This window comes from Urocitellus parryii, chromosome 3, assembly GCF_045843805.1.
Source record: "Urocitellus parryii isolate mUroPar1 chromosome 3, mUroPar1.hap1, whole genome shotgun sequence".
NCBI lineage: Eukaryota > Metazoa > Chordata > Mammalia > Rodentia > Sciuridae > Urocitellus > Urocitellus parryii.
In genome coordinates, this window is record NC_135533.1 from 219,848,270 (window position 1) to 219,981,649 (window position 133,380).

Here is a 133,380-nt window from a genome sequence, read left to right on the forward strand (position 1 = left end):
GCCCCTTTGGCCAGGGGCCTCCAGCCACTGAGCTGCTGCTGCCCAGGTCCCCCGCCCACCCCACTCTGCTGAGGGCCGTCCCTGTGCCTGGGGCAGGCGGCGGCCCCTCTGCCGGCTCCGGCTGTGGATGGAGAGTCAGAGACTCACCCAGCCCCTGTCCGGGGGCCACGCCCCAGATGGGACCTTGGCTCTCCTCTCCTCCAGGAAGTGGACAAGGCACACTGCCGCTCTCCCAGGACTGTGGGACAGACCCTGTGGTCCTGTCCACACAAAGCCCGGGATGAGGGCTGGAGGCCCCGCTGCCAACTGGGCACCTCGAGGCCGGATGCTCCGTGGGAGCCAGAGAACCCAGGGGCCTCAGGTAGCCCGGATCCCAGGGGTAGGCTGGCCTCCTCGCCCAGCGCTGTCTGCGGGCTGGGCCCAGTGCAGAGGGCTCGGGCTTCAGGACCCTAGGCTGGGGCTCTGTCCTGAGCAGCCCTCGGGCTGGCCGAGGCCCCCCTGAATCTCGTCTCTCATCTCCTCATCCCTCCTTCCAGTACCCCCGGCTCTACATCTTGGGGGACTTAAAGTAGATGTGCTAGAGGGCCCAGCCCAGCCCAGGTGGCTGCCCGGAGGTGGCCCCCAGCTCACACAGCCCCTCTCCCGAGTGTCCCTCCTGTCCAAGGGCGGGCGGATCTGAACCCGGCACCCCGTCTCAGGTAGTCCTCTCCATGGTCCACGCACCGGGAAACAGGCCTCAGGGGGTAAAGAGTGGACACCCAGGGTGCGGGGCACACTGGACAGCAGACTCCCCACCTCCTGCTGGTGGATCAGGCCTGGCCTCTCCCTGGGACGGTGGGGAAACAAAGGCCCAGATACTTCTCCAACCTCATGGTGAGACGGAACTGGGGTCAGCATGGGAACCCGTCTGGCATGAAGACCCCTGGAGCGCCCCCTGCTGCTGCTGCATCCCCAGGGACCAGGGTGTCTGTGGGGACCCCCATCTCTGAGGGCCACGAGTCCAGCCAGGGGCCAGGGCAGGGTGGATGTGGGACTCCAGGGCCCCCCTGGAAACAGGAACGAGTCTGGCCACCCAGGAGCCGCCCCTGACCTCCAGGTCTTACCTGCCCAGGTGCCGCCGACAGGTGTGCAGAGGCTGGGATCACCACCTCCCACCAAAATGGCCAGGGAAGCCCGGGAGGAGCCGGACAGAGAGGGCAGCAGCTCACCCTGGCCCCGCGCAGCTCCTTTTATGGCTCCCGCCGGGCAGGGCCCCACCCTGGGCCGGCCGCACCCTCGCGCCCGGCGAAACCCAAGAACTCCAGGAACTGGGCTGTTGGCACTGTTTATTTGCTTCATCGGGGCCTCGTCACACATCAGAAGCGGAGGGCAGCAAGGGCACTTGAGCGGAGGCTCGAGGCTCGAGGGGCTCGGGCAGATTCCAGGGAGGAAGAGAGGGCCCCATGGCCACTGCCCAGGCCACCCGCAGAGACCACCCCTCCTCCCAGCTGCCGGAGGGGCTCCATGAAGCCAGGACCCCAGCTCCCGTCCAGCACGGTCCCTGCGGTCACCCTGTAGCAGCTGACCGCTGGCCAAGAGAAGGCCCGAGGGCGGGCCCTGGGCTGGAGGCCTGTCCGCCAAAGCCAGCGCTCCAGGAGAGGGCTGTGAGAGTGGGCAGGAGCGTGCCTCCGGGGCCTCGCAGGGCCGTCCCGGGGCAGGGAGCCCCTGCCACATCCAGTGAGGGCCGTGAGCAGGCCCACCCTGGGCTGGGTGGCCCACAGGGTCTCTGGCTCCAGCCAGGGAGACCCCCCGGCCCAGAAATGCTCCCAGCCCAGCAGAGCTGGCAGGTGGGGCGGACTTCTTGGGTCGGGTGAGGGGAACCCAAGACCCTGGTCCAAGCAGGCTGGACAGGAGGCCAGGAGCGGCCACTGGGGTCCCCAAATTAGCACCAGGAGGAAGGAGGTCCCAGTGGGGGGGCAGAAACTCAGGACAAGAGCAGCTCCTGTGGCCCTGGTGCTGGGGGCAGCTCCCAGACCCCAGCCCTCCCGGTCTAGGACACAGCCCAGGGGTCACAGACCCCTCCCCATGGGGCCCATCCCCCCAGTCCCCGCCCTACGTGCCACCGTCCACTGGCTGGGCCTGTGGGGGCACCTGTCAGGCTGAGATGTCCAGAGGAGCCCGTGCTGCATGCTAAGACCTCCAGCCCCGTCAGAAGCGTGGCCTCACCCCAGGCCCAGGGATGGGGGCCAGCGCCTTTGGCAGGGCCCTGAGAGTCCCACGGCCAGGCCCCGGGACCCCTCCGCTCCTGGTCCCCTCAGACACTCGTGGGAGGTGGCAGGAAGGCACAGGCGGCGGCCTGAGGCCACACCGACCAGGACCGGGTGGGCGCGAGCCCCGTCGTGAAGCTGCCGCGGTCGGGGGTCCCCGCGGGGGGAGCAGGCCGGCCCGTTTCTCTGCACCAGTGCCCCGCTCGGGGTCCGGGCTGAGGGCGGGGGGTGCCGGCGGGCGGGGGCCGTCCCTCCTCCAGTGAAAGAAAACTCCAGGGACGTGGAGCCACTCGCAGGTCCTGGGCCCGTGAGGTCTGGGTGCAGGGTGGGCGGGCGCCGGGAGGGGCCGGGCTGGCGGGAGTCTGGTGTGGAGGGGGGGCCAGGGTCTGGGGGCCGGGCCGGCTCACATGACGGAGCAGCATTTGCAGCGCTGCTTCTTCACGTCCAGGTCCTGGGGGTCGCTGGCGGTGGCCTCGGGCCCCACCTGGTTCTCCTCCCTGGCGCCTGCAGCGGTGCCAGGGGGCTCGGCGGCACTGCCATTGGGCGGGGCGGGCTCCTGGGTCTCGGCGGGCTCCTGGATGACCACCAGCTCGGCCGTGATGGCGTCCTGCAGACCCAGCACCTTCTTGGTCTCGGCCTCATCCTCCACGTTCTGGTAGCCCATGAAGATCATGGTGACCGGGGGCTCCTGGCCGGGCTGGGTGCCCGGCGGACCCGAGGTGGCCTCGCCAGGCTGAGCCTGCACACCGGGGATCTCGCGCCGGGCAGGCGTGGACCGGATCGCCTCCACGGGCCCCCCGGCCTCGGCTGCCCCAGCGGTGGACCCCGCCTCGCTCAGAGCGGCCTCGTCTGCTTTGTGGAGGAGCTCGTCCACCTCGGAGGAGCTCAGAGGGTGGACGCCGTCCTCGGCGGTGCCGTCCAGGGCGTGGACAACTGCACAGGGAGAGACAGAGGTGTGAGTGGGCTGCCCAAGGAAGCAGATTCCCTGACGGACCGACAGCTAGAGCCCTCAGGCTGTGGACGCAGCCAGCGGGTGCCTCTGAGGCAGCCTGGGAGCCAGGGACGGGACGTCACCATCTGGCATTTCCACATTCACAGCCAGCCAGCTCCCGGGCAGTCACCTGGCAAGGCAGGCGACACAGTTTGGACCTGGAATGTCCCCCAAAGGCTCCTGTGCTGAGGGCTTGGTCCCCAGTGAGCAGTGTGCTGAGGGGGGTCTCCAGGAAGAGGGTGGACATGCGGGGATCACTGGGGTGATCCCCGGAAGGGCCCACAGCTGGAGGGATCATGGGAGGTGGTGGAAGTTGGGGAGGGAGTCCTTGGTCTGTCCTGTCCCCTTCCCTCTCTCCCTCTCTGCCTCACCTCAGGCCCAGAGCCATGGAGCTACTGACCAGGGGCTGAAACCCCTGAACCGTGAGCCAAAATAAATATCTCCTCCTCTCAGCTTTTTTCTCAAGTCAATTGTCACAGCAGCAGAAGCTAACACAGAAGTAACACAGTAGGCCTGGGGTTTTCTTCCCATTGTAAAGATGGCAAAAAGGAGAGTTTATAAAAGGGAAGTATCTAGCCCCGGTCACTCTGGCAGCCAGGGCCAGACCCGGTTGCTCCTGGCCGTCTGGTCCTGGTGTGCAGGGTCCACACCCCGGGGGCAGGAGGTGAGCGCAACAGGGATTCCCAACTCTCTGGTCTCTGTGAGCCTAGGCCATTCGGTCTTCCCTCCCAGAGGCACCTGGACGGCCATCCTGTCTCGTGACAACTGTACCGTGCTCCCTGAGGACCAGGCTTCAGCCCCAGCAGGGCCTGTGGCCATGGGCGACACCAGCCGCAGACCAGAGACCTGCACCCCCTCCTAGGAACCAGCTGCCCAGGGTGGCACCTGGTCCTGACCCCGGGCGGGGGTCCTGCACCCGGATGCCAGGAAAGCTCTCAACGAGTGGCTGAGGGTCTGGGAGAGGTCCCTGCTCCCGGGACAGAGGGTGGGGTGCACACTGCCCTGAGGCAGGATGTGAGCCCCAGGCTGCCACGGAACGGATCCACTTCCATCCCCAGCAGGCAGAGTCCAGGGTGGCAGGTCTGGGGTCCCTGGGGGTGGGGGCAGAGGCGGGGGCAGGCCACGTGGAGCTGGGTGGGTGGGCAGGTGGGGGTGCCACGTGCCCCTTCTCACCCAGGAGCGCCTGCCCCAGGCCACAGGACCACAGCTGGGGCTGAACCAGGCCTGCCCTCATCCGACACAGGCTGGCACCAGAGACGCCCCAGTCACCGCTCCTCCAAGCACCCCGGGCCTTGGCACCAGAGCCTTGCGGAGGCCCTGACACCACTCGGGCAGCCCCGGTGGCTCTGGTGACAACTGCAGCGCTGGTGAGGCTGAGGAACACGGAGCCTCCACCCCACCAGTGGGGAGCCCCACGGCACTGGGGCCCGGAGGCCAGAAGTCCCCACCAGCCAGCCCTCCCGAGCCCAGACGGGAAACGGACACCCTGCCACACTCCACGGAGACTCCTGCCCAGAGGTGCAGGCAGCCAGGGTCTGCAGGGGACCCAGGGACACATGGCCTGGCCACCTGCAGTGCACTCCCTCGGCCAGGGCAGGAGCCAGGGGACACTGCAGCGTACCGACCCTGGGAGCCCCCGTCAGGAGCCTGTGACCCAGCTGCAGCATGGAGAGACCCGAGGAGCTGTGCTCAGTGACAGCCAGACACACCGGCCACACCCTGTGACCAGTGACAGGAAGGTCCAGAGACAGACTGGACCTGGGGTGCAGGGCCGGAGGGACGGGGGCTGCTGGAGGGGCTGGGCGTCCCTGTGGGGGCAGGAGTGCTCCCCATGAACTATGGACCTTCCACGTCTCTCTTCTGAGATGACATTCCGTGACCTGTGACTGGATCCAGAGGGACCAGGGCTTTCCAGGCCCCTCCTCCTGGGACCCTGCCTCCTGGTGGCATCCCCGGCACCTGGTCCCTCCTGCCCCTGGAGCTCCCCTGGTTAACGCCTGACTGTTCTTTGTGGTGCTGGGTATGGAACGAGGCCCTCCTGCCCGCTGGGCCAGCACTGACCACTGGATACCACCCCCCAAAAGGCACCTGGAAACCAAGTCAGATTCCAGCCCCTCCCTGCCACACCTGGGGCTCCTGGAGTCCCTCTGGCCCAGTCCCTCGGCCCCCCCAGGCCTCTGCCCACACCGAGGCCCTGCTGGGCACTCCTTCCTGCCCACTCCGGAGAAGCCCCACCAGCCCCAGGCGGAGACCCCCGAGGCCCCGGAACATCCCTGGGTCTTCCAGGAGTTTTGTCACCATAAGATCACTTAAAGGGTGACCAGGCAGGTGGCCCAGGCCTGTCCTCCCAGCTGCTCAGGAGGCGGAGGGAAGAGGGCACAGATTCCAAGCCAGCCTGGTCGCCCTACTAAGGCCCTGCCTCAGACCGAAATGGAAAGGGCTGGGGCCTGATCTGTGGGAGAGCAGCCCTGGGGTTCCACCCCCAGAACTGCAAAATAAACACATTAATCAGTCAATTAAAATAAACAAGTGCAGCGGGGCACAGAGCGCACACCTAGGATCATCCCAGAGGCTCTGGAGGCCGAGGCAGGAGGATTGCAAGTTTGAGACCAGCCTCAACAACTTAGGGAAACCCTGTCTCAAAATTAAAAATGTGGGGCTGGGATGTGGTTCCATAGCAGAGCTCCCCTGGATTCCGTCCCTCGTACCAAAAATAGTTTAAAATAAAGTAAAATGAATAAGTGAACAGCGAATGGGCTCCGGAGGGCTGGGCCGCACCCCCAGAGCTCGGAAGGGGAGTCTCCTGAGGGCTCCCACTCCAGCCGCAGGTCTGCAACAAGCCCGTGGCAGGGTGGGAGCCCTGGGCCGGCTGGGTGGGGCCCGCACCGGCTCTGGCTGGAGGCCGGCAGGTGGGGGCGTACCTTTCGTCTCGTCCTCGTAGACCTTGATGCCCTGAGGAAGCGGCTCCCGGGGGAGCAGCGTGGTGCTGGACAGCACCCGGGTCTCCCCTGTCACCTTGTCCTTCTCCACAGTGATCTCAACTGAGTACATGGCTGCCAGGAGAGGCACGGTTATGCCGATCCCGCCCTCCCTCGTGCCCTGGGGGCAGCCGCCAAGCCAGGGGGGGCAGCGCAGAGCAAGCAGAGACGGTGCTGGTGCCGGGTGCGAGTGCCGTGCGGACCTGGCCTCCCCCCGCTCCACAGCCTCCGTGCCTGCCGGTGCCCAGGGCTGGGGCCCGGTTCCTCTGCTGGGCCTTCAAGGCCCGTCCTGCCTTCAGCCCCCGGCCCTGGTCCTCCCCTCTGCACCTCGCGTCCCGCTGGGCCACCAAGCTCATCTCCACATCCAGACTCCACCCCTCCCGTGGAGCCCAGCTCAGCCTGACCTCTGTCCACCCAGACCCTCTGAACATCTTGCTTCCCCGACCAGCTGGGCCGACTGCAGCCAGCCTCGCTGCTGCCCCTGGACAGACCTCAGCCCCAGCCCCCAACCTGCCCAGGCAGGAGGAAAAGGTGCCCAGTGCTGGAGCCAAGGAGCAGCCCTGCAGACCTCGGCTGCAGGGACCCCGGAGCCAAGGTCCAGGACCTCTCGAGCCTGCTGTCCCTCAGCCTGGCTCACCTGGGGTACCCCAAAGCCCTCAGGCCTCAGGGTCATCTGGGTCTCCTCCTCCCACCTGGCCTCTGGTGCTCAGGCCCAGCCCAGTCCTGGGTTCCACTCTGCTCCAGGGGCCTCATCCAGGCCCAGCTCTGCTCTCCAGGAGGACCTGCCCTCGGCTCCGGAGCCCCGAGCCCAGGCCCCACTCACCTGCCCAGCATCTGCCCCTGGGCTTCCACCCAGCCAGGGCGGCTCTGTCCTGGGCCTCTCCCCTCTCACCCCACTGCAGGCTCCTGGCCCAGTGGGGCTCCAGCCCCCACATCCCACCTCCTGCACCGTCGTCCCACCCTGGGCTTGCAGCCACCCCTGCCCTGGGCCTCAGCCTTCCCGTGCCCGGTGAGTCTACGTTCTGTGCTCTGTGTTCCTAAATTGTAGAGTGAGCTGCCCCCAGTCTGGGTCCCTCCTGCCTGGCATACAGCAGGTACCGAATAATGCTGAACGAGTGACTGTTACTTCATCTCTTGTCCCTGAGTGGCCGAGCATCCCTGTCCCTGGACAGCGACTTCCAGGGCCACCCACACTGTTGGGCAGGTTATGCACTGCACAAAGCCAAGGGCCCAAGGAAAAAGTGGGGGGTACCTCACCTGGGGGCCACAGGGCTGGTCTCACTGGCACAGGCCCTCAACGCACCCTGCACTCTGAAATGCTCCCCTTGGCCTCCTGCCACCTTTCGGAGAGCTTCAGCCCCCCTGAGACCCCCTCTCTCTCAGGGCACTGTCACACCCTAGTCCCCCCCATAGATCTTCCTTCTCTTCTCAGGACTTGTCACTGTCTAGTCCTGTGTGGGAGCAGGCCCTGGGTGCCAGGCCCTGGGTGCTCAGTCCCCATCTGGGTGGCAGATGGGGCATGGCTCCCCCTGTCTAACCACACAGGACTGAGCCTCACCTGGGGGCTGCCTCCAGGATGAGGTGCCCCTCTCACATGGTCCCGCGGCCCGAGGCCCAGGGGCCAGTGGGATTTGCAGCCAGCGCCCTCAGCCGTGGAGCGGGTGCTGGCCTGTGCCCCCCCCCAGGGGCCACCTTGAGGTTAAGAGGTACAGAAGCCAGGGCACTGGGTTAAAGTCGCCATGCGCGGGGCCCGCCTTCCTGGGGAAGCCTGGCCGGGGTGTGGCCCAGGGCCAAAGCAGAGGATGCCGGAGGCCCACCCCCAGCCCAGAGCCTCAGCCTCAGTCCAGACCCCACCCGCGTGACCACTGCCCACTTCCGACCCGGCCAGGGCAGGTCTGGGTCACCCCCACCCCACCAGGCCCCGAGGACTGAGCTGGGGTCTGGTCGGCCGGAGCCTGGGCACCACCCACCTGCCTTCACCATGGGGGAGCCTCCGACGGTCCGCACAGGGGTGTTGGACACCTGCTTCTCTGCTGGGCAGGCAGGGTGGAGAGAGGGCGGAGAGAGAAGGTCACACAGCCCTCCACAGGCTCGACTCACGGCCGGTGCATGCACCCAGCTCCTGGGCCCCTTCCATGCACCTGGACCCTGATGCACACAGAGCCCCCCCCAAAGGAAGTGCCAAGTGGGTCCTCCTGTCTCAGCTCCCAGGACTCTCACAACGGCCCGAGAGGCTGCCTGCATTCACTTTGATTATTAGTTCTACAGTGGGTCCAGGAGACCCTCTTCTCATGAATAATTAATCAACACACCACAGATCAGGCCTCAGAGATGGCGGCTGCCCCGTCCACGGGGGCTGCCCTGGTGCTTTGCAGGGGGACAGGCCCCCCTAAAACAGGATTTAAAAACGGACTGGTGTTTCACCACTCACCGAGCGTGGACTTATTGAACCTCATGCAGTGTCATGCTTACGTCTAGACTCTGTCCCACATCAGGACAGGGTGAGTGGCCCACACTGTCCTCCAGCGGCCACCACGTGGGAGGACCGCTCGGCTGGATGGCCTCAGCAAGCAGGGACCCACCTGCCACGGCCGGGTCTCAGTCCCGCGGCCTTGGTCTCTAGGGCAGGATTTCTGGCCCCACGTTACAGACCCAAGGACAGGCCGACCCGCCCACCCACCGGACAGTGGCCGGCCCCTCCCGCGGGCGTGGTGAAGCCGAGACCGGGCAGGCAGAGCAGGCGCCCCCTCCCGCCCGCAGCCAGGGGGCGCGCGGCCCCGCCTACCTTTGGGCGTGCCCGGCGGGGTCTGCAAGAAAGAGGCAGAGGGTCAGCCAGCGCCCGCGCGGCCGGCCGGCCGGCGCCCTGTTTCCCGTCCCTTCTCTCCCGGCCGTCACCTCCCCTGGCGTCGGGGCCGGAAATGTGGGAAATGGGGGGGGTCACCCCGCCCCCGCCTTCTGGTCTCCCACCACTCCAGGGCTCCACTCCCGCGACCACTTCTGTGGTGGTCTTCCCTGCCCAGCGGCCGTCTTCTGGCTGCTCCTTCACGCCTCACCTGAAAGGCGGCTCCATCTTTCCCCACAGGGGCTCCTGGGTCTCTGGCCCTCCAACCACGTCCCCCTCTCTCCAGTGGGCAGGGGCCGGCTCCCAGTCTCCAGGAGGAGGAGCAGGAGCTTTGGGCATGCCCACTGCCCTTGGAAGTGGCTGTCCTGGTCAGGGTCTGCCTCTCCCCAGGAAGCCCGCAGGCAGCACCTCTGCAGTCTGCCTGCAGAACTCCTACTCCACCTTCAAATCCCACACCCTCCAGGGAGCCTGCCCAGCCTCTGGTGGATCACAGGCTTCCTGGGGTCCCCCGCCCCTCTTCCTGGTCTCCCCAACCAGGCATGGTCAGCAGGGAGGGCTGCAGACCAACAGCCCCAGAGGACACAGCTGCAGCTCCCTGGGTCAGGGGCCATACCGACCCCACAAGACAGGGTGCAGGGAAGGAGCAGGGCCCAGGCCTCTGAGCCCCCTGGGAGAGGAGCTGACCCTGACTTGGAGGTCTGTCTTAACATGTCTGTGCCAGGGCAGCTCCCCAGAAGTCAAGGCCAAGCCAGATGGTGGCCTGGGGCCAGGCTCTCTCCACCTCCTTGGGCCTGGGATTCGTCTCTCATCCCATGGACACTGCTCCCGCCTGGAAGGGCTGTCCAACACAGGGAGTGCCCAGCCCAGGCGGGGGCTCAGAAGGTGCAAGGAGAGGGAATCCATCAAAACCTCCCTCCCGTGGGTCTGGCTGCGTCTAGGCTTGGCCACCACCCCCTGAGCCCTTGCCAGGTAGCCAGCTAGTATTCTAATAGCTCTTGCATCTTACAGATGGGGAAACTGAGGCTCAGAGAGGCCAACCACATGTCCCAGGCTGCACAGCTGGGCCCCCAACCCCAGCACCTGCTGGGATCTGTGCTGGGGCCACTGGGCATCTGCAGAGGAAGGGGTCAGAGCAGGGATCTGCCCACTCATTCCTCTCACCTGTTCTGGGCTGCACACCAAGTCCCCCCGGGGCTGCTCCTTGGCTGGGCTGGGGGCCAGGGTCCGGGCTGGACTGGACACTGCCTTGTCCTCTCTCAAGGGGGCAGGGGCCGGCTCCCCGTTCTCCAGCACGTCGATTTCCTTTTCCAGCCTGAGGAGGGGCAGGTGTGAAGGCCTCTGTGTGCCGGGGCCCTTCGGGCACTCTCGGCCGAGGACCAGCTGGTTCTGACTTTTCCTAACAGCCCTGCACCACGGTGTTCTCGTCACACCGCTCGACAGTCGGAGAAACCGAGGTACAGCACAGGGTCACCGGCCAGCAAGGAGCCACCGGATTCGCCCCGGGGCTGGCTCGGCACCTCCCTTCACAGTTGGCTGCAGACTTCCCCGTTTCCACTCAAATCCATTTTTTTTTTCCCCACAGGAAACATTCTCTCTTCAGGGACAATGGAAAAAAACGTCACTTTCTGAGAGTCAGGAGATAATGGTACAAATAAACCCAGTGAAAACCAAGCCAGGGTGGGAAGCACAGCGCAGCTCAGGGGGCTGCCAGGCCTGCCACCGCTCCCCAGGCCACCCCCAGGCCACCCCCAGGCCACCCCCAGATGCACCCCCAGATGCACCCCCAGGCCACCCCAGGGCCACCCCCAGGCCATCCCCAGAGTCACCCCCAGGGCCACCTCCAGGCCATCCCCAGAGCCACCCCCAGGCCACCCCCAGGCCATCCCCAGAGTTACCCCAGGCCACCCCCAGAGTCACCCCCAGGCCACCCCAGGGCCACCCCCAGGCCACCCCCAGGCCATCCCCAGAGTCACCCCCAGGGCCACCTCCAGGCCATCCCCAGAGCCACCCCCAGGCCACCCCCAGAGTTACCCCAGGCCACCCCCAGAGTCACCCCCAGGCCACCCCAGGGCCACCCCAGGCCACCCCCAGGCCATCCCCAGAGTCACCCCCAGGGCCACCCTGGGCCGCCCCAGGGCCATCCCCAGGCCACCCCCAGGGCTCCCCCAGGCCACCCCCAGAGCCACCCCCAGAGCCACCCCCAGGCCGCCCCCAGGCCACCCCCAGGGCCTCCCAGGCCACCCCAGAGTCACCCTCAGGCCGCCCCAGGGCCACCCCTAGGCCACCCCCAGAGCCACCCCCAGGGCCTCCCCAGGCCACCCCCAGAGTCACCCTCAGGCCGCCCCAGGGCCACCCCTAGGCCACCCCCAGGCCACCCCCAGGGCCTCCCCAGGCCACCCCCAGAGTCACCCTCAGGCCGCCCCAGGGCCACCCCTAGGCCACCCCCAGAGCCACCCCCAGGCCACCCCAGGCCACCCTCAGGGCCTCCCCAGGCCACCCTCAGGGCCTCCCCAGGCTGCCCCCAGGGCCAAGACACAAAGACCCCCAGGGCCTCCCTGGCTGTGCTCCTGCCTGCAGGGGGCGCCTGCCAGCCCACCGGCCAGGACCAGGCTGAATGAGCAGCTGCAGGGATCCCTGCCTCCCTGCTGGGGAGGGGAGGAGGCCCCAGGAGGGACCCCACATGCCTATTGTCACCACCCACCACCTGGGGCCAATCCCCCCACGCTTCCTCTCAAACCCGTCGGTCAGGACTCTGGCCAGCTGAGGTCCAGCACAGGGGCCCTCTGTGCTGGGCAGGCTCCGCCTCTCAGGCCCCTCCCATTTTGGTCATTTCTCTCTTCCCCGACACCATCACTCCTGCCTGCCCGGAACTCCAGGCGTTCTGTCCCAGCAGGGAAGGACACTGCCCGCCCCGCCCGCCCCACCCGCCCCAGGCTTCCTGCAGGCCTAGCTGCCCAGGGCCCAGCACGGCAGGACCACGCAGAGAGCCAGGAGGAAGTGCAGTCCAGTGCTGGGGGCCACATCCGCCTCCTTCCCAGCCTCTTACACCTGGGGCTGTTGACAGCTGGTGGGGGTCCCTAGCCCAGAGGCCAGCAGGGCAGCCTCAGTCCCCACGGCCGGGAAGCCTGCTGCTCCAGCTCCAGGGCTGCCCAGTACCCCCAGGACAGCCCTCGGGGCTCTTCCCTGCCCATGCCTCAGCCAATCTTGGTCCTGGAGCCAGTAATCCTGACTGCTCAGGACCCTGTGCCACCTGACCCCCCATCCCTGGCTCCCACCCAGAGACAGACCCTCCAGCTGGGCCTGGAGATGGACCCCAGACATTGACGGACCCTGGGAACTTGGAGAAGGACCCTAGCAACTTGCTTGGAGATGGACCCAGGTACCCACCTGGAGATGGACCCAGGTACCCACCTGGAGATGGACCCCGGGCACCCACCTGGAGATGGACCCCGGGCACCCACCTGGAGATGGACCCTGGGCACCCACCTGGAGATGGACCCAGGTACCCACCTGGAGACGGACCCTGGGCATTGATGGGCCCGGGCACCCACCTGGAGACGGACCCTGGGCATTGATGGGCCCCGGGCACCCACCTGGAGATGGACCCAGGTACCCACCTGGAGACGGACCCTGGGCATTGATGGGCCCCGGGCACCCACCTGGAGACGGACCCTGGGCACCCACCTGGAGATGGACCCAGGTACCCACCTGGAGACGGACCCTGGGCACCCACCTGGAGATGGATCCTGGGCACCCACCTGGAGATGGACCCAGGCACCCACCTGGAGATGGATCCTGGGCACCCACCTGGAGACGGACCCTGGGCACCCACCTGGAGATGGACCCCGGGCACCCACCTGGAGACGGACCCTGGGCATTGATGGGCCCCGGGCACCCACCTGGAGACGGACCCTGGGCATTGATGGGCCCGGGCACCCACCTGGAGATGGACCCCGGGCACCCACCTGGAGATGGACCCCGGGCACCCACCTGGAGATGGACCCTGGGCACCCACCTGGAGACGGACCCTGGGCATTGATGGACCCCGGGCACCCACCTGGAGATGGACCCTGGGCACCCACCTGGAGATGGACCCAGGTACCCACCTGGAGACGGACCCTGGGCATTGATGGGCCCCGGGCACCCACCTGGAGACGGACCCCGGGCACCCACCTGGAGATGGACCCAGGTACCCACCTGGAGACGGACCCTGGGCATTGATGGGCCCCGGGCACCCACCTGGAGACGGACCCCGGGCACCCACCTGGAGATGGACCCAGGTACCCACCTGGAGATGGACCCTGGGCATTGATGGACCCCGGGCACCCACCTGGAGATGGACCCTGGGCACCCACCTGGAGATGGACCCAGGTACCCACCTGGAGACGGACCCTGGGCATTGATGGGCCCGGGCACCCACCTGGAGATGGACCCTGGGCACCCACCTGGAGATGGACCCTGGGCACCCACCTGGAGACGGACCCTGGGCACCCACCTGGAGATGGACCCTGGGCACCCACCTGGAGACGGACCCTGGGCATTGATGGGCCCGGGCACCCACCTGGAGATGGACCCTGGGCACCCACCTGGAGACGGACCCTGGGCATTGATGGGCCCAGGTACCCACCTGGAGATGGACCCAGGTACCCACCTGGAGATGGACCCAGGTACCCACCTGGAGATGGACCCTGGGCATTGATGGACCCCGGGCACCCACCTGGAGATGGACCCCGGGCACCCACCTGGAGACGGACCCTGGGCACCCACGTGGAGATGGACCCCGGGCACCCACCTGGAGATGGACCCCGGGCACCCACCTGGAGATGGACCCTGGGCACCCACCTGGAGATGGACCCCGGGCACCCACCTGGAGATGGACCCTGGGCACCCACCTGGAGATGGACCCCGGGCACCCACCTGGAGATGGACCCCGGGCACCCACCTGGAGATGGACCCTGGGCACCCACCTGGAGATGGACCCCGGGCACCCACCTGGAGATGGACCCAGGCACCCACCTGGAGATGGACCCAGGTACCCACCTGGAGATGGACCCTGGGCACCCACCTGGAGACGGACCCTGGGCACCCACCTGGAGACGGACCCTGGGCATTGATGGCCCGGGCACCCACCTGGAGACGGACCCTGGGCATTGATGACCCCGGGCACCCACCTGGAGACGGACCCTGGGCATTGATGGCCCGGGCACCCACCTGGAGATGGACCCTGGGCATTGATGGACCCCGGGCACCCACCTGGAGATGGACCCAGGCACCCACCTGGAGATGGACCCTGGGCATTGGTGGCCCGGGCACCCACCTGGAGACGGACCCTGGGCATTGATGGCCCGGGCACCCACCTGGAGATGGACCCTGGGCATTGATGGCCCGGGCACCCACCTGGAGATGGACCCTGGGCATTGATGGCCCGGGCACCCACCTGGAGATGGACCCTGGGCATTGATGGCCCGGGCACCCACCTGGAGACGGACCCTGGGCATTGATGGCCCGGGCACCCACCTGGAGATGGACCCAGGCACCCACCTGGAGATGGACCCAGGCACCCACCTGGAGATGGACCCTGGGCATTGATGGGCCCCGGGCACCCACCTGGAGATGGACCCAGGCACCCACCTGGAGATGGACCCTGGGCATTGGTGGCCCGGGCACCCACCTGGAGACGGACCCTGGGCATTGATGGCCCGGGCACCCACCTGGAGATGGACCCTGGGCATTGATGGCCCGGGCACCCACCTGGAATGGACCCTGGGCATTGATGGCCCGGGCACCCACCTGGAGACGGACCTGGGCATTGATGGCCCGGGCACCCACCTGGAGACGGACCCTGGGCATTGATGGCCCGGGCACCCACCTGGAGACGGACCCTGGGCATTGATGGCCCCGGGCACCCACCTGGAGACAGACCCTGGGCATTGATGGCCCGGGCACCCACCTGGAGACGGAGCCTGGGCACCCACCTGGAGACGGACCCCGGGCACCCACCTGGAGACGGAGCCTGGGCACCCACCTGGAGACGGACCCTGGGCATTGGTGGCCCGGGCACCCACCTGGAGATGGACCCAGGCACCCACCTGGAGATGGACCCCGGGCACCCACCTGGAGATGGACCCCGGGCACCCACCTGGAGATGGACCCTGGGCACCCACCTGGAGATGGACCCTGGGCACCCACCTGGAGACGGACCCTGGGCACCCACCTGGAGATGGACCCCGGGCACCCACCTGGAGACGGACCCTGGGCATTGATGGCCCCGGGCACCCACCTGGAGATGGACCCCGGGCACCCACCTGGAGATGGACCCCGGGCACCCACCTGGAGACGGACCCTGGGCATTGATGGACCCAGGCACCCACCTGGAGATGGACCCAGGCACCCACCTGGAGACGGACCCTGGGCATTGATGGCCCCGGGCACCCACCTGGAGATGGACCCCGGGCACCCACCTGGAGATGGACCCCGGGCACCCACCTGGAGATGGACCCTGGGCATTGATGGCCCGGGCACCCACCTGGAGACGGACCCTGGGCACCCACCTGGAGACGGACCCTGGGCATTGATGGCCCGGGCACCCACCTGGAGACGGACCCTGGGCATTGATGGCCCGGGCACCCACCTGGAGACGGAGCCCTCCAGGAGCTGAACCTTCTGCTCGTCCTCCTGCATCTGCCTCCTCATGTCCTCCCCATCTGAGGCCGAGGAAGAGGTCCCCTCCAGCAGCCAGCGCTCCCTCAGGGCCTTGGACTGTGCAGCAGGGGTCAGGGTCAGGTCAGGACTGGGGTCAAGGTCAGGAGTGGGTCAGGGTCGCCACCCAGGCCCCGTGGCCCCTCCCTCGGACCTTGAGGTGCTGCAGCTGCCTCCTGTCCTCCTCCAGCTGCCGGCGCTTGCCCTCGATCTCCGCCTGCCTCCTCCGCCTCTCCTGGTGGGGTCACAGGGTCAGCCGCGGCCACAGGCCCACACCCCTCCCAGGCCCCGCAGGCCTGCGTCCTCTGGGAGTGAGGGTGGCGCTGGGCCTGCCGTCCCGCCCCAGACCCCGGCCCCGCCTCCCGTCCCTGGTGGGTAGGACTCACTGCAATGGCCTGCAGCCGCTCCTGCTGGGCTGAAGCATCCACCTCGAGGACCCTGGGGGTGAGACAGGTCACACTGGTCCACTCTGCTTCCAGCCAGCCCTGGTTCTGCCCTTGTGCATGGGACAGTCTTGCTACTGACCCTTTCCCTCTGGAGAGTGGGCCCTTCCTGCCCCTCAGAGGCAGCGGTCACTCTATCAGCCTCTGAGGTCATTAACTCACTGGGCAGACCCTCCAGCTCCCTGGGCAGGGCCAAGGGAGGGACAGACTGAGAGAGGTGCACAGGAGGTGACCAGCCCCGCCCACCGATGGGTCTGGGCAAAGGGGGACGCACAGGAGTCCGCCAGACACAGGGGCCAGAGAAGGGCACTGCAGGGAGCAGGCCGGGTCAGGGTCAGGACTCACCACCCAGAGGGGAACCAGACGGCCCAGGCCCTGGGTCTTCTAGCGCTTCCCACACCCGGAGCCCCAGAAGGCCCAGAGAGGGTGTGAGCCTTCCAGGCACACAAGGAAGCACAGCACGGGTCCTGGCTCTGGTCAGGGAGCCTCCACAGCCGTCTCCAGGGCTGGTGTGCAGCAGGTGCTCAAGAAGCGCACAGGGCCACACGCACCCAGGGACAGGCCCCCCCAGGCTCTGAGCCGCTGGAGGACCCTGGAGAGCTCCTGCTCCCTGACCCTGTCTGCCCAGCCTCTGCTCTGGCTGGCCAGAGAGCCTGCCTGCGGTGGGAGCCCGGTGAGTGCTGGGGACGCTGCTGGCCCGTCGCCTCTGCTGCTGCAGAGCCAGAGAGCCAGCGCCCGGGGCCCGAGGTCAGCTGCCCGTGTGGCCGCCCAGGCAGGCCTGGCGGCAGGGGAGCGAGGCGCCGAGGAACAGACCCCCCGACTGCCGTCCTCCCCTCCCAGCCTCACCTCTCAGAAACCGAGGACTGCCCTTGGGCCGGCTGCTGTCCTCAGCCCCCTTGGCACGTCAGCCCTGGTGCCCACCAGAGTCCCCATGTGCCCAAGTGAGGAGTGACAAGTACCTCTAGTCCCAAGACTTCCCCTGATATCCCAGAGTTGGCCAGGAAGCAGTCCCCAGCCCCCCACCACGCTGGCTCCACCTCAGCCTGGAAGGGGGACCGACAGACAGCCCAGCTGCAGTCCCTGGGGGACAGACAGACAGCCCAGCTGCAGTCCCTGGCCTGACCCCCGGGCTCCCCCGCCTCACCAGGACTGTGGAGTCACCCTGCTCCCAGCCCAAAGGCGACCCTGCCCAGACCCTCCCTCCCTGGCAGGCAGCACCTCTCGGGATGCCAGGTTTGGCGGATGGGGCTCAGGAAAGGTTTGATCCAGTTTTCCGACGTCAGGTTCTTCCTGAAGGGCCGGGGCAGCTAGGGCTCTGGGCCTGCCCTGCTGTGATGCAGGCTGGGGTGTCCCATTCTACTCCCCACAGAGATCTGTCCCCCCTTCCTGCTGGCCCCTCATTTCCCCGCGCCAGCCCAGGCCTCTACATCTCCTGCTGCCTTAGCCTGGCCCACTCTCAAACCAGGCAGCTTTTCAAATGAGAGGTGGCCCTGTCACTCCCTTGCCTAAAGCCTCCCTGTCCCGTCACTCCCAGGACGGAGCCAGTCTGGAGCCTGGCAGGGCCCAGCCTCTGTGGCCTCTCCACCCTGCCCCTCTGGCCGGCCCTCCTGTCCTGTGGCCCCGCACGCTGCGCAGAGCTCACCCCTGAGCAGGGCTGCCTCCCATTTGCTGGGTCCCGAGTGGCCGGAAACCACTCCAGAGGACAAGACCAGAGGTGGCCGAGTGGCCTGCAGCGGTCACTGTCCCTGAGAGCCATCCTGCAGACTCCCTTTCCAGTTCTGAGGTAGCAGGCAGAGCTGGGGCGGGGGCCGACCCAGGCCTCTAAGACCCTGAGGCACCCGGGGCCGCCCGGTGGGCAGTCCAGTGCCCTGTCCCCACCCTGGCAGTCAGGTGGCCGTTCAGACCGGACACAGGGACGGCTGTAGGGCCAGCTTGCCAGGCTGGAGACAAGGCGGGTAGTGTCCTGGCTGGGGCGGACTGTCCCCTGGGCCAGGGCAGGGGAAGGTCAGGCGGGCACAGAGAGGCGCCTGGACCAGGCTCCGGGAGAGGCCCGGGAAGTGCGTTTCCCCCCTCGAGGCCCCACCCCGGGCCCCATCCCAGACTGCGAGCCCAGACCGTGCGCCCCTCCCTCCCCCCCAGCCTGGGGGCGCCAGAGCCACCCGCCGCGCCCCCGGGCGCCACAGCGGCGGGTGATGGATGGAGGGCCCGCGGGAGGCGGTCGCCTTGGCAACGCGCTGTCCCCATGGCAACAGGGAGGCCCGGCACGCGGGGGCGGGGCCGAGCATCTCCGCCCCCAGACGCGCGGCTGGGGGGCGGCGCGGCTTCCTGCAGGGGCCTCAGGGGCCGCCTCTAGGGTGCGGGGTTTGTCCACCCCGGGGCTGCCAGAAGGGTGGGCTTCCCGCCCCCGAGCATCTACGGGAGGGGCAGGATAAAGGCAGCGAGGCGAGACTAGAGAGGCCTCATCTGCACCTGGACATCAGTAAAGGAAAAGGGCGCTGAGCGCTAGTGCGGTAAAGTGAGGCTGTCCTCCTGGGACGCCCTGCCTCCCGAGGACACTGCCCGCCTCTTCACCCGTGAGGGACTGAGGCTGTGGAGGGGCAAAGCGGGTCTGCTACCCGAGGCCCTGCTCTGTCCAGGGCCAGACCCAGCCAGGCGCCCCACGGCCCGGATGCGGGGTCTCCTGGAGGCCTGGAGAGGCGGAGGCCCCATCACAAAGGGTCTTAGTGCAGGAGGAGAAGCTGGTTTCGCTCAAGGCACGAGCATTCAGAAGAGAGCGGCAGCAGCCCCCGGCTGTGTGATCCCAGGCAACCCACTCCTCAGCCCTGAGCCTCGCCTGCCTCCGCTGGGCGGTGGGCAGCAGCTCTGAGCTGCTGGGGGAAGACGCTGCACCTGGGTGCCCACCATCGCGTGGGCAGGCGTCCTGTCCGCGCGCTTATTTTAACGGCGCTGGAAGCAAAATCTGGGCTGAGCGCGGTGCTGTGGGCGGCTCAGGGCTGAGGGTGTGGCTGAGGCTGAGAGATACTCCAGGCTCCAGGAGATGAGCTCATGGGGACCCAGCCCAGGGACAGCAGGCAGGGGCCTCCACTTTGCAGAGCATTTGTTTTTTAAAGGCCCAGAGAGGTTATGCAACAGGCCCAAGGTCACCCAGCGGGCAGGACGGCAGTCTGGAGGTGTGGGGGTGCAGTGCGTCTCCCCACGGGCCTGGCCCTGGCAGCAAGCGCTAGGCTGGCAAGAATGTGAGGGTCCCATCCCGGGGCAGGCACTGGGCCCAGTGTCCAGAACATTCCTGTGCTGACTGAAAGAAAGCAGCTGACAGTGACCTTGGCCAGGCAGTGGGAGAGTCACGTGGCCCCGGGAGTGAGGTGCCCAGAGCCCCTTCCCACTGTGGGCTGGTGAGGGCAGGCCTCCTCTCACCTCTCTGGTCCCCCCCCTGGACTCCCAGGACGGCGTCCACCCGCTGCCCTGCCGCATCCCCAGCCTCCCCCTCCCCCAGACCAGCTCTTTCAGTCAGGGCCTGGCCCCTGGCCCCGGGGGCTCAGCCTCCTCCTCCCCTCCTCCACCTGCCAGCTCAGCCACCTCTCCCGGGAAGCCCTCCTGGATCTCTGGCCCCTCAGCCCTCCTCGGAGGCTTCCCAGGGCCCCACCACACCTGTGAGAACAACTCACCACCCACGGAAAACTCTAGAAGCATCACCTCAGGGCAGAGGGGGCCAGGGCAGGCCACAGACCAGAGAATCTAATCTGTGCCCCCCCCCAGCCTGGGATGGGGAGGAGACGCACCCTGCCCTGGCCCTCACAGCAGGGAGGGGGCAGACCGCTGAGGCCTGGCGGTTCCTCAGAGGCCACCTCCGCACGGAGCCTCCCCTGACCACCTAAGTTTTGCCCCCAGCACCTCCAAGCCCCCATCCCACCCCAGAACACAGGATCCAGACCAGAGATCGGGGAACTCCATGATGTTGCTTTTTCCTGTCTCCCCAACAGGACAGGGCTGTGCTGTCCCTGGCACACAGCAGGCACTTAATGTCTGCTGGACCAGCGAGCCATCTCCCAGGAAGCCCCCAACCCAAGGTGCCCTGGCCTCAGCCCCTCCCCTGCCACACACCTGCCACCCCCAGGGCCACCTGCCCTGTCACCCCATCTTCCTGCTGAGGCTCTGTCCGGCTCACACTGAGCCAAGGCAGGGTCCTGACCCAGCCCAGCACCCAGGAGTGACAGCGAGGGACGAGACAAAGCACCAGGCCTCTGCAGATGGACAAATGGGTACAAGCTGTGACCCATCCCCTGGAGCGCTCTTGCCGTGAGCAGGAGCGAGTGGCTGCTGTGTGGACGGGCCTGGTGCTCAGGAGACCAGACACATGGGTCCAGGACAGGGCCGTGGTGCAGGGCTGGGGGCAGGGCCATCTTGGGGGTGACAGTCACCTTCTGGGGATCGACGAGCAGCTGGGCCCTCCTGCCGGGTGCGGAGCCAGAGCTCTGGACTCGCAGTGAGTCTCTGGGCTGGAATATCAGTCTGCGCTCAGTGAGGTCCTCGGGGGGCCCAGGGCTGCCCACCAAGCCCCCCGAGTTGCAGGGACACCTCAGACTCACACCGAGGGACCACTGCCCTGTTCCGTGGGGCTGGAGAAGCCAGGCCGGGGCTCCCAGGGGACTCTCCTGCAGGACTGTCGGCTCCTGGCTCTTCCTGACTCCGGGTGGGGCTTCCACCAAGTGCGGGGAGGGTGCTCAGAGGCTCAGATTTGGGAATTTCAGGTCAGAGCTACTCAACCTGAACGAAGAATGTGAGCGGGACACTGGACAGGGGTCAGGAGGCCTGGACTGGAGCCTCGGCCAGGCTGCGCAGCTCAGTGTGGCTGACCCATCCAAGCCTACCTTCCCCCTGGCCAGGCCGGGCTGGGCCGTGGTCCTGCCACCCACGTGGGCGGCATGAGGCCCTTCCTGGGGCTCTGGGTCAGAGTCACGCCCACTAAGGAAGGGCACTCCTCCTCGTCCTGTGGCAGGGGTCACCAGACTGCCCAGGCGGCCGCCGTCCACCCCAGGAGGCTGCAGGTCTGGCCCTCCCACCTGCACTCCTGTGGCCCTGCGGTGCCCCGGCCTGGCTGCCCTCGCTCTGGCCCTCACCAGCCCAGCTCAGGTCGTCTCTGGGACCAGTGACCAGCTCGGGCTGCCTCTGAATTCCTGCTGGAAACCCCTGGCAGGAGACAGCCACCATCCAAGACAGCGGGACCCTGCCAGGACCCTCCTGAGCAGGCTGCCCATCCCTGTGGGAGCTCTGACCACCACAAAGCTCTGGAGTCCGACCCAGGAGCAGCAGCCACACCTGTCATCCCAGTGACTCAGGAGGCTGAGGCAGGAGGATCTCCAGCCAGGCCAGCCTGGTATCCCCAGTGACACCCCATCTCAAATAAGATAAAAAGGGGCCAGCGCTACGGCACCCGCCCAGCGTGCCCGGCCAGGGATCCAGCCCCAGCACTGCAGGAGGGGAGTGGAGAGGAGAGGCGGGGAGGAAGTCCTTCAGTCAGGCCTCCCACCTGCCTCTGGTGGAGATGTTCTTGTCAGAGCCCCAGCTGGCCCCTTCCTGGACCTGCCCCTGGTACCTTCCAGGCCCTGGCTCCTCTGCTGCTCAGCCACTGCCCACAGCTCCCCGGGTACAGTCCAGGCCAGCCAGGATTCAGACCCCAGACCAGAGAATGTTCCCATCTCTAGATGCTTCCCACCTCCGGGCCTTTGCACACGCGAGCACCAGGTGCACCCTTCTGTCTGCACATACTTCATAGAAAAGGCCTCTGGTGGACGGGGCCAGGAGACCTTTCCCACACGATTTCTCTCTTGGTATCGGGATTGAACCCCGGGGGCGATCTGCACGGAGCCACATCCCCAACTTGATTTATTTTTTTTTTAATTTTGAGTCAGGTTCTTGCTAAGCTGCTGAGAACCTCACTGAGCTGCCCAGGCTGGCCTGGAGGGTGAGAGCCTCTACAGGCGTGGCCACTGCACCCCGTTTCCCCCACCTCTGACCTGGCAGGGGGTGGGAAGGTCAGCCGGGAGGGCTGTTACAGGGGCAGAGGATTGTTTGGGTGAACACAGGGCAGAAAAAAAGTCAGGGTTGTTTTTTTTTTTAACATTTAAAAAAGAATTTAGCTGTAGTTTTTATGTGGTGCTGAGGATGGAACCCAGTGCCTCACGCAGGTGAGCCCCAGCCCCGGCCCCAAAAAGCCACGTTTTTGAGAGCATCAGCCCCTTTCCAGCTTGGAGGTCCAGGTCCCGGGGAAGGACCTGGCCACAGGCTGAGGCAGACATGCTGGCACGGGGCGGTAGGAAGGCAGGGCCTCACCCCACCTGACAGCACTTCACAGAGAGCAACAGGCCCAAAGATCCCCAGGGAGCCACAGAAGTGATGGGGAGGGGGCCAAGAACCCCGCCAAGGCTCCCTTCCGCCTGGCTCAGAAAACTAAAAGAAGATGCCACTCGGTCTGATACCCTGGCCCCTCCGACCCAGGAAAGCACCAAAGGAAAGCTCCGGGGCTCCCACCCGGGGGGCTCCCTGGCTGGGTGGACTCCTGAGCTCCTTGACCTCTCTGGGCCCGACTGCGCAGGAACCAACAGGGTCACCCCATGAGGTACTCAGAGCTGGGCCAGGGAGGCAGTGAGCGTCCACCGAGTAAACAAGGCAGCCACTCTGCCCATCCTGCAGCCCCTGGGCTCCCAGTTGAAACTAAATGCCCTCCCTCTGGGGTAGAGTGCTACATGGTCACCCAGAAAACCAGAAGCTGTGGCCACAACACGAGAGCCGAGAAGCCCTGGGCAGAGCAGCGGTTAATGGAAGCTGGTTGTCACAGTCAGTCCTCACTGGATTCCTGCCTGAACCCACCCGCGTCGAGGGGGAGACCTGCGATTTCCAGCTGCAAGGAACCAGCCAGCGCCCCAGCAGACCCGGCCCAGGTCCCCGCCGAGGGCAAGGAGGAATCTGGGGCAGCCGGGGTCTCCCAGGGCAGAGGTCCCCAGCCCAGCACCTGCTCACTGCACCCTGCAGCTCACGGGATACTGGCTGTTTCTGTCAGACCCTCACATTGTCAATGAAAATTCACGTAAGCCTTAAACCACAGCATTTCAATGTCGTTCAGACCCTCAATGTGATTTCTGAACCCTCCATCACCCTGGGGGCCGGCCGCAGCACCCAGCCCCGCTCCAGGGTGGTGGGCCGGGAAATGGTGGTGATGGCGAGGTCAGCTGTCCCGTTCTGGCTGCCCTGCCTCCCTCCAGGCCCACAGCCCATCTCCCCCCACCCCCGGGGAGAAGGACCAGGAGTGAGGGCCAGGTGTCCAAGACAGGGCTGCCCCCATGAAGCCCCTCCCTACCCTCGGTCACCAGGGAGCTGGAGAGAGCTTTTTCCACGGCTGTCCACAGCGGCAGACACCCAGCCCTCCTTCCACCCAGACATAGCAACTGATGGCCCAGTGAGGGCCCCTGGCACAGCTGACCTAGGCCCCAGAAGCTGCAGAGCTAGTGTGGGAGGTACTGTGTGACCCTGGGGCAGCTGCTATCCCTCTCTGAGCCTCAGGATCTTCAGTGGGGAAGGAAAAGGGCGGTGGGAAAGGGAACAATGGGGTCCAACCCTCAGCCTGCTCCTCTGGGTGGGTGTTCTCCCTGCCTCCTGCCCCTGGGCAGCCCCCTCCCATGGCCACACCCTGCCCAGGCCCTGCTGTCAGGAGGCCTGAGAAACTCCCCTGGGCCAAGAGAGCAAAGCAGATAAACAGGCCTCGGAGGGACGGGAAGCCGGCAAGCCCAGGCCCTGGCTCCCCTGAGCCCCTGGCTGGGCTCCCGGGGCGGGTGGGGGGAGCAGGCCAGGCCTTTGTCTGTGTTTCAAAAGCAGAGGACACGGGTGTCTCTCCTTTCCCAGGCCGGGAGCATGGCGGTGGCTCCCACCCAGGCCAGGGTGTGGCGGGTCACGGGTGGATCCCAGGAGGAAAGTTACCACTTAGAAAACAGCCAGAGGGAAGGCTGGGGGAGTGACCTCTGGCCTGGACAGGCTGGCTGGACTTCCATGACAGCCGATGGGTGGGCATGGGGCCCAGAGGGGGGCACTGCTGACCCTTTCACAAGGTGGCACATCTGGACCACAGAAGGTGCGTCCCCCTCCACGGCCCAGGCAAACCCATCCGGCGACCTCCGGGGGCCACCTGTGTGAGTGAGGGGCCTGGCCGCACTCTCACTGGGAAGAGGGGACTGAGCCCAGATGACCACGCACACTCACTGGGCACCTGTGTCCAGAACACTCTGCTGCCAGCCGCTCCCCGAGCCCCCGGCCTGCAGGCTCCAGGACTCGGGCTGTGGGCCACACCACGGGGTCCCCTTCTTGGGGAAAGGGGCTCAGACTTCCCGAGGGGCGGGAACCAAACCCAAGCTTCCCTCTGGGAACGGCCCAGCGAGGCCCCTCCCGCCCGCACCACTCACGGCCAGCCCGGGCGCCGGACCTGGGCCTGGGCAGGGGCTCCGGACACCTGGCAGGCCCTGGGGGCGCAGGGTGGAGCCGGACTGGCCCAGCGCGAAGGCGCGTCCAGGGCGCCAGCCGCGGAGCTCGGGCGGGGGCGGGGGAGGGGTGCCCGGCCAGCGCCGGCCGTGCCCCTTGGGGAGGGGTCGTGCGGCTCCCTGAGGCCGCCCACCCACAGGTGGCCGCTTCTGACCGGGGGACGCGGGCGGGCGGGCGTACGCCTCCGCGGGGCCCGGAAGCCCCCAGCCCGGCCCCCCTCCCGCGGCCCCGGGGTCTGCCGGGGTGACCCAGGCGTGGCCCCTGGGAAGCGGGCCGGGCCCGGAGCCCCTCGGCGCCGCTGGGGCCGCGCGGGGGCCGCGACGCCCCCACCCGAGGCCGGCGTGGGCCCTCCGGGTGGCGGCCCGCGCGCGCCTACTCACTCCATCTCCGCGCGAGGTCAGGTCCGCGGTGCCGCTGCGGGGACGGCGCGGGCGGGCGGGCGGGCGGCTAGGGCCTGGCGGCCGGGGCTGCGCGGCGCGGGGGCGGCACCGGCGCGGGCATCGCCGCGCGCGGCGGGTATTGTCCGGGCGCGGCCGGGTGGGCTCGTGCGCGCGCCGCGCTCCCCTGCGCGCCCGCGCTGCGCCTCCTGCCGGCCGCCGCAGAGTCCCGGCCGCCCCAGGCTCGGCCGGCGGTGCCCAGACGGCTCCCGCCCTCGCCCCGCCGCAGCGTCGGACCGCGAGCCAGCGGCGCCCTCCCGAGGTGCCGGCGGGGCCGGGGTCGACGGGCCGGGAGAGGGGAGGGAGCCCCCAGGAGCCGGCCCGGAGGCCCCGCAGCCCGCCTCGGGTGGGGACCTCCCGGGGAGAGCCGGAGCCGGAGAGGAAGGACAGGGCAGCCTGAGGCCCAGCCCGGGCTCAGTCTGGACCCCGGCTACCGAATCCCGGGCGCTGCCCAGAGCGGCCGAGGGGCCACAGGGTCTGTGAGGAAGCCCTCTGGCCACCCCCAGGCCCACCCTCTGGGACCTGGGGCTGCAGGTCGGAGGTCTTCCAGAGTCCCCGTCGTTCTGCTCTAGGTGCTGGACTCATCCGTGCTGCTCTGGGCTGCAGGGAGCAGGCCCTGCACCTACTAAGCACCTGCTGTGTGCCCTACTCAGGTTAGGAAAGGCGTGCTTCCTTGATGCCCTTCCTAGGCTAGATGCCCAGGCTCCATGGCCCTGGAGACCCTGGGCTTCTCAGAGAGAGGGTCAGAGACCTACTCAACCTGCTTCTACCTCTGCCCACAATTAACCGAGACTCACTCCCCAGGGGGCTGTGTTTTCTGATAGGAGAAGAAAAAGACATGACCAAGATTTGATCTCTCCACTATATAAAGAGCACCAGAAACGCAATGACAACAGCAAGTCGACAGTATCATCATTCATGAGTCCTCACAGACTGTTGTCCAAAGACAGGGAAATCCATCCAGACCCTTGTGGGAAGACCCTTCAGGGTCCAGTCCAGCAGTTCTGTGCCACACCCTCTGCTCTGCAGCCCCAGACAAGCTGGCTCCCCTTTCTGGTGAGTTCAGGAACCTGCTCCTCAGGGTGCCAGGAGCTTCTTTCTGGGAGCACAGTTATTTGTTTTAAAACTGCTGTCAAAGGAGAAGGAAGTGAAACTGACAAAATCAGAGGCTTCAGCCCTGGCCCCTTGCTCCCTTTCTGTGTGACCTGATGAAGGAGCTTACCCTCTCTGGCCTGTTTCCCCTTCAGTCACACATGGAGAAAAACAGTGCTCACATCCTCCACATACCTGACACTGCAGGTGACACTGGTCCCCGCCCCACAGGCACAGGGCTCCCCGAGGTCTTCCACATCTCTGCCTCTGTGCTCCCCGTGAGCTGGGGGAGGTGGGAGCAACGCAGACCAGGGTACCCTGGTGCTGACTGCACCGTCCTCGGTCTGAGCCTCGGGGACCCTGGCACACAGCCTAGAAGGCCACCCAAGTCAGCACTGAACTACGTTTAGGCTCTGCCGATGACCAGGAGCATGTGTGCAGACCAAGGACAGGGCTGCCCGTGGGGTGGGCTGCAGGCACCAGGTGCAAGGACGGGGCTGCCCGTGGGGTGGGCTGCAGGCACCAGGTGCAAGGACGGGGCTGCCCGTGGGGTGGGCTGCAGGTACCAGGTGCTGCAGCCTCTGTGCACTGCCCCCGGCCTCCCTCAGCAGCCCCAGGTCCTGCAGGTGGGGGCTTTGTCCTGACCCTTGGGAGCCCCATGTGCAGCTCCTCCTCCGGCTCCCTGGGTGGGCAGGCCAACAGAGGACCGTCCGCTCAGGACCGTCCACGGGCAGAGCCAGCACGGGAGGCTGGTCTGCACCAAGCTCCTCGGGCATTCCACACTCACGCCCCCTGTCCCTGCTCTGTCCCCTCTGTGGCCATCTCTCTCCTCTGTCCCCTCTGTCCCCTCTGTCCTCTCTGTGTCTGTCTCTCCCCCCCCTCTCTCTGTCTGTCTCTCTGTCTCCTCTGTCTCTCTCTCCCCTCTCTGATTGTGTTTCTCCCGTCTCTGTCTCTCCCCTCTCTGTGTCTCTCCCGTCTCTGTCTCTCTCCTCTCTGTGTCTCTCCCGTCTCTGTCTCTCTCTCCTCTCTGTGTCTCTCCTGTCTCTCTCCTCTCTGTGTCTCTCTCCTCTCTGTCTCTCCCATCTGTCTCTCTCTTCTCTCTGTGTCTCTCCCGTCTCTGTCTCTCTCTCCTCTCTGTGTCTCTCCTGTCTCTCTCCTCTCTGTGTCTCTCCCATCTCTGTCTCTCCCATCTCTGTCTCTCCCGTCTCTGTCTCTCCCCTCTCTCTCTCTCCCTCCCTCTCTCTGACTCTCTCTCTCCTCTCTCCCCCCTCCTCTCCTCTCTCTCTCTCTTCCCCCCCCCTCTTCCTACTCTCTCTCTCTCTCTCTCTCTCTCTTCCTACTGTCTCTCTCCTGTTTCTTTCTCCTGTCTCTCTCCTCCCTCCCTCTCTCTGACTCTGTCTCTCTCTCTGTCTCTCTCTGTCTCTCTCTTCCTACTGTCTCTCTCCTCTCTGTCCCTCTGCCCTCCGTCTCTGTCTCTCTCCTGTCTCTGTCCCTGCCTCTGTGTGGCTCACTGAGGGTGGCAGAGTGAAATGGCACGTCCACACCATGGAGATGGCCTCACTGCATGGACCCCACCACTGCGATGGCCGTGACCTGCCGGTGCTGTCCCTCGGCACAGCCAGGACACCGTCTGCACCTGCAGGATGTCACCCCAGGGGACCGCAGTCCCCTGTGCCCAGCCCCTGTTGTGTGACCAAGGTGGCAGGGTCAGAACCCTCCAGAGCACTGTCTTCTTGTCCTCCCAATCCTGAGGTCAGCTGAGGCTGCCCAATGGGGACATCGATGCTTGAGTGGCAGGAGCTCGGCCACACCCAGTCAGGGTCAGGTCAGCCTGTGGGGAGGGGACTGCTGGTGTCCTGGGTTGTGGCCCTGTGGGGGTGCAGAGAGCCCCAAGGTCCAGAGGTCTGAGCCAGGTCAGCGGAGGCCCGGAGACCGGAACCCAGGCCCTGCAGCAGTCCTCCTCAAGGACCAGAGTCCCAGGGCCCGGGCACCTCAGGGCCAGCTTTGGCCTCTGCGCGGACGACAGCTAGGTGGCCGGGTTTCCCAGAAGCACCCAGCTGTGCCTGGGCGGTCCACAGCCTCCTGACCACAACCCACAGCCCTTTCCCCCCTTCCGGACCGTTGGGTGGGGGTGGGGCTGCAGCCCAGAGGTCTCTGTGGGAGAGGAGCCTGCCTGGCCATGGGGCCCAGGCTGGGGGACTGGGGGCGCCTGCTGCTGACCCTGGCCGCAGCCCTGACACTGCCTACCGGGGCCCCTGGTAAGGATCCCGACTCCCGCAGGGGAGTCCCAGGTGGCCCTGCACCTGGCCGTGGCCCTGGGGCAGCCACTCAGCTGGGGAGGGGACCCAGGTGGAAGGGGTGGCCCATGGGTGCCCAACCCAGGTGTACAGGGTCCCCAGGCCGCTGCCGACGCGCTCTCCTGCCCTTGTGTGTCTCTGCCGCTCCCCTACCCTGCCCTGTCCCCACCTGCCTGGTGCCCGGCCTGGCCCCTCACACAGCTGCCCCACTGCAGGCTCCCAGGGGGCGCACATCATCGGGGGCCGTGAGGTGACTCCCCACTCCCGGCCCTACATGGCCTCTGTGAGCTTCGGGGGCCAGCACCACTGTGGGGGCTTCCTGCTCCGATCCCGCTGGGTGGTCTCCGCTGCCCACTGCTTCAGCCACAGGTGAGGTTCTTCCTGACAGCAGGAGCTGGCCCTGGCCAGCAGGGAGCCGGGCTCTGCAGGGACAGGGTGGCCGCCACAGCTTGTCGGGGTCTCTCGGGACCCACCCAGCAGCAAGGAGAATGGGAGGAGGGGTGGCGAGGTGGTGAGGAGGCCGGGGGACGGTGACCCCACGTGGCTGCCATCATGGCTGTTGTGTGGACACTGCTCTCACCTGTGCCAGGTGGGGGCCGGACCACCCACCTGCTAAGCACCATGCTCACTCTAAGTGTGTCCTAGCCAGGATTCTGACCGTCCTGCAGCTCCTGAGACGTCACTGAGCTGAGGCCCAGGGCTGGGCCCCTGTCTTGGAGGAGGGTCTCAGGCCCCTGTTCTCTCCTGCCACTCTCCATAGGGACCCCCGAGCGGGCCTGGTGGTGCTTGGGGCCCACACGCTGCGCCCCACGGAGCCCACACGGCAGGTGTTCGGCATCGCGGCGGTGACCAGGCACCCCGACTACCAGCCGGCCACCCACACCAATGACATCTGCCTGCTGCGGGTGAGCAGGGCGGCCACACCCAGCGTGACCTCTGGATTTGTGTTTTGTGGTGCTGGGGACCAAAGCCAAGGCCTGGCCTGTGCCAGGCAAGAGTCCACCGCTGAGCCGTTAGCACCCCACGAGGCGGAGGGGCCCTGTGAGCACCTGAGCCAGTCACACCCCTCCTGGCCCGTCCCCTGGCTCCGCCCCCTGGCTCCGCCCCCACGTGCCCCTCCTCCCAGCCTGGCGCCTGGAGGACCAGGGATCTTTCCAGTATCTGCCCGGTGCCCTTCCCTGGCGTTTGGCAGCCCGCCCCTCACCTGTCCCCTGCTTCTGTCTGGCACCAGAGTCACCTGTACACCTGGGCCCTTGCTTGATGCCTCCTCTGGACCTTGATGGCCACCCAGGGTACAATCAGGTGCTCCATACTTGAAAGAGGGGATGGCTGAGGTCCAGGCTTCCATCAAAGACCGCTGCCTGCCCTGGGCTGCAGGGGCCCTTCCGTGGGAGTCCTGGGAGCCCTGCCTGGCCCTCCTGCCTGGCCTCTGAGTCCCGGGTGGACCCAGGTGTCCCCAGGGCCTGGTATTCGGGGGGAGCACACCCAACCTGCCCTGGGCCTTTGAGACACCCGCCCAGTTCCATGGACAGGTCTGTGGACAGGTCCGTGGGCAGGTGTGGGGGCCCCGTCCTTCCCTAGCCCATCAAGGAGGTCTGCCTGGGGGGCCTGCTCACCCGACACCCCAGCGCCCTGCACCTGCTGCTCACGTTCGCTGGGCCCCTCGACAGATGGGGAAACTGAGGCAGGCCAGCCGTCGGCCACGGAGTGCCTGCAGCACCCAGGAGTGAGTCCCAGCCCAGGGTCTGAGGATGGCAGCCCCTCGGTCCCAGCCGCCTCCCCGCTCTGCTGCAGCCCCCAGGACCTCTGTGGGCCACCGGCAGCTGCTTGGTTCTGGTTCTGGTTGTGCCCGGGTGCTGGGGCGGAGCCCCGGTCTCCCCCTGGAGCCTGAGTGAGGAGGTTCCCTGTGGAGGAACGGTGGCCCCAGCCGGGCATCATGAGGTGCCAGGAGGCCCGGGGAGCCTCAGCGAACCTGCCCTGGCAGGAGGGAGACAGGCTGGGGAACCGTCCGCCCGGTCCATGTTCACGGTGGACCCCGAGGGCACTGGGGAGCCACGGAGGGCTAAGAGCAGGAAGAAGGCGCAGGCTGGTGAGACGGAATCTGGTGGGCGCAGGCCCAGGGCACCTGCGGCGGCCCCGACGCCTCCTCTGGGCGCCGCGGTCCCAGGTCGGTGCGCCGTGGGCGGAGCCCTGAGTCGGCCTCTCCCCGCAGCTCAACGGCTCTGCGGTCCTCGGGCCGGCGGTGGGGCTGCTGCACCTGCCGCGGAGCGGCGCCAGGCCCCCCGCGGCCGGGGCGCGCTGCCGGGTGGCCGGCTGGGGCTTCGTGTCGGACTTCGAAGAGCCACCCCCAGGACTGATGGAGGCCGAGGTCCGGGTGCTGGGCCTGGACGTCTGCAATAGCTCCTGGAGGGGCCAGCTGAGCCCCCACATGCTCTGCACCCGCAGTGCGGACCGGCGGAGGCGCGGCTTCTGCTCGGTGAGTGCGCCCACCCACCCGCTGACTGGGGCAGAGCCGCCCGCCCAGGGTTCAGGGCTGGGCCGGGGCGGCCTCGGCGCCGGGTCCGGTGCTACGACCAGGAAGGGCGGGGAGTCCCCAGGGCCACCGGGGTGTGGTGCTCGGCTGGAGGGGTGCGCAGGCACGGAGCGGCACCTCCTGGTGCAGCCACAAGCCGTGTCCAGCAGGGGGCAGAGCCGGGCCACAGGGAGCCGCCCCTGCCCGACTCCTGGAAAACTCGTGAACGCGGGCAGCTCTGGGGAAAGGGCCGGGAGGGAGGGTCGTCAGCTCCCGGGAGGAGAGGCGTGGTGTAGACAGACTCCAGCGCCCACCCGCCTGAATCCAGTGCAGGCAGCGCCACCGCATGTCTCTGGCCCGCACTGCTTCCAGCAGTGAAACCGCTACTAGTAGTTCCTACTTCCTAGGGTCAGAGCTGAGTCCAGAGGGCAGTTAGGGTGGTTGGACCAGGGGAGATTTTAGGGTGGGTGTCCGGGAGGCCTCTCTGAGAAGAGCAGCGTGGAGATGAAATTTGAAGCCTTGAGGTCTGAGGGAAGGTAGGCCAGGCAGAGATGGCTTAGAGGACTAAGTACATTTGGGCAGGTGGTGCACTGCACAAAGATCACAGACTCCACTGGACAAACAGGTCTCTAGGATGTGCAAATGTGGGAAGAACCTGAGGCTGGTTTGGTTGCAGCCCAGAGGCGGCAAGAAGGGCAGAGGGCGGGCCAGGTTGGGTCCTCAGGGCCTGGAAGGCAGAGGAGAGCACTAGGGAGCTGCTGAAAGGTTTTAAAGCAGGGTGTGGGGTGTTTCCTTTAGGGAAACGAGATCCACGGCCCCTCACCTCCCTTCTTCACCCTAGGGGGACTCCGGAGGGCCTCTGGTGTGCATGGGCCGGGCCCATGGCCTCATCTCCTTCTCAGGCCTCTGGTGCGGTGACCCCAAGACCCCTGATGTGTACACACAGGTCTCTGCCTTCGTGGCCTGGATCTGGGGTGTGGTTCGGGGAGGCCGCCCCCCACCTAGGATTGCAGAGCACCGCCTGGGCGCTGCCTGAGCCACAGCCCTGCTGATGACCTGCCACTTGGACTGCAGCACCCCCTGGCGGGTCCCTGAAGCCCAGGCCCTGGTTGTGGGGCATCTCTGCTGCAAACGAAGAGAGCAGAATGGAACCCAGTTGATGCCTAGACACATGGGCACCAGCCTCTGCCACGGACAGTTCCGGGGCCCTACCGGCCAGTGTCTGTCCTGCCCACAGTCCTTTCCATCCTTCCATGCCCCCACTATCCGGCCCTCCCACCCTGGACCCCAGCACCCCTGCCGAGAAGGCCGAGGAGCCCACCAGTGTCCAGGTGGGGAAACTGAGGCTGGGGAGGGGTGGGGCTGCAGGGATGCTGGACAGGGGCCTCCCTATCTCAGGTGGGCCTGGCCTCCCAAGCCTGGCCCTCATCCTCTAATGACCACAGCGGGTGGCCAGTCACAGGAGGAGATGGCCCCAGGCTGTACCATCACATGGCTACTACTGCTGCACCCCAACTCTGAGGCCGGGATTTGTTTTTGAGCCCCCAGCCAGCTGGCTTCTCGGTGTTGTCCTGCGCTGTCCCCCACCCCTGCCTTCCCCACCCACAGAGGCCCCTTTTCTCCCTCCCCTCTCCTACCCCAGTCCCTCCTGCTGCCCTCCATTGCTTGGAGGAGGAGCTGAGCCCAGGAACACAAGCCCAGGCTTCTCTGGATGCTCCCAGGACTCCACTAGTCACCCCCTAGCTGCGGGGCAGCACGAGACCCAGAGAGAGGAGGCGAAGGCAGGCCTGGACACCCCAGTAGCCTTTTCAGTCTTTATTTCTTGGGTGAGGCAGAACCCAGGGTGGGGAGGGCTGCCCTGTGGGCTCAGTGGACCCCTGGCTCAGGATGCTCACTGGAACTTGCAGCACAGCTCTCTGGGCTGGAGAAAGATGGGCAGGGCCTCACTATCCACCTGGACCAGGGAGCTGGGCTCTGTGCCCACTGGTTTGCCTCTGGTCTCCAACACAGTCTGAGTGGAGGGTAATAACAGCCTCAGGGACTGGCTCCAGAACTAGCTGGTGTGGCCACCCCCAGCCCAGCTGACAGGTGGCTAGAGGCTAGCGGGGAACTGGGTCTAAAGCCCTGGCCCAGGCCTGCCACTGGGCAGCAGGAACCCAGCGCTGCCCAGGTCAGTCTTGGTCCCCACTCTTGGGGTAAGCTGGGGCTCGTGGTCCCCATCTGGTCATCCCTAAGTGGAGAGCACATTGCAGGACACAGGACACAGTTCTGGGTGAATGCTGGCTGCCCCACATCTGAGGCCATGGAATCTCACCAGCTGAACCTCTGGGAGGTGCTGGGCAGGTGTGCCCAGACAGGAGGCATGGATGGGACCCTGCTCAGGCAACATGGGAGCATTTCTTAGGGCCCTCACGGGAAGTACTGGGAGGCAGAGGTAGTGGGGAGGCAGGAACCTGTAGTTCTTGGGCCGGGAGGCCACCATGCCACTTCCTTGGCCTTTTGCTGATCTGGTATGGGCACCTGCCCTGGGCCCCAGCACCGTGCTTTGAGGCCAGCCTCCTCACTTCTGTCCTGGGGAGGGGAGGGCCGCGGAGTTTCTCACAAACCATTAGCAGGGGCCGCCAGCGCGCTGGCGGTGTAACCGACAGGCATTTCCAAAGAAGCAGAAACGGGGTCCTCTGGGCAGGTACCTAGGATAGGGGCTGGGCTTCCCCAGGAGGTGCCCTAACCTGATGCTGCGTCTCCAGGGCAGCCACATCCACTGGCCCTTTGGGAGGTCTCCTTCCCTCCGCCCTTCCAAGACATCTTCAGCGCGCTCTGGGATCCCCAAGAAATCCCCACTCAGGTTCAGTAGTCCGCGGGACATAAATTAGATTCTGCTGCTGTGACAATAAATAAAAGAGGGACGGCCTCGAACCCCAGGCGGTGCTGCGGCAGCTCACACGAAGTTCTCCTCCTCCGACTCGATCTCCGACTGCTCCTCGCGAGCGCCTGCAGGGCAGGGAGGAGCAGAGCTTGAGCGCTGCCAGCCCGGAGGTTTGCAGAGGTTCCCAACTGGCCCCGCCTCACCTGCGCAGCTTCCAGGGTGGCGAACGCCGATGGAGCGACCCAGGAAACACGTGGCCTGGCGCAGGTGGCACGAGGAGATGTAGGTGACGTTGTTGTTGCCGCAGAGCTCTTGGCCGGGAATGGTAGGCGCCGGGCAGGGCGCGGATCGACACATCACGCAGTGCGCACTGCCGGTCTGGTCTACCACGCAGGACTGGGGCCGTGGGCACACCACGTGCACGCAGGACTCTGCAGGCCGGACGCGAGGGAGGGTCAGGGGCGTCACAGCTCCGAGAATCGCCGGATGGGCCCACAGCCTTGACCTCTCGGTACGCCCGGCCTGGCCCCTGAGGGCGCACGACTCTCCACGCGAGTGTGCCCTGGGACTCTACCGGGGGGCTACCCCCACGAAACCTGTGCGACTGCATCCAGGACCAAGCTCTGCCCCTCTCGCCTCACCCACAGGCCGCCCCTTCTGTACCAGCATCAAGCTCCACCCCTCTCTGCCCGCCAGCCCCGCTCTCCGGGTACCAACATCTGGTTCCGCCCCCTCTCGCCCCACTCCCGTAAGCTCCGCCCTCTGGCTATAACCAGAGCCGCCACTCTTCCCGAACCCCGCCCCCTCAGCCACCAAGTTCTGGCTCCACCCGCAGGTCCCAGTTTCTGGTTCCGTCTTCAACCCCTCCCCCGCTGGCAGCGCGAGGGAGCCGCACTGCTTCTTGATTCAATTCCCGAGACCCGCACTAGTGGAGACCCTGCCCCATCCCGGTGTGGTGCGGCAGCGCCCCAGTATTCCACCGCAGGTCCGCGAGGCCCCGCCCTCCCCAGGCCCCGCCCCGCCCCGCATACTTTGGCAGCGGCCGGGGTACATGACGCGCAGGTCCGGGTGGCCTCGGCAGCGCGCGGCGCGCAGCTCGCACTCGTCGCGGTAGGTGGCGCCGTCCGAGCCGCAAACTTGCAGGCGCGCGGGGAGACCAGCGCAGTCTGGTGCGCACTCGCAGCGCGGGCGGCCCCCCAGCATGCGGCACGCCTTGCCGGGGCCACACTCCACGCCGTCGCACGAATCTGCGGGAAAGGACACGAGCTCTTAGGTCTGGGCGCCGCCCGGAAGGGTCCTCAGGTCCCTCATCCACGCTGCTGAAGGGCCGCGGCAGGGCCTAGGGCCGCGGCGTGTCCCGATCCTGGTCGGGAGCACCGGGACGCGCCCGCCCGGCGTGGAGTCTGCGCGTGGACCTACTGGGGGACCGGGTTTGTTCTGCGCCTGGGCGGAGACTTGGTGAGGAGCTTGGCTCCACGTGGGCGGGCGGGGGTCTCTGCCAAGAATCTGGGGTCCAGTGGCCGAGCTCCCCTTCCCTCCGCAGCGAGGCCGACGTCTGTTCCCCGCTTTCCGCGCGTTTCGGGGAAGGCCTGCGTGGCAGCTGCATCAGCCCTGGAAGGGCCTCCACCCGGGGCCTGGCACGGATCGGAGGGCACTCGCAGGTCTGTTCCTTCTGTGGCCAGGACCTCTCCAGGAGGTGTCAGTGAGGGCAGGTGTGATCCCGCCCCAGCCCAAAGAGCATTTCGTGGGGAAGGGGCCTCTCACAACCTCCTGAAACCGGGGCTCACTCCTGCAGCCCCGTTTCTCAGGTCTGGCTAGGGTAAGCCTCTTGCTGGGGCCCCCACCGCCCCCCTTTTGATGTTCGTAGCATCCTCCCTGAGGCCTGGTCAAGCTGTGGGGGGCGGGCGGACAGGAGCCCGGACCTGTAATGCACACCTGCCTGCCGCTTTCTGTTGCTTGGGTGTCTGGATCCTGAACTCTGAAGATTCCGGCCTCAGTTTCCCTACGCATAAAGGGGGTGGGGATCCCACCTCACAGGGTGAGCCACCTGGCCCAGGACAATGGTCAGAGTCCCCTCCAGGCATCATCATGTAGGCTGCACCCGGGCACCTCCCACCCCGCCCACATGCACATCTGGAACCACTCCGGTGGCTTCAGAAGGGAAAGGGAAAGGGGCCAGGTTCCCATCCCAGGGCCAGATGAGGTTGTGGGGACAGAGTTCTGGGCCATTTCATGCCCAGGTCAGGCACTTTCTGAAGTCTGTTCTCCAGAAGCCAGAGGCGGGGAGTCTGGAGAGCTCCGTGTGGCCATGAGTTCAGGACCACCCAGCCAGGCTGATCTGGGATTGATCACTTCTGAGGCCCCCAGTCTGAGCTCCCCGGCTTGGCCTTCAGGTCTGCAGCCCTGTGCCCCCCTCCTCCCAGCTCCCTGGCTGACTCTGGACCAGGGGCTCTGTGGTTGCACTACCCCACGTGGCTCAGCCCAGCGGACTCCTCCTCAGGCTGCAGAACCCAGCTCTGACGCACACTTCTTCACATCCTGCCCTGGCACCCTCTCTGGGCTCCTGCAACTTCAGCCTGACCACTGGGGACTAGGAAGGTCCTCCAACCAGCCCATCCTCCAAGGCAGAGGACTCTGGACTCTTTCATTCTGCTCATGATGTGATGCGGGGGGGCAAGATTTCTTAGAGCAAGGTCCAGAGGTACAAGCCTATCGAACATGCATAATCGGTGGCATTAAGGGCCCTGTGTGGGCTCTGGGAACCTGCTTTCCGGGAGCTAGGTGTGAGCCAAGTGGCCTCTGCCATTTGGGGGGTGGGTGGCAGAGCCATTCAAACTGAAGGCCCTGGGATGAAGCCGGGAATCTCCTGGGCGCACCCCACCCCTCAGGCCTGCTACTCCAGTGACAGGAAGCTTGCTCCTGACATCCCCCTGTCAACCCTGGTGGCTCTTCTTGCTGCTTCTGGGCGGAGCCGCAGTGCCCTGCCCCTGGCCCTGGCTTTGCTGGGGGCTCACCTCTGCAGGGCAGACAGTGGACGAGGCCGAGGAATCCCAGGAGGCTGATCTTGTTCCCTGGGTGGGTGAAGTTGGACCAAGCAGTGTCGATGCTGCCAGAAGCGCAGCACTCGGCCTGGCTCACGTCAGTCCTCAGCACCAGGCTGCAGGTGGCCTCCTGGCCCTGCTGGAGCCAGCAGACACCCCCTGTGGGAGAGGGAACACTGCCTGCAGGCACTCCTGACAGCCAGCCTCTGCCCCATCACCGGGACACACACTGCCAGGCTCCACGGCTCCGGAGTGCAGAGAGCACCTGGATGCACACCCAGGCTTGGCCCCTTTGGGGGTCCCTCCTTTCTGAGCCCCACCCCCACTTCTGTACCACCAGCCCTGACTCTCCTCCCGAAGGCTGGGAACTGGCCTCCCGCCCAACCAGTCAAATGCCAGGCACTGGACAAGTCAGGGTGAGTGGGCCTGCAGCCCTTCTCCCGCCTCTGCCCTCTGTCTAGACAGCGCCCGAGGGCACAGAGCCCCTGGCTTGGCAGCCCCCCCTCGCCTGGCCCGCCTCTTACTCACTCCAACTTAGGAACATTCTCCCGGCATGAGCTCACCGGCTCCCCAGGGGACCAGGCCTTCGGGGAGGGGGCTTGCTCTCCCCTCCACCAGGCTGGGGTGAGGCTGTGGGTGGGGTGGCAGGGTGGGAGGCAGAAGGCCACTGCTTCCCCACCCTGCAACAGGGGCTCCAGAGGCTGCAGCCCCCATCCCAGAACCGTCGGTGGCTTCCAGACACACCGAGTGCCTCTCAGGGACGGGCTCCGAGAGCCCGGCACCTCAACCCCCGTCTCACAAAAGGGGAAACGGAGTCCAGGAGTGAGGGAGTCGTGGCCCAGCCCTCCCAGCCAGTTGCAGGTACGAGGGTCCAAAGACCCACCCCATCTGGGGAAGACCTGCCATCCAGCTGGAGTTCTGGGTCCGGTGGCCAGGCCACCCACTTGCCTCTCCCCGGCATCTGGACCCACCCTGATGATTCACTTCCCATCCTGGCTTGGCCACTTGAGGCTTTGTGACCCTGAGCCTCAGTTTCCCCATCTGGAAAACGGGGGTGGTAAGAGCACCCACACACTGGCTGTTCTGAGGATCTGGGGATACAGAGGTAGACACTGAGTGCTCAATAAATGGCAGTGGGTGTGCTGGCCAACCTCAGCTCTGCTGGCCCTGGGATTGCCCTCTTCAGACCTGTGGCCTGGGGAACCGGGCGCCAGCCTGCTGTTGGACACCCCTGGCCCAGCTGCCGCGCCCCAGCATCGCAGCCGCATTCCGCAGGCCCACGTGGGTGGCCGCCCCGCCCGCCCCTTCCGGCCGCCCCACTCACCGGGCGCGGGGTCCCCCGAGCCCACGTAGCCCACGAAGCCCACGGCCCAGGCCAGGGCCCCCCAGGGCAGTGGCCACAGCGGCCCCTGCGCCCCGGGACGCATGGCGAACAGAGAGCTAGGCGCCGACTTGCAGCGCGGGGCGGGCGCTGGTTATAAAGGTCCCGCGGCCCGCAGGCGGGGCCGGCGGCGGGGCGGGGCGCGGCGCGGGTGGCGGGGACCGGACATGTCCCGCGCGGTGCAGGGCCGGGCCTGCCTGGGGTGGCAACTGGGGGAGGGCCCAGGTCCCATCTGGGAGCCAGAGAGTTGGTCTGGGAAGATACGGGTGTAGCGGGGGTCAGGGGACAAATTTCCTAGGAGGTGAATTGGAGGTGGCAACCAGTCGCAGCCTCCAGGTGTCAGGTCAGGCTGGGGAGTCTTTGGTTGCCTGGCTGTGGCTTTGAACTACAGGTTCAGGTCTGGGGAGCTGGACACCACCTTGGGATTGGCAAGAGGGTGCCTTCGTAGCCGAAGTGTGGCTTGGACAGTTTCTGCTCTGTTCACTCCTGCTATCTACCCACCACCCGGCCACTGACACACCAGCAAATCATTAGGGGAAGGACAGGTGGAGGGGTGCAGCAGGAGAGATCCCCAGACAGTTGCTCCCAGAACAAGAGGACAGCAGCGGCCTTCTCACCAGGGTCCACAGCTTCTGGTCCACTGCTGGTGCCAACCCCGGGCCAGCAGCAGCACAGGCCACACAGTCACATCGGTAGGTTTTAGAGGGTCTTCCTGCCCTCCCAGGTGGCCTGAGTAGAGGTGTTCCTTACCCTTCTTTTTGGAGCTGATTCCATCTAGTGTGGGGGCATTCCAGAATGATCAGGACACCCCTCAAGTGTGTGTGGGTTCTGGGGAGTCCCTGGTGCTTCTGAGATGATTTGTGGCAGCAGGAGAGACCCTGCAGGGTGCCGGAGTCCCACGGTGACCCAGGCTGACCCAGGCCTGGCTCCTCGGAGGAGCTCATGTTGGGAGGGATGTGGTCCCTCCAAATTATGCAGACAAGTAGCCTAACCTAGGCTGGGAGAGGTGAGCGCTCTCAAGGACATCAAAAAGCTGAGTCTCTGGGCACCCCACCCTGGGCCTCCATTCCTGCTTTCTCCCCCTCCTCCAGTGGGGAAACTGAGGCTCCCTGGAGCCATAGGACAAGTCTGTCCTGCAGTAAGAGCTCTGCCACCACCAGGAGCCACACCCAGACCCTGGCGCAGGCCTTAGCTGCCCATCCTGATTGCTGTCCCCTAGCCAGTGGCCAAGGGCCAAGTTTCTGCCCTAGTGCAGAAATACCCTCCTGTTCTGACCTGGCCTTGGCCTCTGGCAGTCCCCCAGAGATTCTCTGAGGTTGGAGAGTGGGCAGGGATGGGACCCTGTGTTCTCACTGAGGGTGTGTGGGGGCTGGACAGTGTGACCGTGGCCGAGACCTGACCCTTCTAGGGCTCTGCCATCTGGGCTGAGCAAATCAAAGGGTCATTGTCTGGTTGGCGTGGGTTCAGGGCCCCTCTGGCCTGCTCTCTGGCCTGTGTCCTGGGACCTCGAGCAAGTGGGGGACCCCTCCTCCTGAGACCCCGTGCCAGACCCCTTTGCTCTCCCCCCCCCCGTTCTGCCCTTCTCTTTAAGCCTCCGTGTCCTTGCCAGCCTCCCCCTGCCTCCCCCTTCCTACCCTACTCTGTAGACCCTCCTGGCTCAGACGCCAGGCACCACTCCCTGTGCCTCTGCTTCTCTCTGCGCCAGGCTTCTCTCCCCCAGGCCTGGCCAGCAACCGGACAGTCCAGGGCCTGGCAGACGCTGGGAGGGTACCTGAAGCTGGAGGTGCCCCGACTGCTGAGGGAGATCAGCAGGGACACAGAGACCTGAGAGTTGGGCTGCGGCTGGTGGGCTGGCCACAGAAGGGACGGAGGAGCACGCGGCAACTCAGAAGCGCCACCCGAGGGAGGGCAGTGGGCAGCACAGCTGCACCAGGACATCAGGCCAGACCCTGACCCCGAGGCCATGAGGCGCTCTGCTGGAATTGGGTTCAGGACCTTCAGGAGAAGAGGGTTTCCCAGATGGCCCAGGTGGGCCTCCTGTCACTGAGGGCCCTCAAAGTAGACATCCTTTCTGCTGTGGTGAGAGACGGGGGGTGGAGAGGGTCTTGGCAGCCATTGCTGGAAGTGATAGTGGAAGAAGGGACCTCAGACCAGAGTGTGGGTGGCCTCTGAGTCTGGAAGAGCTGTGGAGCAGCCCCCGGGGAGCTACTGAAGGGACACGGCTCTGCCAATTCCTGGTTCTCGGCCAGCCTGACCACGGTGGGACTTCTGCCTCCGCCGCTGTGAGCAGTACCACCCGAGGCTGCTGGGGGACAGCGGGAGGCGCTGGGCCTCTGGCTGCAGGATCCATCAGCCAAGTGGGCAGAGACCCCAGGACCAGAGGTTTCTGCCAGACACAGGCAGTGGCTGGTACCCAGGGGGCAGTACCCAGGGCAGCCCTGTCCACTGCCACACTGGGAGGGAGTCGCTTTCTTGGAGTCTCCCAGCCCCACTGAGCTGGGACTGGGGACAGGCCTTCCCTGCTCTAGACTGGACGGTGATGTCCAGCCCTCTTGTTCCCAGACCACGTTTTCCCTTTGGAGCATCACCTCCCGCAGTCCAGCCAAGTGCTCCAAGAGTCAGCATCCACTCAGGCTCCACCAGTTCGTGAGGAGCCCCCCAGAACTTTTGCTGGGAAAGGGATATCCACTTCCTGCTGGGTGGCAGCTGGCTCCTGCCAGTGGTGAGGAAGAGGGCAGCCCGGCAAGACTCAGAGCTTCTAGGAGCCCCAGCAATTCCCTGTGATATTCGAGGACCTGGATCCAGCTATGCCCGAACTCCTCCACCATAATATGAAACCACTTTAAACTGAGTTTTGGCCCCTCAGCTGAGAAAACCACCTTTCCAATAAATCAACTTACATTGTATTCAAGCAGAACTCAGAGGACCCAGAGCAGCAGGGGCGGTAGGAGCCACACTCTTGCGTCCCCACCTCTGCCTCCAGGGTGTGGGTCATGGTGCCACGTTCCTCAAGCCAGAGGACACTGGTGGTGGACTCCACAGGAGTTCATGATCAGCAGCCCCAAAATGGGAGCGCAAAGCCTTTGGGCTCCTAGGGGCCTAGCTTTGCTGGTGATGGGCCCATGAAGCTGATGGCCATGGGGCAGTGCAGGGACATCCTGGAGGGGGCCAGGCCTTGTCTTGTCACAGATGTCCCCAGCCGTAACAGTTCCCGTGGCTCCCAGGGCCACAAGGTGGAGTCGAGGTTGTTCAGCTCCAGTTCAGGACCCTGCTGCTGGCCTGCACAGTCTAGCCCTTTCCACAGTGACTCTTCCACCCAGCCCCCCGTGTCCTCACCACACCCCTGCTGCTTCCCCTCTGTGATGAAGGACCCAGTCTGAACAAGAATCAGGTCATCCTGCTGGTCCCAGAGGACAGGGCCCACCCTTAGTGCTGATATCCACAGCAGGCCACAGTGCCATCAGTCATTCCTGCCTTAGTCTTGGTGTGGAGGCCATATGGCCCAGCTTTGGCAGGTGGCAGTGTTCAGACCATGTCTTCTGTGACCCTGAGGTGGCCAGTATCAGTTTGCTGTTTGCTGCTGTAACATGCTGCAAGCCCAGCAACTGAAAACAGCACAGATCCCCTGGTCTCCAGTTTAGGAGCTCAGAATTCCACCCAGGGCTCCCTGGGCTCCATTAGTGCCAAGGAGAGTCCGGTTTGGGGTGTCCCTGCCAGGACAAGAGGTGCAGAGCCCCCACCTTCTATCCCAGGAGGCAGCTGAAGTCAGGCCCATAAGCTGCCTTTTTGGGTGGGCCTTAGTTTCCCAAGAAATGGGAAACAGTTTTCTTTCAGCCCAGGACAACCAGGAACAGAGAAGGTGCAGGTGGCACGTGGTGTATGCAGTGGTGTGTGCAGTGGGGCCTACTGTGGTGTATGCAGTGGGGCCTACTGGGGTGTATGCAGTGGGGGCTACTGGGGTGTATGCAGTGGGGCCTACTGGGGGGATGCAGTGGGGCATACTAGGGTATATGCAGTGGTGTATGCAGTGGGGCCTACTGGGGTGTATACAGTGAGGCCTACTGTGGTATATGCAGTGGTGTATGCAGTGGGGCCTGCTGGGGTGGATGCAGTGGGGCCTACTGGGGTGGATGCAGTGGGGCGTACTGCGGTGGATGCAGTGGGGGCTACTGCGGTGTATGCAGTGGGGCCTACTGGGAGGATGCAGTGGGGCATACTGGGGGGATGCAGTGGGGCATACTGGGGTATATGCAGTGGGGCCTACTGTGGTGTATGCAGTGGTGTATACAGTGAGGTCTACTGTGGTATATGCAGTGGTGTATGCAGTGGGGCCTACTGGGGGGATGCAGTGGGGCCTACTGGGGTGGATGCAGTGGGGTGTACTGGGGTGGATGCAGTGGGGTCTACTGGGGGGATGCAGTAGAGTATACTGGGGTGGATGCAGTGGAGCCTACTGGGGAGATGCAGTGGGGCCTACTGGGGTGGATGCAGTGGAGCCTACTGGGGGAGATGCAGTGGGGGCTACTGGGGTGTATGCAGTGAGGCCTACTGGGGGGATGCAGTGGAGCCTACTGGGGGGATGCAGTGGGGCCTACTGGGGGGATGCAGTGGGGCCTACTGGGGGGATGCAGTGGAGCCTACTGGGGGGATGCAGTGGGGCCTACTGGGGGGATGCAGTGGGGCCTACTGGGTGGATGCAGTGGGGCCTACTGGGGGGATGCAGTAGAGCATACTGGGGTGGATGCAGTGGAGCCTACTGGGGAGATGCAGTGGGGCCTACTGGGGTGGATGCAGTGGAGCCTACTGGGGGAGATGCAGTGGGGCCTACTGGGGGGATGCAGTGGGGCCTACTGGGGGGATGCAGTGGAGCCTACTGGGGGGATGCAGTGGGGCCTACTGGGGGGATGCAGTGGGGCCTACTGGGTGGATGCAGTGGGGCCTACTGGGGGGATGCAGTGGGGCCTACTGGGGGGATGCAGTAGGGCATACTGGGGTGGATGCAGTGGGGCATACTGCGGTGGATGCAGTGGGGCATACTGCGGTGGATGCAGTGGGGGCTACTGGGGGGATGCAGTAGGGTATACTGGGGGGATGCAGTGGAGCCTACTGTGGTGGATGCAATGGGGGCTACTGGGGTGTATGCAGTGAGGCCTACTGGGGGGATGCAGTGAGGCCTACTGGGGGATGCAGTGGGGCCTACTGGGGGGATGCAGTGGAGCCTACTGGGGGGATACAGTGGAGCCTACTGGGGGGATGCAGTGGGCCTACTGGGTGGATGCAGTGGGGCCTACTGGGTGGATGCAGTGGAGCCTACTGGGTGGATGCAGTGGGGCCTACTGGGGGGATGCAGTGGGGCCTACTGGGGGGATGCAGTAGGGTATACTGGGGTGGATGCAGTGGGGCATACTGCGGTGGATGCAGTGGGGCCTACTGGGGGGATGCAGTAGGGTATACTGGGGTGGATGCAGTGGGGCCTACTGGGGGGATGCAGTAGGGTATACTGGGGTGTATGCAGTGGGGGCTACTGGGGTGTATGCAGTGAGGCCTACTGGGGGGATGCAGTGAGGCCTACTGGGGGGATGCAGTAGGTTATACTGGGGTGGATGCAGTGGGGGCTACTGTGGTGGATGCAGTGGGGGCTACTGGGGTGGATGCAGTGGGGCATACTGGGGGGATGCAGTAGGGTATACTGGGGTGGATGCAGTGGGGGCTACTGGGGTGTATGCAGTGGGGTTTACTGGGATGTATGCAGTAGGGCCTACTGGGGGGAAGCAGTGGAGCCTACTGGGGTGGATGCAGTGGGGCCTACTGGGTGGATGCAGTGGGGCCTACTGGGGTGGATGCAGTGGGGCCTACTGGGTGGATGCAGTGGGGCCTACTGGAGTGGATGCAGTGGGGTTTACTGGGGGGATGCAGTAGGGCCTACTGGAGTGGATGCAGTGGGGACTACTGGAGTAGATGCAGTGGGGTTGACTGGAGTGGATGCAGTGGGGCCTACTGGGGGGATGCAGTGGGGCCTACTGGGGTGGATACAGTGGGGACTACTGGGGTGGATGCAGTGGGGCATACTGCGGTGGATGCAGTGGGGCCTACTATGGTGTATGCAGTGGGGCCCTACTGGGATGGATGCAGTGGGGCCTACTGGAGTGGATGCAGTGGGGTTTACTGGGGGGATGCAGTGGGGCCTACTGGGGTGGATGCAGTGGGGCCTACTGGGGTGGATGCAGTGGGGCCTACTGGGGGGATGCAGTGGGGCATACTGGGGTGTATGCAGTGGGGGCTACTGGGGGGATGCAGTGGGGGCTACTGGGGGGATGCAGTGGGGGCTACTGGGGTGTATGCAGTGGGGCCTACTGTGGTGTATGCAGTGAGGCCTACTGTGGTATATGCAGTGGTGTATGCAGTGGGGCCTACTGGGGTGTATGCAGTGGTGTATGCAGTGGGGCCTACTGGGGTGTATGCAGTGGGGCCTACTGGAGTGGATGCAGTGGGGTTTACTGGGGGATGCAGTGGGGCCTACTGGGGGAGATGCAGTGGGGACTACTGGAGTGGATGCAGTGGGGTTTATTGGGGGGATGCAGTGGGGCCTACTGGGGGATGCAGTGGGACCTACTGGGGGGATGCAGTGGGGCCTACTGGGGTGGATACAGTGGGGACTACTGGGGTGGATGCAGTGGGGCCTACTGGGGTGGATACAGTGGGGACTACTGGGGTGGATGCAGTGGGGCCTACTGGGGTGGATGCAGTGGGGCCTACTGGGGGGATGCAGTGGGGCCTACTGGGGTGGATGCAGTGGGGCCTACTGGGGTGGATGCAGTGGAGCCTACTGGGGTGGATGCAGTGGGGCCTACTGGGGGGATGCAGTGGTGGACGCAGTGAGGCCCCACTGTCAGGCCCCTCCAGGCCGCTGGGCTTCTCCCCGTTCCTGTGGCCTGTTTTGAAGCTTCCTTCTCTCATCTTTGGGTCTTGAGTGTTTGTGGGACGGGACTTGAATGGGAAGGTAACTCACTAGGAGTCCATGTCCCGTCCTGAGCCCCAGCCCTGCAGTTCATGGCCCAGGAGTGTCCCTGATGACAAGAGCATGGAGAGGCTGTGCCCAGCCTGCAGACACAGATGACGGGGTGTTCTGAGGTGGGGGTGCGCCCGTACAGTAGGAGCAAATTCAGCCAAGGGTTCCCCTGGGTCCCAGAGGCACACCCATGCATTTGGGATGAGGAGCAGCAACGCCATCAAGTGCTTCCACTCAGACACAGTCCCGGAGCAACATGGCAGATGGTGGGCAGCTGGCCACAGGCACAGGGCGTGGGCCCTTTGTACTTTCTTGCAACTTTTCTGCAAGTTGGAAATTATTTCAATAAAGTCAGCAACGCTCTAGTGTCATGGAGCTGAGAGACTCCAGATGCCCCCGACCCCCGGGGGCCTCCCAGACCCCCTCCCTGGGCTTCAGCAAGCAGGAGGAATGGCGGTCGACCTGCGCAGCTGGGCTCTCAGACCACCTCTGGGGTGGGGATGTGCAGGCTTCAGCTCCCAGCCTGGGTCTGGGTGCAGGTGGCTTCAGGGTCCCCCTGAGCTGAGCTCAAAGTCTGAAGCCCCTTGCTGGGTGTGCTTATCTCCATGCAAGAAAAACAAAGCCAACAGAAACCCTGCCGAACCACCACCAAACCCCACCCAGGGAAGACGCACCCACAGTCAGACCCAAACCACAAGCCAAAAAAGCACTCGAACAAGTTAAAAATAAGCAAAAACCACAAAACTGAAGTCTCAACAAAGTAAAAAACAAAAAGACGAATGAAATGAGAAATCAGAAACTTGCCAATAAGTGCTACAAATACAAGTGAAAATGGAAACAGAGACTTCATTCAACTTGTGTAATTAAAGGTCACAATGCAGACTCTCAACTACGGTGGGGTGTTCCGGCCCTGCGGGGACGGGGACGCTGCGGAAGGACAGGAGACCTCTGCCCTGGGAATCCCCCGCCATCCCTCGGAGCCTGTCTCATCTGCAGCCGGGAGGCCTGACTAGGAGGCTGGCTGGTTACCAGAGGGCACCTGCCGGCAGGAGCCTCCACTTCGGGGTCCCAGGCGGCAGGCCAGGGTTGACTTGCCAGGAATTGGGGGCGGGGGCAGTTCCATACATCTGGTGACCTGAGCTAGTGCTGCCCCCTCATTTGTGCAGCGGGATCTTAGGGTCTCCACCTGTTGGGGCCTTGGAGAGGATTCGATGCCAGGCGGGATGCACAATGGACCCTCAGTTTTCCAGCACTTGTGTTCCCACTGATTCATTTCAGAATGTGTGATGGGATGGGCCCTAAACGTTGGGAGATGTCCTTCCTCTGCGCTGCAGAGGCCATGTGGTGGAGCTCCCAGGGAGCCCCTGAGAAGCTAGGAAAGGGAAGGGACCTGGGAAGGGTAGGCTGCACCAAGGCCGGTTCTGACCACCCAACAGGGCCCCTGAGGACCAAGGAGGACCCTTCCAGGCAGACTCTGCCATCTGCTCAGGGACCTCAAGCCACTTGCTCAACTGCAGCCAGGGGATGGTTGGTGGAAGCTGAATTGGGACCCACAGCCTGAAGGCCTCACAACTGTAGGGTGCCACATGGGCAGGGCCTCAGAAACTTCTGATTAATGTGTGCTGGTGTGAAATGACCCTGGAGCCGGGCAGGCCAGGCCTGGTTTGGAGCTTAAGACATCCCAGCCTTGGTCCTGGAGAGGTAGCTGGAGTCCCGGGAACGGTGCGCCCTCTGGGGGTCAGCGCAGGAATAGCTTGTAATTGCCTTTATAGGCGTGGTTAAGAGGGTTACCAGGAAATCCAATGCCCTCTTCAACCAACTCCTGTTCATTCCTCAAACCTGAGAAAAGGAGTGCTTCCTGGGGGACAGTGCATGGGTTCCAGACAACTACCCAGGAAACACTCCTTTTCTCCCCATGCCGAGGAAGGGTCACCCTAAGGTCCCAGCCTGATGGGGCTGGGAATGTTTGCATGCATCCAGCACACATAAGGTCTGGTATGCAGTAGGTGCTCAATGACTGTTTTGGTGCATGAATAGAGAAATAAACCCACCATTAGGCTGGCCTGCAGTGGATGATGGCATAGCTCTGCTGATTAATTTGAGACCCCTCCCAAATTAAGTTTCCTGCTCCTCTGTACCCAGAGGCACTGAGGCCTGGGCCCCAAGAGCATCGTGGGAACAGGACCTCAGCGTCTCCTGTCCCAGGGGTCACACTGAGGGATGGGCCATGGGTAGGCTTGGAGGGGTCCTCCTTCCACCCAGGAGTGTCCCTGGCTGCATTCATTCCACCAGTGTTAATGGATTCACAACTGGGTGCCAAGCACAGCCTGGGTGCAGCTGGGAGGGAGACACAGAAGTCCTTCTGCTGGAGCAGGACCTCACAGTTCTCAGGTGGGAACAAGAGCTACTCTTGTTCTGGGCATCAGAAAACTCTGTGACATTTAGCAGAAAACTGGAGAGAGAAGAGGCAGAAGTCCAGCCACAGCCTGAGGAATGGTGCATCTGGAGGAGAAGGGCAAATGGGAGAGAAGTACAGAGGGAGTCCAGTGCCTTCCCAGGTTAGGAGGAGGAATAGCAAGAGCAGGAGGAGGGAGAGAGTGAAGGAGGAGGCAAGGGGGAAGAAAGGGGAGGAGCAGGCGGAGGAAGAAGAAGGAGGAAGAGGAAAAACAGGGGGAAGAGTTAGAACAGGGGGAAGGGGAGAATAGAGGAGGATCAGGAGGAAGGAGAAGAGTAGGAGGAGCTGAAGGAGGAAGAGCAGGAGGAAAGGGAGAAAAAGAGCGAGAGGAGGAGGAGGAGGAAAAGGAGCGAGTGGAGAAGAAAAGGCAGGAGGAGGTGGAAAAGCAGGAAGAGGGGTACCGCAGTGACCTGCCCCAGGGGAGACCCAGGTTGCCAAGGTGACTCGGCCCCACCCCACTCAGTCCCCGCCCCCTGACCGCGTCCGCAGCCTCCAGTCTGGCTCCTCCCCCGCCGTCCGGAGTCAAATTTGACAGCCGTTCCTAGTTTGCCCCTCAGCGGCCACCGTCGCCCGCGCCTCCACCCGCCGCGCGCGCTTCCCGCGCCGCTGGTCCGCTCCACGCCGTGCGTGAGTGTGCGTGCCGTGCGTGAGCGTGCGCGGGCGCGTCGGCCGGCGAGGGAGCAGCAAACGGCCGGCGGCGGGCGCCGCGCGGGGGGCGGGCGGCGCGGAGGCGGCGGCGGCCATGGCCGAGGCGTCGCCGCAGCCCGGACGGTACTTCTGCCACTGCTGCTCGGTGGAGATCGTGCCGCGCCTGCCGGTGAGGCCCGGGCGGGCGGGCGGGCGGGCCGGTACGCGCGGGCCTGGGCAGGCCGCGGCGGGCGGGGGCCGGGCCCGGCGGGGAGACCGAGGCCCGGCGGCGCCGGCGCGGGGCCTCTCCGCGGAGGCCCGTGCGGTGCGGCCTGAGCCCCGCTCCGGGGGCGGGGACGCGGCGGCTCGGCGGGCGGGCGACCCAGCCGCTGCCGGGAGCCCGGGCACCGGTCCGCAAGTGCGGCTCTGCGGCGCAGCCCGAGGCCCGGAGGCGGAGCGCCGCGGGGAGCCGCAGGCGGGGGCGCCGGGCCCCGGCTCGGGAGGATGCGGGCCCTGGGCGGCCGCCGTGGGGAGCCGGGCCCGGAGCGGCGCCGGGGGATGTTCGCCGAGCGCGTGGCCGGGCTGCGGGGGCGCGCCTCGCTGCGCTGGCCGCGTGGGCCCGGCCACTGGGACCCAGGCGCCGTCCGGGTCCCGCAGCTGCCGGTGGCAGGTGTTTGAGGCGAGGTCAGCCTCGGGCCGGGGCGCCGAGGGTCCCCGAGAGCGCCGCCCCCTCGCCCCAGGGGCCCGGCCTGGGTGCGCCCGCGGCGCTTCCTGCTCCTTCGGACCAGGGTGTCGGGCGGGCTCGGCGTCGCCCGGCCTTGGAGTCAGTAGGTGGGCAGGCCTTCCTGCTTCAGTCCGCCCTCTCCCTGCCCAGGCTGGTGGGGAAAGTGGCCATTCTGCGTTTCGGGTGGGAAAACTGAAGCCTGCGGTGGCTCCCGGAGAAGTGGCATGTGGCCCTCCTCTTTGCGCCCTACCCACTCTCCAGCGACTCAGAGGGAGCCGGGTAGGGGAGGTGCAGGGGGCTGAGGGGTCTCTGAGGGGAAGGGGCCTTGGGTGCCGAGGGTTGTGGAGCTGCCATAGCTCCACCCTGCTGGTCACCTACCTCCTGGGGGTGGTACTCCCTGACCAATGGGCCTTCGGAGTTCCCTGAGGGGAGGGACCCTGGAGGGGGGAGAGGCAGCGGGCTTCTGGAGGCCAGGGGCTTACCCTCTCCCTAGAAGGAGAGGGAGGTAAAGTCTGGGCACGGCACGGGCACGGCACAGACCCGAGCTGAGAGCTGCCTCTCTTCCATCCCATCTTCCTGGAGTCTTGTTCCAGCTCTAGCTTTCGTTGTCCCTGCCTTTCTGTTTGTGGCAGGCAGGACTGGTGGCTTGGTAGTGTGCAGACCTGGCTTAGTGACAGTGCTGTCCCTTGTAGCTGCTGCTGCGGGACCCAGGACAGATCCTGTCTTGGGGGATGGAGCCCGGGGCAGGGTGGGTGCAGTGTGTGGAGCTGACCTGACCCAGCTGTATTCTTGGTCTGCCTTCCTGGGCTTCCTGGGGCCCACATGGTGTGGCTGCTTCCTGACTGTGGCTTTGGGCAAGGAGGACCCTGACGTCCTCTGACTGTCACCAGACGTGGTGAGGACATTCCTCTAGTCACAGCAATCCAGTGTGGTCTTTCACCTTACAGGTTTATAGACTGGCCCAGGGCCTGACAGACACTAAATCAGACCTTGGCAAAATTTCATCAGAACCAGTAACAGTGGGGAGGAGGTGTGGGCTCGGGTGTGGTGACTGGTCTTGAGGATGCCTGCCTGTGGGCTGTGGTGGGACTCAATCAGTGGCCAGCTGGCTGTGGCAGAACTGCTGTGTCCTGGGACTGGCATACCTGGTGCCCTGGGAGGGGTCTGTCAACCTGGGAAAGTCCCAGCCTGTCCCTGACACCCCAAAGAGGAGCTTGTCCACGTTGTAGTCAGTTCTGAGGTGTCTGCTGCGGCTCAGACTCTTGGCTGGTTGTTAGGAAATGTCTGCTTCCTGATGACAGGGATGGGCTGCTGTCATAAGGTTACCATCTCAAGCCCCTGAGCTGCTGTGGTCCTTGAGCCTGCTCTAGGGGGCTTCTCTGAGTCAGCTACACCACTTCTCAACATCCTGGCCTGTTCAGTGAATTGGAGTTAGGGGACAAGGAGCATGTATGCAGGTGGCTAGTACCTGGCCCGTGTCCCTGGTGGAGGGGACTGTGCAGACAGGTGGGCGGGTGCTCGGCTCTGACTGAGAGGCAGTGCAGGGAGCATCTGGGCGTCAGGACTGCTCAGCTTAGGTGGAGAGGCAGGTGGGAGCAGGAACCAGCCGGGCTAGCTGGAGGCCTCCAGGGCAGGTACACAGGCCCAAACTCCTCCCAGGATGACACACAGGGCATGGATGTGGAGCACCCTGTGGGCAGGCACCTGCCCAGTGCTGGCCTCTCTGGCCTCCCTCCCTCACAGCACCCTGTGGCCCGAGCCAGGGCAGACAGGTGTAAATGGAGGGACTTTCTTTAGTGAGAGTCCTGGGGTCTCTTTGTGCCACCTGGGGAGGGGAAGTGGTGTAGGCCTGACCACCTGGCATTCCCCAACCCCATGGACAAGCCTGCTGCTCCTAGAGGTGTAAACTAGTGGGTGATGCAGCCTCTGAGATGGATGGGTAGACAAGGAAGGCCAGGGGTGAGCCAGGGGCAGTGGGGGCAGCTGTTATTGTCACTGACGGCTCTTCTTGGACTCTGGAAGTCTCTGGGAGCCTCTGTCCCCTTCTCTCCCCACCCCAGGTGTGCATCTGTTTCTGCCCAACATCCATTGGCCTATTGAGTGTGCCCTGCTGTGTGCTGTAAGCTGTGGTAGAGATTCCTGTTCCCCTTCACAGTGTCTGTCCAGTGTCCTGTGGTGGTTCTGTGGGGGAGGGTAGAGGAAACTGCCTCCCAGCAGTATTCTGTAAGCCCAGCACCTGGTGGTGGGTGGAGCGTCGGGGATGCCCAGGGAGTCATGGCTGGGGTGGGTAGGACAACTGTAGGCTGAATTTTTCCTTTCAGGGTTCTGCCCACATCAGCACTCTTCTGTTTGTGCCCAGGAGGGCAACTTGACCTGGGGTCCTGGGCAGAGCCACCCCTGCAGTCCCAGGGCCTCCACACCCTGAGCCTTCTGTATAGTGGCACATGCAAGGTGCCTGTCGTGGTAGATCAGCCAGAGAATCCTGGAAGGTGGAGTTAGGTGCCACTGGGCTTCAGTGCCTGTGGGGCCTGTGTGCAGTGGACACCATCCCACCAGGTGCCCTGAGTGCAGTTGCAGGTGTGCAAAAGCCCTCACAGCAGATCTGTGCTGAGCAGCAGCTTTGCTCTCCTGGTGTTCTTCTGGTCTGTACCAAGAGCCTCGTGTCCTTGGTGCAGGGTTCACACATGCTGTGAGACGGACATGATGCAGATGCGAGTCTTGGTGGCACCTGCTAGGTCTAAGAAGAAAAGGACAGGAGGAGTGTCACATGCACCCCTGGGGCTATGGAGAGAGTTGGGCGTCCACATCTCCCCATGCACACCATGCTCAGCTGAGAAGTCTGCATTATTATCCTGCATGGAAGAGTAGTGGTGTGGGCCGGGGTTATAACTCAGTGGTAGAGCGCTTGCCTGGCATGCGTGAGGCACTGGATTCGATTCTCAGCACATCGACAGCTTAAAAAAAAAATAATAATAATAATACATAAAAAGAGAAACAGAGTGGTGGGCTTCCTCAGAGACCCATAAAGGCATTCAGCACTGTGGCCCTCTCATCTTTGGCTCAGTTTCCCCAGCTTCCCTGTGGTGCCTGGATGAGGGCTCCCGTGTGTGTATTGTACAAGCATTACCTGAATGAAGGGATGTGGCATGGACACATGGTTGTACATATCTTCACTGGGCAGGATTGGTGCCTATCCCTCTCCCCACCTCCAGGGGAGGAGTAAGTGGGCACAGAGCCAGGGTCCGTCATCCTGACAGAGGCTTGTGAGGAACAGAAATGGCCAAGCAGCAGGGCTGGTGAGGGTGGCCTCTGCAGAATGGTGTCCAGATGGACACTTAGAGGGAGGCAGTTGTGGCAGAATGGACAGTGCAGGGCTAGGAGGGTGTCAGAACTGGGCACAAGCTGCCTCTGGCTGGGACCTTGGCTGCTCTGGACAAGGGGCAGCTGGCCAGTCTTGGCTAGGGCTGATGATACAGGTCATGGGGAGGAGCTTGGGTCAAGCCTGCAGAGGTGGCTTTGGGTCTGATAGGAAAGTGTGGCAGGCACAGTGTACAGCCACCGTGGCCTGGGGACCCTATGGGACATATGCCCACAGGCTGCATGGCCCCAGTGACAAGTGATCCTTGGCCGAGAAGAGGAGGTTGCCTGATTTCCAGGGCTACGGTGTGGGCTGGCTGCAGTGACCTGAGAGAGCTCTGGGGCAGGCCAAGTCTGGGAGGTGTGGGAGCCACCAGGCCCACAGACTTGTCTTCCTGTTTGAACTGTAGGGCACCTTAGCTGACATGGGCCTGCCTGATCTGAGTGTGGCTGGGGTTTGTCACAGGAAGCCATGAGCCTGGTCTTGGGACTCAAGAGCCTGCCATCCCCAGAGTGGGTCCTTGGCTTCCCTTCCAGGACATCACAGCATCATCTATGCCCCCAGCGCAGCAGGCTGCCCACCTGGCTGCCAGTGCTGGGGTGCCACTATGGGTCTGTAGCTCCTGTGTCTGAGTGTGCCTCTCCCAGGAGGCTCCAGGACCTCTGTCATTGGGACACCTGCTGAGTCTGGGTCACTCCGGGACAGGAGACCACCAGAAAAACCTGGGCCTGGCCTCCAGGAGCATCCAACAGGTGGCTTGGGTCATTGAGGCCATAGGGGGAGTCTTTCGCTGCAGCCAGCTATGTGGCCAGCAGGAACACACATCCCTGGGCCTCCCAGGAGCGGCTCTTGAGGGCTGCAGCCTGCGTTTGCTCTAGCAATGTGGCTTTGCTGGTGGAGGGCGTTCATGGTGACTCTTGCTCCTCTCTCCTGCAGGATTACATCTGCCCCAGGTGTGAGTCTGGTTTTATCGAGGAGCTTCCAGAAGAGACCAGGTAGCATAGCACAGCTCGTGGTGGTGCCTGGGAGAGTGGGGGGGGTCGCACACCTGCCAGGCCTGGGGTCCTTACTTTCAGGACACACGCCTCAAGGCAAAGGGACGATAGCCTCGTGGCACTTGGTCAGTGTATGTGTGCCCACCTCACCGCCTCCCTCACCTCATGGGGATGGCACCCACGTTCGCTGTGGTGGGGACAGAAGGCGGATTGATGCTGGAGCTGGTGTGAGCTGACGGGGGTTGGGGCACTGTTGTCACCTGAGCACGTGGTGGAGTCCTAGATGGGAGGTGCCAGTGCCTCTGGTGCTGTGCTCCTCTTTCCTGACGAGGAGGATGGCTGTGTGCCCTCAGGGATGGCAAGGGCTGCTGGCTTCTGCCGACAAGCACCTTCTCTCCCCAGGAATACAGAAAACGGTTCCGCTCCCTCCACGGCCCCCGCTGACCAGAGCCGGCAGCCGTTTGAGGTGAGTGGGAATTCCAGGTCCCTGGGGCTTCAGCTATTGTCATTCTGCCACTGGCCCACCCAGCTTGGCTCCTGGTCCCCTGCCTCTCGCATCCGTGATCTGCTTAGTCTGGTGTCCACACGTCACTGTCTGCCTGTGTCCCGCCTGCTGGGGTGAGTTCTAAGCAGGCTGGACCCTCCCTGGCTCATGGAGCCCCTATGCCTGGGATGGGCCCACCTGCAGGAGGTGCGTGCCCCCCGGAGACAGGCCCCACAAGGGCTAGGTGTGGGCAGTGAGCGGGTGCAGGGGCACGGGCCTGTCCTCCGCCTCTCCTTGAGGACATGGAAAGGTGATGGCCTGGAGGCTGTGGGCAGGGTCCTTGGGCCACCCAGGTGGATTTGACAGCCCCACTGTCGTACCTGCCTTTCATCTGCCTGTCTGTCCCAGGGCTCCTTGCCTCTGTGTGTGGGGCCCTGAGCAGACCACGCAGGCTCAGGTCCTGCTCCCCTCTCCAGAACGTGGACCAGCACCTGTTCACGCTGCCCCAGGGCTACGGACAGTTTGCTTTCGGCATCTTTGACGACAGCTTTGAGATCCCCACGTTCCCTCCTGGGGCACAGGCCGATGACAGCAGGGACCCTGAGAGCCGGAGGGAGAGAGAACACCAGTCCCGGCACCGGTATGGCGCCCGGCAGCCCCGAGCCCGCCTCACCGCCAGGCGGGCCACCGGCCGGCACGAAGGCGTCCCCACGCTGGAAGGGTGAGGGGGCCTGGGGGTGGCCAGAGAGGGCCCCGCTCAGCGAGACGGGTTGTTCAGGCCCTTGGACGTAGGCATGTGTTCTGCTGAAGCCTGGGCTTCTTGCCAGGCTCCTGTGAAAGAAGGCCTGGCCTTGCAGTCCGGGGGGTCCACGGTTGCAGGAGCAGGGCTGGCCTGGCCCTTCTGACAGCCCCTCCTCCCAGAAGTCTGGCTCTCCTCACCCCAGGGGAGTTGAGCCCCACACTGCACTTTGGAGGCAGGACCGTGCCAGGTTGGGGCTGCAGCTGGCCCCGGCTTGAGGAGTTGTGTGACAGCACGTCTGGGCTGCCCAGGCCACCGTGCAATGCGGATGGAACGGCTCGCTCCCCGGACCTCAGCAGGAGGCTGTGCTGGGTTCTTTTCGTGTTTTTTCTCCCCCTGAGGCCTGATGGGTCATCTCTGGGTGCTGGCACAGGCCCGACTCCCATGGGTGTGTGACCTGCCTCCTCTCTTCCAGGATCATCCAGCAGTTGGTCAACGGCATCATCACTCCGGCCACCATCCCCAACTTGGGCCTGGGCCCCTGGTGAGTAGCAGGGGGTGGGGGGCACACCCGCCCACCCCTGGCCTCCTGACCTGGCCTCTCGCCCCCAGGGGCGTCCTGCACTCCAACCCAATGGACTACGCCTGGGGGGCCAACGGCCTGGATGCCATCATCACGCAGGTACAGGGTGACTGCACCCAGCATTTGAGGGTTCATCCAGAGAAGGCAGGGCATGGTCTCCTCTTGCAGAGACCACCCTGGAGGTCCCTGTATCTCACCTCTTGCCTGTTACAGCCTGACATCCCATGGACCAAGGTGCTAGATCTCCCCTGGGGGCCCCGCTCTCTTTCTTTCTTGCCTGGGTACTGCCCATACTATGAGTGGACTGGGACCCTGAGCAGCCAGTAGGTAGTCGAGGCAGCAGTGGGCACAGCCACCTCCCTGGCAGAACCCGGGGCCCAGCCAGCCCGGGACCACACCCTGATGCTCTTGTAGGTCCTCCAGCCTTGCCCCATGGGCGGGGGTGCCTGCTCCCTGGGGTGCCTGGCCTTGGAGCTCCTGGCACTCACTTCTTGTCTTTCAGCTCCTCAACCAGTTTGAAAACACGGGCCCCCCTCCCGCAGACAAGGAGAAGATCCAGGCCCTGCCCACCGTCCCCGTCACCGAGGAGCACGTAGGTATGCTCTTCTTGGCCTTGGTGCCCAGGGCCTAGGTGCTCCTGCTGGGGCGGGGCCCATGGGGGCCTGGACCCACCTGGCCCTGCCTGTCCCACAGGCTCTGGGCTTGAGTGCCCCGTGTGCAAGGACGACTACGCGCTGGGTGAGAGTGTGCGGCAGCTGCCCTGCAACCACCTGTTCCACAACGGCTGCATCGTGCCCTGGCTGGAGCAGGTGAGCCCACCCGCTGCCCGCGCCCGCCCTGGGGGCGCCAGCCTCTAACTCCCCGCCTCACCTCTGTCCCCACAAAGCACGACAGCTGCCCTGTCTGCCGCAAGAGCCTCACCGGACAGAACACGGCCACCAACCCCCCGGGCCTGACTGGGGTGAGCTTCTCCTCCTCCTCCTCGTCCTCGTCCTCCTCCTCGCCCAGCAACGAGAACGCCACGAGCAACTCCTGAGCTGGCGCCAGCTCCAGCTCCCAGGCCGCTGCGCAGCTCCGGCAGGCCCCAGGCTGCGCGCCAGGCTCGGGGACCCGGCTCTCCAGGGGACCAGAGCCCAGCCAGCCCCGGCCACGCAGCCCTGGAGGGACATCCGTGCCCAGCTGCTCCCTGCACGGAGGGGTGTGGGCCACATGTCCCCTGCAGGGCACCAGCCTTCTGTCCCATCTCTAACCTCACCCTCCAAACGTTCAACGGTGGAAAGGTTTTTATGATTTTAAATTATTACTGCTTTGAAATAAATGGACGTTTTAGCTCTCGCGCGGCCACGCATGATCTGTGCAGCTGCTCCGCCAGGGCCGCGTGTGCCACCTGGACGGGCCACGGGGCCTCGGACCGCACAGCGAGCGCCGGCCTCGGGACCACAAGGGTGACCAGCAGAACCAGGAACAAAACTGCTCTAACAGACGTTTTTTAAAGGGAAAAAATATGTGTATCTTGAAAGCTATTTAAAATACACCTACTTGAAAGAGGAGCCGGTGGCTCGGCGTTTTCCTTCGCGCCTGTGTGTCCAGAGGGCCTGAGCGGCTGGCAGGGCAAGGGTGCCTCCCCCGGGAGCCCAGGGGCTGCACGCCTCCTGACCACAGAGCAGGCCTTGGACATCGAGTGGAGTGGTCCAGAAGGGCCAAGTGGCATTTGGTGGCAGAACTGTGTAACTGGAACCAGTGCTCCAGGAAGTCAGGCAGGGCCTCTGTTCCCAGCCCTCAGGTGTGCGTCCTCAGGACCATCCATGGCACTGGGCAGCCAGTGTGGCCTGTAGAGCAGCCTCTGCTGCCCAGGTGGTGGAGTGCCCTGGAGTCCCATGACCCCAAGGCCCCAGTACCCGGGAGCGTGGACAGTCGAGGGCTTCGCCTGCCCCATGCCTGCTGGGTGCTTTCTGGGCTTCTGTGACTGGAAGGACACCACGGTGGCCCGACCTGGTGGATGCCGTGGCAGCGCGGAGGAGGGAGGCTGGCAGAAGCAGCCCACAGTCAACCCCTACCTGGAGGCACATGGGGCCTTGTGGATGAGACGGAGCTCTGGTCCTGGAGCACCCTGTGCTGGCAGCCAGTGCAGACCCAGGCCACCATCTGCCCTGGTGGGGGGCAGCTCCACAGCTAGGCTCGCTCCTGGGAGCTTTGAGTTGCGCAGCCTGTGGGGACCCGAGGCTTAGCTCCTGAATGCTGTCGCCTCTGGTGGCCGAAGCTGCCACCTGTGTAGGCAGTTCCGGTCCCATGCCCAGCCAGGAGGAACACAGTGAGGACTGGCTGCAGGGTGTGCCGTCCCCAGGGCCCATCAGTGGAGGGCGAAGATCCAAAGCCCCTTGGCAGCCCCTACCCATCCCAAGAGGCAGGAGGCTGGGATGATGGCATCTGTGTGTGTCCTGCTGCTGTGACACACGACAGCATCTGATGGGCTGAGACGTTTATTGTCAAACAGTTCTGGGTGGCAGCCAATGTGGGCTGCCCCGGCTAAACCCAGGCGTGGCAGGACTAGATCCTCCTGAGGCCCAGGGACAGTCCCCCTCCCCCTCCTCCAGCCCAGAGCCAGCGCGCAGCCTCTTCCAGGGCCTCTGACTTTGGCCCTCCTGCCTCTTCTCAGGAGGACCCCTGGGTGGCCCCACTCAGGGGTCTCCTCCCCTGATCCCCCCCAGAGCCCCTTGCCCTGGGAAGTGCCATGTCCACAGGCCCTGGGGGTGAGGCCTGGATGTCTGGGCTGCTGTTCTGGCAGCACGGCCGCCTGGTGGCGGGGCGACCATCCCACGCACACTGCACTGGGCCCTGCAGGCCTGCCCCTCCTTGCTGCCCACAGCCGCCCCGTGCACCCCTCAGCCTTTGCCCTTGCCAGCTCCCATCCGGGCACTCCTCCTCAGCCTGGCCTGGGCGTGCCTTCATCCTGGACGTGCTCCTCCTCGTGCTGGGCCGTGGACCCAGCTTGCCATCTGCCTCCCCCAGCCTGGGGGACCCAGTGAGGCCCCCCAGTAGGCACCCAGTTAAGGCTCAGGATGAGCGAGCCGAACGCCCTGCAGCCTGGCCCCTGCCACCTGTCTCAGGTGTCCTGGGGCCCTCCTTCCTGCCCCAGCCTCCAGGTCTGTCAGCAGGCCCTTGAGACCTCAAAGGGCTTCAGGAGACCAGGACGGGCAGGAAGTGGGTGGACAGGTGATGCCGCCGTGTGCGCATGCCTTGCCGGGGAGCCCCCCGTCCGTCCAGTGCCAGGAACATGGGCCGGCCCCGGTGGCGCCAGCGGAGTGAGGCGTAGGTGTTGTAGCCGTTCTCCTCGATGCGCTCCAGGAACCTGCAGTCGACACGGCAGACCCGCTGAGGGCGGTGCGTGAGGCCAGCTGACGCTGCCCTCTGCCCACCCCTGCCCACCACCACCCGGTACTCACCGACCCATAGAGGTGGCCCTGACGGCTCATGGCCACGTAGAAGCCTGAATGCACAGCCTTGATGGCCACGGTGCCCACGTGGACAGAGCGGATCTCCACAACACCTGCGCAGAGGGGCTGGTCAGGGCCACCACCAGCTTCCACTCCCACTAACCATCTCTCCACGTAGGCCTGCCTCATCCTCCACTCATCTGCACCCCTACTGTGCACCTGCCCGGGCAGGCTGCTCAGGAGCCGGGCATCCCTGTCCATGTCCTTCAGCTCAGGCACAAGGCTGGGAACCAGGCTCGGCTTGAGCCACCCAGGACTCCTTGGGTCTGTATGTGCTTGCAGCAGCTCGCGATCGGGCAGCCCTTGGCCAACTGCTGAGGGCCAGAAGGGCAGCTAGGCCCCGTAGAGCCACAGAGGCCTGGCTCCCTCTCCGCAGGCGCACTTCCTGCCCTGTTCCAGGGAGCCCGCTGCTGCCCTGGCAGCCCTGGACAGAGGTGCTGCCTGCACTGACTCCCCAGAGGGGCCACCACAGCAGCCTGTCAGTGGGTCACTGGACAGGGCCTGCACCATGAGTGCAGCCCCGTCCAGTAGAGGCACAGCGAGGACCCTCCCACTGTGCCTGGGCATGGTGCCAAGGGCCGACTCCAGGCGCTGCCCTCCAGCTGTTGTTCTGGACATGGAGGCCAAAGCCTGTGAGGTGGCAGTACCACCTCCACTGCCACGCCACTCGCCCTCCAGGGCCAGGTGCACAGCCCATGTGCATGGTCAGCTCCTGGTCACCATCCAAGGCTCACCACCTTCCCAGAGAGGCCGCCAGACCCCCTCCTGACCCGCATGGCCCGCTGTGAGGGCAGGGACCCTCATGCCACAGTGCACTGCGGTGCCATCAGTAACCTCCAATTCAGGAAGAAGAGCCCGTTCACAGAGCCACCTGTCCTCCATCACCCCACCCCTGTCCAGATGGGGCAGACGCTCAAGGGAAGCAGTGCCCACTCCAGGTCGCCTGGCAGAGCCAGCTCTCTCCGCCAGCCTGAGGCCACCCCGCCTGGCCATGCTACCATGGATGGACCTGCCTGGCCAGTCCCCTGTCATTGCCCTCCCCGCGTGCTGCCTCAGGGCCTTGGAGCCCCAGATGAAAGCCTCCGTGAACGGCAGGGGTGATTATGTATCCTGATGTGGTGATTCAGGTGCCAGTGACCAGCTTGCCCCCTGCCCAGACCGGGCGGCTGTGTGAAGTGACCCCTGGTCTCCCGGTGCCCAGTCTCTTCTGTGCCCGGCCTCTCCTCCTGCTGTACATATTTCACACTTGCTGAGCAGGGCCCAGAGGCCACAGCCCAAAAGCAGAGGCAGTGGGGCTTCCTGTCACTGTGAGCCTCAGCTCCACCTCCCCTGCTTGGTGGGACCCTCTGTAGCCTGGGTTCTTTCACCTGTCACAGGAGTCACATCAACATAGGTACTGACTTCAGTGTCAGGAGCCCAGAGTTGAGTGTCCACCCCCTGACCCAGCTGGACCACTGCAACCCTCCCTGCTGCCCATTTCCCTCCTGTACTCTGGCGACCCCCCTCTCAGAACTATACCGTTCAGACCCTTGTCTGCAGGAAGCCAGGAGCCTTGAGTGCCCCACCCTCCCTCTTACCCAGTGGGTTGCACCCACCTTAGGGCAGAGGAAACAGGCCCGAGCTAGGGAATGACTTGGTCAGCGCACCCTTTGTCAATACTGTGCCCCCGCCGCCCTCTCCGGCCTGCTGCCCCAGCGCACTTACTGTCCTGGCCGTGGCGCCAGCGGGTGCCCAGCACCCGGCCGCCGGGGTCCACGCGCAAGAAGAATTGGGTGGAGGAGAATAGGCGCCTCCAGCGCACGTCGCCTTCCAGGTGCGGGTAGCTGCGCGGCCTCCTGGGCGCGCTCGGAGTCCCCGCAGCACTGGGCGCACGCGCCAGCAGCAGCCAGGCCAGGCCAAGCCAGAGGCGGCGGCGCATGGCCCACTCCGCTCACCGCCGGCTCTAGTCTCCGGAGTCCGCGGCTCGACCTGGCTTCGCAGGGGGACGGGGGCGGGACTCGCGTTGGCCAATGGCAGTCGAGAGGTGGGGCCCATGTCTGCCTCTGGGCGGGCACAGCCCGGCAGTCAGCCAATGGGCGCCTGTGAGAGGGCAGGCCCCGCCCACGACTCGCGGCCTCAGGTGCCTGCGTTGATCTCCAGGGTGCGAGGCCGGTACAGAGACCCGAGCGACCAGAGACAGAGCTCAGGGAGAGACAGAGGCTGAGAGACAGTTACTGAGAGAGACAGACCAGGAGAGACTAAGAAACAGCGACAGGGACAGGCAGAGACCGGGAGGTGCGCGGGCAGAGACCGAGTCAGAGGGGCACCCCCAGGTGGACTCTTCTCTCCAGCTTCCTGAAAGGGGCAGCAGGGGCTTCTCTGTGGGATAGGGAGGGAGGGCTGCAGGTGGGCAGCAGCCCCAGGAGTTGGGACCAGCGGGCCAGTCCGTGGTCAGCCGAGAGGGCCGGATGACCCCCCAGAGGTTGTGGCACGTCTGAGGTGGCAGGAATGGGCGGCTGCTCACCCACGCGGGCTCCCGCTTATGGCCACACCCGAGCCCCACGCAGGCCACCCCAGCTCGCCAGCCAGCACCCACCCTCATCAGCCCGCCCGCACCCGGGGCTCCGAGGTGCGCACAGTGGCTCCACAGGCTCAGAGCCAAGAGGTGCCCCGGACAGGCCCCCAGCGCAGCGACCTCCCCGCAGCCCTCGGGAGCACATGCCCAGATCCCAGTTCTGCCCACTGCTCCCAACACCCCTGGCTTTCCTCCTGACCCCAGGCGGCACCTTAAAATAGCTCTAAGGTGGAGACCTGTGAGCAGCCGCCCTCTGGGGAGCCCTCTGGACGGGAGACCGGTCTGGCGGCTCAGGGGTTCCCCCGACTCTTCCGGCCCTGGGCGGGTCCGCAGTGGGTGGGGCCAGCCGGGTCTCCAGCCCCAGGGTGGGTAGGGCCAGGTGCCTCCACGCTAGATGCAGCCTGGCCCTGCTCCCCACATTCAAATCCTGACACCAGACCTGCATGACCTGGGGTTGTCACCTCACCCCACCTGGCTCCCCTGAAAAATGGCCAGCAAGGGACATCTGAAAGAACCAGCAGGTGATTCCAATGGTGGCAGAGGATGCAGCACTCCATGCTGAATAAAGAAGCTTCCCTTTCCTCCCCAGGGCCCTGCCCCCACCAGGATGTCCTCCGGGCCCCTCCCCTCCGGAGGACCAGCGCTCACCTGGGAGGCCACTTCACCCAGGAGTCTGACTTACGTGGTTTAATAGCAGCTTGACTGAATGTATTCTGCCTGCCATACAAATCGCCCACGTGAAGTGCACAGTTCAGCATTAGTAGCGCACTCGCAGTTGTGCAACCAGACCCACTAATTCAAGAACATTCCACCACCCCACAGAGGAATCCAATGCCCATCCACCTGGAGTCCCCCTCCTGTCTCTGGACTCTCCTGTCCTGGACATTTTCTGTTAATGGAGTTACATACTGTGTGGCTTTGTTTTGTTTTGGTACCAGGGATTGAACCCAGAAGCACTTAACCACTGACCCACATCGCAGTTCTTTTTTATACTTTAATCAGAGACAGGGTCTTGCCTCAGCCTCCTAAGCCACTGCATGCCACTGCTCCCAGCTCCATTGTATGTTAGTTAGTTAGTTAGTTCGTTCCTTCCTTTTTTTTTTTTAAAGAGAGAGTGAGAGAGAGAGAGAATTTTAATATTTATTATTTATCGGCAGACACATCATCTTTCTTTGTATGTGGTGCTGAGAATCGAACCCGGGCCACACGCATGCCAGGCGAGCGCGCTACCGCTTGAGCCACATCCCCAGCCCCTTCCTTTCTCTCTCTCTCTCTTTCTTTCTTTCCAAGAGGAATACTGGGTATTGAACTCAGGGACACTCAACCACTGAGCCACATCCACAGCCCTGTTTTGTATTTTATTTAGAGACAGGATCTCACTGAATTGCTCAGTGCCTTGCCATTGCTGAGGCTGTCTTTGAACCCAAGATACTCCTGCCTCAGCCTCCTGGGCTGCTGGGATTGTAAGTGTGCCCAGCTCCATTGTGAATTTTTGAAAGACTTTGAGCTTACAGAAAAGTTGTGAGATTAGTACAATTAATATGTGCAAACTGTACTTCTGAATTCCTCTGTTCTATATATTCCTTTTGCTCTCTATCAGCAGGAGAATGTGAAAGACATCCTCATAAATTCACACTGTGGAACACTACACAGCCACACACACACACACAAAAGTACACAGCAGGTGTCAATCTCAAACAATGCTGAGTTAAAGCAGCCAGATGTGCAGGAGCCCACCAATGTGGCCTTCCAGGACAGGTAGGACAGCAGGTGGTTTGAGGAATGAGAATGACAAGATACTGCACCAGAGGGCTTTGGGGCTGACCCTAACAGTATCCTGTCCTGTTACTGTCCTCCGGAACACCTGGTTTTCCTTTTGAGAAAACAGATTGACCTGTGGGCTGGACGTGTACACTGAGCCTCAGGTGTGCATGCCTCACAGACACACGTGACCTGGCGGGCGATGCGGGGTCTGTCTTCCCCACGTGGACACCTCTGATGTGTCACAGAACACCCCACACTTGGCCCCATGCTGTGTTCCCTGTGTCACTGCATCTGTCTCCACTAGTCTTTGTGTCATTAGCATTTTTCTTGCTTAAGTTTTTACAAGGAAGCTTGATACCATCAAGAAGTGGAAATCCATTGCCCTCTACAGACACCCTCACAATCAATCATAAAGAAACACCCTGAGAGGAACAACGCGGGCCTTGCAGGCCAGAGGAGCCCAGTGGGAGCCGTGTCACACACAGGTGGGCCCTGAGGGAGTTTCCTGAGCATGTTACCAGGAGCTCTGTGCAGGGACTGCTGGGACCCAGGAGCCTGCTCCCAGGGTCATGCTGCCTTGAGAGTCTGGTGTCCCATCCAATCAAAGAGGACTCTGAGGCAGCAGGAAGGGAGAAAGAACTTGGAAACCTTGGGGCTGGGTGGGGGCTCCGCCGTAGAGCACTCACCTAGCACGTGCAAGGCCCTGGGTTCCATCCTCAGCGCCAATATAAAGATAAAATAAATAAAATAAAGGTGTTGTGTCCGACTACATTGAAAAATAAAAATAAAATAAAATAAAAAAAGAACTTGGAAATCTTGTCTTCCACCCAGGTCCCTGGCTCTGCCAGACTGTAGGATGCAAGGTGTCCCTGGTCTAGGGGAGCAGGTCCTGCTGACTCGGCCACCCTGGGGCATTAGGAAGGTGACCCCAGGAGTAGGCAGGGTCTGAGGTCACAGCCCTGGGCCCCCTGGTGAGCCGGGATGGGTCAGGGAGGATGCTGCTGTCTGCAGAAAACATTCCCCACCCGTGGTGTCATTGTGGCCAGGCCTGCGTGGGCAGGGTGGCTGGAATGTGGCCTCCAGAGGCTGCCATCCTCACGGGGCCCGCCCTTCCAGCCAGGGACAGCCTTGCCCCAGCTATGGGGAAGCCAAGCTCCAGGCAGCAGGAGGGGCCTCTGGAGGCTGGCCTTGCTAGTGTCTCAGTGTTGTCACCTCCTTCAGCCCTGGAGTCTCACCTTTTTCTTTGTTCTTTTTGGTGTCTTACTGGCCACACAGATTGAGCCTCCTCCAGGGCTGCCTTTAATGTCACTCTGCTCTGCTCCTCCCACCTCAGCAGGCTCCTGTCTCAGGGCCCAGTGGACAGCAGCCTGGAACCTGGCTTCCCTAGTCTTCACAGCTAGCGGGACCCTGTTGCTGGCTCCACTCTCTGGGCCTCAGTTTCCCCAACTGGACAAAAGCTTTGGCCCTTCCTAGCCTGAGAGGATCACCTGGAGAGGCTGGGGCTGAACCCAGGCTCCACAAGGCATCTCCTTTAATCCATCCTTCCTGCTCCACTCTTTCCTGGACCTGGCATGCAGCCCAGGGGTGCCTCACCACTGAGTACATTCCCAGTCTGTGTTATTTTTATTTTGAGAAAGGATCTAAGCTGTTTAGAGCCTCCCTAAGTTGCTCAGACTGGCCTTGAACTTGCAATTGTGAGAAATAGTGAGGAAGTTTTGTGGTCCATTTTCATAATATGGTATTTAGCCTTAATTGGGATGTAAGATCCACTTGTAGTTATTTTAACTACAGCCCTTCTATTTGTACTCCCCAATTTTCAAATTAGGCCATTGTGTAGATTGTAAACCCCAGTTCCTCCTATCAGGACCAGGGGGACTGCTCAGTTAGGGACACAGCAGGCAGCCTACCCATCCAGGTGCACTTCTGGCAAAAGTGAAGTTTGCCTTGGCCACCTACTTCTGGGCTTGGTATTTCCAGCGCAATCCTCCTGCCTCAGCCTCCTAACTATGTGCCACCACACCCAGTCTGCTCCTGTCTTTGGGGGCTTGGGGACTAGTGGGTCAACTGAGGCTGGAGGGAATGGATGAGTTTGAAAATATCCAGGAGGGCTGGGGTTGTGGCTCAGGGGTAGAGCGCCTGTCTAGCACGCACGAGGCCCTGGGTTCAATCCTCAGCACATGAAAATAAATAAATAAAATAAAAGTACTGTGTTCAACTACAACTAAAAATTAAATAAAGGAAATATCCAGGAAACACGATGCCCAAGCTGCCCCTCAGCTTTTCAACTGGGAGTCTGATAGATCTGGACTTTCTTTTCAGTCTCCCTAATGTTCATGCTATGCATCCTAGAGCCACCTGATCAGCCTCCGAGAACCTCAGCTTCCACAAAAATAAACTGGGGATACTAATAATGGCGCCCCAAAGTCCTCACCGGATAAATGCAGATGGACAGGCATCTATAAATTGTAGAACACTGTCCTCATTATTTATTAAACTTGCAAAAAAGAAAAAAAAAGCCAGGGTGCGGTACGCAAGCTTGTGGTTCCACGGACTCTGGAGGATCACAAATCCGTGGGCAGTCTGGGCAATTCTAGAGACCTGTCTGGGGGCTGAGGCTGTAGCTCAGTGGTAACGTGCTTGCCTCCTATGTGTGAGGCACTAGGTTCAATCCTCAGCACACACAAAAATAAATAAAAAGACACTGTGTGCTCTGCCAAATACCAAGTGCCAATGTCTCGGCTTGGCACAGAATCACGAGCCACCACACAGCTTTGTAGGTTCAAACAGCAATTCTTTATTCCCGATCTCACACCAGCCTCCACACGCGTTCAGGGGCAATTCCAAAAAACGTCCGATCCCAAATCCTACTCCACGAGGCTTTTTCCAAATCCCATTTTAATCTCACGAGAACTCAACGGGAACAAGCAGCAGGAACACCCTAATCCCAGCATCAATAATCTTCAACCTCAACTTCCCTAAAACTCCTATTGTCACGCCCTAAACCCAAGGACGGAGATACTTCCTGCAGGAATACACCCTAATCCTGGATCCACCCTGGTGATTGAGCAGGGTCACCTTTCTCAAACACACAAGCAAGGTCACAGCAAATTTCCAAGGCAAGTCCATTTAACATGGGGTACACTGGCAAGGATACGATGTGTCATACCTACTTGGTAATGGCCCTCAGCAGTGCTCATCTACAACTAAATAAACATGAGAGAGAGAGAGAGAGAGAGAGAGAGAGAGAGAGAGAGAGAGAGAGAGACCTGTCTTAAAATAAGAAATGGAAAGGGGTGGGGATGGGGATGTACTCAGTGATGGAGAACTACTGGGTTCAATATGCAGTACTGAAAAAAAAATGAATATCCGGGCGCGGTGGTGCACGCCCTTAATCCCAGCGGCTGGGAGGCTGAGGCAGGAAGATCACCAGTTCAAAGCCAGCCTCAGCAATTGGCAAGGTGCTAAGCAACTCGGTGACACCCTAGCTCTAAATAAAATACAAAACAGGGCTGGGGACGTGACTTACTGGTGGAATGCCCCTGAGTTCAACCCCCGGTACCGCCCTCCCCCCAAAAATAAATAAACTAATATAAAAAAAACTCCCGGATCCTTTCCCTCAAAGACCGCCTAAGACACGCGGGGCCACGGCCAGGACTGCTGGCCCCTCCCGGAGCGCAGCAGGAGATCCAATCAGAGGGCTTCTCTGGAGCAAGGAGATCCAATCAGGAGGCTACTCGGGCGCATGCCCTCTTCTCTCCGACTCCGCTGCACCCTGGGACCTGTGGTTCCGGATGCGCATTTCCGACTGGAGACCCTTCTCAGCCGCCGTCGTCTCGGGACTACAACTTCCGGCGGGCGGCGGGCGGCGCGTGGTGGCGGAGGGCGGCATGTCGGCGTTGAGTTGGGGCCGCGGCGCGGTTGGGGTTGGCAGGGCGCTGCGGCGGTCGTCGAGCCGCCCCCGAGCATCGGCGGAGGAAGGTAAGGCCGGGGAGGCCTGGAAGCCCGCTGCGATGGCCGGCTTCTGCTGCGCGGCGGTGACCTTTGACTGGCCGCGGGCCGCTGACCCACCACCTTCACCTTTCCCCCGCGGAGGCCCGTGGAAGCCGCGGACTCGACCCTTTCCCTCGGTCTCGCCTCCCGAGCGGAGGCCACCGGCACTTCGACCTTTGACCCCGGTTAGGGCTGGGCTTCTGATCCGGGAACTCTCGGTCCTTTAGTTGAGAACTCCGAATTCGGGATCCGCGCCCCAGCTTTGTGTGGGGTTCCCTCCCACCTTTGGCCTGGCGTCCTTCCAGGCCGAGGCTTGTGGGGACTGTCCGCACCGAGTTTACAAACAGTCGGTCGGTCGGTGCCGAACTCCTCGGGCACTCCACCGCCCGACCACACCCCAGCCCTATTTTGTACTTTATTTAGAGACAGGGTCACTGAGTTGCTTAGCACCTCGCCATTGCTGAGGCTGGCTTTGAACTCCGCGATCCTCCTGCCTCAGCCTCCCCAGCTGCTGGGATGACAGGCGTGCACCGCGCCCAGTTTCCCCCTGTCCTTTTTTAAATATTTGAAGACAGGGTCTTGTTAAATTGCTTAGGGCCTTGCTAAGTTGCCGAGGCTGGCTTTGAGCTCAGGATCCTCGTGCCTCAACCTTCCAAGCTGCTTGGTTTACAACTGCGCTTGGCACCCTTTTACCCTTTGATTCTGTGGTTTCTGTCCATTGAGATTCCTGGGACCCTTCAACCTCTCTCCTCTCTCCCCAGGGACCCTCGATGGCTTCTGGGGCCCCAGAAGGAGCTCATCAGCCAGCCCCTGTGAGCAGGATTGCAGGAAAGACTGGGGCCATGTAGAACTGTTGGAGGGTGAGCTGGGACCCTGGCATGGGGGCTGAAATCCCTTCCTCACAGAACCCCCTGTTGGCCACTCTCCTGGGGTCTCCCCTGGCTCCCAGTGACCCCCCCAAAAGAGGAAACAGGCTCCACAGTATGCAGAGCAGCCCCCAAGGCTCATGCTGTATGCTGGGGTAACTGGTCCCCAGGGGCAGCAGAGTCAGTGCCCACATTATGGGTGGTGCTGGTTTAGCAGAGCCCCCCACATGGCCTGCCAGGCCTCAGTCTGTGCTGAGCCAGCTCTGGGAGCACCCCAGAATCTCACCAGGGGCTCCCACTTCCAGGGGGACAGTTCAAGCCACAAATCACCCTGGGGCCGTGCCTAGCGCCACACATGGCTTAGTGCCAGCTGGGACAGGAACCCTGGGCTGCCATGTTGGCTTTTTGGGGTTGGGTGATGGGATGCATCTGGCAGGGTGCCCAGGCCACTGCCCTTCTGTTCTCTTCTGGTCCACCTTCCATCCACGTCCTGCAGGCAGCAGGAGGGGAAGGGAGCCTGTGAAAAGAACTTTGTCATGGCAGAATAGTCTAGCTTGCAAACGTAAGGACAGGTACTGTGACCCTCCATGTGGAACAGCAACCCTTCCTCTCTTAGCTGTCTAGTCACTTTATTTTATTTTCATTTTTTGGATCTGAGGGTTGAACCCAGGGGTGCTTAACCACATCCCTAGCCCATTTTATTTTTCATTTTGAGACATGATCTCAGTTGCTGAGGCTGGCTTTGAACTTGTGATCCTTCTGTCTCAGCCTCCCAAGCCCCTCGGATTGCAGGTGTGCATTATTACCATGTCCAGCTACCTGCCTAGTTATTTTAAACTAAGGTCAGACCCATCATCTAACCAGAAGAAGGTTCTAGACATTTAAAGCACATCATATACCCTTCACCGGGGGTCAACCCCACACTAGGGGCGATGGACCCACCTGCTGCTGAGGCCATACTCCTGCCTCAGGGCTTTTTCATCTGCTGTTTTCCTATTCCAGTGCCTCTTACCTCCCATTCTCAGCCCAGCTGCTGCTTTAGGAGGCATGTGCACCCACATCCCGCCATCTCCCTCCCTCAGCGTGTCCCAGCCATGCACCCTCCACAGTGTCTCCTGAGTTTGAGAGCACTCCAAACGCTGAAATCGTGCTGGTTTTTCATTTTACTTCAACACATCTGCACCAGGCCCTTGCCATGTGCTGCCGCAGCTGTGTATCTGCGTGCAGGGACTCTGATCTGATTCTCTGCTGAGGCACCTGAGGCAGGGGACAGACCTGGTTGGTCCTTGATATTTACAAATGGATCCACCCACTTATAAACTCATTGGTAGCCCCAAACCAGTCCAGGGTCACAAGAGGCAGGTCATGTAGTGTGCCCACCCCCAGCTGAGGTGGAGGACGTGATGGCCACACTGAAAACGAGGCCTTTTTGTGGTCTGTTTGGTGCCCTGTGGTGTGTGCTCTTTTTGGTGGTGGTCTTGCTGTGGTCTTGCTGTTTAGAGTGGTCCTGGGCACAGCTGCGATGGGCAGTCCGTGAGTTAGAGAAGTGAGGTCTCTACACAAATCTGTAGAGCAGAGTTAGGGGTGGTCAGGTAATAGAAACGTGGCCAGAGGAACTTGGCCTGTGTCCTCCCTGGGAGCAGTGGCTCAGTGTTGGCTATCCATGTTCAGAGCCACTGCCTGGTTAGGGCCAGCACAGACGTGGGGAACTGAGTGCACGAGGCAGGAAGCACAGAAGGCTGTGGTGGCCAGGCAGTGGGCATGATGGGATGGGCAGTTCGGGGTCAAGGCCACTGTGTTCCGGGGAGAGGTGATGTGGGTGGCAGCCAGGGAAGCTGGACAGTCGAGCGTACCCCCAGAATGGAGGCCTCGGGTGCCCTGCCCGTTGCAGCCCTGTAAGGATATGGTGAGCTGGGCACTAAATGGGGGTCCTCTGCCCCACAGTGTTGGAGGCTCGGGTGAGGCAGCTGCAGGCAGAGAGCGTGTCAGAGGTATCGGTGAAGAGAGTGGAGGTGGCTCAACTCTCAAAAGGTGAATGCCAGCCACCCAGGAAGGCGCAGGTGCAGCCCTGCGGCCGCTGGGCCGAAAAGCTGAATAAGGAGCAGAGGACCATGCAGAAGCGCAAGCAGCGGCTACAGGTGAAACTGCAGGCGCATGCCCAGCAGCTGGTCAACAAGCTGCAACCCCGTCCACTGCGTGTGGAGCCCCGGCTCATGAGTGGGCAGCTGTCCAGCTTCCTGCAGCACAAGGCACAGGAGAGCCCCTGGGAGGAACAGCTGGCCCAGGTGCTGCAGGAAGCCCCTCAGAAACTCCTCCACAAGAAGCAGGCCCCGTGGGACAAGGAGGGAGAGGCACAGCTCTCCAGCCAGCAACAGAAGCTCCTGGCGTTCTTGGAGTGCTGTCTGGTCAGTGGCCACCTGCCCCTCGCCCACCACGTGTTGGTCAGTCACCACAGCAGGCCCCGGATGCAGAAGCTGCTCACACTCTCCATGTACAACACCGTCATGCTTGGCTGGGCACGCAAGGTGAGGGGGTCCCTGCACAGGGGGACAAGGGCTTCCCAGGGGACCTCACTAGTGAGTCAGGATGGAAACTCAGGTCCCAAGTGGGGACATGACCTCCTTTGGATTCCAGTCTTTGGCTTTTAGCTCAAGTTCAAGTGCTTGCCTTGTACACTGACTTGGGCCTTTCAGACAGAGCTCTGTCTCCACCGAGGCCCTGAAAGTGACTGAGCACCCAGAGGGAGGCTTCTGTGCCCACTGAGCTCTGGCGGGTCTGCCTGGGCCTGGCGGTGGGCCACAGAGCCAGTCTCTGGGTGGCGTCTGGTGCCCGCTCTTGTGGGTGTGAGGCTGGGTGGCACGGTGAGGCCTCCTCGGCGTAGGTGCTGTGGCTGGTGGCCTTCTGGGAGAGGCTCTGCTTGCTGCTCCCCATCTTGTCCTTCTCTCGGTAGTTCTCAGCCCCGTGGTGGCTGTGGCTGTGGCTGTGGCTGGGGGGTGTTGCCACAGACCTCTTCAGGGGTAGGTCCCAGCCTTGTCCCGCTGCGGAAGCTGTCGTCCAAGGGGGTAAGGGGGTGGTGGTGGAGCCGGTCTTGACCCTGAGGGCAGGGAGGAAGAGCTGTGTGCATGTCAGGGCAGGCCGCCAGGGACTCTGGTGTGTGCCTCATCGTGACATGTCAGAGTAGCATCTGGAAGCCCTGGCGGTGCCTAGATGTGGGCGCTTGGCTGCGCAGTGTGCTGAGCCTGTGGCTGCTGTTCCCCTTCGGAGTCACGAGTTCTGTGGTACCTCGAGGAGCCCCATGAAGCAGCCCTTGGGCGAGCGCCATGGGACTCCTGTAACGAAGTCTCATAAACTTGGTGGCTTAGAACAAAAGGAATCCATCTCTCCCAGTCCTGGGGCCCAGAAGTGAGATCAGGGGTGCACCAGGCTGTGCTGCCTCCAGGGGTCTGCCCCTCTGTCAGTGGCTGGCAGTCCGTGGCGTCACATCCTGTGTGCCCTTCCCTCAGTTAGGTCCCTTTGTGCAGGACAGCCTCCTCGTCTGAAGTGGTTTACTTGCCAAGAGTCTTGTTCCCAGTTAGCCCTCTTTCCCAGGTTCTGGGCGAACGTGGGTGTCCGGGGCAGCAGTGATGTGTGCCGGGTACTTTGTGTTTCCCTTGCTCCCTAGTGATTGCTGTTGCTGGGTGGCCACCAGGGACGGTACCGCAGTTACCAGGATCCGATTGAGTCCCGCTGCCCTGCCTGCTCCCTGGGTGGCTCACAGCCTGCCACCTCCCCTCCCAGGGCCTCATCAGTAGAGTGGGGAAGGAGCCTCCCAGACTCTTGGGAGGCGGGGTCTGCTCTGGGCTGCACACTCCCCAGTGTGTGTTGAGGGTGGGGGTGAGAAGACACTTGAAATTTCAGGAGGTGTGATTTCACATTGAAAGGGGTACAGGCCAGGTGCCGGGACTTGGGCCGTGGTCCTGCTGCCTGGGAGGGCAAGGCGGGGTGGCCCGGGCCAGGAGTTAAGACAGGCTGGGGCAGCACAGTGAGACCCCCTCAAAAGAAACAAAGAAAAAAGGGGCAGAATAGACCCATCTGGACCAGCACCACTGAGGACGTCCGCGGTGTTCGGGGGGCCCCTCATCCGTCACCAGGATGCACTAGGTCGCTGAGTCCTCAGAACGTGGCCTGTATCACTGAAGAGCTGGGCATTTACATTTAAATCAGATGACCAGATGACTGTGTGTGGCTGGGGACTGCCACATTGGGCAGCCCAGCTTGGTCCTTCTGATGACCACCCGCAGGTCAGAGCAGCAGCACCTGGTAAAATGGGAAGCCGCTGGGGACTTGTTCCCCTCTGGAAGGGTCTGAGTGGCATTCCTAGGTAGGCAGAGCATCAGGGAGCGTTAAGAGAAACTGGAACACTCCTGGGACGGACAGAAGTGCCTGTGTGTCTGTGGGCTGCTGAGGCAGTGCCCCAGGGAAGCCGCAGGGCCACAGGTCAGTGGGTAGCATGGCCTTCCACCTTAGCAAGTGAGAAGCAGCAGCTGCAGCCAGACCCAAAGCAGGAGGACCAAGGCAGTGACAAAGAGGGGGACAGAAGTAGGTGGCGTGGAGGAGAGCGAGCATCAGCAGAGCCAGACGTCAGTCCCTTGGAAAGACCAAGGCTGGCCAGAGAAGGGGTCAGTGTTCAACAGCCCTGAAATCAGTACATTTACACCCTTCAACTCCAAGGCTTCCCCGGGGACACGAACCCCCTGTGGTCCTCCCAGCTGGCTGCGACTTCTGGCCATCCTGCACCTCGAGCCCAGGCACAGCAGTGTGGGCTGGACCCATCTGTCCATCCAGCTGGTCACTGGGTCTGGTGGTGCAACCCTCTCCTTAGTCATTGGCGACAGAGGAGGGGTCTTCAGGAAGCCCAGGGTCGGGGAGGTAGGCATCGCGGGCCCTCACCCCCGCTTGGTGTGCCCAGGGCTCGTTCAAGGAGCTGGTTTATGTGTTCTTCATGGTGAAAGACGCTGGCCTCACCCCGGACCTCCTGTCCTATGCGGCTGCCCTCCAGTGCCTGGGGCGGCTGGACCAAGACACCCACACAGTCAAAAGGTAGGTGGGTGTTGGTGGGACGCAGAGGCCTCCTGGGAGACTGGGCAGTGGCTGCAAGGTGCCCTCTGGGCTCCGGGGAGGTGGGACTTGGCTGCCCTGTGTGGGTCAGCTGCCCGCTGTGTCTCACCCCCAGGTGTCTGGAACAGATGGCCCGGGATGGGCTGAAGCTGCAGCAGCTCTTTACAGAGGTGTCTCTGTCCAAGGAGGAGCGGGACGTGGTCCTGAAGGCTGTGGCCAAGGCTGAGCCCACAGTTAGCCCCCCGCCACAGCCCCCACCCCAGGTCAACACCTCTACGCTGCTCAAGGGTGTTTACACCAAGGTGAGCCCAGGGCTGGGGCCTGACAGCTAGCAGCAGGCCTCATGTGAGTGGACGTGGACCCAGGGTCCCCTTGATAGCAGCCCTGTTTGGGCACCCACCACCACCTGCCTCTGGGAGCTGCCTGGCTGTCACTCTAGCTCCATCCCTCTGCTCCACGTAGGTTGAAAGAACCGGAGCTCGGAGGGACCTGGCCTGGCAGGGCTCAGGGGACCTTGACCTTGAGGGTAGCAGGCAGGTGTGGGGGAGGACACACCATGAGAAGCAGGGGGCAGGGAGGTCACTGGGTATTGGAAGCTGCACCTACCCCTATAGGTCAGGAAATGCCAGCCATTTCAATGGGCATTTAAAAACCTAGTCAGGCCTCACTCATGCCCAGAGAGGAGGAGGGCTGTGTGGAGTCTCCATGTAAGTGTGCCGGGTGTGCCGGGTTGAGGTCTGACGCGGCTGCCATGCGTGCACCCTGAGGGGGATTCAGCTGGTGTTCTGCGTTCGCTCATGCAGCCACCGCCTCTGTCTAGAAGAGACAGAATGTTCGGAACATTTGTCACCCCTAAAGGAAACCTGTCCCCACAAGTCCATCCGGTCTCTGGACTCTGCTGTCCTGGACTCTCATGTCACTAGGTCCCACACTGTGGCCTTGTTTGTCTGGTTCTCACCGAGCACCAGGTCCTAGGTCCATCCACTGCAGCTGTGTCACCTCTCTCCTGCCCTGGCCAAAGAGACTCGGGAGGGACCGTGTCGGTTCATCCACTTCTTGGCTGCTGTGGACCCTTCCTCGTGACTGCACACGTCTGTGGATGGCTTTGGCTTCCTGGGGCTCTGGGTCTTAGTCACTGCTCTAGATGCAGCTATTTTGGGGTGGTCACACGTCCACACAGCTCCAGGCTTGTAGACTCGGTTCAGCTGGGGCTGCAGGGAGCTGCTTCCCTGGCTTCTGCCCTGCTCTCCGTGACAGGCTGTTTGCAGGACCTTCTAGCTGGGGTTGTGCCAGGCGAGGGACTCCTGGAAAGGCAAGGTAGGGTGTTGGCTGCTGGCCCGGCAGGGCCTGGCCCTCATGCTGTCTCTGCTCTGCAGGATGGCCCTGTGTCCTACCCGAAGCTTCACCTACCCCTGCAGACCCTGAAGGACCTCTTCCAGCAGCAGCTCCATGTGGAGCTGACCACCAGTGTCTACGTCCAGTCTGTGGAGAAGGCCCCATCACTGACCAAGGAGATGCTTCAGGCGGTAAGGGTGCTGGGGCCTGTGTGCTCTGTCCCCTGCCCGCCCTGTGGTGAGGGGTGTGGGTTGGGCCTGGGGCTCGGCTGCTGGCAGAGTCCAGGGAGGCTCCCCTCTGGGCCTCCTCTGTTGAAATCCCCTGCCTGCACAGCCAGGGTGAGGAGCCATTGAAGGTCTCCTGGCTGAGAGGCTGTCCCCACCCAGCCGAGCTCAGGGTCCTGCTGGCCCCTGCGGTGGTGATGACTGTGCCGTCCCCCTGCAGCGGAAGACCTTGAAGGCCCTGCGTGCACAGTGGGAGGCTGCTCTGCGCAGGGTGCTGCAGGAGACCAAGGCCAGTCTGGCCCACCAGGCGCATGAGGGCCGCCCCTCGCTCTTCCCTTTCCTGTGTCTGCTCAGTGAGCGGGAGCTGGTGCGGATGCTGCTGCAGGTGGGGGTTGCTCCAGGTGGGGTCGCTGGGGGGCAGCATGGGCTCACAGCCACCTCCCCTACGGGTGGGCACTGCTCTGGGGCGGGGGTCGCTGGGGAGGGCGTGGGCTCACAGCTGCCTCCCCCAGGCCCTCTACGCACTGCCTGCCCAGGGCGAGTCGCTGGTGGTGGTGGCCAAGGACCTGGGCCTGCGGACCTTCAACAGGCACATGGTGCAGCAGAAGCGCCTCAACAACCAGGTGCAGGCGCTGGAGCGGCGGTACGCACAGTACCTGCACCTGCTGGCCTGCGACACCCAGGTGAGTCCCCGCGGGCCAGCCCTGAGCCTGCTGCCCCAAATCCATTTTTCCATCCATGAAATGGAGATGAGCCCCTCCCACCAGCTGGACAGGCCAGGGCCCAGTGAGGCCCGACCCTACAGCCCAGCTCTCCCCAACCCCACAGGTGGCCTCGCCCTGCCTACCTCGGCAGTACTGGGAGTCGCTGGGGCCGCCCGAGGCCCCACCACAGCAACCTTGGCCCTTGCCTGTGCTTATGCAGCTGGGCAAGCAGCTGGCCGAGATGCTGGTGCAGGCCGTCCACATGCCCCTCGGCCTCGCCGTGCCCCAGGGCTCCTGTAGGCCCATCCCTGTGCTGTACCACGTCTACTCCTTTCGCAGCTACCGCCAGGTGGGTGTTGCCCCTGGGCCCACAGACCTGCACCTGCCTCTGCCTGAGGGGGTGGAGCCAGAGGGAGCAGCCTGGGCGGTGCAGGGTTGGGGACCTGGTTAGGGTCAGTAGCACTGTGTGCCGTGCAGAGCCTCCACGGCCATGGGGCATCTGGCTTGCAGGACCTGCTCACAGACAGCAGATCAGCCTTGGGATCAGGCTGAGCCAGCAGCAGCTGACCAGGAGAGGCCCCTCAGTTGGGTCTGGGTCAACAGCAGAAAAGTGACATTTGTGACGCTGAGGACCAGCCCTGACTACCTGCTTCTTTGCCCAGATTGGCATCCTGAAGCCACACCCCGCCTTCACACAGCTTCTGGTGGCCGCAGCGGAGCCCACGCTGACCTTCGAGACAGTGGACGTGCCCATGCTGTGCCCCCCACTGCCCTGGACCTCGCCGCACACTGGCGCCTTCCTTTTGAGTCCTACCAAGCTGATGCGAGCAGTGGAGGGCACTACACAGCACCAGCGCCTGCTTGAGCGCTGCCCACCCACCAATCTGCACGGTGCCCTGGACACCCTCACCCAGCTGGGCAATTGTGCCTGGCGCGTCAACGGGCGTGTGCTGGACCTGGTGCTAGAGCTCTTTAGGGACAAGGGCTGCTCCCGCCTGGGTGTGCCGCCACCACCCTCAGAAGCACCCCGGCCTCGGGAAGGCCACCTACCCCCTGGTGCATCCCCTGCCCACAAGGCAGAGCTTCGACGGGAGCTGGCCGGCTGCCTGAAGGTGGCCCGCGAGATGCATAGCCTGCGTGTGGACGCGCTCTACCGGCTCTCACTGGCTCAGCACCTGCGGCACCGCATCTTTTGGCTGCCCCACAACATGGACTTCCGGGGCCGCACCTACCCCTGCCCGCCCCATTTCAACCACCTGGGCAGTGACCTGGCGCGGGCCCTGCTGGAGTTTGCTGAGGGCCGCCCGCTGGGCCCTCATGGCCTCACCTGGCTGAAGATCCACCTGATCAACCTCACGGGGCTCCGGAAGCGGGACTCACTACAGGCCCGCCTGGCCTTCGCTGACCAGATGATGGATCACATACTGGACTCTGCCGACCAGCCCATGACGGTGAGGGGTTGCCCAGCACCACCACAGCCCCCTCGCTGTCCTCCTTCCCTAGCCCAAACCTGCCCAACCTGGGTCTGACCTGAGTCTGGCCTGACCCCCTTCTCCTCTGTGCCCTGCAGGGTAGGAAGTGGTGGATGGAGTCTGAGGAGCCCTGGCAGACCCTGGCCTGCTGCATGGAAGTGGCGCGGGCTGTGCGGGCCCCAGACCCTGCTGCCTACATCTCCCACCTGCCCGTGCACCAGGTGAGTGATGGTGTGCCCCACTGGGGTGCACGTGGCCAGGGCTGAGTTCGGGGTGCTCCTCCCTGGCCTTGCAGAGTGAGGTTTTTGAGCAAGGTGCCCCGGGGCCAGCTGGCCTTGGTGTGTAGCTTCAGTCTCCTCCCTAGTGTGAAGGGGGTGACGACTGTCTCAGTGCTGGGACACTGAGGTCACACCAGGAGCTGTGCTCTCTGGGGACCTGCATGTGTTGCTGGGGTCTCAGCTCACGGACGCCCCCTGCAGGATGGCTCCTGTAATGGTCTGCAGCATTACGCCGCCTTGGGCCGCGACAGCGTGGGTGCCGCCTCTGTCAACCTGCTGCCCTCAGACCTGCCACAGGATGTGTACAGTGGGGTGGCTGCACAGGTAGGTGCCTAGGCCCCTGGCACGGCCCCACCCAGGATCTTGACCTGTGAGCACCTGGGCCTGGCAGGCCACTGGGGGGGTGGAGGCTGGACTCTGGGGCTCTCGGGGGTGTTGGGGCCCCACAGTTCGTGGGCTGCCTGAGTGGTGCTTCTCTGTCCCTGCTGGCCCAGGTGGAGGTGTTCCGCAGGCAGGATGCTGCCCGGGGTGTGCGGGTGGCCCAGGTTCTCGAGGGCTTCATCAGCCGCAAAGTAGTGAAGCAGACGGTGATGACGGTGGTATACGGGGTCACCCGCTATGGTGGGCGCCTGCAGATTGAGAAGCGCCTCCGGGAGCTGGACAACTTCCCCCAGGTGTGCAGGCTGCCTATGGACGGGCCCTCCCCACCCGGACCCAGGAGCCAGAGGCCTTGCTTTCCTCTGCCCTCCGGGTCTCCCCATCTGCGGGGTGAGGCAAGGTGACCACAGCCCGCTTTGCCCCCAGGAGTTCGTGTGGGACGCCTCCCACTACCTGGTGCGGCAAGTGTTCAGTAGCCTGCAGGAGATGTTCTCAAGCACTCGGGCCATCCAGGTGTGTCCCCGCGCCCCCCTGGCCAGCGCACATCCCTGAGGAGGTGCACTGGCCCTATCTGAGTGCCTGTGTCCCGCAGCGCTGGCTGACCGAGAGTGCCCGCCTCATCTCCCAGGCGGGCTGGGCAGTGGAGTGGGTCACACCCTTGGGCATCCCTGTCATCCAGCCCTATCACCATGACTCCAAGTTCCTGGTAGGTGCACTGCCGCCTCCCTGCCCACTCCAGCCCGGCCTGGACTTGGACAGTACTCACAGCCCCTCCCCTGCAGGTCAAAGGTGGGCTCCAGAGCATCACCTGCAGCAGCAGTCGGGACACCAGCCAGTGAGAGGGAGCAGGAGGGTGCGGGTGGGGATGGCGGTGCCCGGGTGGGCTCTGGCCAGGGTCTGGCCCCTGACCCCATCCGCTCCCCTGTCCTCCAGGAAGCCCAACACACTTAAGCAGAAGAATGGCTTCCCACCCAACTTCATCCACTCTCTGGACTCCACACACATGATGCTGACCGCGCTGCACTGCTACAGGTGGGCACAGGGGCCATACTGGCACAGCCTGTGGGACAGTGGGGTGCACGTCTGGGATGTGGCGAGGCGTCCCTCGGGCCTTGTGGGGACAGGAGAAGCTGCCTCTGGGGGACCGAGGGCCACGCGGGAGGCAGGCAGAGGCCCAGGAGCAGGTGTGGACAGTCGTGCTACAGGGCCCCTGGCATAAGGGGCTACGGAGACTGTGTCTCTACTCAGGTTACTATGTGCACCGTGGGGCATGCCCAGTCCAGGGGGACAGGCCTCTGGTGGAGCCCAATCAAGTGGTGTCAGCCACCCCCAGAGGGACTGAGGATGGGCCATGTGGGGAAACTCATCTTTCTGAGAAGCATCTCCACACCTGGAGGATGGCAGGGGTAGCTGGGCTGGCTTGCCGGGGAGGGCCATGGTGTGTGGCAGGACTGGGCTCTGGGCTCTGGCCTGGCCCTGCTGGGCACCCTCCCCAGGAGCCCTCTACACTGTGCAGGAAGGGACTGACCTTCGTCTCCGTCCACGACTGCTTCTGGACCCATGCAGCTGATGTCCCCGTCATGAATCAGGTGTGCCCCGTTCTAGTCCCCATGTGTCCCCACCCCCAGAGAGGATGGGGCCCAGGCCCTGGAACCTCACCCTCCATGTTGGTGCGGGACCCTCTGGCTGGGGGCGGCCATGGGAGCCGCTGACACCTGGCCCCACAGGTGTGCAGGGAGCAGTTCGTCAGGCTGCACAGCCAGCCCATCCTTCAGGACCTGTCCCAGTTCCTGGTGAAGCGCTTCTGCTCCAGCCCCAGGTGAGCCCCTGCCCCTTGAGCCCCCTCACCCCCAGGGCTGTCCAACCTCACCCCACCCTGTCCTCAGCACCAGGCCTCAGAGTCTCTCCCAGCGCGTCCTGACCACCAAGCTGCTGGACACGCTGCTGTCTGTGCCTGAGACGGGTACGTGGGGCGCCGCGGGGGCGGGCACGGGGGCTGTGACTGCCCCGCCAGGGCCTGACTCCCCTCCCTCTGCAGGGGCCTTCGACCTGGAGCAGGTGAAGCACTCCACCTACTTCTTCAGCTGACGCCGGCCCGTGCCGCCGTTCCGGCACCTGTCCACAGTGTGAATAAAGCTTGTCACCACCCATGGGACCATCTGGGGACCAGTGTACCGCCAAGCAACCAGACACAGTGCTGGGCGCCAATGCTGTTGTTTATTGCGCGGAATGGGGAGTGGGGTTAATGGGGCGCGGGGGCGTAGTGGGCGCTGCTCCTCGGCTCGTCGGTACATTCATCGCACGGCGGGGACCCCAGCCTTGGCCCCACGCCCAGTGCAGCCAGGATGCCTGCCCCTGGTGCCAGGTGCTGGGGGGGGACTGTGGGCCCACTCCCAGAGGTCACCTCTGGTGCACATGGACAGGAGCAGGCCAGTTATTGCATGAGCGCGCTGGGGGCAGCAGGAAGCTGAAGGCCAAGTATTGCACTTAAAAACACTCCTCAGACGCGCCACCTGGGAGGGCAGGGCCGGTGGGGCTCCACATCATCTTTGTGGCCAGTGGCCGGCCCCGTCCCCGTTTTACAGTTGGGGGAACTGAGGCACCGAGGTGAAGGGAGCCCCTTGCGGCCACCACCAAGGGTAGGGGCGATGGGGGTGGGCGCAGGGTGATGAGGGGGCAGCGGGGCTGGAGGGGCCGCGTGCTGCCCGCCACCCGTCCGACTAGCCTACCTACGTCCCTCTATGGCTTCTGCGCGGGTGGGCGGCCGGGCGGGCAACGGGAATGGCATGGCTTTGGTCTGAATGACGGCCCTGCCCGGCCCGTCTGGCCCGCAGGGCAGTGTGCTAGGGTCACAAATTGGATGAGAGGCGTGAGCGCGCAGAGTCCAGCGGGAGGCCGCTGGCGGCGCCGGGCGAGGCTGAGTCCCTGCGGTCTGGGCTGGGTCCCGCGGCCCGGGGGGTGGGTGCTGGCCCTAGCCTTGGCGTGGAGCTGCTGGCTGGGCGCACTGAGGTCGCGGGTCCGGGTCCAGGTGCTCCGTGGGGCAAGGAGGGCTGTGAGGCCGACAGTGGGCGTGACGCGCGGCTCAGGCGGCGTGCGGGCAACACAGCCCCGGCGCGGGGGGCAGCAGGGGAGCTGGGCGCTCCGCTGTAGGGTGAGGTCCGCAGCGCCCGGGGGCTGGCGGGCGCGCCTGGGGGGCTGGCAGCAGGGGCGGGCCCTGGTGAGGCTCCAGGGACAGCTGCGTTAGGCACCGGTGCCGGGGGACCGCGGCGCAAGAGGCGCGGTGAGCCGAGAGCCAAGGGCCCCACAAGTGGGCGTGCCACTTGCGGGCAGAAGCTCATGGCCACCGCCTGCTGCAGTGTGGCGATGGCAGAGGTGACCTGTGGCGGCGGAGGCGGCGGGAAGAGGCCGACGCGCTGGCCCAGCTCTGCCTGCTGCACCATCTCGCGGTCGTACTTGACAATCTCCTGGATGATGGCGTTCTCCTGGTTGTTGAACACGCCCGAGCTGAGGTCGTGCTGTACCTTGTGCAGCAGGATCGAGTTCTTCTTTCCTGTGGGGAGCCAGGCATCAGCGCTGCAGGGTCCAGCAGGACCCAGCGCTCTGGACAGCCGGCGGTGTAAAGCACCTACTGTGTTGTGTTCTTGCCATGTATGTCTGGCACCAGCCAGGTGCCTCCTAAATTCAGCAAACATGGGTCTGCCTGCTGTGCACAGTGGTCACACACAGGGTGCCTGCTGTGCATATTGAGCATCCTCGGAGTGCCAGAAGTGTGCAGTAAGTATACTTGGGGCACCTACTGTGTGCAGCAAACACACATAGGGTGCCTACTCTACACAAGTAGATATGGAGTGCCTGCTGTATCCAAGTGGTTGGCTATTGAGCACCAGTGCCTTGTACAGTCTGAGCAACTACTGTGTAAAGCAAACAGATATTGAAGGTCCACTGCATACAGTCTACATGGAGCACTTCTGGCCTACAGGAAGCAGATTTTGAGCACCTGCTGTGTACAGGCTGTGTATTAAGCACCAGACGCACTTTTTGGATACAGAAAATGTCAGGCCTCCTTCCCACTCGGGGTCTCTGAACTGGCCACATCCACTCCAGGAACATACCTTTCCCCTTCTGGCCTGACCATGCCTCCACCCTGGACACAGCATGGCTCCTCGGGGATGCCCCCACATCCCCTCCTCAGTGTCACACTGCGGGGCTTGTGTAATTGGCCTCAGGCGGCCTCCGGGTCCACTCCCATGCCCTGGCACACTATAGGCACTTGAACGCCGAGCAGCTGAACTGCACACTACAGGAAGCACCCCCTTCTCTTCCTTGCCAGGCAGGGTGGGTCAGCATGGTGGGGTCCCAAGGATCTGAGCCACCAGGCCATGCCCCTCCCCGCCCCACCCAGCCAGCTCACCGATGCGGTCCAGGCGGTCGATGGCCACTGTCTCAAAGGCACGCCGCATCATGGGGTACTCCTCCAGCACCTCATTGAAGTTGTCCACACTCAGCGAATAGAGGCGGCAGTAGGTGTCGGCCCGCACGCTGGCCGTGCGCCGGCCCCGTGTAAGCAGGCAGATCTCTGTGCAGGCAACAGGCCCTCAGCCGCTGGACAGCCTGCCCACTGCCCTTGCTGGGGCCACCCTGCCTGCCCTGTCGGGCCCCAAGCTCACCCCCGAAGTAGGAGCCATCAGACAGCTTCATCTCCTTGTTGCCCTTGGTGAGCACGCTGACCACACCATGCTGGATGAAGTACATCTTCTTGCCCACAGTCCCCTCACGGATGATGTAGTCTCCCGGCTGGAAGACCTCGAACTTGAGCTTGGTCAGCATGGCTGTCACAAAGTTAGGGTCAGCATTGGCGAAGAGCGGCATGGAGGCCACCAGCTTGCGGCAGTTGAAGTTGACGATCTCCTGTAGGGCGGGTGGGCTGGGCTGAGCTGTGGCCTGGGACCAGAGTCTTACCTTGGCCAATGAACAGCCTCTCCCACACTGGCCAGGCGAACCCGGGGACAGGCCACTGGATGAGCAGAAGCAATCAGTAACAATACACAAGGACCGTCTCTTCAGGTCACCCCAAAGAGTGGAGGAAAGAGCAGGAGGTAACTCAGGGAGGTGTTCTGCACAGCAAAAAGGCCGGCAAAGCCAAGGCGAGAGACGCACAGACGTGAGGGGGGCTATCGCCGGGCCCATGCCCCAGGCACAGAGGCCTCCTCAGAAGGTGGGGGGACAGGAGACAGAACACAGAAGCCCCTGGGGCATGTGTGGTCCAGGCCAGCGAACCTGGGTGGCAGGCGCTCTGAGGGGCACCTGGCCACCGTGCCAGAGCCGTTGAGACCCAGCAGCCAGCTGCCGCCCAGGTCCCCGCAGGGAGGCAGAGGCCACTGTGGCACAGCAGGACAAAGGTGTGTGAGGGGAGCCAGCCCCGGGTCCATGCCCGGGTGCTGAAGAGGAAGTGGAAGGCTGGGGCAGAGGGTCCAGCAGCACTCAGGCAGCTGGCATGGTCTTGAGTGGCTCAAGAGCCGTGTGGACACCTGACCAGGCTGCCCAGGGCAGGGGTGGCCAGCGACGGCCACCACCCAGGGTCCCGTGGGCTGGGGAGTGCTCTGAGTTAGATTCTGGTGGTGGCTGTGTAGCCCGCTGTGAGAACCCCCGTGGTCTGCAGGTTCTGTCCTGCAGGGAATGAGGGTGATGATGATGACCAGCGGACACCACGGTACGCCTCCTGGGAGGTCCGTCACCCCTCAGGGCCTCCGCCCTGTGTGCTGTCCAGCCTGGCTGGCCTCACCTCCCGTAGGGGGCTGTTGAGTTCCCCCAGGATGCTGTCCTCATCGAACATCTTGCCTTGGTAGCGGTGCTCGTAGTAGTCGTGGATCTTCTGGCGGAAGTCGGCGGGCAGCTTGTGGAAGGACATGTACTGCTCCACCTGCTTGTACTGCAGTGCGAAGGGCAGTCAGCAGCTGCCGGCCCGCACAGGCCCGCCGGCCCTGGGACGCGCCAGCCCCCTCAGCCTGGGGGCTGCGGACCCGGAGCAGCACTCAGGTGTGTTTCTACATGCAGCTTGCATTTCTGGTGTCCTGCAGCATCAGTGTCAAGTCGGTCCCCAGGAGGACCCTCAGGGCTGCCAGGCAACGGAGTGCGGGAGGCGAGAGGGGAGGCCAGACGCTCAGCAAGGCTGTGGAGCCTCAGGGCGCCCAGGCACACCGGGCACACACTCAGCTGGACACTCCCCTGCTGCTGTCTGGGTCTGAACTCACTGAGCAGGCCGGGCCTGAGACAGGGCCCCCAGCGAACTCCTGATCCCAGGTGCCCATGCCTTGGGCCTTCCCTGCCAGCCCTGGCTTCCCTGTCTTACTCTTTCCAGGACCCACCATGTCAGCCTCCCCCACACAGGGCACAGGGTGCAGGTGCCAGGCCCTGCTGTCCCCAAGACGGTGCCTCCAGGTGCACTTCCGCCCCAACCCTGCCCGGCCACAGCTGCTCTGAGCTCAGCGGAACCCGTGATGGCAGGCGGGTGGCGGCACCAGCTCATGTTTGGGTGCAAGGCCCACAGCTTCCGGACAGCCGTGGTGCCTGGCACAGGGCCCAGCCGATCTGGCTGGCACTGCTGGGGGCCCGCGGCTCTCAGCCAGAGCCAGGCATCGGCCCAGGACAGCAGACACCTCGTGGAGTGCAGCCTCGGAGGGGAGCAGGCGCACAGTGGAAGGCACAGCCCCAGGCCAGGTGGACTGCGCTGGAGCCCAAGCCCACTGTTCCTCCACCCTCCCTCCGCTGCTGGCCAGAGGGGAGTGGCCAGCAGCCCCGCCAGCCCTGAGGCCTGGTGTGCAGTGTCTCCAGTCACCAAGCCTCTGGGTGCCCCACCCAGCCCCCGTCCTGATGCCAGGGACTAGCCCTTCCCAGCTCCGAGCCCCTGGGCTTCTACCTCCCCAGTCACAGTGGGTGTGATGGGTCCACAGTGCCCCCTGGCCTCCCCTGGGGCCCTCTGCCCAGAGCGAGGGGAGGGCACCCCCCCATCTGCCTCTTCAGGCTCCCTGGGTGGGGCTGTCCTCCCCCCTCAGACCTTCTCCTGGTACTGGCGCCTCGAAGAGTCCAGCGACTGGATGAGGGCCGTGGCGTGGCCGATGAACATGGCATAGCAGGTGGCACCCACGATCATGCTCAGCATGGTCAGCCAGATGTCCGTCATGCTCTCGGGGGCCTGCCGCCCATACCCGATGCAGAGCATGTGGCTCATGGCCTTGAAGAGCGCGAAGGAGTACAGCTCGCTCCAGGAGTGGTTCTGCAAGACCAGGGTGGGCGGTTGGGGCAGCAGCACCCTGGGGAGCCCTCAGCCTCCTCCCTCCTGGGGGCACTCAGGTGGTGAGCTCGCCGTGTTCAGACGCAACCAAGAGAAGGAGACCCAGGCAGGGGACATGTGTGTCCATGTGTCAAGGGCCTGCTGCCCTTCCTGATTGATTCACTCCCGGAGCAACTCAGTCCCAGGGTAGCGAGACTGACCAGCCAGTCTGAGAGGCCAGGAGAACATGCCACTTCCAGGGGACAGGAGAGCGGGGGACACTGGGGCCAGAAGGGTGTCCTGAGTTGACCCGGCTGGGGGAGGGGGTCTGTGGGCCTGTCCAGGAAATGGAACCGCCTGTGCAGGCCGCGAGTAGACAATGGGCTCCTCAGCCCAGGCTGCTGTGCCAGGCGCCGGGGAGGGGCGCCTGTGGGCTCTCCCTCTGTGTCCCTGGACCCCATCGCGCCAACTGTCCACGTCCCACTGCTCTGCGTCGGCCTAAAGCAGGCCAGGCCTGTAGGTGCAGGTGCCCCTGGCCGGGGCAGGAGCCAGGCTTGCCAGGCATCACCCTGGTTGGGCACCTACCAGGTGCCCTGGTCACAGTCAGTTACCAGGCCAGCAGGCCCCAGGCACCTTGGCAGTCCCGCCCCCCCATGGGCGGGGCTCACCACCATGTTGTTGATGGACACCCAGCAGTTGCTGGGGAAGTCCTGCAGCATGGGCACCAGGAACTGCAGGCAGCCGTCCCAGTGGCACAGCAGCAGCATCATGCTGATGAGGTTGCAGATGCGCATCACCGCACTGGCCAGGTCGTAGGTCATGTGGAAGATCTGTCGAGAGTGCAGCCCTGAGCATCTGAGACCCTCCCCGGGGACACTGGAGGCCCTGGTGGCCCTGCAGCCCCCCCCCCCCGCCCCCGAAACCAACTCTCAGACCCACCCTCCTTCCTGGCCCCTGAGCTCCTGCAGTGACCAAGATGGCAGGAGTGCAGAGGCAGGGCTGGGGCAGGGGGTGTAGCCGTGGGACCAGGGAGCTGGCTTTGTCCCTGGGCCTCTGGCAGAGGATGCGGGTATCTCCCGGTATAGGGTGGAAAGGCAGGGCGTGGGAACAGCCAGGTGGCCCGCTGGTGGCCTCTTCCCTTCTGTCCTGATGGCTGCACCCAGGAGCCTCCTCCCACCTGGACCTGAATCCTGCAGCCATAAGGACCAAGGGGGAAGAGGCCACCCCCTCTCAGTCCCTGGAGGACTGTCTCCTGATGCTCCCTGCCCCAGGCCTCCCCCGTCTCCTCCCTGAACCCCCACAGCCCGGCCCGGAGCCTCCCATCATGGCCCCGCACCCGGCCGCCCCGCAGCTTTTGCTGCCCGCCACCAAATGCCTGGCCTCCGGATCCTGGCTTCGGGCCCCTGGGTTCCTCTTGGCCTCGGCCCCGCCTCAAGCCCCTGGCCCCGCCCCCTGGAGCCCCCGGGGGTCCTCACCTCCTCCCACTGGTGGATGTAACGGATGAGCCGCGACAGGCGCAGCAGCCGCAGGAGGCTGAGGATCTTGGTGAAGCGCACGATGCGCAGGGCGCGGGCCGTCTTGTAGACCTCGGAGTCGATGCCCTTCTCCACGATGAGGAAGATGTAGTCCACCGGGATGGACGACACGAAGTCCACCACGAACCACGAGCGCAGGTACTTCTTCTTGATCTTCTCGGGGTCCAGGATGATCTCCGTGTTGTCCTCAATCACGATGCCCGTGCGGAAGTTGAGCACCAGGTCCATGAGGAAGAAGGTGTCTGAGACCACGTTGAAGACGATCCACGGGGCAGTGGTCTCATCCTTGAAGAAGGTGATGCCCACGGGGATGATGATCAGGTTTCCCACCATGAACAGCAGCATGGTGAAGTCCCAGTAGAACCTGGGGGGAGAGGGTCGCTCACACCAACCCCACGGTCCAGCTCCCCGCGGCTCAGGGAAGCCTCCCTGCCCGGAGGCCCTCTCTGTGGCCTGCTCTGCCCTCCCCTTGAGGGTGCAGATGAGAAGCCCAGAGACTGCTCAAAGTCGACTAGATGTTTCACATGATCAAAAGGGGACGATGCCTGGCCCAAGACTGGCCTTCAAAAACCATCAGGGACAGAGGAAGACGCACAGGTGGCAACCAAAGCAGGGAGGGAGCCCTGGGCATGTGGGAGGGCAGGGGGGAGCCAAGGCTGGGCCTGGAGTGCAGCTGACCCTGGGCCTCCAGGCTGACCTGGGCCTCCAGGCTGCACCCTGGGGGGCGGGGGGGCGCGGGCAGAGGAGGGCTAGAGGAAGGCAGGCCAGGACTTGGCAGCATCTGGACCTTTAATATAATAAATGCACATGCCAAGGCAGCCACAGATCACTGCCGCCCTCCAGTCCCCCAGGCCAGATGCACATCCCCAGGTCGGTTCCAAGGTAGCTCCCGAGAAGCACTGGCAGAAATAGGCCTCTGCACTCAGGGACACCCACTGATGACCAGGCATGGTGCTGAAAGTGAAGTGTCCCCTAACAGGGACACAGGCCCTCAGCTGTTGAGAAAATGCAAATCAAAACCCGTTTAAGGGAGAACCATTTGGTGGTCACCACCGGACGCAGAGTCCACCTGGCACACCTGAAGGGGGAGCGAGGGTTCTACAGGTCACCACCCGACGCAGAGTCCACCTGGCACACCTGAAGGGGGAGCCTGCACACCCAAGTTCCCCGGGGCCTGGCTCCACAGCCAGGGAGCAGGCAGCCCAAGGGTGCTGTGCGTCCAGGGGTGACACGAAGACACAGCAGGCCATTCACACCAGGAACATGCGCAGGGCAGACCTGAGGACCTGGTGCTCAGCGAGAGCCAGACACAAGGCCACAGTCTGTGACCCAGTGACAGGAGACATCCAGCAGCAGAGTCTAGAGGGGGGATGCGGACTCACGGGAGCTTCCCTCCTGCTCACGGCTCAGTGAGACGGTCTGACCCTGACAGAGCAGGTAGCTCTAGAACAGCACGCCACGTGCAGCCATGCTGTCACCCCAACAACTCCGGAGGCTGAGGCAAGAGGGGCACAGTGTTGTCTGTTTGTTGTTGCCTGGGGATGAACCCAGGCCCTGGTGCATGCAAGGCAAGCACTGTTCCAACTGAGCTGTGTCCCCAGCCCTTTAAAAAAAGGACTATTGAGAGACAGGGTCTCCCTGAGTCGCTTAGGACCTTGCTAAATGGCTGAGGCTGGATTTGAACTTGTGATCCTCCTGTGTCAGCCTCCCAAGCCACTGGGATTACAGGTGTGGCCACTGCACCTAGCAAAAAAAGAGTTTTTAAAGGGCTGGAGATATAGCTCAGTGGTAAAGCATCCCCAAGTTCAACCATCAGTACCAAGATTGTGAGGGGGGGGGGAGAGCAATCCCAGAAGCCTGGGGGTGTGGGGGATGAGTGGAGCCTGAGACTGGGGTCTGAGCCCACAGAGCACCCCACGTAGATCAGGCAAAGGAGGGACTCAGATTTTCAGCTGAGGGGCTGGACACACCCAGCGTGCGTGAGGCCCTGGGTTCCATCTGCAGCACCACCAAAAAAAAAAAAAAAAAAGGAATGTTTGGGGACCCTTCCCCCAGACTGTGCAGGCCTCTCTCCACTCCCTCCAGGCAGGGGGTGGTGGGGCTGTCCTGGGGCATCCAGTGGGCCAGCCCCTGCCGGGCTGCTGCTGGTGGTGCAGACCCAGGAGCTTGCAGCTCGGGCCCTGCGGTCAACTCTGTCTGCACAGCACCTGAGGGCACAGCCGTCATCGCCATGCCTGCCCGGTGGCCCTGAGCTCCACTTCGGGGAACTGATCTCAAGGAAATCATCCAAATGGGAGAGGAAAAAATTTAGAAAGTGATTTGTACTGAGACGTTCACGACAGCTCAGTCTGTGAAAGCCAAGGCTGGACAGGACCCAGCAGGGTGGCAGCTTGAGCGCCCAGTGAGCCCTGTCCAAGCCCAGTCCCCAGGACCTCAGCCACGTGGAGAGGGGCTGGGCTCACGGGCCCCACAAACCGCGGTGGTGGTGATGAGTCCGCCAGGGGGTGCAGGGGGCTGACACCAGTGGGATGGAGAGGGCACCTGCAACCTCAAGGTCAAAGTCAAATGACTCTGCTCCAAGGTCAGGCCCTCCTCCTCCTGGACTGGACAGTGCCTATGGGCTCAGACCCCAATCTGGTGCAGTGCTCACCCACAGGGTCCCAGGGTCCCAGCACCAAGCAGGACTGAGGGGCCCCACCTGCCTGCTGCTCCCCACCCTTCGGCCCCCAGAGGCCACTGTGTGGCCCGCCCGCCCTGGACGAGAGCTGCCTGCCTTTGGGTCCAGACCAGCAAGAGAAAGAGCCAAGAGCAGAGCCAGGACAAGGCCAAGGTCTAGGAGCCACCAGAGGGGCCTGGAAACAGTCCCGATGGCCCCGTGACACTGGGCACCACGGTGGCACCTCACTGACAGCTGGGCCTGCTCAGCCAGGTGAGGGGTACAGCACCCAGACTGAGGGCTGTGCCCTGTCCCTGGCCCCTGGGGTCACCTGGTGACCGTCTTCCCAGGCAGGGCGGCACCCCTGGGTTACAGGAGTTGGGAGCAGAGGGTGTGGGACTAGAAAGGGCTGAAGGACAAGGAAGGCGGGGGGCCATCCCCATGGCCCCTGGTGGGGGGCCTGCCTAGGACGGCCAGGATGCCCCCCGAGGGCCCAGACCCCAGCCCGGTGCTCACCAGCTGGCCGGCTTCCCACAGAAGGCGTCAGCAGGGGAACCTGAGTTCAGGAGTGTCCCTCACCAAGGGGAAACTGAGGCTGGGGCAGAGGGTGCCCGAGGCCGGCAGGGTGTCCACTACAGCCCCACCCCCCACCCTGGCTGGGCTCACCCTGGGCAGGGAGGTCCGGGGACCCCCACCTGCCCCTGAGCCCGTGTAGGGCTCCTGCTCCAGACAGCAGGGCCCAAGAGGGAGGGACCTGGGTCCTGGGATCCCCTGGGTCCCCTGCCCTCGTGGGTTCTGCTGCCTTCTGTGGCCCCTGCCTGGAGCCCCACCCACCCGCCTGGAGACACAGTCCTGGCTTCCCAGGGCCTCCTTCCTGACCAGGGCATTCAGCGACCAGGGCCAGTCAGCTCCGGGGATTCTCAGCAAGAACCTGAATGACCACAGTTAGACCCTGTTTCAAAAATCAGGGAGCTGGGCACAGAGGGTCACACCTGTCACCCTAGTGCTCAGGAGGCTGAGGCAGGAGGATCTGAAGTTCAAGACCAGTCTCAGCAACTTCGGGAGGCCCTAAGCCACTTAAAATCCTGTCTCAAAATAAAAAAATAAAAGAGGCTGGGCATGTAACTCAGTGATAAAGGACCCCTGGGTTGATTCCCCAGTACCAAAAAAAAAAAAAAAGAAAAAAGAAAAAGCAGCAAAATCGAAGACATTTGTAACATTTGTCTTCAACTCTTAGAAATATTCCTTAAAATTTTGTCTCCCTATTTAAGTTCAAGATTGTTTTAATTCAATTGCTTTAAATTTTTATGATTATCTATTGATTTTAAAAATGTTGGGCTGGGGTTGGGGCTCAGCAGCAGAGCACCTGCCGGGCATGTGTGAGGCCCTGGGTTCCAGCCCCAACAGCGCATAAAATAAATGAATAAAGTTTTTCTTCTAATATATTTATATTTTAGTTTTAGGTGGACACAACATCTTTATTTTATTTTTATGTGGTGCTGAGGATGGAACCCAGTGCCTCACGCGTGCCAGGTGAGCGCTCCACCACTTGAGCCACATCCCCAGCCCCATGAATAAAGTTTAAAAAAATTTACAAATTTTTAAAAATGTGGTACTGGATATAAAAAGTCAGCGGGACTCCATGGTACGTGCCTATAATTCCAGCCCAAGGTAGAGGATCACCAGCACCAGGCCAGCCTCAGCAATGGAGCAAGACCCTGTCTCAAAATAAAGATGAAAAGGGCAGGGGGTGCAGCTCAGCGGTAAAGCGCCCGCCCAGTGCCAAGAATAAATGAATAAATGAAAGTCACCCCCAGCAAATACAGCCGCGGAGGAGCCCGGCCGCTGCCCTGCCCAGCCGCCCTGCCCAGCCGCCCTGCCCGGCCGCCGGGTCCCAGGCCCACCTGCGCCCGCTGGCCGCTGGCCTGGGCTCAGCTCCCCGCGATCACAAGGGGAAACTGAGGTCCCTCAGCGGAGCGGTGGGAGGGCTCTGCCAGTACATCTGCAGGCTCCGCGGGAGCAGGGGCCCTGGAAGCCTGGCCGCTGAAACCCTGAGGCTTGAGGTCAGGGCTGGGTGGACCGGCGAGGCTGAAGCACCCTAGTCTGTTTCCCCAGTGTCTACACATGTGGTCAGAAGTGGTGCCCAGGCAGAGAAGGGCAGGTGCAAAGGCCCTGAGGCCATCATGGGGTCCTGGCACAGGAGGCAAGAGGTTTGAATGACTGGGAAGGACCAACAGGAGCTGTCAGCCAAGGCCAGGCCAGGCAGCAGTGGGAGGAGAGGGACAGGGCTGCTGGCAGCAGGTGGGCTGACTTTCAGGGCTGACCAGCAGGTGGGCTGACCAGCAGGTGGGTTAAGGGGGAGGGTGCAGGCTCTGGCCTAGGCCGGGGCTTGGAGGAAGGGCCTGGGCCCAGTGCCCAGTGGGGGCTGCTGCCCACCTGGGCCTGGGAGCCCACCCCACCCTGGTCACCGCTGGGCCAGGTGGGTTTAGGGTGCAGGTGTTCATCTTCCAGGACTCGCAGAGCAAGAGGCACCAGACCTGACCTGCTGACGCACTGACCATGGTGGGGGGATGGGCTCCTGCTCTGGGGACCCCAGGGACAGCTCACGCTGGGCTGCCAGGGAGCGCCCGGCCCGGCCCCGGGTCCTACCTCCGGAGGTGGGCACCTCGCCCCCCAGCATAGGCAGAGGGCTGCTCCAGCTCTTCACCACACTCACTGCCCTCTCGGGGCTGGGCCCCAAGTCAAGTTGGGAAGTGGAGGAAGTGGAGAGGTAGGGAGCCTGGGCAGTGAGCGTGGCCCCTGCCCACCAGCCACCCAGGTGCTCCTGAGGTCCACAGCCATCTCCCTGGGGCCCGTGGACTTCCTCCTATGACCACGGTAACATGGACATCACTAAACGGACACCGGCAGGTCCTCCGTCAGGGCGCAGGCAGCTGCTCTGGGCGAGGTGCCCAGTGTCAGTCCCCGGGTTGAATCAGAAGGGCCTGGAAGGGGCACAGGTCCCCAGAGAGTGTAAATCAGGCGGTGCCCATAGGTGCTCCCAGCCTTAATCCTGTGCTGATGCGACCCTGAGAGTCCCAACAGCAGGCCAGGCTCCACCTGGCTTGCGCCTCAGGGACCCCCACCCGGTCACTGTTCACTGGCCTGTGAACCTCTCCCTAGTCCAGAGTGCAGAGCAGGCCAGGCCTGCCCAGGGTCCTGCAAGCAACTGTACCCTCAGTGGACTCGTGGGGGCAGCCCAACTCCTCCAGCAAACTTCCTCCATTTCCAAATTCTCCTCACCAGGGTCAGCCTGGAGACCACTGGTCAGCAGGCCACGGGGTGCCAGTGGTGCTGAGGCCGAGGAACCTGGGCAGCGGGTCCCTGCAGCCCTCTCTCCCACCTGCTGTGCCCCCAATGCTTCTGTCTGGCATCAGTCCTTGGTCACAGTGGGGCCAGGCAGACCGGCGGCCCTGGCGGGAGGCAGCAAGGCTGTCCTGTGTCGCTGTCCCATTGTGCAGATAAGAACAATGAGGAGACCTTGGTCCAAACTCTCCCGGCCTGGGCAGTGAGCAGCATGCCAGCACTCCCTGCATGTAGCCCAGGCTGAGGACCCTCACGGCTCCCCGGATCTCTTTCTTCCAGTCTCTGACAACTGGAGAAACAGAGCTAGAGTCGCCAAGTCAGGAGCAGACGTTGGAGGTTTGGAGGGGACAGGGAAAGGGAGAGCCCCACAGCCCTTTCCGCCCAGCCCTGGGGTTCCAGGAGTAAATGGAGAACCCCAGTCCTGGGGGAGGAGAGACGAAAACGGGAGCTCAGGCGGCTCCCGGGCCAGGCGCTGTCCGCGGTGCTGAAACCTCTGGCCAACGAGCCTGCGATGGTAGGTCGCTCAGGTCCACACCTCTGCCAAGAAGGCACTCCCGCTCACCCTGCACATGGTCACCACAACATCCACCCTAACACAGGTCTCAGTGACCACCAGACACACCCCTGGGGACACGCCTCCCCTAGATCACCAGACACACGCCCCCAGGACCCCGGCCCCGTCGTCACTGTTCTTGTTCACACACGCGCGACCTGCAGTGACACGCACTGTCCACTCTCTCCGGCCACACAAAGCACGCTCAGGAAAGACTGCAAGCACACGGGGCCGTGGCCCTGCTCTAAGGCTCTCCACGCATTAACTGGTTCCATCCACGCCAACATCTCCGTACCCACAGACACAGGGGAACACCGTGCAGGGGGTCGGCGGGATACACCACCTGCGGACCCTCACCCGTTTTGCGCCCCCTTCCAAGCTATCCAGACACGCCCGTCCTGCGGCCCAGGAGGAGACTGTAGGAGCACTCCGTGACCGTTTAACCCCTTCCCAGCAGGTCTCGCCCGGGCGCGTCCTTCCCTGGCGCCCTTCCCTCCCTCCTTCCTCCCTCTCCACTGCCTCATCCGCGCCCACGTTCCCCTCTATTCGTCCTCTCCGCCCCTCCGCGCTTAGACCCTGGCCTGTGGCCCGCTGCCTGAGCCATCAAACCTGCCGCAAGGCCGAGCGGGGGATGTCAGGGCGCGTGGGAGCGGGCGCGCCGGGGTCACTGGGGAGCCCACGCACGCCCCTCAGGCGCCCCAAGGGCGGAGCCTCTCGCTCCGCGGTCACTCTGGGGCGGGCCCCAGGCCCGCCCGAAGTCACCGAGGGCCCCCCTCCGAGGTCACCGGCCGAACGCGCCGCCCCGCCCTCCCGGGCGCTCCAAGGACGGCCCCCGCGTGCGCGGCTCTTCGGGCCCCTCGGCGACGGCCGGCTCCTCCCGAAGGCGGTACCTGAAGTCACTGTACGGGTGGATGATCCAGGCCCCCGCCGATTTCACGCGCTCCTGCTCGCGCTCCACCGCCTTCTGGCTGCCGAACATCCGCAGCGAGAACTTGTTGACGCCGGGCTGCAGGAGCGCGCCGAACTGGCGCTGCAGGAAGCTGGCCTGGCTGCCGCGAGGTTCCCCTGCCGGGCCCGCCTCCTCGCTGCCTGCCTCGTCCGCCGGCCCCGCCGCGCCCGGCACCGCCGCGGGCCCCGAGGCCGCCCCGCGGCACGAGAACGACACCTTGGGGCCGCGCGCTGGGCCCTCGGGACCCGCGGGGCTGCACTGCGGATCGCCGCGCCCGCACTCGCCGTTGGGGCTGCCCTTGGCGGCGCCGGGGGTGCCCGGGCGCCCGCAAGAGCTATCGCGGCTGCGGAGCCGGGCGCGCGGGCCGCCCTCGTCCGCCGCCTCGGGGGGCGCCGCCTCGGCCCGCGGCGGCTGCTGCTGGTGGGGAGCGGGCGCAGGGCCTGGGGGCGGCGCAGGCGGCGGCGGCGGCGGCGGCTGCTGCTGGGGGGGCGCGGGCGGCGGCGGCGGCGGCGGCCCCTGCGCAGGGGTCGTGCCCGGGCTCTCCCCGGGCCGCCCGCCGCCCCCGCGCGCGTCCATGGCGAGGCGGCGCCGGGCAGTGCGGAGCCGAGCCGCCGCCGCCGCCGCCGGCCCGAGCCCGAGGGAGGGGGGAGGCGGAGGCGGGGCGGGGCGGAGCCAAGGGGGGCGGAGCCTCGACCGCGGGGGAGGGGCGGGGGCGCGCGCCCCGCCTCCCCCTGAGCCCCCAGCCGGAGCGCTCCAACCCCGCGGCGCCGGGGAAACTGAGGCCCGGGGCGGCGAGTGGCCCAAGGTCAGGCGGCTGTAGGCTTTGGAGGCGCGCCCAGACCTCACCTCAGAGGGGAAACTGAGGCTCCCGAGATGGAAGGACGTGCCCAAGGTCACCAAGCCCAGCCTGTGGGCCGGGGCCTCTGCGCGCGAGCGCGACCTCGGGGACGCTCTTCCCAGCGCCTCAGGCTCACCTCTGTAGGGAGGTGATACTGGTCCCAGAGACTCAGCCGCCCCCGCGCTGGTGCCAGCCTCTATCCTTTCCTTAGGTGGAGATTTCCTTAATAAAAGATTGCTTGTAAAGGCCACCAAGACCCTGGCTCTGTCGCCTGTGGGCACTGGACAAAGCCCCTTGAACGTGCGTGGGGCGCTCCCTGCAGAGTTGTGATCAGTTTCGGGGGGGGTGGCCTGGCAGACCTATGCTCATCCCTTCTCCTGTGTCAGCTTGTGAGAAACCGAGGTAGAGTCCTGCAGGAAGAGGTCAATCGAGCCACCTGAGGTTGCGGGCTACCCTAATCCCAAATGGCGCTCTGGAGCTGGGGTGGCTCCCAGGAGTCTGGTGGGTTTAGTTGGCCCTGGCTTTCCCCCGGAGGGGAAGCCCCTTCGGCAGACCCCAGCTGCCCCAGCCGGCTCTGCGAGGTCACGTGGGGCCTGGCCCTAGTTCCCCACTCTGCCCCAGCTCCACTAGAGAGTGGGGGAGACAGCAATGAGACGGAGTTGGGTGAGGAGAATGGAGAGAGAGAGGAAAGCAACCCCTAAGGAAGGGAGGGTTTGGAAATGGTAGGGGCTCTGCTGCCTGGGACCCTCTTAGATGCCCTTGGACCTCCTGAGCCCTCCTACCTCCAACCCTCCTGGACCCTCTGGATTTTATGATGTTCCTGGCTTGATGTCACATTGCACAGTGACACTGCATGCCCTCCTCCCTCTGGGACATTGAGGCCAGGAGGGTGGAGATGTGTCCTGTCAGGTCCACAGCAGGTGGACATGAAAGCCCTGCCCCCACTGCTTATCTCTTCTGACAGTGGGTGTGCTGAGCCCCCTCTCAACCCTGCCAGGCTACCCAGACCTGAGGACCCCCATGTCACCCCCAAGAGGCCAGCAGTGCCAGGCTGCAGGCTGCCCCAGGCAGATGCGTGTTCTGGCTGAAGGGGGCTCTTTTATGTGCACCCTGGGAAGATGTCAGGCTGGGCAGGTTGCCAGAGCCTGGGCTTGCCGCTGTGCATGCCCAGAGGAGGCTGGCCTGGCTGCCAGGGGGCCACCGTGCCTGGCAGTGGATGAGGCTGACGGACCCCACTCCTGCCCATGATTCACCAAGGATTCTGGGACTTGGGGGCCCCCACCCCTTCCTGAGCCTGGGGTCCTGGTCACTAGGTCCTGGCAACTCCTTCCCACCCATGGCCCCCACCCTAGGCTGGGCATCAGCAGCAAATTCCAGGACAGCCTAAGCTTTCCACACCTACACTGACCTGCCCAGGGCAGAGAACTCTGCATGTATCTATTTATTTAAGAAATACTCATTAAGCACTTGACCCTGGGACTGAGATTCAGAGTGGGGCCCATGGCCAGGCAGAGGAGACACAGTAAACACCGGGAATGCAAGCTTTCAAAGTCTCCTGTTGTCCACTGGCAGAAACTCCAGCCAGCGGGTCGCGCACAGGGTATCCAGGAAAGCCTGAAGCAGAAGGAACAGTGCCAGCAGGCAAAGGCCCGGAGGCTGGACGAGCTGGGATGAGGAGCGGGGAGCCCCAGGACCTAGGAGCCACACTGACCCCTGTGTAGTTCTCACTGCCTGCTGCCGTGAACCCCCTGGCTCCCCATTGCCTTTGGGAGAAAACTCCATGCCCCCGTTTCTGGCACTGGTGTTCCCACCACTGGAGGTCAGGCCTCTTCCCCGCTGAGCCTCCAGGGCCTCTGCCCTGCGGCTCTTGGGTTCCCTCTGCTGCCCCCTTCACAGCACTTCAGAACCCCACCCACAGGTCCAGGCCTGAGGCTGGATGGAAGCTCAGAGGCCTTTTGAGTAGGTTCTGCCCAGGGCTAGGCTGTGGCTCAGCAGTGGAGCACCCGCCTGGCATGGGGATCCATCCACAGGACCACAGAAAGATGAATACAGGGATTGTGTCCACCCACAACTAAGAGACCATTAAAAATTAAGGAAAGGGTTATGACCAGAAAGTTGCAATCTGGCCAGGAAACCCACCCTGCAATCTGCACGTGTCCAAGCCTCTGCCTGGCTGGACTGGGCCCAGGTTTACCGTGGGGGAATGTAGGTTTGGGAAGGGCCACACCCACAGCTCTGAGGGCGGGTGATGGATGTGGCTGGCTGCCGCACCCCAGTCTGTTTCCCCAGTGTCCACACCAGGAGGGGCTCAGGCTTTCTGTCCTGCAAGGTAAGAGAGACCCATGTCTGGGGACTCCCTCCTCCAGCCAGTTCTGCTTCAGGGCTCCTGACCCCTCAACTGTGCCCGACACGGCAGGTGGCCCCAGGCCCCTTCCTCTACAGGCCTCAAGATGGTAGGAACCCAGCAGAGGCCGGAGGGCAGCTGACCTCACAACCCTCACAGGCGGTGGGTAAGCACAGGAGGGGCCGGGAGGAGCCAGCAGCGGTCAGCCTGGAGCAGGAGCTGCCCGCCAGCTGCCAGCCCCAGTGGAATCCAGCCCCATGAATGAGCCCTTGTCTGTGCAAGGCCGCCCGGCCCTGCCCCTCTGCCCACTGGGGGCTGGGACTCCTGGGACCCTGCAGCCATTTCCGGAAGGTTCCAAGCGTGCAGTTGGTTTCGTGCTGTGGCCTCCCCACTTCACCCCCTGGGAAACCGGCAGGCTTCACAGTGCTGCAGCCACACCTAGTAATGGCCTGGTGCTGGCCAGGACTGGCAGAATGTCTGCTGGGCAGCACACAGGGAGCACATGGGCACAAGGGCCCTGGCGAGCGGGCCCACCCTCACCTCCATGCACCCCCCAGGATCTGTGGACACTCACAGGCTCACTGAGCCAGTCTGGTGTAGAAGGGATAGTTCCTGGCCCCCAGTGAAACAGCCCCCAGGAGGAGGGCTGAGCTGGGCATCGTCCCCAGGTGGGGGCCCACCAGCCTAGGCATACCACAGTCACCAGTGCCCCAAGTGGGCACCCCTGTGCACAAGTACCAGGTTCTGCCTGGCACTCCAGGCCTCAGGTAAAGATTCAGGTGGGTCCAGCCCTAGATGTGTGCAGGCCAGGCGGCCAGGGGCTGGGTGAGGCACTCTGGTGCTCTGGCAGGTCTGGTTGGTGTGTGTGGCCCTCTGGTGGTGGTGGAGGGAAGGGCCGGGTGCATCCCAGGGCACCCTGGGCTCTAGGGCCCATCCTAGGGCTGCCCATTTGCCCCAGGAACGGGCCAGGGGCCACGGTTTTCCTGTTTCTCTGAACCTAGCCCAGCCCCTGGGAGATGCCAGTTTCCTGACTGACCAGGCTCCTGCTTCTCTGGGAACCTGAGACGGGTGCTGCCCCTGCTGGCCCAGCTGAAGGGCGGAGCTGTGCTCTGGGTCCCAGCCAGGCCCGGATCCCCCCAGAACTGCGCACCGGCCGGCTGTGGCTGCTGGGGCAGGCAACCCCTTCTCTTCTAAAGCTTTTTAGCTGTAGATGGACAGAACGCCTTTACCTCGTTCATCTTTAGGTGGTGTGAAGGGTCAGACCCAGTGTCCCCACACACTCCAGGAAAGTGCTCTGCCATCGGGCTCCAGCTCCAGCCCAGGCACCCCTTCTTGAGGTCAGGGCCCCTCCCTGTGGTACTGTCCTTGGCAGCCTTTGGGGCCTTGACTTAGGTGTGAGGCAGGAGGCAGAACACACCCCGGCCTTTTCCTCCTGAGTGGGTCTAAGTTGCCCAGGCTGGCCCCAAACTTGCGATCCTCCCGCCTCAGTTTCCTGAGGGAGGAATGCACCCGGCAAGGCTCCTCTTCTGGGTGGGAGCACATTCAGGTGCCGTGGGCCTGTGCAGGAACTGGCAGGCAGACTGCCCCGCAGGGAGCGGGAGGGAGGCCTAGGTCACCCACCCGGGCCTCACTCGCTGTGCAGATGGCACCAGGCTCAGAGCACTTGGAGGAGACGGCACGAGGGCTGTCCAGAGCAGCCATCAGCAGGAAACCTGCTCACTGTTTTATTTCTGTGGTGATGGGGACTGGACCCAGGGGCTTCACCCCCCAGCTGCACCTCCAGACCTTTTGGTTCTCAATTTTGAGATGAGGCCTCAGTAAGTTGCTGAGACAGTACAACCATGGCCCAGCTCCCAAGGTTGACCTGGCTTCTGCGTTGTTCTGCCCACACTCTCAGTACCTGGAGACTTGCAGCCCGACTACCTGCCCTCCCTGTTCCCTGGCCCTGCCCTGATAACTGAGCTGCCCATAGGCCTCCCTCACCTGAGACCCCTGCTCGATGCCCTGGGTTCCACCCACAGGCTCCTGTCACCTGCAGTCATCACAGCCAAGGTGAGCACGAGGCGGGGTGGGGTCAGTCTTTATTGTAGGGTTCCCACCGAGCCCGACACTGGAAAGGGTGCTGCTATCCTCGGCTGGAGCTGGGGAGTTCTGGAGTCCCATCCTCTGGCACACAGACATTGGGAGGGGGTAGGGGTCACTTGGGAGCAGTGAAGGGGTCTCTGTGCAGGTGAGTGGGTAGGTGGGCAGGCCCCCTCCACCATCAAGAGGTCTGAGCTGCCACTGAGCCACAGACCTGCAACCTTCATGAAGAAATCTCCACAAAGCCCGGGGCAAACACAGAGCACTGGCCTCAGACAGGCAGGAGACTGGACGGGGGCTAGGGAGGTCCACCCACCTACCCGCCCAGGCATGGCCAGGGAGAGGCGGACACTCCAGGGCTCCAGTGACACGTTTAAATGGTGAACACCTAACAGAATTGAGGCACGGAACCTACTGCGTTCCAACTAAACAAGGGCACGCTGCCATCTGTGACGGGCTCGCTCTGGCCGTGGGCTCAGAGGTGAGAATCTGGGATCTTGCAAACACAGGGGTGGACTCCTGCTGGAGGCAGAGACGTAGACACGGGGCTCCAGCACACGGCTCCAGTCCTGGGGCGCCTGGAAAGGCAGAGGTCCCTCAGATACCAGCCCCGCCCTCACCCTGGGGGGTCCCTGGGGTCCCAGGGTCGGTGTGCACCTGCTCAGGTGGCGTTCCTCTGGCGGACATTCTTGCCCTTGTCATTCACGTGGTGACTGCTGCTCTTCCTGGGGAAACAGGGCAGGGCCTCAGCCCATGGGGCCTGGCTGGAGACCCAGCACTCCCCAGCCCAGCCCCTCTCAGAGCAACACCCTGACTGCCTGGGAGGCACCCACCAAGGACCCAGGGAGGTCTGGGTACACACCTGGGAGCCCCCAACACTCCCCCAGTGAGCTAGGACTTACAGCGGTGCCGCGCCTGCGTCGTCATCTGTAGGCACAGCCAACATGGGAGAGAGGAGACAGGCATCAGGAGAGGTCTGCACAGCACACCTGCAGCTTCCCTCGGGGCTCACCAGAGGGGCCAGCCACCCAGGGTCCCTCCCAGGCAGTGGCCGTGCAAGAAAGCTGGCACTCCTCACCTCGGCCAAGCACCTCAAAAGCACTGTGGCCTTGGCCTGGCCCGCCCCAGCTAAGGACAGCAGCACGGCCCCTGTGGCAAGCATGCAGGCCCACACCTGGGGTAGGGTGTGCAGGGGCCACCCCCAGTGCCAGGAGAAGCCCAGGGCCGCTGCCAGGTGGCCATCAGGGCGCCTGAGGCTACGCCATGCAGTCACAGGCTCACCAGAGCCAAGATCCTTGAGCCCCCAGCGGTCAGAGGCACCTGAGGCACCACTTACCCTGGAGGATGCCAGCTGAGGCCGAGGGAGGAGAGAGGGGCAGTGAGGCGTGGCAGACCCCGCCCTCCCAGGAGCTCCCCGACCCCCAGGCTCCTGGGGCTGCAGCTCACCATCCAGGGGCTCATCTGGCTTCCGCCGCTTCTCGTAGATGAAGATGATAGTGACGAGCACCAGCACCTCCGCCACGATGCCCAGGAAGGGCCAGAGGGCGGCCAGGCGGCTGCGCACCCGCAGGGTGATCTCGGCCTTCTTGACGCCCTCCGGGTTGGTGGCATTGCACACATAGGTGCCAGGGTCGGTACCCATGTCCAGGTCCTTGATATGCAGCTCCGACTTGGCTTCTGAAGAACTCACGTAGAATTTGCTCTGGGAGCCGTTGGTGATGACCTAGGAGGACCTTGTCAGACTGGAGGGAGAGCTCTGGGTTCCCACCCGTGGTCCTGCAGCCCTGGGTCCCAGTTTGGGCCCTCACCTGGTAATGGGAGTTGACCATCTTGTACCAGGCCCAGTCAGTGACGGGCGGGTAAGAGTCTGACTTACAGACCAGAGTGACCGCTTCCCCCTCATTGGCATGCTCAGACTTCTTTGCAGCCTTGATGTGGGGAGGCCCTGGAGAGAACAAGGAGAGTCGACACCCAGGCCTGCAAAACTGTTCCTGGGCTCCTGACCCTGCTAACCCCCCCCACCGAGCCCCCCCAGAAGGGCATGGCAGACTACCCCGGCCCAGGCCCCATGCAGGGTGCCCTCTGCCGAGCACTTACCACTCACTGTGATCTCAGCCCTGCCCATGGGCTCAGGGAGGAAGACACAGAAGTAGCTGCCAGCGCTGTCCTCCACGTTCACCCTGCAATCAGGTAGGAGTGAGTTTGGTCTTCATGGCCAGGCAGCCCTGCCCCCAGGAACAGAGGGTTGTCCTAACCCAACCACCACAGTCCTGTCAAGACTGCGTGCAGTGACCCGCCAGGGAGGCCCTCAGGGGGGGACGCAGACCAGAGGCAGTCAGGGACCCACTTAATGAGCCTGCTGTAGCTGCCAGCCCTGGCTGCACCCATGGCCCGTCCGCCCCAGTAAGCCTGACACAAAAGGCCCAATTAGGGTAATGCCCAGCCATGGGGCAGGCAGAGAGGGGCCCCAGTGCTTGGCTTCTGAGGCCTCCACTTGTGCACAGGGCCCCAAAGAGCACCCTGAGGACACAGTGGCATCTGTATCCCCAGTGTTGGGGTGGTCGGCCTGCACTGCCCCCACACCTCCAAGGACACTCTGGGATCCCGAACCCTCTGGGCACAGGATTGCTGGCAGCAGCCCCTCACTCACTCAAACACTGTCTGCAGGTCAGGCAGGATGTCCTCTTTCAGCACCTTGTCACCCTTCACCCACTGGTGGCCAGTGACCTGGGTGGTGCTGTGATTCAAGGCACAGGTGAGACGCATCTTAGAACCAATGTCCTCCACATCTGTCACGATGGTGCCCGCTAGGAAGCCAAGTAAGCTGGTCAGCACGCGACGCAAGGACCGTACAAGCCACCAGTGTCCTCACTGCAGACCAAGGCCACTGCCCTATCCAAGGAGCCTCTCCTGCTGCTGCAGCACTGACCTGAGGCACCTCTGCAGGCATCTGACTAGCTGAGCCGATGATATCCCCAAACCCCCGACAAAGGCCTAGCCTTCGCAAACGAGGAAAGCACGGCTGTGCAGGGCACCTGCCCCGCTCTGGGGCACTGCTGGGACCCTCGCCCCAGCAGAGCAGCCCTCCTGGCTGGCGGCGACACACCCTTTAGGAATCGAACCTGAAAGCATCTACAACTAGAAGCTGAGAAGCCCCCAGAGGTTCTGGAGTCCCACTCCTGGGCTGAGCACGGCCATGTGGACGCTCAGTGTGGCCACGCAGTGGCAGGTCCCGACCCACTGGTCAGACGCACAAGGGAGACAGGCCAGCCAGGGTGCAGGGGCCGGGCAGGCACTGGAGAGCAGGGCAGGCAGACGGATGGGACAAAACAGGGTGTAGAGACCGCAGGGCAAAGGGCAGGCCTGCCTACTCCTGCAGGCCACCCCAGGCCCACTGAGCAGCAAGCCCACCGTCACCGGAGAGTCCTGGGTCCAGGGAGGAAAGGCCTGGGTGCGGAGTGGGACGGAGAGCTGGGTGGGGGGCATCTGGATGCTACGGAGCAGGACCCAGGAGCCGGGTGGCACAAAAGGAAAACTGAGGCAAGCACCCCGGCCACTCACGTTCGAGGACCACCACGCTCGCCTGGGCACGGACCCACTTGACCCTGGGTGCCCGGGTCAGGTGGTTGCGGTCGGGGTCGTTGCTGGCCCGGCACTCGTAGGTGCCTGCATCCTCCGTGGTAAGCTTCTCGATGGACACGCTGCTGGCCGCATGCTGGCGGTAGGTGGCGTGGATGTGGACGCGGTCCAGCCGAGCGCCATCCCAGAGCTGGGAGCAGGTGTCATTGGGACCGTTCCCTTCAAACCACCACTGGATCTCGGGGACGGGGCTGCCCACAGCCTGGCAGTGCAGTTCCACACGGCCCCCCGCCCACCCCTCCTGGGACAGTGGAGACTTGATGAAGCCAGCTATGGGGAGAGGGTGAGTGAGGAGAATCGAGGGCAAAGGTCAGCGCTGGCTGGGACATCCCCATCCCAAGTCTGGATGCACAGCTGGGTGGAGAAGAGGACACCCGGGGCCCTAGAGCCACTGGGGCTCAGCCTGGCACGTGCCCACCTGGGCCAGGTCCTCACCGAGACAGCACAGCTGTGAGGCCACAGATAGCTTCACACTAGACCCGAGACTGGGAAGCCAGAGGCTGTGACTGAGGCCTGTCAGAACCCTTCTTATGGCCCTCCTAATGGGGTCCCACAGGCAGCACCCCACTTCAGCCTGGTACCCTCCATGGAGAACACCTGCACTACAGAGCCTCTCAAGAGTGCACAGGTCCCCTGCCCCTAGGCTCGGTTGGGCCTGCAGCGGGAGGCAGGCACTCCTTCCCCAGGACACACTGGGATCTCTGCGGGGCACCCACAGCCAGGCAGGCATGGAGAAGAGCCCGCCTGGTGGAGGGCGCGGGGCTCAGGACCAGCCACACTGGCAGGAAGGGGCCTCAGTCTCCACCACTGGTCACCTGCAGGTTCTTTCTCTGAAAAGGGACAAAGGGTCTCACAACTGTCGAGTGGCAGAGGACACTGATGCAGGCTCTGATACTGCCTAGGGCAAGACTTCTGCAGATGCACAGACAGGTATGGGCCCCGGCTCCCGGGGCAGGAGAGATCACAGGCCCCCAGGCCAGAGGCCCTCTGCTCTGGAGCAAGGCAGGCACCTGCCCCACAGCTCCAGGGACTGGGCAAGATGCCTGTCCACCTGAGTGGTTTCAAGGCCCGCAGGGCAGTAGATGCAGAGTCAGCAACTGTTGGCACTGCCTTTATTGTGAAAAGATCACCTCCGGGTAACCTACATTTAGTGGGAGATGAGATTTCCCTGATTGCAAAACTAGCAGCTTGGGGCAGAGTGGGAGCAGTGAGTCAGGGCAGGAAACTCTGCCTTCCCGCCTGCGGGCAGGGTGATCCTGGGCCTGGGACTGCTTCAGGGCTCAGCCTTCCTTCACCAAGGGCTTCAAGGCAGTGGCTCCCAAGCTACCACCTGGGCTCTTGAGCGTTACTCTTCCCTACCCGATCCCCACCTCTCCACCAGGTGCTGTGGAGGTCTGCAGGCCTGGGCCTGGCTGCCTGGACTCTGGGGACACCTGGGCCTGAGAGTCAGGCAGGGAACCAGAGGGAACCAGAACATCTGCCCAGAGGGGCCTCTCTGCGTGTCTCTTGGGAAATGAAGCCAGGGTTCATGCCCAGTCCTGTCCACATTCCCTCCAAGTGGCCTCAGACACAAGGACAGTGCACCCTATGGCTGCCTTTCACTGGGCAGAGCTTTGGGGGTGATGCTAGCACCCAAGAGAGAAGCCAAGGGGAGCTTCTGTTCCTCCACCACCCGCCCAGAGAGGGCAGGTCTGGATCCTGCCATGTGATCTGCCACCCACTCCAGCACTCACCTTCATCTAAAAACAGCCACCCTCTCCCTGCCCACTTGCAATCGGGCAGGGCAGAAGGCCAGGCCACTGCAGGGTAGGACCGTATATGGCAGAGGGCCCCTCCCAGAGAGCACAGAGTGGCGGCCCACGCCCAGCTTCCCTCCTCCCCCACAGCAGAGCTGCCAGGACTGGGGAGAAGGTGCTGGGAGGCTGGCTGTGGGCATCAAATGGCTAGCATATCCCACCCAGGTGCCCATCTCGGGAGGGTCCCAGTGCCAGCTTCTGAGGAGCAGGCTGGCCAGGAAAAGCTAGCATGGTCACTCAGAGGAAACGGGTGGAACCCCCAGCACCACAAAATGCAGGAGCGTCCACTCTGTGCCGGGGGTGCTCTGCACCCTGACCCCAGGCTCTGAGTCCCTTCAAGGGCGAAGCCTGAAAGTGAGATAAGCAAGCACAGACACAGCCCAGGTGTCCCTGCACACCTCCCACACCACAGAGACGGCCGGGGCACACTCAGGGGAGAGCAGGGGGTCTGCCAGCTGTTCAGCTTTCTGCTGGCATAAACCTGCTTAGGCTCTGGGCAAGGCGAAGGTCCTCTACCCACTTAGCCACCATGGCAGAGCACTGAACCCAATCCAGGCAGGGCTGGTGGGGCTTCAGCCCCTCCCCACCGCAGTTTATCTTCTGCATTCACCTTGTGGGGGCGCCTATCTGTATCACCCAGAGAGCCAGCCTCACCCTGGGACTAAGGCTTTTGTCTGGGAGGAGGCCAATAAAGGGCCTTTTTGATTACAGACAAGGAAAGGCTAAAGTGGGTCAGAAGCACTGGTGAAGCTTCTGCTATTGGCAGCCCCCTTCCTGGCCCTATCCAATGCCCTGTCATCCACTGCTCAGGCACTGCTGCCTGGCTACAGCCCTGACCCCCTGGCAGCAGACCTTGGGTTTTGCCTTCATTTCCTGTGCCATGGATCTTACTCTAGTACCAAACAGGGGTCTCAAAAAAAAAGGAAGAAAATTCCCCCCATGAAGCAAGAATGCTGTCTTGCTCTTCTGGAAAATACCCCTTGGCCCTCTTCCCAGAAGGCCCCCGTGTGCAGCACTGAGCACCAATGCCACCAAGTGTACCAAAACAGCACTTTCTGCTTTAACCGGCAGGGAGGCTGAGGCCATGTCCCTGCTGCCTTGAACACCTGACTCCCCTCCTAGGCCTCCATTTGCCCACTCGTCAAGGAGGAGACGGACTAGACACCGTCTCACTCTACCTCAGGTCAGACAGCATTTGAGAAGGCAGTACACCCGGACTCAGAGAGCATGCATGTGTGCCAGATGGAGACAGGGTCCAAATCCCACCAAGAATGATAATTCCTCCAGGCCAGAGCCGACAGTTCCAGGGCCATTCCTTGCACGTGGTCCCAGCTTCCACCTGAGCACAACAGCTATTTTCCAGATGAGCGCCAAGGTCCCAGTAGCACAGGTCACAGAGGTGCCAGGGCTGGATGCCTACCCAGGCAGGATGGGCCACCATGGATGTGCCCCACAGGGTCCAATCTGTGGACATGGGTTGGGCAGGCACTGGACCAGCCTGAAGCCCTGATTCCAGTCCAGAGGGGCTCCTCAAAAGCCTGAGTGGCGGGGCAGGGTTGTGGCTCAGCAGTAGAGCGCCTGCCACACAGGCAAGACCCTGGGTTCAATCCTCAGCACCACAGAGAAATAAGTCAGTGAAACAAAGGTATTGTGTCCAACTACAACTAAAGAACAAATATCAAACAAACAAAAAACCCTGAGTTGGGTCTCCCTTCCCTTGCCAAAGGCAAGGGCAGGTGGCCACCACCAGTGCCTCTGAGGCCCGACAGGAGAGAGCACCTCCAGAATGTGGTGAGAGGTTCTGCACCCACACATCCAGGCAGGGATACTGGGGAGGGCCCTAATGGCACTGTTACCCCCAGGAACTTCCAGGGTCTTTTCCTGCTTCCCAGCACCAGCAGGATCAGGGGCTTCTCATCTTGGCAGCACCCCTCCATTTTGTCCCCCTTTTGTGGAGGCTCCCGGAGGCACGAGGCATCCCTTAGCCCAGGGCCCCCAAACCTCGCGACGTCACCCCTGAGCGCTGCTGTCCCTAGGAGTGCGGACCCCCAGATGGAGACCTCCTTCACTCCATCTCCCCCAAAGCCGGGGTGGCTGCCCCGGGGTTACTGTCCCGCGAGGACCTCCAGCAGCACTTTCCCACCCCCACCCACGGGGCCCAGGACCCCCCAGAATACCCCCTCCACTCCCATTCCCCGAAGGCCCCCCTGAGAACCCCCAAGGTCACCCCCGGCGGGGCCACTCCACTCTCGTCCCCCAAGGTCCCCCTCAAACCTGGGACATGGCCCGAGGCACGGCAGTACCGCGAGAAACCCCAGGGTCACCTCTCCACCCGGTCCTCGGGGAGGGACTCCAGGCGGCGTCCCTCCTCCAGTCCCAGCCCCTCCACAGCTCCCGGGGCCGCGACCCGCCTGCTCCTCACCCGCCGCGGAGGCGCCCTGAGCGCCCAGCAGCGCCAAGCCCAGCACCAGCAGCACCGCCGCCATGTCGCCCGTCGACCGCTCGCGACCCTGCCCTGGCGCTATAAGTAGAGCGGGCCGAAAGCCGCGGGCGCGCGCACGCAAGTGGCGTCACAGGGCGGGGCACGCCGGACGCCACGCCCTGCGCACGCGCGCACACGCACGTCTGCCGGAGCCAGCCGCGGGCACCAGCTACGGAAGCCTGGCAGGCGGCGGCACGTGACCCTGGTGGGCCACCCCGGCGACTGGGAGGTGGGGCGGGGCTCCTGGGCTGGCGGCTGCTGGTTAGTTACTTATTTATTTCTGGTACTGGGGATGGAGCCGGGGTGCCGAACCACTGGAAGCACCCCCAGCCCCTTTTGTTATTATTTTTTGAGACAGCCTCACTTGCTGAGATTGGCTTTGAACTCGCGGTCCTCCTGCCCCAGCCTCCCAAGCCTCTGGGGTTATAAATATGCAGAGCTGTTCCTCAATAAATGGGCATTTTCTCCGACTAGGAGCCTTGTTCTTCTTTCAACAGGGATGCTCCATACCATGCTTGCTACGTTATTTTTAAAGGTTTCAGGTGGAAATTGGTAAAAAAAAAAAGTCTCATTTTTTTGATATAAATAGAAGTAAAGCTTTTGTGAATGATTTAAAAAGGTGAATTTTAGCTTATTTTTGTTTTTCTTGCCTTTTTTGGAGGCATAATTTATATCATGTAAATTGCATCGCAAAAAAGAAGAAGAAAGAAAAGCCGGTGCCAAGTTGGGTGAGAGGAAGGTCCCCTGCCTTGGCAGTCGCCGGTGGGCCCTCAGATTAGACCCAGAGGGAGAGCAAATTGTTTCTAGGCGTGTTTCCTGTACGGGTTTTGGGCCATTACACAAAGGAAATTTAGATCTAACTGGCTTCCAGGTCTGTGTTTTCTTGGGGAACCCAACCCTGGGGACACCACGTGCAGGAATGACAACAGATGTCAGAACTTCAGACAGCCCTTAGGGTGGGCGCTACCTGGCCTTGTGGGAGTAGCTGCTGGTCCCCAGAGAGGACAGAAGGCTGCAAGAGAAGGGACCTTGCATCAGAACTAAAACCCTTCTTTTTCTTTCTCTCCCCCCCCCTGCTTTTTTTTTTTTTTTTTTTTTAATGTGCTGGAATAATCCCAGGGCCTCTCAAGTCTCAAAAGCAAAAGCTTCTGTTCTTCCAGGACACCAGGAAAGTGAAAGACAGTCCATAGAAAGAGGAATTATTTGCAGATCCTGCATCTGATAAGGGACATTTCTAGAGCATATAAGGAATGTGATTCAAGGGGCTGGGGCGGGGCTCGGTGGCAGAGCGTTGGCCTAGCAGGTGTGAGGCACTGGGTCAGATCAGGCTGGGCCGGCAGCAGCCAAAGGAGGCAGATTTAAAAGGGCCTCCGAACAGGCTTTATTGAGATGTCACTCCCCGGTGGAACTTGATCAGACCCACAGAGGGGACAGGGGAAGGGTCTGAGGAGAAACCGCGTGGAAGCTCGACCCGACTGCACTTTTATGGGGCTGACAGCAGGAAGGGAAGGGCTGGGGACAGGAAAAGGTGTCTCTAAGGTCCCTTGCCCCCTTGGAGTTGGTCAGGGGAGCTGGCTGAACTCCAGGATGGGCCAGGGGGTCCTGCTGATTGACAGGCGTTTCCGAGGCATCTGATGGATGTTCAAAGCAGCCAGCGCCGGCTGCTTTGTTCTAAGTGGCCACTAAGTCGCCAACAAGTCGCTGCCACCGACCTAACAGGTCTGATCCTCAGCACCACATAAAAATGAATAAAATAAAGGGTTTGTGTCCATGAAACACTCCCTCGTGCAACACCCCCCCCCCATTCAATGGTGGAAAGACAACGGATTTAAAAATGGGCCCAGGGGTTGGGTGTGGCTCCACCAGGCCCCAGGCCCGGGTTCCTCTGCCACACTGTGAAGAATGCATAAGGTAAAGGGGGCCAAGGCTCTGGATCCCAAGGCACCGTGTGTGTGTGTGTGTGTGTGTGTGTGTGTGTGTGTGTGTGTGCGCGCGTGCGCGTGCTCGCGCACAGACTCAACAGGGTCAGCCCCCAGGGAAACTCCCTCAGGGACCATAGCCGGGTGGCATGGGGCTTGCTGGCCACTCCCAGGAGGCCGGAGTCTGGAAACCAGATGGTAGATCTGGTGAGAATTTAAAGCTGGGACTTTCACCCTGCTGTCAGGGACACAGGCTGCCACAGCCACCGGAGGCAGCCCAGAGGCTCCTGACATGCACTTCTGTTTAACTCATGTTTGTTTGTTTGTTTTTCTTTTTCTTCTTTGTGATGTTGGGGATGGAATCTGGGGTCTCCTGAGTGCTAGGCAAGTGCTAGCCACAGACCCCCACCCTCAGCCCCTGCTCAGCAGTTCTCCTAGGCATGTACCCCAGAGCAGCGAAGGCCCGATTCACACCCAGACTCGCACACAGCGGCCTGGAGCCTCCCTGGGTGGGCGGAGGGACCCTCGCAGGGTGGCCCCTGTGCACACTGCCAGACCACCTGCTGCAGCGTGGCACCTGGCCCGGCAGGCCATGTCAGAGCTCAGGGCCATGCATCCTGGGACCGTGGCAGGATGTCAGGGGAGGAGGCCTGAGTTTATTAGAAGAGGTTGGAAAGGGGGAACAACGGGATTCTGGGGGAAGGGAGACGTGGACCCTCTGGGGAGGAGAGGGACAGAGGTGTCTCCAGCCCTCCTGTAGCAGGGTTCATCAGACCTTTAGGTCCCTGTGCCCAGAGCCTTACCCCCTGGAGGGAACTGGACTCTGAGGACAGGCAGACCTGGGTCACTTGCCTGTGCTGACCTGTTCTGATTGAAACTTGTCCTTACAGATTTGACAGCTGGGGGCTGGGGGTCTCATTCCCTGGCTGAGTCCTGGAGTCTGGTCTGTGTAAGATCATGAGAGTCCCCTTTGGGGACTTTGTGTTCCTGTCGGCGGGGAGACAGCTCTTCTCCTGCAGGCAGGTGCTTTGCTGATGAATGTGGCTAATTGTGGACTTCAGTGAGGCAGGGCCAGGGCGGCCGGCCCCAGGCAGATGGCCCTTCCAGAGCCCGTGTGTAGACTCACACCTTTAATTTCCTGTTCCGCCACCCATGTCTGTGTCACCTGCAGGTGGACCTTGAGGGTGAGGACCAGGCACTTCATGGGAAATGACCAGAACAGACCAGTTCAGAGATGGGACATGGGTTTGTGGGTGCCAGGGGATGGGGTGGGAGTTGGGGGCAGCTCATGGCTTCCTGTTGGGGTGATGGGATGTGGTGGAGCCAGGTGGAGCTGAGCTGCCCAGGCTGCCCTCCAACTTGCCACCCTCCTGCGTGGCCCCCAGGTCACTGGAACCACAGGCGCGTGGCCTCTGTGCCTGGCTGCGGGGTGAGTCCGTGAGATGTAAACACAGCTCGGATAGAAAACAGGGAGAAGCCCGTGGCAGAGGCGTCGCACTGACCCTGGAGGCCACGGTCGGAGGGTGGCAAGTTTGGAATCAGCCTGGGCAACTTAGACCCTGTCTCAAACAAACAGACCAAGAGAAAAGGGCTGGAGGAGTAGCTCGGTGGTAGTGCACCCCTGGGCTCCATCCCCTGTACCAAAAAACAGCGGGAGATGTAATCAGGTACTGGTGCCCGCTTTTGCCAAGGGGTGGGCAACTTCTTGGAGGGGCACGTGAGTTTGCTCAGGAGGGGCAGGGAGGGGCACGTCCACGGGAAGGGGCACGTCCACGGGGAGGGGAAGGCAGCACATGCAGAGGCCCCTGGGGAGCAGTCTCCCTGGAATGGTGGACATGGCTTCCAGGAGGAGGCTAGGCAGAGTGCAGGGTCTAGGGGCCCGACCGGGGTGCCCTGACTCAGGGCGGGGACTGTGGAGGTTCCCTGCTCACAGTGAGGTACAGCTCAGGAGCCTGGGAGCCTTGAGCTGCCCAGAGCCCAGGCAGGAAGCCTTCAGGCTGGAGAATCACAGGGGGTCAGGAGCTACGTGCAGGACGAGGACAGGGGAGGCCAGCTGGCACCCGAGCCCTGCAGGTCACAAACAAGGCTGGGCTGCGGAATTCCTGCCCTTCCCAGCCTCCAACCCTGGGAGGTTTCAGGGCTGCCAAGAAGCCATGGCCTTTGTTCTCCAAACAAAGCCCACACCAGGCCCCTCCCTGGAGCCACTGCCCTGAGCCCTGCCCAGCAGGCCAGCACCTGAGTCCCTGCTCTGCTCAGTCCTGGCCCCTCTGCCTACCAGGGACCACATGGCTAGGCTTTTCAGATACAAACGGGGGACACCCAGTTAAATTTGAAATTCAAATTTAAAAAAATAAATGAACAAAGGTGGCATTTTGTTTTTTACTTATTCCCTCCAGGGCTGGGGGGCCCTGCCCGCTGGGCCGTATGCTGCCCCTGGACTGCGGCCCGGGTCCAGGCCACTGGTGTCCAGGGCACTGGTGTCCAGGGCACACGTGCAGGGGCACCACCACAAGTCTTGGCTGCTTTTATGGATTTATTTATTCATGGGCCGGGTCCTGGTCCGTGCTGAGGACAGTACAGTGGAGGACAGTCCTCGCACTTTGCCCTTTCACTCCTGGCCTCCTGGCCATCGGGCTCCTACTTCCTCCAGTGCCCTTAACCCTCTGTGGGAGATCTGCTCTCCGGGGCCCACACCTCCCTGGAGAGACAGGACCCGAGGTCTGGGTGTCCTCCCCGTCTCTGGCTTTGGGTGCAGCCTGTGAGGACCAGCAGGACTTCCTGGACTGGCCCGTGGGAAGAGCGCTCCCCTGGAGAGGCCCCTTCCTGCTTTCCTGTCTCACGGCTGGGACACCATGGGACACCTGTTCCTGGTGGATCCTTCTGCATTCAGTCACCTGCCTCCAGGGAGGGAGCTGGCCACGTGCTGCTGGACTCCCCCCGCCCCGCCCCACACATCTGCAGCCGGCCCCTGGCTCCTGGGCTCCTGTGTTCTGAGGTGCTGGGGACTGAGGGTGCACCCCCAGCCCGACGTGTGGCTTTGAGACAGGGCCTGGCTGAGTTGCCCAGGCTGGCACGGCGCTCAGACCCTACCCCTCAGCCTCAGGGCTGGGTGTGCATGGCGTCCATCCTGCTGTGTGCTGGGTTTTTTACTACCAACCTGGAGCTTTTTTGTAGTGGTAGGTGGACAGAATGCCTTTATTTCATGTATTGTTATGTGGTGCTGAGGATCAAACCCAGTGCCTCACGCTCACTCCAGCGCTCAGCCCCAGCCCCAGCCCCAGCCCCAGCCCGGAACTTTTATTTTCAACTGATTTCTATACAGCAGGAGTGAAGGGAAATGAAAGGCCAGGCAGAGACACACCCATGTGTATTGTCAGAGCCTGCAGGTCCCAGTGTGAGATGCCCTTGGGCAGGAAAGAGTGCAGCAGTGAAGGGTAGGTGGCCACTTAAGATGGCCCTGCAGATGCTGAGCCAGGACCTTAAGAAGAGCATGAGAGTGACCCTTCTATAAATGGAAACACTGCTGCTAGAAGAAATGAGGGTGAAACCAACCACTATTTTTTTTTTTTTGGTCGTAGCTGGAACACAATATCTTTATTTATTTGTTTGTTTGTTTATTTATTTATTTATTTTAGAGAGAGAGAGAGAATTTTAATATTTACTTTTTAGTTTTTGGCGGACACGACATCTTTATTTGTATGTGGTGCTGAGGATCGAACCCAGGGCCGCGCGCATGCCAGGCGAGCGCGCTACCGCTGGAGCCACATCCTCAGCCCAATTTTTATTTATTTTTTTTAATGTGGTGCTGAGGATCAAACAAGTGCTCTACCAATAAGCCACCATCCCAGCCCCCAAACCAGTATTTGATGTGAATCCATACTTTATGCGACAAATCCAGCCAAGAAGTTTGTTACGATGATCTCTTTTAGCTTTGCATCTGACCCTCTGAGATCTTCCATCAGCCCTGATATTGCCCAAGAGGGCTTGGCGTGGGCTGATCCCATGAGACATGGAAGCATTCTCTGACTGTCATCTCACCGGGCTCCAGTTCATCACGTCGGCCCTCACACCCGCACCCACTGCGGCTGCTTCTTCTTCAGTCGACACAGGACCACACTGTGCCTGCGTCAGCCTCTCGGTCAGACCCACTCCACACTCGAGAGTCAGTGAGGGTCAGCACCAAGATCAGAGCCAACCGGGCAAGAGCAGCCACCGCACACTGCAGAGCGCACTCCAGCGCCTGGTCCCTGCCACCTGCTTCACAGCCCTGGCAGGCGCAGCAGGTCCAACCCGGTCCCAGCAGGCAGACACCTTCACGCACAGCTCTGTGTCCGAGATCTGTCCCTCCGTGACGGAAATGACGTGGTAGGAATATAAGCAGACACATCACCAGCCTGTTTCTGTGGCTGGTGAAGCAGTCAAGGAGCCGCCACCAAAAAACCCATGATCACCAGGACTGGGCTCCGGCCAGACCCGGCGTCCCCGGAGCCACAGAGACTCCTGAAGAGTACCGCAGCCTGTTGGGTAAGTCTCAGAGATGGGCAGAGCCTGCCGGCATCATCTCTGGGACCTGCTCTCACAGGACAGCCCGAGGGAGGGCCGGGTACTAGAGAGGGGCAGCTCAGGAGCAGCAGCGAACACCTCCGTGAGGCACCTTCCCAGTGTCTGCTTCTGAGCCCCCTCACCAGCGGGGCCTTGGCGGTTTGCAGCCAGGGTACCGTCCGGCTGCTTCTTCCTATCAGAGCCACCCTCGAGACCTTTCTGGCTGATGACCGTCAGTGGGTTCCCCGGCAGAGATCTGAGGGATGATTCCAGGGGTTTTCGGCCCCTTGCCGACAGGTCTGGAACCACCCGGACCCTTTCCATCTGTGGGCTTCCCAACAGCACCTCCAACAGGACCCAGGGCTCCTCACCAGCTAGAACACCCAGAATGGCGCCTGCCCTCTCTGCAGTGTCTCCTTTGGTGAGCTGGTCATTCCGCGCGACACCCAGACTCCAGATGCACCCAGTTTCTTCGAGGTCAACAGAGGTGTGGGCTCCGAGAACACGCCCCTCAGTGACAGAGACTTCTCAGCAGTGCCAGTCTTCTGACGATGGGTGTGGGAGGCAGCCATGAAGGCGGATTCCAAAGCATTTTGGGAGACCAGCCTGGCCCGCCCAGGGAGGGTGCAGGCCACAGCCATGAGGACATGCATGGACAGCGTCTGGGGTTTCTCCTTAAGTGGTTCCTTTGCAGCCGTGGCCTCTGGACCGACTCTTCTGTGTGCATTTTCATGAGAGTCGGGGGCTTTGAATCCCAAGCAATTTCCAGAGGTTCTAGAGGATTTTCAGTGATCGTGGGGAGGAGTATGGATTTTATTTGAGGGCACTGGGGAACCCTGGCAGGTCTTGGAGCAGGGCAGGATCCTGGCCTGATGGATGTTGTGACTAGATGGCTAGTTGTCAGGGGCCTGCGAGAGGCAGGGGTCAAAGCAGGGAGAATCCAGCAGAAGAGAGAAGGACCTGGTGGGCTGCATGGGGCCCCTGAACACGGCTCCCAGAGCCTGGCCCATGACTCTGTTTTGCGGATGTGATTAAGTGAAGGGTGAGACCCTCCTAGATCGGGGTGGCCCCAGATGTGAGGACAGCACGAGAGGAGACACACATCCAAAGGAGAAGCCGCCTGAAGACGGAGGCAGAGGCTGGAGCAGTGGAGGGCCAGGAGCCGGGAGGTGGGCGGGGCGGGCCTTGAGCCTCTGGAGGCGCCAGCCCCACCCCAGCCTCACCTCCTCGAGGGCCTCTAGACTGACAGCGAGACCCAGAACCCGAGGCCCCGCCCGACACTGGGGCTGGCAAAGGAAGCTGAGGGCGGGACCCCACCTCGGTGCACTTGGCCCTTGGCCGAGGGGAGCGGAGGCGGCTGGCTCTGCAGGGGCCAGCTGTGGCTGACACCAGCCTGCCGGCCACCTCTCCAGCCAGCCGGGTCCAGGCAGGCCCCTGGGCAAGGCTGCCTGTCCTCAGGGCCGAGTCTGTGGTCTGGAGTCAGAGCCTGAGGCTACCTGAGAGGGCAGCTCTGGGACACCCATGGCCTCTCCTCCCAGGTGACGTCCTCCGGTCCAGGTGGAGGCGGGTGTCCTCTGTGTGCCCTGGGAAACAACTGGGAGGGTCTGGGTCCCAGGTGGGGTGGGGCCAGCACCTTCCTGTCCCCAGGGCTCACCTCTCTCCAGCTCCAGGCCTGGGCTCAGGGTGGGGTGGGGACATTCCTGGACCAGGAAGGAACAGCTGAGGAGGCCAGAGATAAGCACCCTCTGGGGTGGTGGCTGGCGCAGGCCTGGCCCCACTGATCTGAGTCCAGCTGGAGCTGCCCCAGACCGGGGGACAGGAGGCCGTGAGGAGGCCTTTCCTCCACCTCCCAGGCTCTCTAGGGCCCTGCCTGAGCACGTCCTGAGCAGGCCAGGGCCACCAGAGCCTGGCTCCCTGGGGGACGGGGGGCAGGTGCAGGGCAGAGAAGCTCAGGGAGGGCTGGCCAGCCTGCAGTCCAGGGGAGGCACCTGAGTCCCAGGAGCCAGGGAGGCTCAGCACGGGCTTCTCCAGATGGGACTGCAGGAGACTGGGATCTGCCTCCCACAGAGCACTTCTGTGAAGCCAGAGGCACAGACCACCTGCTGACTCTAGGGAGGGGCCCCAGGGGAGGTCCCTGGGGCACAGCTGAACGTCCACTGCAGCTGGATTCCTGCCAGCCAAGTCCTGCCAGCATGGCACCACAGAAGCAGGCCTGAGATCAGCTGGTGCCAGCTAGCCCGCTGCTCCCCCAGGTCAGTCCTGCCTGTCCCACTGGGCAGCCCACTTCTTTTTGTTTCTGCTTTTTTGAGCCTTTTCCGTGAAGCCAGCTTCAGGACCTGGGTGAGGACCTGGGTTCCAGCCCCAGCACCAACCGCTGCAAACAAGAACAGCTTCCTGAGCTCGGCCTTCAAACCCTGCTTTCCGGAGTGATGTGGCCACAGGCCAGAGAGGCCTGGAGCCTAGGAGAGAGTGAGTCCTGCCCCTGCCTGGACCTCTGGGGTGAAGTGCCCAACCCAAAGATAAGGCCATCAGGCTAGGCGCAGGGGCCACCTGTCATCCCAGCAACTTGGGAAGCCAAAACAGGAGAAGCCAAGTTGGAGGCCAGCCTCAGCAAGTTAGCCAGACCTTGTCTCAAAATTAAAAAAAAAAAAAAAAATTAAGACTGGGGTTAGGTGTGGTTCAGGGTTAACTACCTGCCCAGCCTGTAAGAGGCCCTGGGTTCCAGCCCTGGCACCCAAACGAGACAGAACCAGTAGAGCATTGAGCACTGTAGTTCTGACCCTCAACACTTTGGCCTGTTTCTGGTGGTTCTGCTGAGACCTCAGACGGAGGAACAGCTCTGAAGAGCTGCTTCTGTGAAAGGCACACGTGCCTCCGAGGAACAGCAGCAGCAGGTGCTCAGAGGATGCTGCTTTGGAGATGGAGCCTCGCTGTTGCCAGGCTGGCCCTGAACTCCTGGCCCAGGGGACCCTTGGCCTCAGCCTCCCACACATGAGCACATGACCCCTGAGGCCTGCATGTCTCCCACCCTCAAATGCCCCAATCCTTCCTGTAGCTCAGGGTGGCACAAAGCTGGGTCGGTGCCTTCGTGGAGCCCGTGTTTCTGTGGGACTGACGCCTGTGCCTATGGAAGGGCTTTTCTCCTGTTAATGCACTTTACGGAAATTTAATTCATAGCCCCAAGAGCCAGGAAGAGTAGGAGAAAGTGTGTTTCTCTCCTGGAGTGGAGTGAGGCTCCCACATTGCTGCAGCGTGGATGGACTGAGGACTGTGCTCAGTGAGAAGCAGATGCACAAGGCCACAGTGTGTGAGCCAGTGACAGGAGATGTCTGGGACAGGGGAGTCCAGAGATGGACGTGGGCCCGCAGCGCAGGCTGGAGGGATGGGGGCCGCTCCTGGGGTGAAGAGTGTTCTGATGAGGTGCAGCTGCACTGGGAGGATGTGCTGAACCCACTGCTGCGCAGGCGGTGTGGCTTGGCAGCCGGGCCTGTGACTTGTTCCCAATCACCGTGTGAGTGAAGTGCAAGACTCCCGGACACCTGCCCAGGCTCCCTACCTGCAGTGCACACAGCACACAGCGTGCTGGCCGGTCAGCACTGCCCCCTGCTGGCTCAGGTGCCCCCACCCTCACGCCCTCCTGCCCTCTGGGGAGAGGCTGGGGAGGTACCCTCCCTTTCCCAGGTTGCCGCTGCGGTGGCCTTGGTCTCCCCACCCACTTTCCTGGTGCTGGAGTGCACCCAGGGCTCACACGCGCAGGGAGGTGCTCTACTGCTGAGCTGCTCCCCTGCCCTTGATTTATGTATTTATTTATTTTTGAATGTGAGTTGTATCCCCACCCCCTCTTTTATCTTTTGAGACACGGCCTGGTGAAGTGGCCCAGGCTGACCTTGAACTCCCATCCTCCTGCCTCAGCCGCTGAGCTGCTGCGATGACAATGTGGCCCAGCACCTTGCTACCCAGTTCAGTGGGAATGAAGAATCACTGTGGATCCGTCCTGCAGATGTGCCCAGTCTCCAACTGCTACGTCCCTCCCGGAACCCTGAGGGGAGGGTCTGCCACGAGGGATCTTGTCAACTGGAGTGCCACATCAGAGGCCAGGATGGCCAGTGGCTGATGCCCCTCCTGATCCAGGACACATAGGGGGCCGTGGCAGTAGCCACAGGAGGCTTGAAGATGTTGGTTCAGGTCTTAGAGCTAAAGGACAGGACTCAATGCACCCAGCCTTGACCTCACACCAGAGACCCGCCAGTCACCCTGCTGGAGGTGGGAGAGCCCATGTTAGCATCTGCACCTCTGTTGGGGAGCAAGTCCAGTGGGGCTTGAGAGGCACCAAGGGGCCACTCCCAAGCCAGGAGCACTCTTCTCCCCTTCTTTCCCGCCCCATGGTCTTGCACATGCCCTGGCCTGTGCCCTGGTCCATGCCCTGGTCCCCTTTGCTGCTCCCTAATATGTGACCCCGGCCAGCTCCTTTAACCCCTCTGGGTCTCAGTTTCTGCATCTGAGAAATGGGGTCAATGCTAGTCCCACTTCCAGGATCCCCAGAGAACACGCGAGGGGCTGGCCCAGCTGCTGCCCTGGCCACAGGCCGAGGTGGGTGCAGTCAGGAGCCTGTGGGCCTTCTGTCAGGCTGAGCTGCCCCTGCCCGCTGCATGGTCACCTTGCAGTAGGCTTGGTTCAGAGAGCTGGCCGCTGAGCGGAGGACGCGGGGCAGGGGTCATGCTGCCATGCCAGAGAGGCTCCTGTGGCACATCCGGGCACACAGCAAACAGGGCTCCAGCTCCTGCAGTGTGTGTGTGGGCCAGGTGCCCGCCCTGGTGTCAGCCTCCAGCTGGTCACACTGCACAGCACTCCTGCTCTCACCGCCTGGTGCTCTCTGGCAAGGCCAGGGGCTGGACGACACTGCTGGGCCGCACCTCCCTGTCCAGCGGTGGGGAAGAGGAGCAGGTGAGGGGGGCCACAGGCAGACGAGCTGTGTCAGGCCTCCACCCCAGCACTTCAGCAGCATGCGGCATTCCCAGCTGGAGCCGGCACACAGGCAGGATGCTGGCGTCCACCTTGTGTGGAAGGCGAGGCGTGGGCTGCAAAGGTCATGCAGCCCCAGCACAGCCTCAGTAGCTCCATCCTGAGGCAGCAAGAGCCAGGGTGTGGATGACCGGCCCGCCTTGTCCATCCCCAGCAGGTCCTGCGAGGGGCCTACCTGTCTCCACAGCATCCAGGAAGCCGTTCCCCACTCCTGAGCATCCAGAAGTGCCACCCTCCATGCCCCAGACCACCCCGGGAACTCCCTCGTCCAGGACTGCACCTCTACAGTTATTTGTTCCAAGGTCAATGTGTGCCAACCCTCATAAATCTGCCTAAACTAGAGAAACAAGCTTTTTCTGCAGGACTTGCAGGTGCGTCCTTGGTGCTACATGAAAGAATGTGGCCAGTGGGAAAGGGCAGCACTGAGACGAGGGCCTCCCATGAGCAACTGGATCAAGTTGCACCTGGATCAAGCCACACCTGAAGTTAGACCTCCTCATAGACTTGTCAGTTACATGAGCCAACAGATCCTCTTTTGCACTTCAGTTTGGGGATTTTTATTACTGGCTACTCCAGAGGCAGGGCAGCACCAGGAGGGGTTTATTTAGTGGCTTCTCAATGGCAACAGGGACCAGTTTCTTGTGTTTTGCCACTAGGCAGGTAGGTCAGCTCTATCCTGGTGGCCAGAGGTGTCAAACACATTCCTAAACTTGACAGGTGGCCCAAATCAATCCAGTTGGAAGGCCCAGACCTTCCTGTGCTTCTTGTTCCAGCTGAAACACCCCAGGAACCTGCAGCCCAAGCTGTCTCTAGGGAGGGGAAGGGGCACCCTTGTTTGCTTGTGTCTCAGGATGCCCTGCAGCTGGATATTGGGACTTTGGGATGTCTAGGGTGGCAGAGAGGTGGGGCGGGGTACCTCTGGCTTGACTAGGCAGTGGGCAGCTGTCAACACCCAAGGTGGGGTACACAAGGACCCCCCAACACAGGTGGGTGCCAGCTTTCTGCAGTGAAGCCATGTGTAGGCATGAGTGGGGGGTGGTGGCCTTTCAATTCCCAATAATTTTGGTGTCAAATGTGTTGCCTACGGGGAAGGGGAACAGATATGGTCAGGTTAAGGCTAGATGTACCCTGCCCCACCCAAAGTTTGGAGGCCTCAGACCCCAAATTCACCATTCTAATGAAATTCCCAGTGTCCCTTGAAACCCCAGCAGAACACACAGGGTTGCCCTGGTCCCCCACTCCCCATCACAGGCTCCACTGCCCAGACCCCATCAGGGGCCAGGTGTAGTGGAGCACGCCTGTAATCCCAATGACTCGGGAAGCCGAGGCCAGCCCCAACAGCTGAGCAAGACTCTGTCTGAAACAGTGTAGCTCAGTTCTAGAGGTCCCCTGGATCCAATCCCCAGTACTGCTCTAGATGCTCTAGAAATCCCCTCAGGCCCACTTAGCCCCACCTTAGGGCCCACTGAGGTACTGCTGCTCCTTCTCCCACAAGGGACTCGGCCCTGCTGGAGGGCTCCCCTGGAGGCCCTAGGTCTGGCCTCCTTACCTGGGGTCTCCTCAACTTTCTCGTGGGAGTTCCCAAACACCAGGTATCACACTCCACCCCTACTTGGCTCTCTTCCTTCCCAGGACTGGTGCAGACACTGTGTCACACAGGAATGCTAATAATAGCCCCTTGTCCTAGAGTCAACATGAGAGTCGGCCCCAGGTCCATCGTGTTTCCAACAGGCCTAGAGAAGTGTGCACTCAACACGCACGCAGCAAAGGGTGGATGGACGGGTGATAGATGATGAGTGGGTGGATGGACGGGTGATAGATGATGAGTGGGTGGATGGACGGGTGATAGATGATGAGTGGGTGGATGGACGGGTGATAGATGATGAGTGGGTGGATGGATGGGTGCTAGATGATGAGTGGGTGGATGGACGGGTGATAGATGATGAGTGGGTGGATGGACGGGTGATAGATGATGAGTGGGTGGATGGATGGGTGATAGATGATGAGTGGGTGGATGGACGGGTGATAGATGATGAGTGGGTGGATGGACGGGTGATAGATGATGAGTGGGTGGATGGATGGGTGATAGATGATGAGTGGGTGGATGGACGGGTGATAGATGATGAGTGGGTGGATGGACGGGTGATAGATGATGAGTGGGTGGATGGACGGGTGATAGATGATGAGTGGGTGGATGGATGGGTGATAGATGATGAGTGGGTGGATGGATGGGTGATAGATGATGAGTGGGTGGATGGACGGGTGATAGATGATGAGTGGGTGGATGGACGGGTGATAGATGATGAGTGGGTGGATGGATGGGTGATAGATGATGAGTGGGTGGATGGACGGGTGATAGATGATGAGTGGGTGGATGGACGGGTGATAGATGATGAGTGGGTGGAGGGATGGGTGATAGATGATGAGTGGGTGGATGGACGGGTGATAGATGATGAGTGGGTGGATGGACGGGTAATGGGTGGTGAACTTATAGAAGGATGGACGGGTGCTAGATGATGAGTGGGTGGATGGACGGGTAATGGGTGGTGAACTTATAGAAGGATGGACGGGTGCTAGATGATGAGTGGGTGGATGGACGGGTAATGGGTGGTGAACTTATAGGATGGTGGGTGCTAGATGATGAGTGGGTGGATGGACGGGTGATAGATGATGAGTGGGTGGATGGTGGGTGATAGATGATGAGTGGGTGGATGGATGGGTGATAGATGATGAGTGGGTGGATGGACGGGTGATAGATGATGAGTGGGTGGATGGTGGGTGATAGATGATGAGTGGGTGGATGGACGGGTGCTAGATGATGAGTGGGTGGATGGATGGGTGATAGATGATGAGTGGGTGGATGGTGGGTGATAGATGATGAGTGGGTGGATGGACGGGTGATAGATGATGAGTGGGTGGATGGATGGGTGATAGATGATGAGTGGGTGGATGGTGGGTGATAGATGATGAGTGGGTGGATGGACGGGTGCTAGATGATGAGTGGGTGGATGGACGGGTAATGGGTGGTGAACTTATAGGATGGTGGGTGATAGATGATGAGTGGGTGGATGGATGGGTGATAGATGATGAGTGGGTGGATGGTGGGTGATAGATGATGAGTGGGTGGATGGATGGGTGATAGATGATGAGTGGGTGGATGGTGGGTGATAGATGATGAGTGGGTGGATGGATGGGTGATAGATGATGAGTGGGTGGATGGTGGGTGATAGATGATGAGTGGGTGGATGGACGGGTGCTAGATGATGAGTGGGTGGATGGACGGGTGATAGATGATGAGTGGGTGGATGGATGGGTGATAGATGATGAGTGGGTGGATGGATGGGTGATAGATGATGAGTGGGTGGATGGACGGGTGATAGATGATGAGTGGGTGGATGGACGGGTGCTAGATGATGAGTGGGTGGATGGACGGGTGATAGATGATGAGTGGGTGGATGGATGGGTGATAGATGATGAGTGGGTGGATGGACGGGTGATAGATGATGAGTGGGTGGATGGTGGGTAATAGATGATGAGTGGGTGGATGGACGGGTGATAGATGATGAGTGGGTGGATGGATGGGTGATAGATGATGAGTGGGTGGATGGATGGGTGATAGATGATGAGTGGGTGGATGGACGGGTGATAGATGATGAGTGGGTGGATGGATGGGTGATAGATGATGAGTGGGTGGATGGACGGGTGCTAGATGATGAGTGGGTGGATGGACGGGTGATGGGTGGTGAACTTATAGGATGGTGGGTGCTAGATGATGAGTGGGTGGATGGTGGGTAATAGATGATGAGTGGGTGGATGGACCGGTGCTAGATGATGAGTGGGTGGATGGACGGGTGATGGGTGGTGAACTTATAGGATGGTGGGTGCTAGATGATGAGTGGGTGGATGGTGGGTAATAGATGATGAGTGGGTGGATGGACGGGTGCTAGATGATGAGTGGGTGGATGGACGGGTGATGGGTGGTGAACTTATAGGATGGTGGGTGCTAGATGATGAGTGGGTGGATGGACGGGTGATGGGTGGTGAACTTATAGAAGGATGGTGGGTGATAGATGATGAGTGGGTGGATGGACGGGTGATGGGTGGTGAACTTATAGAAGGATGGTGGGTGATAGATGATGAGTGGGTGGATGGACGGGTAATGGGTGGTGAACTTATAGAAGGATGATGGGTGATAGATGATGAGTGGGTGGATGGACGGGTGATGGGTGGTGAACTTATAGAAGGATGGTGGGTGATAGATGATGAGTGGGTGGATGGACGGGTGCTAGATGATGAGTGGGTGGATGGACGGGTGATAGATGATGAGTGGGTGGATGGACGGGTGATAGATGATGAGTGGGTGGATGGACGGGTGATGGGTGGTGAACTTATAGGATGGTGGGTGCTAGATGATGAGTGGGTGGATGGACGGGTGATGGGTGGTGAACTTATAGGATGGTGGGTGCTAGATGATGAGTGGGTGGATGGACGGGTAATGGGTGGTGAACTTATAGAAGGATGGTGGGTGCTAGATGATGAGTGGGTGGATGGACGGGTGATAGATGATGAGTGGGTGGATGAACGGGTGATAGATGATGAGTGGGTGGATGGATGGGTGCTAGATGATGAGTGGGTGGATGGACGGGTGATAGATGATGAGTGGGTGGATGGATGGGTGATAGATGATGAGTGGGTGGATGGATGGGTGATAGATGATGAGTGGGTGGATGGACGGGTGCTAGATGATGAGTGGGTGGATGGACGGGTGCTAGATGATGAGTGGGTGGATGGACGGGTGATAGATGATGAGTGGGTGGATGATGGGTGATAGATGATGAGTGGGTGGATGGATGGGTGATAGATGATGAGTGGGTGGATGGATGGGTGATAGATGATGAGTGGGTGGATGGACGGGTGCTAGATGATGAGTGGGTGGATGGACGGGTGATAGATGATGAGTGGGTGGATGGATGGGTGATAGATGATGAGTGGGTGGATGGACGGGTGATAGATGATGAGTGGGTGGATGGACGGGTGCTAGATGATGAGTGGGTGGATGGACGGGTGATGGGTGGTGAACTTATAGGATGGTGGGTGCTAGATGATGAGTGGGTGGATGGTGGGTAATAGATGATGAGTGGGTGGATGGACGGGTGCTAGATGATGAGTGGGTGGATGGACGGGTGATGGGTGGTGAACTTATAGGATGGTGGGTGCTAGATGATGAGTGGGTGGATGGTGGGTAATAGATGATGAGTGGGTGGATGGACGGGTGCTAGATGATGAGTGGGTGGATGGACGGGTGATGGGTGGTGAACTTATAGGATGGTGGGTGCTAGATGATGAGTGGGTGGATGGACGGGTGATGGGTGGTGAACTTATAGAAGGATGGTGGGTGATAGATGATGAGTGGGTGGATGGACGGGTGATGGGTGGTGAACTTATAGAAGGATGGTGGGTGATAGATGATGAGTGGGTGGATGGACGGGTAATGGGTGGTGAACTTATAGAAGGATGATGGGTGATAGATGATGAGTGGGTGGATGGACGGGTGATGGGTGGTGAACTTATAGAAGGATGGTGGGTGATAGATGATGAGTGGGTGGATGGACGGGTGCTAGATGATGAGTGGGTGGATGGATGGGTGATAGATGATGAGTGGGTGGATGGATGGGTGATAGATGATGAGTGGGTGGATGGACGGGTGATAGATGATGAGTGGGTGGATGGATGGGTGATAGATGATGAGTGGGTGGATGGACGGGTGCTAGATGATGAGTGGGTGGATGGACGGGTGATGGGTGGTGAACTTATAGGATGGTGGGTGCTAGATGATGAGTGGGTGGATGGTGGGTAATAGATGATGAGTGGGTGGATGGACCGGTGCTAGATGATGAGTGGGTGGATGGACGGGTGATGGGTGGTGAACTTATAGGATGGTGGGTGCTAGATGATGAGTGGGTGGATGGTGGGTAATAGATGATGAGTGGGTGGATGGACGGGTGCTAGATGATGAGTGGGTGGATGGACGGGTGATGGGTGGTGAACTTATAGGATGGTGGGTGCTAGATGATGAGTGGGTGGATGGACGGGTGATGGGTGGTGAACTTATAGAAGGATGGTGGGTGATAGATGATGAGTGGGTGGATGGACGGGTGATGGGTGGTGAACTTATAGAAGGATGGTGGGTGATAGATGATGAGTGGGTGGATGGACGGGTAATGGGTGGTGAACTTATAGAAGGATGATGGGTGATAGATGATGAGTGGGTGGATGGACGGGTGATGGGTGGTGAACTTATAGAAGGATGGTGGGTGATAGATGATGAGTGGGTGGATGGACGGGTGCTAGATGATGAGTGGGTGGATGGACGGGTGATAGATGATGAGTGGGTGGATGGACGGGTGATAGATGATGAGTGGGTGGATGGACGGGTGATGGGTGGTGAACTTATAGGATGGTGGGTGCTAGATGATGAGTGGGTGGATGGACGGGTGATGGGTGGTGAACTTATAGGATGGTGGGTGCTAGATGATGAGTGGGTGGATGGACGGGTAATGGGTGGTGAACTTATAGAAGGATGGTGGGTGCTAGATGATGAGTGGGTGGATGGACGGGTGATAGATGATGAGTGGGTGGATGAACGGGTGATAGATGATGAGTGGGTGGATGGATGGGTGCTAGATGATGAGTGGGTGGATGGACGGGTGATAGATGATGAGTGGGTGGATGGATGGGTGATAGATGATGAGTGGGTGGATGGATGGGTGCTAGATGATGAGTGGGTGGATGGATGGGTGATAGATGATGAGTGGGTGGATGGATGGGTGATAGATGATGAGTGGGTGGATGGACGGGTGATAGATGATGAGTGGGTGGATGGACGGGTGATAGATGATGAGTGGGTGGATGGATGGGTGCTAGATGATGAGTGGGTGGATGGACGGGTGATAGATGATGAGTGGGTGGATGGATGGGTGATAGATGATGAGTGGGTGGATGGATGGGTGCTAGATGATGAGTGGGTGGATGGATGGGTGATAGATGATGAGTGGGTGGATGGACGGGTGATAGATGATGAGTGGGTGGATGGACGGGTGCTAGATGATGAGTGGGTGGATGGACGGGTGATAGATGATGAGTGGGTGGATGATGGGTGATAGATGATGAGTGGGTGGATGGATGGGTGATAGATGATGAGTGGGTGGATGGATGGGTGATAGATGATGAGTGGGTGGATGGACGGGTGCTAGATGATGAGTGGGTGGATGGACGGGTGATAGATGATGAGTGGGTGGATGGATGGGTGATAGATGATGAGTGGGTGGATGGACGGGTGATAGATGATGAGTGGGTGGATGGACGGGTGCTAGATGATGAGTGGGTGGATGGACGGGTGATGGGTGGTGAACTTATAGGATGGTGGGTGCTAGATGATGAGTGGGTGGATGGTGGGTAATAGATGATGAGTGGGTGGATGGACGGGTGCTAGATGATGAGTGGGTGGATGGACGGGTGATGGGTGGTGAACTTATAGGATGGTGGGTGCTAGATGATGAGTGGGTGGATGGTGGGTAATAGATGATGAGTGGGTGGATGGACCGGTGCTAGATGATGAGTGGGTGGATGGACGGGTGATGGGTGGTGAACTTATAGGATGGTGGGTGCTAGATGATGAGTGGGTGGATGGACGGGTGATGGGTGGTGAACTTATAGAAGGATGGTGGGTGATAGATGATGAGTGGGTGGATGGACGGGTGATGGGTGGTGAACTTATAGAAGGATGGTGGGTGATAGATGATGAGTGGGTGGATGGACGGGTAATGGGTGGTGAACTTATAGAAGGATGATGGGTGATAGATGATGAGTGGGTGGATGGACGGGTGATGGGTGGTGAACTTATAGAAGGATGGTGGGTGATAGATGATGAGTGGGTGGATGGACGGGTGCTAGATGATGAGTGGGTGGATGGACGGGTGATAGATGATGAGTGGGTGGATGGACGGGTGATAGATGATGAGTGGGTGGATGGACGGGTGATGGGTGGTGAACTTATAGGATGGTGGGTGCTAGATGATGAGTGGGTGGATGGACGGGTGATGGGTGGTGAACTTATAGGATGGTGGGTGCTAGATGATGAGTGGGTGGATGGACGGGTAATGGGTGGTGAACTTATAGAAGGATGGTGGGTGCTAGATGATGAGTGGGTGGATGGACGGGTGATAGATGATGAGTGGGTGGATGGACGGGTGATAGATGATGAGTGGGTGGATGGACGGGTGATAGATGATGAGTGGGTGGATGGATGGGTGCTAGATGATGAGTGGGTGGATGGACGGGTGATAGATGATGAGTGGGTGGATGGATGGGTGATAGATGATGAGTGGGTGGATGGATGGGTGATAGATGATGAGTGGGTGGATGGACGGGTGCTAGATGATGAGTGGGTGGATGGACGGGTGCTAGATGATGAGTGGGTGGATGGACGGGTGATAGATGATGAGTGGGTGGATGATGGGTGATAGATGATGAGTGGGTGGATGGATGGGTGATAGATGATGAGTGGGTGGATGGATGGGTGATAGATGATGAGTGGGTGGATGGACGGGTGCTAGATGATGAGTGGGTGGATGGACGGGTGATAGATGATGAGTGGGTGGATGGATGGGTGATAGATGATGAGTGGGTGGATGGACGGGTGCTAGATGATGAGTGGGTGGATGGACGGGTGATAGATGATGAGTGGGTGGATGGATGGGTGATAGATGATGAGTGGGTGGATGGACGGGTGATAGATGATGAGTGGGTGGATGGACGGGTGATAGATGATGAGTGGGTGGATGGTGGGTGCTAGATGATGAGTGGGTGGATGGACGGGTGCTAGATGATGAGTGGGTGGATGGACGGGTGCTAGATGATGAGTGGGTGGATGGACGGGTGATGGGTGGTGAACTTATAGGATGGTGGGTGCTAGATGATGAGTGGGTGGATGGACGGGTGATGGGTGGTGAACTTATAGAAGGATGGTGGGTGCTAGATGATGAGTGGGTGGATGGATGGGTGATGGGTGGTGAACTTATAGGATGGTGGGTGCTAGATGATGAGTGGGTGGATGGACGGGTGATGGGTGGTGAACTTATAGAAGGATGGTGGGTGCTAGATGATGAGTGGGTGGATGGACGGGTGCTAGATGATGAGTGGGTGGATGGACGGGTGATAGATGATGAGTGGGTGGATGGACGGGTGATAGATGATGAGTGGGTGGATGGACGGGTGATAGATCATGAGTGGGTGGATGGACGGGTGATAGATGATGAGTGGGTGAATGGACGGGTAATGGGTGGTGAACTTATAGGATGGTGGGTGATAGATGATGAGTGGGTGGATGGACGGGTGCTAGATGATGAGTGGGTGGATGGACGGGTGATAGATGATGAGTGGGTGGATGGACGGGTGATAGATGATGAGTGGGTGGATGGACGGGTGATAGATGATGAGTGGGTGGATGGATGGGTGCTAGATGATGAGTGGGTGGATGGATGGGTGCTAGATGATGAGTGGGTGGATGGACGGGTGATAGATGATGAGTGGGTGGATGGATGGGTGCTAGATGATGAGTGGGTGGATGGACGGGTGCTAGATGATGAGTGGGTGGATGGACGGGTGATAGATGATGAGTGGGTGGATGGACGGGTGATAGATGATGAGTGGGTGGATGGACGGGTGATAGATGATGAGTGGGTGGATGGACGGGTGATAGATGATGAGTGGGTGGATGGACGGGTGATAGATGATGAGTGGGTGGATGGACGGGTGATAGATGATGAGTGGGTGGATGGACGGGTGATAGATGATGAGTGGGTGGATGGATGGGTGATAGATGATGAGTGGGTGGATGGATGGGTGATAGATGATGAGTGGGTGGATGGATGGGTGCTAGATGATGAGTGGGTGGATGGATGGGTGCTAGATGATGAGTGGGTGGATGGATGGGTGCTAGATGATGAGTGGGTGGATGGATGGGTGATAGATGATGAGTGGGTGGATGGATGGGTGCTAGATGATGAGTGGGTGGATGGATGGGTGCTAGATGATGAGTGGGTGGATGGACGGGTGATAGATGATGAGTGGGTGGATGGATGGGTGATAGATGATGAGTGGGTGGATGGATGGGTGCTAGATGATGAGTGGGTGGATGGACGGGTGCTAGATGATGAGTGGGTGGATGGACGGGTGATAGATGATGAGTGGGTGGATGGACGGGTGATAGATGATGAGTGGGTGGATGGACGGGTGATAGATGATGAGTGGGTGGATGGATGGGTGCTAGATGATGAGTGGGTGGATGGATGGGTGCTAGATGATGAGTGGGTGGATGGTGGGTGCTAGATGATGAGTGGGTGGATGGACGGGTGATGGGTGGTGAACTTATAGGATGGTGGGTGCTAGATGATGAGTGGGTGGATGGACGGGTGATGGGTGGTGAACTTATAGGATGGTGGGTGCTAGATGATGAGTGGGTGGATGGTGGGTGCTAGATGATGAGTGGGTGGATGGACGGGTGATGGGTGGTGAACTTATAGGATGGTGGGTGCTAGATGATGAGTGGGTGGATGGACGGGTGATGGGTGGTGAACTTATAGGATGGTGGGTGCTAGATGAAAGGATCCCTGTGCACCCATCCAGTAGGTCTCCTGCTCATTTAAGAGCCACCCTCCTCCAGCCAGCCTGCTCCGCGTCAACCCTGGCAGCACCAAGTGTTGGCCCAGCCTGTGGTGTGGAAGCTGGCCGGCAGCGTGGCAGCAGCTCTGCCCTCCTGCAGGCTTCCTTCATTCCAAGCCTGCCTCCAAGGCCTGCTGGGAGGGTGCAGAGACAGCCTAATCTCCCAGGACAGGTGGTTGGCAGCTCTTGGGGCCCAGCCCCCTCCAGAAAATGAAGATGTTGTGGTTCTCACCATGGAGAAAGCCAGTGGGCATCCTGCCACCAAGTGGCCAAGCAGAAGCACCAACTCCTGCCACATGCATGGCAAGAACACGGGGCCTCGGGGCATTCCTGCCCCACACAGCCTGGGCTTGGGGAGACTGGAAGGACAGTGTATCACCCAGATCCCAGGGGAGGTGAGAGGCCCTCGACTTCTCTGCTGTGAAAGACACCCCCGGCAGCAGCAAGCCCTGAGCAGGGGCTGATAGTTCATAGCATCATGCAGCCGTGTTGGCCGGTGCCAAGACCACGGTGTCCTGGAGAAAACACTGAAGCCCAGCAGCAGGAGCCAGCCACGGTGCAGAAACCCAGGTTCATGCACAGCCCTGGAGGGCAGCACGCCTTGGGGGCGGGGGGTGGACACTGAGAGCAGGCCTGAGCTCCAGGCGGCCCTGCAGCAGGTCAGGAAGGGAGGATGCAGAATCCCCACCCAGAGCTCTGCAGCCCCCCAAACATGAGACTCCTACTCAGGAGAAAGTTGGAGAAGGCACTCTCCAGCACCGCCTGCTTTGATTTCTCCAGACGTGCTGTTCCAAATCAGGACCTGCCGCGGCATCCTTTCCAGAGCCACCCAGGGCCTCAAGCATGCTAGGTCGCCCCCGCCCATTCTGAGACAGGGTCTCACCATGTTGCTATGAGTCTTGCTAAGTTGCCCACTGCCCTGGAACCTTTGAGGCCTGGGCTTCCTCCAATCTTCGGCACCCCCTCCACCCACTACCCCCTCTGGAGTGCCAGAGCACGGGGCCTGTCTCCCATCTCGCCTGCCCACAGCCCTGCCCTGCCCTTGCACACAGCAGACATCTCTCTACCTCCAGCCTCACCTCACCCAGAACATTTTAGAAGGGGTTTCTAAAGGACAGAAACTCGAAGACAAAACTGTGAGACTACCAACTTCCTTATGGTTTAATACAGTGCTCCAATCCCCACCTCGTCTGTGCTGTCAGGCTTCAGTGTGACTCCTCCTTGGTGCTGGGGATGGAGCCCAGGGCCTGGTGCAGCTGCACTCAGGAGCACTCTGCCTGAGCCACACCTCAGGCCTCTCCTTGTTCTTGTGGTAACAAACACAGTTCACCATCTTAGCCGTTTTGTACGGGAAAGCTCTGCAGTATGCCCACCACCCACCTCCAAGGCTTCTGCCCAAACCCAAACTGTCCTCTTGTTAACACCCACTCCCCACCCCTCCAGCCCCTCCCTTGTGACTGGCTCCCAGTGGAAGGCGCAGCAGGCAGGAGGCAGCAGGCAGGGGCTGTGCCTGGCTGCAGCACACCACAGGGTCAGATGCAGCAGGGCCTGTACCTGCCTGTCACTCAGCCACTCAGAAGGCTTGGGGACTATGTTCAAGACCAGCCTGGGCAACAGGGTGAGACCCAGCTTCACATGATTAAAAAGTGCTGGGGACACAGCTTCATGGTAAAGTGCCCCGATTCAATGCCTAGTACCAATAAAAAAAAAAAAAGAAAAAAAAAAAAGCAAGTTTTGAACAGGAAATTCATAGGCACAGTGGCCACCTCCATCACCCTAGCAACTCAAGAGGCTGAGGCAGAAGGACTGTAAGTTTGAAACCAGCTTGGGCCACTTAGTGAGACACCCTGCCCCATTTTGGGCAGTATTAGGGACTGACCCAGGACCGAGAACATGCTACGAAGCACGAGGCCCTGGGCCACTCCCAGTACTGTCCAAATTAACCCCAAGCAAACTAAAGCAAACAAGTGGCAAAGCTGCACCCACCAGCGGTGCAGTCCAGGGCCTACCGCACTGTGCCCACTTGGGTCCAGGCATATACCCTTGACCTTGGGCATCCAAGTTCAGCGAGTCCAACTCCTGAGTCCAGCCATTCTGGGCCTTTCAGTTGCACAGACACAAGACCAGCAGTGTCCCACTTGCCACCAGTGTGAGAGGAACCCTTGGGAAGCACCAGAGTCCACCTCGGGCCCAGAGCGTTCAGGAAGGGCCACTGGCTTCTGTGGATGGGGCCCTTTCCCTCAAAGGCAACTAGGGGGTTCCCTGGCTACCCCATCTCCTGGGTGGAGAGGTGACCATCAGGCCCAGGGACCAGGAGTGTGATGACCTTGGCCCTGGTGCCTCCCTGAAGGAGGAGTGGTCTGCCTCCTCACCGGCAGTTTTATTTAGATTTCAAACAAACCACAGCAGAAAGGAGTGACCTCAAAGCAGTCCGTCCATCCAGGAGCTAGGACCCCAGCCTCGAAGCTGCTGGATGGGGCCCGCCCACGACCCTGGCTGCTGCGGCTCTGCTGGCTCTGCCATCCCAGGAGGGGGCCGGCAAGCCCAAGCCCGGCTCTTCTCTGGAGCAAGGAAAACCCAGAACCGCACGGGGAAGGAAGGACACCCAAACGCGCCGCCCAGAGCAGGGCAAGGCAGTGCCGTGAGGTAGCCTGTCGAGAGAGCCAGCGTCCGTCCCATGAGGTAAAATCTGAGAGTTTATTCGGTGGACGAGGTGTCAGGACTCCTCGGTGCCCGAGTCGTCCTCGTCGTCCCCGAAGCAGCTGTCTGCCTCCTCCACCTCCCCGTCCTGGTAGTAGTCCTCGTAGAACAGGTCCGCGCCCTCCTCGGGCGCCGGCGCCTTGGTCTTCACGCAGTACTCGGCCAGCGTGGTGGGCACCTTCACGCCATCGCGCTCTGCGTCCACCTTGGTCCCCAGGACCTGCTTCCTGGGGGGACAGGAGGGATGAGGGGCTGCTCTGATCCTGGCCCACCCCCCCATGGCACATCAGGGCTACACTGCAGAACAGGAAGCCAGCGGGAGCCATGCCAGGGACACCGGGCACAGCACGCAGCCTCTGCCCACAGAAGCTGGCTTCAGGGCCATCCAGGGCCACAGCCACAGGGAGACTTGGTGGCCAGCCTCAGCTCTGTGCTGTGCTCACGCCAGGCCACACCCCAGGTTCTGCACGCCCTGCACCACACACCACCCGACCCAGGACGTGGTACCAGGCAGGAGCACGGCTGCAGTGCCAATAGTGGGACTGGACACCCTGGCCATCAGGAAGGGCCAGGGCTGCTCGGGGTGCGGGTTCACACAGGGAACGGTGTGGCACAGGCAGATGCTGACCCCAGCCTCTAGCCTACAGCTCGTAGAGAAGACGCAGACGCACAGGAACAGGGACCATGGGGGAGGAACTGAGCCCGGTCTTGGCCACCTGTGTCTGCATGTTAGGACAGACATTGCACCTGGCTCAGGCCTCTCCCGTGGGCATTGCAGGAGGGTGGGAGGGCACTGTGCCAGCTGCTCTGGGCCTTCCCGGCACCAGCCAGGGATCTCCTGCCTGTCCTGCAGAACCCAGCAGGACACAAGCTCTCTGAGGCCTAAAGATGTAGTCAGAGCCAGCAGCAGGCAGAGAGCAGCGACTACAGTCCCAGGTGGGCAGTGACCCACGGGGTTCTGAGGGATGAAAACAGTCTGGCTCTCACCTCTGCTCTGGGACTGTGTGGGAGGTGGCAGGGAAGAGGTGCCAAGAGTACGGGCACCTCTGAGGGCAGGTGTTGCAGGGGTGCCTCTCAGACTGCCAGTAGAGGTTGTGGCTACCACAGCTTTGGCACAGCTGCCCAGAACAACTGTCCAGTTCATTAGGAGCAGGTGGCACCCATGCGAAACACCATGGGTGCAGCATTTCAAGTTCAAGGCATTCTGCTCACAGGAAGTGCCAGGGCAACAGAGAGGACAGACCAAGCACTGGGAAGAAGGGGACAGAAAGGAGGAGCCCTTGTCGTCTCCTGGTGTGTGTGACCACCCAGGGCCAGCTACAAGCACAGAGTGTGGCATCTTGCCTGGCTCAGGGCAGCAGCAGTGCTGGGGTCAGGTGGGCAGGCAGCTCTGTGTGGACTGTGGGGCAGCAGGCCTCTGCAGAGGAGCAGGTCCAAGTGCCCGTCCACCAAGGGTCAGTGTGTTTGAGATGGTGCCTCACTGACCCAGACGACTCCTAGTCAGT

At 62.2% G+C, this 133,380-nt stretch overlaps 9 protein-coding genes across 17 annotated transcripts in view; 3 read left to right on the top strand and 6 right to left on the bottom strand.

Moving 5' to 3' along the window:
* Positions 1–1,316: 1,316 nt before the first annotated feature.
* On the bottom strand, positions 1,317–25,167 carry Palm (paralemmin). 5 transcript variants are annotated; one of them, XM_077795868.1, is made up of 10 exons: positions 20,786–21,188; positions 20,618–20,695; positions 16,143–16,194; positions 15,911–15,991; positions 15,689–15,816; positions 10,219–10,369; positions 9,001–9,022; positions 8,186–8,248; positions 6,159–6,290; positions 1,317–3,179 (listed from the first exon to the last, which is right to left on the bottom strand). In XM_077795868.1, the coding sequence occupies exons 5-10, from the start codon at positions 15,748–15,750 to the stop codon at positions 2,650–2,652; spliced, it is 960 nt and encodes a 319-aa protein (XP_077651994.1). In that variant the 5' UTR covers positions 15,751–15,816; positions 15,911–15,991; positions 16,143–16,194; positions 20,618–20,695; positions 20,786–21,188; the 3' UTR covers positions 1,317–2,649. The 5 variants fall into 5 exon arrangements, with proteins under 5 accessions (XP_077651994.1, XP_077651993.1, XP_077651992.1 ...); XM_077795867.1 differs by lacking the exons at positions 20,618–20,695; positions 20,786–21,188 and adding an exon at positions 25,106–25,167 and having other exon boundaries at positions 8,186–8,245; XM_077795866.1 differs by lacking the exons at positions 20,618–20,695; positions 20,786–21,188 and adding an exon at positions 25,106–25,167.
* A 3,266-nt stretch (positions 25,168–28,433) lies between these two features.
* On the top strand, positions 28,434–32,099 carry Prss57 (serine protease 57). Its single transcript, XM_026413972.1, has 5 exons — positions 28,434–28,512; positions 28,767–28,920; positions 29,312–29,456; positions 30,764–31,027; positions 31,905–32,099. The coding sequence occupies exons 1-5, from the start codon at positions 28,434–28,436 to the stop codon at positions 32,097–32,099; spliced, it is 837 nt and encodes a 278-aa protein (XP_026269757.1).
* A 618-nt stretch (positions 32,100–32,717) lies between these two features.
* Fstl3 (follistatin like 3) lies at positions 32,718–38,407 on the bottom strand. Its single transcript, XM_026413962.2, has 5 exons — positions 38,295–38,407; positions 36,944–37,129; positions 34,961–35,176; positions 34,133–34,360; positions 32,718–34,054 (listed from the first exon to the last, which is right to left on the bottom strand). Exons 1-5 carry the CDS (start codon positions 38,395–38,397, stop codon positions 34,002–34,004), a joined length of 786 nt encoding a protein of 261 aa, XP_026269747.1. The 5' UTR covers positions 38,398–38,407; the 3' UTR covers positions 32,718–34,001.
* A 10,112-nt stretch (positions 38,408–48,519) lies between these two features.
* Rnf126 (ring finger protein 126) lies at positions 48,520–56,875 on the top strand. Of its 2 annotated transcripts, none has more exons than XM_026413949.2 (9): positions 48,520–48,632; positions 53,461–53,519; positions 53,922–53,985; positions 54,480–54,724; positions 55,218–55,286; positions 55,355–55,424; positions 55,828–55,921; positions 56,019–56,134; positions 56,212–56,875. In XM_026413949.2, exons 1-9 carry the CDS (start codon positions 48,558–48,560, stop codon positions 56,359–56,361), a joined length of 942 nt encoding a protein of 313 aa, XP_026269734.2. In that variant the 5' UTR covers positions 48,520–48,557; the 3' UTR covers positions 56,362–56,875. The 2 variants fall into 2 exon arrangements, with proteins under 2 accessions (XP_026269734.2, XP_026269735.2); XM_026413950.2 differs by having other exon boundaries at positions 54,480–54,643.
* A 969-nt stretch (positions 56,876–57,844) lies between these two features.
* Positions 57,845–60,737, bottom strand: Fgf22 (fibroblast growth factor 22). Of its 2 annotated transcripts, none has more exons than XM_026414014.2 (3): positions 60,524–60,737; positions 58,769–58,872; positions 57,845–58,674 (listed from the first exon to the last, which is right to left on the bottom strand). In XM_026414014.2, exons 1-3 carry the CDS (start codon positions 60,735–60,737, stop codon positions 58,474–58,476), a joined length of 519 nt encoding a protein of 172 aa, XP_026269799.1. In that variant the 3' UTR covers positions 57,845–58,473. The 2 variants fall into 2 exon arrangements, with proteins under 2 accessions (XP_026269799.1, XP_026269800.1); XM_026414015.2 differs by having other exon boundaries at positions 58,448–58,697.
* A 6,228-nt stretch (positions 60,738–66,965) lies between these two features.
* On the top strand, positions 66,966–79,636 carry Polrmt (RNA polymerase mitochondrial). Its single transcript, XM_026413969.2, has 21 exons — positions 66,966–67,115; positions 67,889–67,987; positions 69,938–70,518; positions 72,942–73,072; positions 73,206–73,392; positions 74,467–74,616; positions 74,870–75,034; positions 75,162–75,332; positions 75,478–75,702; positions 76,016–76,804; positions 76,924–77,046; positions 77,305–77,427; positions 77,598–77,777; positions 77,908–77,994; positions 78,074–78,187; positions 78,264–78,316; positions 78,415–78,513; positions 78,998–79,070; positions 79,209–79,300; positions 79,368–79,444; positions 79,520–79,636. The coding sequence occupies exons 1-21, from the start codon at positions 67,025–67,027 to the stop codon at positions 79,567–79,569; spliced, it is 3,660 nt and encodes a 1,219-aa protein (XP_026269754.2). The 5' UTR covers positions 66,966–67,024; the 3' UTR covers positions 79,570–79,636.
* A 296-nt stretch (positions 79,637–79,932) lies between these two features.
* On the bottom strand, positions 79,933–94,365 carry Hcn2 (hyperpolarization activated cyclic nucleotide gated potassium and sodium channel 2). Its single transcript, XM_026413968.2, has 8 exons — positions 93,731–94,365; positions 86,227–86,650; positions 85,420–85,581; positions 84,536–84,754; positions 83,264–83,410; positions 82,149–82,389; positions 81,893–82,057; positions 79,933–81,031 (listed from the first exon to the last, which is right to left on the bottom strand). The coding sequence occupies exons 1-8, from the start codon at positions 94,363–94,365 to the stop codon at positions 80,331–80,333; spliced, it is 2,694 nt and encodes an 897-aa protein (XP_026269753.2). The 3' UTR covers positions 79,933–80,330.
* A 4,669-nt stretch (positions 94,366–99,034) lies between these two features.
* On the bottom strand, positions 99,035–107,044 carry Bsg (basigin (Ok blood group)). Of its 2 annotated transcripts, XM_026413960.2 has the most exons (9): positions 106,911–107,044; positions 102,615–102,962; positions 101,704–101,860; positions 101,151–101,233; positions 100,862–100,998; positions 100,500–100,776; positions 99,956–99,980; positions 99,711–99,778; positions 99,035–99,631 (listed from the first exon to the last, which is right to left on the bottom strand). In XM_026413960.2, the coding sequence occupies exons 1-8, from the start codon at positions 106,972–106,974 to the stop codon at positions 99,715–99,717; spliced, it is 1,155 nt and encodes a 384-aa protein (XP_026269745.1). In that variant the 5' UTR covers positions 106,975–107,044; the 3' UTR covers positions 99,035–99,631; positions 99,711–99,714. The 2 variants fall into 2 exon arrangements, with proteins under 2 accessions (XP_026269745.1, XP_026269746.1); XM_026413961.2 differs by lacking the exon at positions 102,615–102,962 and having other exon boundaries at positions 106,911–107,034.
* A 23,266-nt stretch (positions 107,045–130,310) lies between these two features.
* Cdc34 (cell division cycle 34, ubiquitin conjugating enzyme) overlaps positions 130,311–133,380 on the bottom strand; it is a 7,856-nt gene continuing 4,786 nt past the window's right edge. The window contains exon 5 of one of the 2 annotated variants that reach the window (XM_026413989.2): positions 130,311–132,102. In XM_026413989.2, coding sequence (XP_026269774.1) covers positions 131,892–132,102 — 211 coding nt within the window. In that variant the 3' untranslated portion in view covers positions 130,311–131,891. The remainder of the gene's footprint in view (positions 132,103–133,380) is intronic. The other variant, XM_026413990.2, reaches the window with a different exon arrangement.

Bases quoted from the DNA above. Each gene is read 5' to 3' on its own strand.
- Palm (XM_077795866.1), bottom strand. The intron at 9,023-10,218 runs GTGAGAGGAATG...TCTTTCTTGCAG, and splicing joins TGGTGTGCAGCCCAGAACAG to ACCCCGCCGGGCACGCCCAA. The intron at 6,291-8,185 runs GTGGGTGGTGCC...CTCTCCTGGCAG, and splicing joins CTCCCCCATGGTGAAGGCAG to CCATGTACTCAGTTGAGATC.
- Prss57 (XM_026413972.1), top strand. From the start codon at position 28,434: ATGGGGCCCAGGCTGGGGGACTGGGGGCGCCTGCTGCTGACCCTGGCC. The intron at 28,513-28,766 runs GTAAGGATCCCG...GCCCCACTGCAG, and splicing joins ACTGCCTACCGGGGCCCCTG to GCTCCCAGGGGGCGCACATC. The intron at 29,457-30,763 runs GTGAGCAGGGCG...CTCTCCCCGCAG, and splicing joins ATGACATCTGCCTGCTGCGG to CTCAACGGCTCTGCGGTCCT.
- Fstl3 (XM_026413962.2), bottom strand. From the start codon at position 38,397: ATGCGTCCCGGGGCGCAGGGGCCGCTGTGGCCACTGCCCTGGGGGGCC. The intron at 35,177-36,943 runs GTGAGCCCCCAG...CCTTTCCCGCAG, and splicing joins CCACTGTCTGCCCTGCAGAG to ATTCGTGCGACGGCGTGGAG. The intron at 34,055-34,132 runs GTGAGGCGGGGC...CCTGCCCTGCAG, and splicing joins CCACCCTGGAAGCTGCGCAG to GCGCTCGCGAGGAGCAGTCG.
- Rnf126 (XM_026413949.2), top strand. From the start codon at position 48,558: ATGGCCGAGGCGTCGCCGCAGCCCGGACGGTACTTCTGCCACTGCTGC. The intron at 54,725-55,217 runs GTGAGGGGGCCT...CCTCTCTTCCAG, and splicing joins GGCGTCCCCACGCTGGAAGG to GATCATCCAGCAGTTGGTCA. The intron at 55,287-55,354 runs GTGAGTAGCAGG...TCTCGCCCCCAG, and splicing joins AACTTGGGCCTGGGCCCCTG to GGGCGTCCTGCACTCCAACC.
- Fgf22 (XM_026414014.2), bottom strand. From the start codon at position 60,737: ATGCGCCGCCGCCTCTGGCTTGGCCTGGCCTGGCTGCTGCTGGCGCGT. The intron at 58,873-60,523 runs GTAAGTGCGCTG...CCCTCTGCGCAG, and splicing joins CTGGCGCCACGGCCAGGACA to GTGTTGTGGAGATCCGCTCT. The intron at 58,675-58,768 runs GTGAGTACCGGG...TGTCGACTGCAG, and splicing joins AGGGCCACCTCTATGGGTCG to GTTCCTGGAGCGCATCGAGG.
- Polrmt (XM_026413969.2), top strand. From the start codon at position 67,025: ATGTCGGCGTTGAGTTGGGGCCGCGGCGCGGTTGGGGTTGGCAGGGCG. The intron at 67,116-67,888 runs GTAAGGCCGGGG...CTCTCTCCCCAG, and splicing joins CCGAGCATCGGCGGAGGAAG to GGACCCTCGATGGCTTCTGG. The intron at 79,301-79,367 runs GTGAGCCCCTGC...CCCTGTCCTCAG, and splicing joins CGCTTCTGCTCCAGCCCCAG to CACCAGGCCTCAGAGTCTCT.
- Hcn2 (XM_026413968.2), bottom strand. From the start codon at position 94,365: ATGGACGCGCGCGGGGGCGGCGGGCGGCCCGGGGAGAGCCCGGGCACG. The intron at 84,755-85,419 runs GTGAGCCCCGCC...CTGGTCTTGCAG, and splicing joins TGTCCATCAACAACATGGTG to AACCACTCCTGGAGCGAGCT. The intron at 82,058-82,148 runs GTGAGCTTGGGG...TTGCCTGCACAG, and splicing joins TGATGGCTCCTACTTCGGGG to AGATCTGCCTGCTTACACGG.
- Bsg (XM_026413960.2), bottom strand. From the start codon at position 106,974: ATGGCGGCGGTGCTGCTGGTGCTGGGCTTGGCGCTGCTGGGCGCTCAG. The intron at 102,963-106,910 runs GTGAGGAGCAGG...CTCTCCCCATAG, and splicing joins TCAGGGCGCCTCCGCGGCGG to CTGGCTTCATCAAGTCTCCA. The intron at 101,861-102,614 runs GTGAGTGGCCGG...TTGGCTTCCTAG, and splicing joins GAGCGTGGTGGTCCTCGAAC to CGGGCACCATCGTGACAGAT.